Source organism: Pituophis catenifer, unplaced genomic scaffold (genome assembly GCF_029215685.1).
Source record: "Pituophis catenifer annectens isolate HBS135680 unplaced genomic scaffold, rPitCat1.0.hap2 SCAF_11, whole genome shotgun sequence".
NCBI lineage: Eukaryota > Metazoa > Chordata > Lepidosauria > Squamata > Colubridae > Pituophis > Pituophis catenifer.
This window is the reverse complement of record NW_027256891.1, coordinates 28,283,911-28,394,445: the sequence shown is the minus strand read 5'-3', so window position 1 is coordinate 28,394,445 and position 110,535 is coordinate 28,283,911. Positions and strand designations below refer to the sequence as shown.

Sequence of the window (110,535 nt, the reverse complement as noted above, 5' to 3'; positions counted from 1 at the left end):
CTGCAAAATCCCCATTCCCTCCCCACTCCTGGGGGAAGGATATTGCAAAATCTCCATTCCCACCCCACTCTGGGGCCAGCCAGAGGTGATATTTGCTGGTTCTCTGAACTACTCAAAATTTCCACTACCGGTTCTCCAGAACCTGCTGGATTTCACTCCTGGGGCAAGGGATGTATTGAGCCAGGAAAGCAAAGTCACGGTTGACTTTTGAAGATCATGTTACGACCTTGACCAGGGGGGCATTTGGCCAGATTCGTCTGGTGCGCCAGTTGCACCCCTACCTGGACCATGATGCCCTATGCACAGTCACCCATGCGCTCGTCGCCTCCCAGATCGACTACTGCAATGCTCTCTACATGGGGCTGCCAGTGAAGACCACTCGGAGGCTTCAGCTGGTGCAGAATGCGGCTGCGCGGGTAGTAATGGGAGTGTCCCGACACTCATGTTACACCTCTCCTGCGGGACCTGCATTGGCTACCGGTTGCCCTCCGGGTGAGATTCAAGGTGCTGGTAATTACCTATAAAGCCCTACATGGCTTAGGCCCGGGGTATCTGGCAGACCATCTGCGGCCAGCGACAGCTCCCCATCGCCCGGTGTGTTCCCACAGGGAGGGCCTCCTTGGGGTGCCGTCAGCCAGACAATGTCAGCTGGCGACCCCTAGGGAGCGGGCCTTCTCTGTGGGCGCACCTATCTTGTGGAATCAGCTCCCCCTGGAGCTCCGGGTGGCCCCTAACCTTCGCTCTTTCCGCCGTGACCTTAAAACATGGTTATTTCGCCTGGCTGGTTTGGACTGAAGGGGTTTTAAAGGGGATTTTAATGGTCTTTTATAATCCTATTGGGTATTTTTAATATTGTTTTTGCTTGTTTTTATTGTGAGCCACCCTGAGTCCTTTCGGAGATAGGGCCGCATACAAGTTTAAATAATAAAAAAATAAAGCCCCCTCCCGTTCTCTCACTCTTTTATCCAAAACTCTGGTCTGGCTGTCCTGAAGCAGTTAAACAGGAGGAGACGGTTTATCTGCTAGCGGCCTGAACTGAACTGAAGAGAAAAATGCCTCTCAGTCCCTCAGAACCAGTTTACACCCCACCCCCCTTTTACTCGCAAGTGTGAGCAAGTATAAGAGTGGCTCCTCATTCCACACTTCTCTTTTTGCAAAAGATTTTTTAAAAATCAAGATAAACTTTTTATTTTTCTATAGAAGTGTCCAAAATACATAGCAAAGCTTTATTTTATCTTTATCAAATAAAGTACCAGCCATCTCATTCAGATGAGTATATGCTCTCCTGTATAGACAGGCTGAGGGTCACCTTCTCATCGAAATGGGACCACAATTGCTGTGGGCTCCTTCCTCTGAGAAATGAAGAGTTGCTTCTCCTCAGGTAATCTCTCAGAATTCTTGTTAAACTAGCGAAAACAGATGGTTCCCCCCTTTGCCCTATTTATCATAACGGATAGTTCTTTCTTTTACGTTTTCGGACGTAATTTCTACAGATAAGAGGATGGACAAAGGGCACTTGGCATTTTTTTCAGAAGCTAATAATTAATCCTGGATGGTTTCCTTTCAAGTTCCCTGTCTTCTACACAACATTCGTTCCAACCTACACTTGAGCAGAAGGGCCCAGAGGGCAAGGAGGCACCAACGAGCATCAGCCAGACAGCAAGCATGGTATCGGTTGGACTCCAGTTGGTGGGCTACATTTTGGGGCTGCTGGGCTTGCTGGGCACCCTAATAGCAACCCTGCTGCCCAACTGGCGGATCAGCTCCTACATTGGCTCCAGCATCGTCACCGCTGTTGGCTTCTCAAAAGGACTCTGGATGGAGTGTGCAATCTACAGCACAGGCATCACGCAGTGTGACATCTACAACTCTCTGCTCAGCCTGCCCACTGACCTCCAGGTGGCCCAAGCCCTGATGGCCACCTCCATTGGTATCGGTTCGCTTGCTGCCATTGTCTCTGTGGTGGGGATGAGATGTACCATCTTTTCTCAGAGCTCCCCAGCAAAGGACAAAGTGGCGATTCTGGGAGGAGTCACTTTTGTCCTTGGGGCACTGCTCAGCTTCATCCCTGTTGTGTGGAATATCCATGTGATTCTCCGTGACTTCTACAACCCTCTTGTGCCCGACAGCATGAAATATGAGATTGGGGAAGCCTTGTACTTGGGCATCCTGTCTTCCTTGATCTCTTTCATTGGCGGCGCCATCCTCTGTGCCTCCTGCCCACCTCGTGACTCACAAGCAACCTGCTACAGTCCTCATCATTCTCAGACCATGGCAGACAGGAGCTCCCTGCCACCTCTCACATCGCCAAAGGCCAGTGCATACAGCCAGACTGGTTATGTGTAGCAGTGGCTGGCCACCCATGGAAACCCTCACTAGATGCACTGAATAGGTAAGCAGAGAGACAGATAGGTTTATTCCTCCCACAACCCTCCTTTCAGCACTCCAGCCCTGTCTCTTCCCCATGCAACTTGGCACTGCCGGAGATGTCATGTTGCTCGTCAACTGTCTGGCAGCTGCAGTTTCTTCAAGGCCCGTGGGGCTGTGTTTTCTCTGAAGACCTTCCTGTGACTAAAAGACCAAGCAAAGTGCCCAATGACTGCAGAGCACAGGAGGAGTCCATTTGGAGGAGTCACAGGTGCCCACCAGGCCTCTACTGAGCACCTTTCAAATCCTGCCTCACCCTGTCTCCCATTCCATACGATTCATCCCCAGAGTGGGAAACGGGACTTAAGGATTTGGGGGGTGAGGGGGGAGGACATAGCTGAGTGATATGGGAAAACAGTCCCCATTTCTGAGAGAAACCTGCAAGTCCTTGGTAAGGGAGTAAAAAAACCCCACCCCAAACTGTTGGAACCCAGAACAAGGGGATTGATGGCAGGACAAGGATGCATGGGGATGTACTAGGGCCATTGAAACATCCTGAGAGATGACAAGACAGCCCCCACCCGTCCCTTGCCCTGCCTTCTGCCAGGGACAGATTTCCAAAAGGATGACATTTAACGTCTGGCTTTGAAGAGGCCAAAATGTGCCTGCTCTGTGGGTGGGTACATGCTGGTCTTGGCAGATGACAGAACTCAGTGGACAAGCCTGCTGCACCTACTCTGGGATCAAAGGGCCGCTCCATCCGCCTGCCCACCCACTTCCAGTACTACAAGCTTGAGAAGCTTTTGGGCTTAAAGGGGCTCAGTGGTTTCACTGGCCAAGAAAGAATTCCTGCTCAAGCAGGGAATGGACTAGAAGACGTCGAAGGTCCCTCCCAACCCTCTCATTCTATGTGCTATAAAGGCAAAGGAGAGAGGCGAGGCCGTAGGGCTTAACTGTGTCTGGGAAAGACGACTCTCCAACCCCAAGAAAGATCAATTTCTTCCAGCCTGGGAACCAAGGAAATAAAACTATGGGGATGACCCTGTGCTGGCCCAGCCCAAAGAACTAAGGCCAGCAAAATATGCCCAGGGCTGACCAGTTGTTCTGCCTCCTGCTCCAGAGCAATGTATTGGCGCCAGCATCTGTTTGTCTGTTGGTCTATTTAGCAATGTCCTAGAATAGGGATTTTAAAAAGTACATGTGTTCTCAGAAGATGAGCTAATGCTGGGGGAAGAAAAGAAAGGGTGGGTGGGTGGGTAGGGAGGGAGGGAGGGCAGGCAGCAAGTGAGTGAGTTGACAAATGGGCGCAAGGGAAGATGGAGTCTGATACTTGGTTGTCCCCATGTATGGGGTCAGGCAGATAACTAGAGAGAGGCATGGAGAAGTTTAAAAACTCTAAAAGTGGCCGATACTGAACTAGTTGGGAATCCCTGCTCCCTAATCCATTTCCCCCTGGAGGAAAGCAAAGGCTTAGCTTAAAGAACAAACGTGCAGCAAAGCGTGATTCCCAGAACCAGCAGGGGGTGAGCTTCCCGAGGGTGTGTTGAGGACATGGCAGTGGCCACACAAACACAAACAGTGGGAATAAAACTAAGAATCTACTCAGGAAGAGCGCAAAGTAGACAGAGGACCAACCAATCCCTTCACGACTGAAGACAGGAAGGATTGGTTAAAGAGCGCAAGAGACAAGACACGCAGTAACCGAGTTCATGGAATGGATTCATCCTGGCAAGTCCTCTCTCTTGCAGGGCCATGAGCAGCAAGGGGCTGGGGGAGGGGGCTGGGAACAGTGAACTCGGCAGGCCTTTTCTAGGTGCAACAGCCTAGGAATTTCTTGGTCCAGGTTAAACATGCTGATTTGAAGGTACAAGACTGGGTGGGTCATGGCTTAGGACCTGGTTATCTAAGGGGCCGCCTGCTACCACCAATAGCCTCCCACCGGCCAGTACACTCCCATAGAGGGGCTCCTCCGGGTGCCGTCGGCCAATGTCGACTGGCGGCCCCTAGGGGGAGAGCCTTCTCTGTGGGGGCACCTATGATCTGGAACGAGCTCCCCCCCGGAGATACGGAGGATCCCGGATCTGTGCACCTTCCGTCACGCGCTTAAGACTTTTTTATTTCATCAAGCTGGCCTGGCCTAAATCTTCTCCCCTTTTTAAATATAAATTTTAATTTGTTTTTAAATTGTGGAGTATTTTAAATTTGTCTCAGCCAAATTATTTAATTCGTTTTTATTCTATTTTAAATTTTTGTATTTATGTGTTTTATTCTGTGGCTGTTCACTGCCCTGAGTCCTTCGGGAGTAGGGCGGTATAGAAATCTAATAAAATAAAATAAATAAATAAAATAAAATTCCCAGGTTGGCGGTCCAGTATGCAGCCATTCCTCCTTGCAATGCTTCAAAATTGGATGCGGCCAATGTGGAGAAGCATTGGGATGTTCTGAAGAGTGAGATGCCAGGATGAAACTCCGGAGCTAGGAGACATTCTAGGAGATACACAAGAAAGTCTTTTTCCATGAATTGACGGGTGGGTGGACGTATAGCTTTGTGTAACAGTTATAAGTCATGACAATGGTTAACTTCCCATTAAAAAAACTCAGCAGTGTTATTTTTATTTTCTCCCAGTCATGCCAGAGATGGAGGAAGGGTCAGCATCCTTGGGCAAAGGAGCAAGCTAAGCTGTGGGTGATGCCTTCTTCCTTGCAGGGTGCCGTCTGTCAGGCAATGTCGGCTGGCGACCCCCCGGGGAAGAGCCTTCTCTGTGGGGGCACCCGCCCTCTGGAATGAGCTGCCCCCAGGGATACGACTAATCCCGGACCTCCGGACCTTCCGCCGGGCCCTGAAGACTTTTTTATTTCAGCAAGCCGGGCTGGGTTAAAAAAAAAAAAATTTTTAATTGGTGAATTTTATGGGTAACGGGGTTTTAAATTGGAGAAGCCTAAGATAATTTAATTTTGTTTTAATGTATTTTAATATTTGTATTGTGTGTTTTTAATTTTGGCTGTTCACCGCCCCGAGTCCTTCGGGAGAGGGGGCGGTATAAAAATTTAATAAATAAATAAATAAATAAGTGTCAAGAGGCAGGCTTTGGGTGGGAGCTGTTTCTCCTGCCTTGTTGTGACCCACCTTATCCACAGCTTATGCAGGCAAAGCTTTGAGAACAGTTTAGGAAAAAAAAACATTTTGATTAATGCATTGTGGCGTTGCAGCCATTAACCTTTGCAAACCAATAAAGCTATTTTACTGATAATAGGTGACGAAAGCATTCTTGTCATTTCCCCACCCACCCCCAGGGGGAAATGGTTCCTAAGGTGAAGGAACTTAAAAGGAACTTTTTCTCCCTCTGCAGCCAGCTGAGTCAGACTGAGTGCTCCTTGAAACAATTCATCATGTGGCCACTTTAAGGAGGGCGGAATGCAATCTGGGCAGTCACACCCAGCAGATTCTGCAAGAGGTGGGACAGATCAGGATAGCCTTCCCACACCTTGGTCTCCCTTTAATACCTTTCTTGCTGAGCCTGTAATTTTTCCCTACTGCTGCCCCTTGGAATGAGGGCAGCCCAAGCAGCCAGGGGTATCTGGAACAAAACCTGACACCCTGCTGCACTCTTTTGCTAACCAAGGTGGGGCCGCCAGATTTCTGTGACCGAGAGAAAAAAGCAACCAGGAGAGGTAATTCTGGAGCAGAAAGATACAGGTGGTGGAAGTGGGACACCCCTCCTAAGAACATGCTTCTGCAGGGCTCCCTTCCATGCAAGGGAGGAAGTGTTGGAACAAGACCACATCAGAGGCAACACAGAAAGAGTGGTTTGCTAAGCGAGCCTTAACACACCTGTGGCTGTGGCTTTCCTCCTTAAACGAGGTGAGAATTCATTATAAGGACGAAGCTTCACCAGCCAGCTCTGGGGTCTCTTCATCAGATCAGACTCCCTTTGTCGCAGAGAGGAAAAGGCAGGCTGAAAGCACCCATCACTTAGTCACATTCCCTGCTATGCTCCCTCCATAACCTTTGCCCTGGATGATGGAGGAGGAGAAATAATCAAGGGCAGCTATGAGCAGTTCAGGGTTCTTCCCCCAAGAATAGACTCTGGTCTGGGGGGAGTGGCTTTTGAAAAGAGCCCAAAACAAACCAGCAAGCCAGGCTCCTTTGTCTAGCCCTGCTCTGGGAGAGTGGAAGAAGAGATAATGGGCTTCCCTGTCAGCTATACACACACATACCAACGGGCCTCCTCCTCCCTGGTTGGCAGGATGCTCAGGCTGCAAACACTCTTCTCCTTCTGCTCCTTACCTCAGAGAGGTAGGAAGCAGAGCTCCAACCCCCAACTGGAGGCTGTTTCTTGGAGGGCCTTGGGCTCCCACTCTTCTCCCCCAAGAGCCATTCTTGCTGCAGCACTGAGAGGTAAAGAACCCATCTTGCATGCCAAAGGCCTGAAACAAAGCAAGCATCTTTGGCTCCAAGTTAGGCAGAACTACTTTCATCCGATGGCTCTTTAGGAGCTCAAGAGAGGCCAAGGGGCTTATTCCAGGCCCTAGAAGACCACCTCAGCAAATGCTAAACAACCCCACCATCCCTTAGCAACACTCGCTTATCCTCTGACTGAACTCGGTGCCCCAGAATGCTCTGAAAGGATCCAAACTACACAACCTGAGGAACCATGAGCATTCACGCATTTTATGCAAACTGAGCGAGAAAAGATCAACAGAGTCTCTCATCCAATGTTGGCTTAACAAAATGATTCCTGCAGCTTGACCACTTTTCTTCCCTGCTCCCCACGTGCAGTCAGCTCCCTCTGTATGTAGAAGCAAAGGGGCGCACAAGAGCCCCAGTGGCAACAGATCCTGCCAGGCCTCGTCCAGTCTTCTCTGTCTGCAGGGAAAGCCATCAAGCTACCCCAACAGTCTAGTACTTGTCTGACTGGCCGTTGTTGCCCTGGAGTGCAGAGTTGATTCCAGGGTCCAGGGCAGAAGCCGGCTTCCTACTCCGACCAAACTCAAGGATGAGTGGCTTCCCTAGCAGGGGAAACCCGTTGAGCAGCTCCAAAGCTTCCTGGGCCTGGGACACGGCTGGCCAGAGAAGAAGGCTTAGTGGAGGAGAAAAGAGTCGGCCCGGCCTGGCCCAGCCCCCCCCTCCCCTCCCCCCCCCTGCAGTGGCCAGGTACTTACTGGGAAAGGTGAGGAAAGCCTGGCCTCTCATGCGCCCATTCAGCAGGCGCAAACGAAGAGGGGGGACATCCTTCTTTTGGAAGCGGGAGAACAAGGGCAGCAGGTCTTTCACTGTAGCATTGCGACTCAGATTTTTCACATACAGTACCTAACCCCCCAGAGAAAATGGAGCAGCCTGGGTATCTACCGCAGCCCTCGCCATCTCCCCAGCACACACCTGTTTGCATACCTCCCTGCTAAGAGAGAAGAGGGACAAGACACCCCTCGTTTCTCTGTGCAACACTACCCAGGCTGAGGGCCACTATATTCTTCTCCCCTGCAGTAGCCAAGCCTTGATATGAATCCCTCATCATCATCCTGGACAACTGTCAGGGAGGGGCCGCTATTTTGTCTGGTTCTGTGCTTTATAAAGAGGCAAATCCTCTCCCTCTTGGGGAAGCTGCTCAATGGCCCGGGCACCAAGCCGAGCACTGTGACACAAGAGGCAACCGGACTCTCCCAGAGAAGAGCAAAACATCTGAGCCCAGCCCAGCCTGCCTGGCAACTACCTTGCTTGGCTCCCCTGGGCTATAGGAGGAAAATCTGGGGATCCGGTGGATTTCTTCTTTGGAAAGGCGGCTCCGGATTATCTCCTCTTCTGGCACACACTCTACAGGATCCGTCACCGTCACAGGCTCCACGGCTGGTGGAACTGCTCCAAGGCTACTGAAGGGGGTAGAGCAAGATGAATCAGGCACCTTCTGGGGAGACTTTGGTAGTTCCAGTGGCCTCTGGCTCGACAATGGTTCGCTCAGGAGCTCCCGATAAACTGCGTCCAGCTGAGCCATTGGGCCCATCTCAGGGGCAACCTTTGGCTGAGCTTCATCTGTGGCACAAGAGGCAAAGGCAGTTCCTGATCAGTCAGCCCAGAAACAGGAACGAGCCCCACACAATCTGGGGCAGCCCTTGGCCCAGGCAGGCACCATACCTTGGCGATACAACATCCGCAGAAAGGAGTGGCGGTCTGTTCCCTGGAAAAGAGCATTCTCAATCTCCATCTCCCGCCTGCTGAGTGACTTGCTGCCTGCAAAGTGCTGTGGCAGGGAGAGGATGCGCTGGCGCTCCGCAATCTTTTCCTGGATGGCTCTGATTCTGTCCTGAGTGGCCTCCGGCGCTGCCCCAAGCCCAGAGGTCTGAAGCAAACAAGAGGGGTGGGGGAGACTCTGACCTCCAGAGCAGGGAGAGTTGGAGGCTGCCTTCCTCTAGGCCTGGGGTGGGGGGGGAGAGGGGAGGGGTTCCTTGAAGGAGTGAGGGGAGGCTGGGACCAAGGCCGGATTTAGATGAAAAGAGGCCCTAGGCTATTCCACTTATGAGGCCCTTCCACCTATAGTGAAAGTGTAATTTTAATTTTGCTAACAATTTGAATGTAGGCCCCTCTTGATCTCGAGGCCCTAGGCTGAAGCCTAGTTAGCCTGTAGGAAAATCCAGCCCTGGCTGGGACAGTTGACCCAGAAGGGTACCCGAGTGCAGCTGTTTGCAGAGGACCAGGGAGAGGAAGCTCGGCTAGGAAGCCCCGCAGACGAACCAGGAGGCAGTGCCAAGGCACCCGGGCCTGGGGAAACTGGCCACAGCAGCCCCCAGCCGCCTACCTTCTGGGCCCGCTGCTTCCAGAGGCGGATCTCGGCGTCGGAGAGGCCCAGCTCCTGCAGAGAGGCCGCTTCCCCGCTGCTCTCCTGCAAGGCCCGGAACTCCGGCAAGGTGCGGGCGCCAGCGGCCTCCTCCCCGAAGGGCCGGTACACGGCCGCCGGCGCGAAGCGGTGCCTCTTGGCCACGCACCTGCGCGAGAACCCCCGTTAGTCCCCCGGCCTGGCCCGCAGCGCAGAGAGCCTCCAGTCGGGCCCCGGCCACTCACTGCTCGAGCGACGCCGCCGTGTCTAGCTGGTGGCGCAGCAGCCGCTTCAGCTGCCTCTCGCCCTCCGTCTCCAGCTCCTCCGCCGCCACCGCCTCCTCCCCGCCGCCGCACCTGCGGAAGAGACGAAGCGAGGGACCGGCACTGCCCGGAGCCCACTCCACCCATCCCCCCCCCCTCTCTCTCTCTCTCGCCCACCCACCCCTCTTCCCCGGCGCCCACTTTACCCCCCTCCCCTCTCGACTGGTGCCCACTCCCCCCCCCCCCCCCGCTCAGCGCCCACCTCACCTCCTCATCGCGACCCGGTTCCAGGGTGCCGCGCGGGCTGCCGGGAGCGCATCCATTGGCCGGCGCGCCCCTCGGGCCCCGCCCCCAACCCCACCTCCTCCGAGGCCCCCTGGCGGTTGGCCGGCAAAGGCTGAGCAAAAGAGACGCGATGGGAAAGAAACTCTTTTTATTGAGGGGTACAAAAAGAAGCGGCGGTGGGGGGGAGGGGCGGGCGCACCAGGCGGCGCGCTCAATCGAAGGTGATGCGGAAGCTGCGCTCCTGCTCCTTCCGGCGGCTGTCGCAGACCTTGGTCATCTCCTCCACTTTCCTCTGCAGTAGAGCTGTGGGCAGAGGGGAAAATGGCAGCTGGCTGGGGGTTTGGGGTGGGGGGCTTCCGCCACCCTATAGCTACAAGGTTGCTCTTATGGCCCGCGAGGCAGAAAGGAGGCAACTGACTGGAAAAAGCCCTCTTCAGTTAGCAGAAAGATGCGAAACCCCCAAGAGGTAAAAGAGGAAGTCCAGAAAGGCACCACTGCCAGATCAGAATGGGAGTGGATGGGTTTAATGCTGGACTCAAAACACCTCCTGGGCCATGACACTACACCTGGCTATAAAAAGAGGGACTGCTGCTCCCTCAGAATTCAGAACTAAATACCTGAGTTCTGATCAATCCACTGCAAAGAATCCATGTGTGCGTTCAGAATTTTGCAAATCTGCTGAAGCTGTGAAAGGAAGGGTGGGGGAGAGAGAAAATCCACACTCTGGTGAGGAAATGGCTCTCCTGTCCCCATGCCAACCAAGGACAGGAGCTTCTTGCTCCCCATTTACATCATATTCCTCAGCAAGGGGGCAGCCAAAGTGTTAGCTCCAGCAGACTTAATGATTCAAAGCACAAAATTGAAGTCCCACCCCCCTCCTGCACAACAAGGGTACTCACGGGGTCACTATTGTCAGCAGGGCCCCCAGAGGTGTTCAGGTGCTCAATGATATCTTTCAGATCCTGGGCCATGCGCTTCAACTGGGCATCAATGTTCTCTGCCAGCTTGTATCTGCAGCACAAGAGTAAAGGACACACAGAGGCAAAGAGCTGTGCTACAGTGCCCCTGCCTCCTACAGAATGGGCAAGAGGATGAGGAGCATCAGAAGAGACCCAGCTGGAAGGACCATAATACTCAACCCTGAGCAAAAGGACCTTTGGCTATGCAGGTACAAAGAGAGCCAAAGAAATGCCCAAAACCTGGGAAAGGGGCTCCTTGTCAGTCAATGTGAGTGCTGATTTACCATCAGCTTATCAGGTACTTAGGAGCCAAGAACACAGGATGGGCTCCAACACAAGTCTGAAAGACTACATCTCTGCTCCCAGTGACTGACCCAGATTGGATTCCCACTGCTCTTTGAAGGAGACCAAGGGAGGGCACAATGCTAGCCAACTGATCCCTCCAGGAGAAGGGAGACAGCCTGCCTTCAGGGATGCTCACGTCTTTTCCCGTTCCTCATCTGCATGTTGCAAGTAGATTGTTCCGCTCTGCTCCTTCACAGATTCCTCCAATGGGATCAACAAGTCTTCCAGCTCCTTTTGCTGAGACAAAATGAAGTCCAGCTCTTGGTCCAGCCTATAAGGGAAGGGAGGAAGGGAAGGGAGAGCATGCTAAAATGCCTGGGAAGGGGCCGGTCTTGCATAGGCTAACAATGAGAGCTTCAAAACACTGCTGCTCTGCCTCTTGGAGATGGCACCCCCTTTCTCCTAAAGCAGCCAGTAGGGACAGCCCTCTCCCCTTTGCTCCTGAAAAGCAAGGGAACTAAAGCCAATTCTAGTCTTTTTAAGGCCCAATTCCATACCTCTTTTGATCCAGCTTCACTTTCTCTACTTCTCTGTGTAAGGTTGTGATCTGCGTGACAGAGACAGAAATGCAGTTGTTTTTTTCCTTGACAGAATCTGCCTTGCTGAACAGAACCAGGCAACCCCCTCCCCTCCTACCTTTTCTCCATTTTCAATCAATGTCCTGTCCCAGGCATTGACCTGGGTAGCCTGCTGAAGGAAGTGCTTCTCCTGGTCCTCCAGTTCCAGGCTCCATTTGTTAATCAGGCTCTCCAGCTGGGCATAGGTCATCACAGGGGGAGTCCTGGACAGAAGATGGAAAATCCCAGCCACCATTAGTCTATTTGCAGGAGACCTGGTGCTCCTTGCCCGGCATCTTCACCGGGCACTTTCAAATCCCATTGCAACCGGAGCTCTCTCCACACAACTCACATGCCAGTTGTGGTGGTTGCAGTGGAGGTGGAAGCAGCCACGCTTGTTGTGGCAAGGGGCTTCAGGTTCAAGAGAAATCCTGTAACAGGTATGGAAGCAGCCCCTGGAGAGAAAGTCATCTGGCATCAGACTGTGGCGGGCTGCTACTGCTGAAGTGGGCGCTCTGCTGTGATCAACAGCAGGGTGTGCCCCTGGAGAAGGCAAATCTTTTGATTCCCACTACCAAGGCTAAAAGCCATTGTGGGCCCAGGGATGTTTCCCATTCATGACCCTGCTTCACTCGGGCCTCTAGCTCCTGCGTGTTCCCTGGGCAGAACAGCAGGGAAGGCTCTGCTCTGCGGCCCTTGGACTCAGCACCGCTCGGGAGGGGGGGGGCAGTGTTGTGAGGAGCCAAGACTGGCTTTGCCCTGCAGCAACATCAGCAGCAGCCCTTATCTCCTACTGATGGTTTCACCCTGATCCTGGTTTCTTTTTGTAAATTGACTTGATGGCTTGCCTTAGAAAAGGAAGCTGTGGCATATACACAACATGCCCCAAAACGAAGACAAGGCAGATGGTCAAACCTGCCAGAAAGTTCCCTTTAAAGAGCCTCAGTGCACAAAAGGACACCTCTTTTCTTCATCCCATTTTTCCAACTGATCCTCACCAGCTGTGGGGGGGGCAGCGGCTACTGCTGTGGTCATTCCAGGCATTTTAGAGCCAAATCCCAAGGTCCCAATGGAAGCCACCCCTGTTGAGGAGGTACCCACTGCAGAAGAAAAGAGACAAATGTTGATAAGCGACCAAGGATTTAAAAAAACAAACAAACAGCTGAATCATACATTGAAAAATGCTACAATTATTTGTATCAGACAAAAACAGGCAAAATATACAAAATTCTCTTGATCTGATCGGAGATCAAGTTCCCAAACCCACACTTCTAACTATCCTACACTCTCTCTCAGTTGAGCAAAGGCTGTAAAGAGACCTGCTCCAGCTGGCCCTACCTCCTCAGCCAATTTACCTGAAAGGCTAGTGGCAGTACAGGCAGCTGGAGCCGAAGAGCCTGCTACAGTTGCAAACAGTGTGGGCCCTGATAGGCCAAGGAGGGAAGATGAACTTGTAATGGCAGGTGCCACCGAAGTGACAGTGGTACCTGTGGAGGAGGACAAGCAGAAGACAGCTGCTGGGGTCTCAGTGTTCCTTGGGTGAGAACAAAATGAACATCTTCTAAAAATGCATAATTTTCTGTGTCACTTAAAGCCACATATCATTTCATTCATTCCATTTCTCTATCTAGAGACAATGCACAAAGTGAGTACAATTCTATCAATAAACCAAACACAGCAGACATTTTTATAGCAGCACCTCTTCAACTGTTACAAGGGAATCTAGCACTGCTGCTGAACTACTTTGGTGCCATAGTGAAAGATTCCAAATATGGGAATGTTTGATATAGGACACGGACACACACACACACAGAGAGAGAGAGAGAGAGAGAGAGAGAGAGAGAGAGAGAGAAGGCTTATAAAAGAACAGCTGCAACTGAGAAATAAGAATTGCTGGATAGTGCATGTAAGAAAAATAAATTTTTCATAACAAACATTTGCCAAATAAATTATTCCAGGAAAAGATCACCACTCTGTGCTGCACTGGACAGATCACACCTGGAATAGTTCTGGTCAGTCCTGGTCACCAAAAAAGGAGAAGCAAGCTGAGGAACTAGAAAGAGCATAGGGAAAAGCAACAGCGATGGTAAAAGGCTTGAAGGCTAAACCTGAAATAGAGCAATTTAAAGAACTCAGTATATTTAGCCCAAAGAAGAGAAAGCCAAGGAAAAACACAGCAGCAGCCTTCCAATACTTGAAAATCTGCACAGGGCAAAGATTTATTCTCCATAGCAGCTGAAGGGGAAGGTTTCAAGAAAAAATAGAACCATGCTTTGGGCCCTGGGCAGGCAAGATCATAGAAAGAGCAGGTCAGCATGCAGACTATGATGCTGAAAGGGATTAAGCGATAGGAAATAGTATCCAGCAGGGATATTTTTAAAAAGCAGCAATGAATAGGAGCAGCAGGCAAGTCAGCCAGGTGGGCAGACCCTAGTACAGCTCTTCAGTACCCAAGCACAAAACATACCTCCAGGTTTAGCCCCAAAGGACAAGGCTGTGGCGGTGGAAGTGACAGCTGCTGGAGCCAAGGCTCCAAAGCCAGAACCTGCAACGAGAAGAGATGGTGGGAAGCAAAGGGGCCAGCTTCCTGCCTGTTTCCAGAAGGAGGGCCTCCATGCAGCCCAGCTTCTTCCTTTGCAGGCAAAGGGGATCCCTTCCAGATTAGCCCCCTCCCAGGCACTTCCCTCCTCTCAAAAGGAGAAACAATGGCAGCCCTTGTACAGGCACACTGGTCTTGCACAACCCGGGACCAGAGGGGCGGCTAAAGCCTCCAGCCAGCCAGCCCGCCCTCTCACCGGTGGACGCTGTCCCGAGGCTGAAGGCCGGGGCTGCCTGCGATGCGGCTGCTGTGCTCACAGCTGCGTTGGTGGAGGCCGGAACAATTCCGAAGGCCGGGCCGGTAGACACCGTTTGCGGCGCGGCACTCCCCAGCGAGCCGAGGCTAAAATTTGGAGCCCCCGTCTGGGCCGCCCCGCCAAAGCTGAAGCCTCCCGCGGCGGCGGGGGCAGCCGGAGCTGGTTGTGGCGTCGTCGTGGTTCCTGAGCCAAACACGAATCCCGCGGGTGTCGCCGTCGCCGCCTGGGTGGCCGGAACGTTGCTGCTCGCGCCGGAGCCGGCCAGTCCGCCGCTACTGCCCAGCCCGAACCCGCCGGTCGCGGTGGGGGCCGTGGTGGCGCCCGAGCCCCCCAAGCTCAGCTTGGGCGCGTTGCCCCTGAGGGAGGAGAAGGGAGGGAGGCGGTGGGGCGGCTTCTCCGGCGGGGGCAGCCCCTAGCTCGGCTCCGCCTTCTCCTCCCGCCAACGGACGGACGGAGCCCCTCTCACCCCAGCGTGAAGACGCCCCCCGCGGGAGTAGCCGCCGCCGCGGATGAGGCCGGGGGCATCCCGAAGCTGAACGCGGAGGCCTGCGCGGAGGCGGCGGGCGTGGCGAAGGAGAAGAGACCGGCGGCGGGCGGGGCGCTCCCGGCGTTCGGGGCGGGAGAGCCGAAGCCGAAGGCGCCGCCTGTGCCCGCGCCCGCCGAAATGGCCGAGGAGAAGGAGAAGCCCGCGGGGGCCGCGCTGGTGCTGGTGCCGCTGCTGACCGCCGTCTTGGGCGTCCCGAAGCTGAAGCCGCCGCCGCCGCCGCCCGTGCCGAAGCCGAACTGACTCATGGCGCGTCTGGGCCCGAACAGCCTCGCCGCCGCCGCGCGTCCGGATGACGTCGCGCGCCGGAAGTAGCGGTCCCGGAAGTTGTGCTGTTGCCGGGCAACGCGGGACGCGGCGCTACAGAGCGGCCATGGTGACGCGCGCTCCCCTCCCGGCCAACTCGCTGCTGGCGCTGGCCGAGCTGCTCTCCCTCGGCCCGGAGGACGGCGACGAGGACAGCGCGGACGCGGTGAGGTCCGCGCCGGGCGTCGTGGCGGCCGGTGGGGCGCCCTGGCCTGTCTGCCTGAACCGTCCGGTTTCTCTCCGCAGGCGCAAGGCCCCGCGGGCGGCCGCTCCGGGCCGGGGAGTATCGGTCCCCTGAAGGCTGGCGGCGCCTCGGGTGAGTCGGCGAGGGCGAGAGGGAGGGGCCCGCCTGCCCTTAGCCTGCCCGTCGTCTCCCGGAGGCCGCGGAAGCGCCGCTCATAGCCCCGTCTCTTCCCGCAGCCGCCCCGCTGCCGACCGAGGACGGCAAGGCCATCTGGAGCGCCGCGGAGGTGCCCGAAGGGTGCGCGGGCGACGCCTCGTGGGACCCCCGGGAGCAGCCCGAGTACGTCCCCGCGCCGCAGGTGGCGAAGCGGCCGTCTTCCCAAGTGCAGCGATCCCGCAGGGTGGCCGGGCTGCCCCCGCCTCCCTTCCGTCCATAGCTTTTCTGAGCGAGCCCGGAGAAGGAAAGCCAGCGGGCCCTGAGCCAGCCCGACCCAAACCGGGGCTAATGGGGCGGGGAGGGTCCAGCTGATTTGCTGCTCTGCCAGCTTTTTCTGTTGGCTTGGGAGTTGCTGTAATGGGGAGGATAAGCAGGGGATTTCTCTACGTGAGTAAGAAGCATAGACTCCTCTAGACCAGGGGTCAGCAACCTGTGGCTCCGGAGCCGCATGTGGCTCTTTGGGCCCTCTGCTGTGGCTCCGTTAGGTGATCCCACCACTGGCTGGCCCCGTCCCTCGCTCTACCCTCCCAGTCACTCCTCGCCTGGCCTGAGAAGGTAAAGGCGACTGCAGGGGATGGAAAAGCGGCCAGGGCAGAGACAGAGAGAGGGGGAGAGAGAGAGACAGAGAGAGAGAAATATGTCAAAAGGATTTTGTGGTTCCTGATGTTTTTTAACAACTGGTTCTTTGCCCTAATGACCGGCTGGGTAGGCGTGGCTGGGGGATCATGTGACTGGTGGAAGTGAGTGACATTGAGTTGACCATGCCCACCCAGGTTTTGTGGCTCCCAGTGTTTTCTTTTCTGTGGGAAACTGGTCCAAATGACTCTTTGAGTATTTAAGGTTGCAGACTCCTGCTCTAGAGAATCTGAGGAAGGCTGCTGTTCTGTGAAGCATCTACTGAAACTGCAGCTGCCTGACTCCCGGTTCTTTACAGATATGAGATTGTGTTCAAGCAGCAAGTGAGGGCTGAGGATCTGTTCCTAGGCATGAGCAGAAAGGACCCCTCCACTGCCTGCTGCGAGGACATGCTGGTAAGAAGTTTCTCTGGGCGGTCCTCCCAGCCTTTTCCCAGCAAAAGCTACAGGACCTTATTGGAGTTGTGAATTCCAAAAGTTGGGCAAGTGTGCTTTCTCTGTGCACATTACTATGAAGCGTCTAACCTAACATTTCATATATCTGAGATGACTCTTTCCCTACCACCTGAACTGCTGGGCATAAATATTAGAGGATATCCTTAAGCCTCCCTTTTCCTTGTCAAAGGATGCCCCCAGCTTTGACTTGAGGTTGTACATTGATTCCAGAACCTCTCACTTTGTTCTGTGGTTTAAAACAGAAAAGCAACAGCGTTAACACATCTTGCATGCTTCCCTTCCTATTGAAAATAAACTTGGATGCATGAAGGATTCATTTAACTTAAGTAATCTCTTTTCCTCACTTTTTGTTTTTCCAATTTCAGATTAAGATTAAACTGCCGGACACAAAAGCTTCAGACATTACCCTTGATATACAAGAAAAGCTCCTTGATTTTCGGAGTCCCCAGAAGTATGCTGAAGAATTTTATTTTTGTGAGAGTATTCTTACATTGCCTTTAGACAATAACATTCCAATAATATTTGAGATGTCTTGGCTGTGAGGTTCAAGCTTCAGAGCAAGCAGGAGCAGACTGCTGCCTTCTCTTGATGCTGTGATAGGTCTGCCATGCCACAGGCCTATGGAGCTGTGGCCATAGTAATTTCCTATTGGGAAAGTCTTTGAGCTTTATATGCCTTCTCTCTCTGTTTATCTTTCTGCTAGTACTGGGGAAGGGGAGGTTCATTTTGCATGTAGCAATCCCCCCACTCTTCATGCCTCCCTCAATTTCTGCTTGGAATGGTCTATTTTCCAGACGGCTCCTTTTGCATCTACCTCATCCAGTGGATGCCACCAATGGGAAAGCCCGTTTTCTGTCTGAACAGGCCACACTGGAAGTCACTTTGAGGATGAAGCGAGAATTGGATTTCATCAACTTTTCATGAAGAGAGAGCGGAATTGGCCCCTCAGAGGCCCAGGGGAGATTTTCTAGTTAGGTAATTGAGAGAAGAAGGAGAACATCTTGCCACCAATTCCAAAGAACTACTGCAGTGTCCAACAGGCCTTCTTGCCTGCACCAGGAGATCTTGAGGTCTGGCTGTCCTGCTTCCTCCTTCTTGAATTCTGAAATTTTTCTAGGAGGCCTCTGGCTTCTCCATTTTTGTTAATTGTTGCTTCCTTGTGGGATCCATTCCTCCAACATCAGGAGATCAGCATGGAGGGGACAACAGAGGCAAGATGGGGTCATAATGGCTGAGCTGCTGACTGCTCAGACTTCTGTGCTGTTGATAGATAATAAAAGTCCCGCCCTTTCTTGTCTGTGCCCACATCCACCCTTTGCAAAAGTCTGTCCTGGCCAGCACAGGAGGGACTTCCTTTCAATTGATGCCTACCGGCTTCCTGGGCCATTTGCAATGGAACAGGGAGCTAAACAAGCTGAGGCTTGTTCTGAGAGATGCTGACCTCTCTGCTCCAGCAATGCACCTGTGGTTTGGTGAAGAATGAGCGCAGTCCTCCACTGCATAAAGTCAGCATTTAGCACAACAGTGTTTCCATTCGCAATGGGAATGGTTCCAGGTTGCAAGCAAGCCTGTCACTTGAAAAGCACACAGGAGAAGGAGCTCCTGCTGATGTGGTCTGCAGCAGAGGGAGAAGGTGTGGGCAAATGAGAGCTTGTTCATGGCTTCCTCAGTAGAGTGGGACAACATGCAAGACATCTGTCATCTCCCAGTAACCAATTAAGCCCTACTTCCTATTGGTTCTACTTAAATGATAGTGTTTAGGTTTCATCAGAGGAGCTCAAGGAGACAAACTCAAGCCAGGTAAAAACAGATGAAGACAGTAAAAAGCAGGGAGGGGTTAAGGAAGCAGGAGCACATTGTTAATATTGACCAACTTTGAGGCAGGGCAAGGAGGGGATGTGACAAATTGGTACCCTGCCTCTTTTGGAAATGCGTATCAAATTCCTGGAGCCACAAGAAACAAAGTTATTCAGCCCAGCACCAAGACGCATTGTCAGGGCAGTGGGAACCTGGACTGGGCCTGCTAAATGGGGCGGGGGGGGGAAGAGAAGGACTTGCCTTTTCACAACAGCAGGATGAGAGGGAAGTGGCAAAAAGGCAAAGAAAAATGATAAACTTTTCAAAATGCCAGTTACTACCTATGCACACTCCCAAAGCCATTCAGCACCTAAAGCCTCTCCTGTGTGTTAACAGGAGCTTGTCTGAGATGGTGACAACAGGGAACCAAGGAGGAGACACATCCTTCTATCTAGATGAGTTTGCCCAGGTCCAGGTCCAAACACTCATTTTTCCAAGGAAGAATTTTCTCACCCAATTTTCTCTTGGGTCACTGGTTGGACTGACCAATTCCAACCTCGTTTTCCAAACCTCTAGCATGACCCTGGCCAGAAAGGCCCCTGTGTGGACTTAAGGGGAAAGCTCAAAGTGCTGCTAAGCGCTGCCATGCTCTGCTCTGGCTAGTCTCCAGAGCCCCCTGCTCCCAGAGCAGTGTGACAGGCAGGCCGGAGTGAGCTAGACTTGGAACCTGGAGAAGGAAATTCCAACCAGTGGGACCTGGAGGCCTGGGTGCTTGGAAGGGTTCATGGGGTTCCCACCTTTAGGTGGTTTCCAACATGGTCGAACTCCTGGATATTCACTTGTGGGTGATTGTGGAGTTCCCTCGCTTTGCTTTGCTTTGCTTTGCTTTGCTTTGCTTTGGTTTGTTTTGCTCCTGGGGGTGTTTTGTTTTTGTTTGCATGTTGCTCTTTTGGTTGACTTTTCTTTTAGATCGTTTTTTCAGGTTGTTTAGGAGTCTAGTGGTCCACTTCAGGAAACTCAGTTCCGCAGCAATTCTTCTCGGCTTCGAGGAGCTTACAACCAACAAATAGAACCAACCAGGGAAGGCTTTGCCTATCCTTGTTTTGGGTGGGTGGGAGGCAAGGGATTCTGCCCAAGAGCTGGGCATCCTTAGAGAGGCAAAGGAGCAGGTTTATGTCTACTCCGGAACCTGGAAACAGGCACCCCTCAGCAGCAACCTCCCGCATACTTGGGACATGTTTCCCGGCCAAGTGCCCCAAGTGGCTTTGCTCCGTTTGCATTGCTCTCCCTCCACTGTTGCTCAGGGCCACCTTGTGCCTCAGAACAGACAAAAAGGAAAAGAGGTGCTTCTCCTTGGATCTGCCCCCTCCCCAAGAGCTCCCTTGTCAAGATAACGGGTTTCATTGTGGCTGAAGCAGCAGCCAAGCCCCTTCTGGCACAAGGGCCTCCTCTCAGGAGGGTTGCGGTCTGTCTGTTTCTCTCTCGCTCCCCCTCCAATTTGGCTCTTGAAATTAAGAACCCCTGAACCCAGCTCTTGATCGCAGAGCTCATAGCCTCAGTCTAAAACCTAGGAAGAGGGGTAGGGAAGCACAGGAGAGGCGCTCGCATTTTCCAATCAAGACAACTTAAAATCTACAATGCCGCTTTTTAGGAATGCTGCGCCAAAACATTTTTCTTGAGGGGGGAGGAAAACCACCCTTAGTGCAGGGCCGTCCACAACAGAGGCACCATCCACGGGGCCAGAGGTTGGGTGGGTTTCCTGCCGCTGACGTTGGCTTGCTGCCACCTGACAGGCGAAGTAGGGGCGACGGGCCCTCTTTATCGCGAGGGCCTCCTGGAAGGGATCTTGCCACTCCCACTCCCCCTCGGCGCGCCCCCCGGAGACAATTATTAAACTCTGCTCGCCCCACCGGAACTGAGCAGCAAACGGCGAGCGTCCCGAGCAAGGCAGGGAGCGGCGGCATTCGGGGCAGGGAATTCGGCTAGTGCGAGGCGCTTCGGGGAAGAGCCAGGGAGAGTTCTGACGCCGCCGTCTCCCGTGCGCTCTCCGCCCTCCCCGCGCGCGTCAGTCCACCCGCCGCCGCCGCCGCCCTGGCCGCTTAGGCCCGGTGGCGTTCCGGGAAGATTCGCCAGCCCCTCCACCCCACCCCCCGCGCCGCCGTCCTGTCCGAAGTGCCGCCGCGAGCGAAGGCCGAGCAAGGAGCGGCCAAAGGCGGGCATCCCACGCCCTGTCGCAACCTCGCCGCCGTCCCAGTAGAGCCGCAGCGGGGGGAGCGAGTGCCAGGTAGGCCCCGAGGTTCTATCTTTCTCTGTACCTCCGCCAGTCCTCGCGGAAGAGGGCTGCTTGGGGCCGTCGGAGAAGCCGTTGGGCGGGCGTCGAGGGGCTGTGCTTGGGCTCGAGGGAGCCGCGGCCGTACCACGCCCCCTTTGCGGGCAGCCCTGCCCCTCCGGCTGCGGTCAGTCCCCGGGAAGCCCTCCCGCATGTCGCCGCGAGCTTGCCACGCAGTTCTCCGTGGCCACACCGTTTCGTGGAGCGCGGAAGGCGGAGGAGCGAAGTCAATGATGGAAGCCTTGCCCCGGCAGGCCGCTGCACCTTGCGGGCGCCTCAATTCTCGGGCAGCCCTCGCGGTAGCCCGGGCCGGGCAAGAATGTGCTGGCTTCTCCGGGGACACTGTGATACCGGCTGGTCGGAAGTTGCCGCGGCCCCGCCTCCTCTCTGAACGGGCCTGTCCCCTCTCTCTCCCGGGCCAGAGCGCTGCGGTCCCCGGAGCCCCTCCCGACCAAAAGAGAAAAAGGACTTCTCTCCTTGAAACAGCCTTAATGTGAGAGCATCGAGCGGCGGCAGAACTGGGCTGCCGGGAAGGCGGGCAGCAGGGAGATTTACCGCGGGCCTTCTTTCTTCCAGCGCAATTTAGCAGGTGAGTCTCCTCTCCGTTCGCCGGCTCAGCCTGCCTTCCGGTGGCGTGCTCTCCCTTCGTTTCTTAAACTAAATCGCGGGGCGGCGGCCTCTCCCCGTTACCCCGGCACCTCCGTGGCTCGGTGATGCCGGCGCCGGGAAAAGGAGCGCGAGGGGGGGCCTCTGGAGAGGCCCGGGGAAGTCAGAAGCATCCTTTGCGGACCCCCGGCCTCTCCTCCCCCTGAGAAAGAGGCGGCCTTCACCACCACCCAGGCAAGTGGAAGAGAGCTTGGCAGCCTGGGCTGGCGGTTGCGGTGTCCTTAGCAAGAGGTGTCCTTGTGTTGCTGCCTACCATGCTTCGAGATGGAGGGTTGACCCGGGGGAAGCCTGACACCCCTCTTTCCTCTCTGGGATCTAGAAAACTGCCGGGGAGTAGCGATTTTTTCACCCAATACATTTAAATGTGATGCATAAGTTAGCACAATGCCTGTTGTATCACTAAGTGCACACTTGTGCATATTTACTCTTTGAACTTGTTTCCTCTAAATTATATGTACCGGTAAACCAGTGGTTCTCAACCTTCCTAATGCTGGGACCCTTTAATACAGTTCCTCATGTTGTGGTGACCCCCAACAATGAAATTATTCCTAAAACCATTGAAAATATGTGTTTTCCAATGGTCTTAGGCGACCCCTGTGAAAGGGTCATTTGACCCCCAAAGGGATCCCTACCCACAGGTTGAGAACCACTGCGGTAAACAAATTTAGATGAGAATTTTCTAATAAAAGAAAGTCATTGGTATGGTGTAGTCAGGAAAACCAGCAAGGATCCTCCATGAAGGCCACAAGCCAGGAAGATGCTGAGCTATTGGCTGTGGAGCCAAAGGTGGCTGCACTCTCACTTCCTGGGGTGGAGGGGGGGGATCTCTGTCATTTTATTTCAACCATGAAGATTCCTCCCCCCTTCTTTCCTCATAAAATGAAAACAAAAGGTTTGGGGGCTTGCATGAAAAAAGGGAGTTTGAAGCACTTTGTGAACAGAATTGAAATCTTATTTTTAACCCATTCAACCCTGTTGGTCAATGGCTCCCTCCTTTGCACCCCTTCCAATGAACTGAACGGCCTTTTGGTATGTTAAAAACAACTGCAAAAAAATGTATGATCATATAACTAATAAAAGTATTTTTGGCTGTCAAGAGATGGCTAAAATCCCCAGTTTTGCATTTAAATTGGGTTGCTTTGAATATATATTCTAAAATCTGACACAACTGTAGCTCCCTCCCTCCCTCACATACATACATACATACACAAAGGTAGACTTTCTCATGTCTGAACTCTCACATCTATCATCCCTAGTATATTCTATGTGTGGGGCAGCGGGAAGGAAGGCACTGGAGAACCCATGTTTCTCATACCAGTTTACCATTCAGGCTCTTTTTCCCAGGATTGGTGGGCTTTTGCAGCTAGAGACTACCTTCTTCCAGAGAAGAGCAAGGCAGGGAAGCCCACCCATCTCCTGCCTGGCACCTCACAGGCCCCCTTTCCCTTTCTGGCCCTTGAAATGGGAGGGCAACACCAGGCTCTGCTGGGTGTGAGAGGGCAGTATCCTTGGTAGAGGCAAATAAACACCCCTCTGCAGTGGCTAGAAAGAGATCTGAAATGCAGAAGATCAAGCAACATCTAAGCTTGAGTCTTTGGATCATGATAAAAAGCTTCATCTGTGAGGCAGCCAAGAATTCAGGCAGTAGCAGAAAGGTTGGAGGCAGAAGGGAGCCTTGGGGCACTACAACCTCCTCCTGAACCCAGCCCACCAGGCCTTTCAAGAAGCAGTTGAAAGCCAGGCTTTTGTTGAGGGGCTACTGGCTTGGCAAGGCGGCCACAGAGCACTGCCTTTGCTGGAAGCTCTCTTCTCCATTGGGGGTCTCAGCAGAAACTGCAGTCCTGCTAATCAGCCCCTCCATGAGGAAGGTCTTGTTGGTGGAATTTGGAATTAGAGTGATGGGGAGGCTGCCCTGAGCAACAGACAGGAAGAGGAAGATACAGAAATCCACAAGGCCAGGATCCTCCACTTCCCTTACGGGATGTCTGCTGGGCAGAAAGCAACAATGAGAAGAGGGGCTAGATCCAGGCAACACGAAAATGGGATGGGGAGATTGTGTCAACTTTGTAACTAAATGGGGATGGTGTTGTTGACATCACAAGGATGTGGTTTGGGTCATTGCCCAGCGTCATTCCACGCTTGTGGGGTTCTTCTGAGGGATGCTCGCTATCTCTTCTCTCCTTAGGACTGTAATGTGTGCAATGGGAAATAAATGGCGAGGAAAGTGATGGCAGTGGAAAGCATTTGCCAAATATGGCCCATTTCTAGCCAGAATGGCTGGTGGGAAAATCTGCCTACAGTCTGCTGCATTGCAGAAGTCTGGCTTAGTTTATGGCCCTTCTCTTGGATTTTAGGGCATACTTTGGAGACTCTGGAGCTTGAATTCTGCCTGCCTTTGGGAAAGAAAGACAGGTCCTGGTGCACCACACCTCTTTGGGAAACAGATGGTCCATTATCAGCTAACAGTATTCAGTCCTGGTCCTAGTCAAGTCAAATTCATTCCTCTCACTGGAGGGAATTCAACAAATAATTTCCTACTATTCCAAAATCTTTTTCACATGTACTGTTGGCAAACCATGAAGATTCTTCATGGCAAACCTTTGTAGACCTCTGGTAATCATCCCAACATCGTCAGATGTTCAATGGTTGGTTGCCTTATGATTTCCTAAGAAATCTTCCTGGCTCTAACTGGTCCATAGTTCCCCAATTTTTCCTCTTCCTTCTTTCTGAACATCTGCCCTTCTCTAGTTATCTGATACTCATTTTCCATAACTTTTCCAAAAGATTTAGCCAAACTCTCAGTAAGTTCCTTCAGGACTTTAGAGTGCAACCTATTTGGTGTGGAACATCTGCACACAAAGTAAATATGGGCTTCTTCACCAGGTATATTGAAGGCTCAAACTGCAATCTATTTTTCATGATTGCCTCATGAAATATAGACTCTTATTGAAGGAAATAGTCAAAATATAACTTCTCTCTTTCCTTTGTTCCTTGTTATCATTTCTCCATCCCCATGAAGCAACTATACAGTATAATACTTTACACATCCAGCACTCTCCTTCTGGGTCTTATCCTGGCTGATGCTTCCTCCAGCCTGTCCCTCTGGGATCTTCTCCAGAGGCTTCTTTCAACCTCCTCATTTTGTCGTCCTGTTCTTCAGACCTTAACCAAACTTTTTGTGTAGTCAATTTTGCCTCTTCTTTACCTCCCTGGAACTGCTCATAATTTTATTGTCCATCTTAAGCCCTTTTTTTCCTATTATCATATGGTATCATTTCATAATTGCCCTGATTTTATTAAAAAATTACCTCTCTTGGAATCCAAGCCATGTACTTGATTGCTGAGTTCAGTTTCCCTTAAAATCAGGAACGTTGTTTCGAGGCCTCTTTCCTGCTTTCCTGTTCCTGCAGCTTCCACGCAGATGTCCCTCAAATTGGAAGGGACCTTCTAGACCAGGGGTCTGCAACCTTCAACACTCAAAGAGCCATTTGGACCTGTTTCCCACAGAAAAGAAAACACCGGGAGCCACAAACCCCTTCCTGTGCCTGACTATTTCTTGAGCGGCCACAAAACAAGCATATGTAGTTGAATTAAATGTTCTGTTTGCTTCTGAAACTTTTCTTTTCTTGGATTTATCCATGGTTGGCCTACCTGGGGTTGAAAAGCTCAATAAATCGCATGCCGGTGGGTGTCGCACATTGGTGACGCATATTTTGAATGACAGGGAGCTGCAGCAAAGGGGTGAAAGAGCCACATGCGGCTCCAGAGCCGCAGGTTGTTGACCCCTGTTCTAGACCTCTGATCCTACTTCAGGTGTTCCATCAAGGCACCTCCAGGAAGGGCAGACGGTCACCCACCCCAGCAAGAAATCTTTGGGAAGGCGGGCCCCGCAGTATTCTTCCAACAGAAGCCTAGGAAGTAAAATTCCTCACCCCACTGTTTCACACCTCTTGGAAAAGTCTGTGATTTGCTTTGGGAAAATACCACCCACACTTTTAACAATATTGTAAGCGCTCCTTTTTCCACTTATTTTTACTCAAATAATTTCTATTCATTCATCAAGTTTGCCAGCCTCATTCACTTTGGCTGCTTAACAGATTTGGATACTTTGGAAATGCAGTATAGTATCATCATCTAATGGGATGTTCATTCTACCAGAGTATTCATGATTCCCTGTTTAAACCTTTAAAATATGTGTTGAAATGAAACTGCAGGGCACACAGCAGAGAGCGATGACAGGTATGGAAATTATTCTACAATACTTGGAGAGCCTTCACACAGATCTATTGGCACTGCTGTAGGAGGGGGGGAAAGGGCCCCGGGGCCCCAGTCTGCAGAAGCACTTGCAACAAACCAGAAATCCCTTAATCTTTGTTAAGTATTATCTTGATGATTCAAAACCATCCCTGGTGAAGATTTATCAAGATTTGTGCACTACAGTAAAGTGAACTACCCATCACTAAAACCACCTTCCATTTCTCATGATGAATGAGAAATGAATTTGGCTCTTCTAGAAGGAACTGAACTATCTCTGTATCAATTGAAAGAGGAAATCCTGGTGATGTTTGTGGAAAATAACCCAACTTGTCCTTCACCATCCCCACAGCATTTATTCCTTACTCAGCACTCTCGTGTGGAACTCCCTCCAATGTAAGATATATGTTCACTTTCACATTGTGTATTTAGAAACTATGGCTGTACATGCAGCCCAGTGTGCATATATTCATTCATTCATTCATTCATTCATTCATTCATTCATTCATTCATTCAGTATTGTGCAGATGAGGACCCAGATTGTGGGGGCAATAAGCTGACTTTGTATAAATATACAAAAGTATGAAGGCTATTGCTTAATGCATTGTAAGCCACCCTGAGTCTCCGGAGAAGGGTGGCATATAAATTAAAGCAGAAAAAAAAAGAAAAAAAAAAGAAAATCAGTCCTCACCAGTGATTGAATCTGGAGAACAAAGAGGTGGAAGAATCTGTGCTTGTCTTGGAGCACTGGGTGCTTTTAAGGAAATGGCAGCAGGAAGAGATTTGACTGCATTGCATGGGAGAACAAATAAAAGAAAAACGCCTGAGGGTTTAGATAGCAAATTATATTTAGGTGTCAATAACATTGAAAGCTGCAGATTGGGATGCGCTTTTTTATCCATAGGATGAAAATCTCCAGTACGACAGGGTAAATATTTTGTCAGAATTTTCTAATTGTCTTGGGTTGATAAAGAACTGATTTTCAAGCAACTGAATTCTGCTAACAGTCAAGAATTTGTCACACTGAATAGTCCGTTTCCAGGCAACCTTGTTAGCTCGTGAACTAAAGCAGGTTTTTTTTAACGCACATTGAATAAGTGGAATAAATAAAAACAGGAAATGGAACAGTGGCTAGAAAGAAGTGGAAGAACCACTCCAGCTCTGTAAATAAGGCAAGGACCCCCATGCTGGCAGAAAGGCGAGCTCGAGTGCATGAGTCTCCATCCCCTGCAAAAGGCTTTGTGCATCAGCCACGATTCTCTGAGGAAAACATGAAGCACTGCTGGCCAGAGTCTTTCCAGCTATTTTAGGCTGTGAAGGACTTGATTGGTGCTCGCCTTCCATTAGCTCTGATACAGGCTGCTTGCCAAAAAGAGGCAGGCAAGGAGGAGGTGGCACTACCTGCACCCATCCTTCCTCATGCTGCTGGTCAACTGCCATATCCAGAAGAGGGGGAGGACCAGCCTGTCTGCTGGGCAGCTTCAGGAAGTGAAGCTATCTTGTGGGACTCCAAGCACCCAACAATGTGGCACCGCCATGCCAAGACTTGACCCAAGGAGTCAGATTCTTACAGTATTCACTCCAAGCATTTGGCTGTAAATGCAGCTGCCCCTGCATTAATAAATAGTTTGGTAGCCTCACAAGAGGCTTATGGGTCTCCCCTTGCTCTGAGCTGTCTCCCCAGATTTCTCTGCTGTAGGGATGGGGAATTTGCTGTCCTCCCCCTTCCCCCCACTGCTGCCCATCCTCTAGTTTCTCTGGCGCAGAATTTGGACACCTGCAGTCTTTCACAGGCAGCTGGAGGGTTGGCAGTCTCTAGCCCAGATCTGCAACGGTACTGCAGCAGCGAACAAGAATCGCTATGTTCCAGCAAAAAAAAAATCCAGCCTCTCTGGGACGATTCCTTCTTTAGAACCCACCCAAGGGATGCAAAAAAATCTGTGAGGCTTCTTAGGCAGGCTATGAAGTTTCAGAATCCCCTGCAGATCCCCAGGGAGGTCTGGGCATGTAAATCAAATCCCAAGGTTGAAAGCCTTGTGAAATGAAAGGCTGCTTCTCTTCATCTCAAGAAAAGGACAGCAAACCCATCCCACCTACCCCGAAAAATGTAATTATAAAGAGGAGCATAGTCAATCTTTAAGGCAAATTAAGCACACAGGATCATAAAATGCCAGCATTATAAATACACCTTTTAATTAATTCATAGGCTCTAATAACTTGAAATATTTTTATATACTTATAAAAGGAATAATTTGTGTTGTCTATGCTTATAACTGTGAGATACGTAAAAAAAATTAATGTAAAATATAACAAATGGTGATTGTTTTTTATATATGTTCACTCACCATTTCTTTGAATCCGCATTTAGTTTTACACTATACTAAGACAATTGTAACATCTTCACTGAATCTGGCTTCATGCGAAGTCAGCCTTTGCTGAATTAAGCCATGCTTGCTTGGATTCCCATGTTGCCTTAAGCCAGAATGGAAACTTGAAGGAAAAATTGTGGCTGAGGGCCCCTCCCTGCCAGGTCTTTCCCCCTTGCACTCCCTAGTAGAAACTGAGTATCTGCCTGCCGATTCCGCTTAGCCCTTTGTAACTTCAGTTGTTGCCATCCACCCCAGCCCATCCCAGAAAACCTGGGAACTTGTTGCTCCACATCCTAAGCTAAGCATCCTAAGCATCCTAACCCACAGCCTGCAAGGGATGGAGGAAGCCTGCCTTGAGAGCAGCTGTGCCAGAGGACTGTGACACATCAGCTTGCGGATCATGATTGAGGAAGGTGGGTGAGCAAGCGATGAGGAAAGGGAGATGTTGCCTTTGGTGGTCTTTCCTCTGGCCAGCCGGGGTTGATGCTGCCTTGGACTTTGGGGGCTGATATTCCTGGGTGATTTCCAGCCTCCTTTTCCTGCTGCTGCTGAGAAGGGGCTATGAAATAGCAGATGCTCAGAGACAGAAGGAGCAGCAGCAATATGAGGGGACCACAGCACCTGTGTCCAAGGGGCTGGAAAGCAAAGCAGGCCAGGAGACAGAGGTTTTATGCATGTGGTGGAGGGGAAGGGAGATGACAGGGATAATACATTGAGGGATTCCGCTAAATATGAAAACACATCCTTTACCGTGACTATTAAATGAGGCTATTTTTTATATTTATTTTTATTAATTTTTAAATAAAAAGTATTAATTTTAAAAACAATTTTAATTTAAAAATTAATAAATTCTCATGCCACCCATCTCCCATATAACGTGATTGGGAACCAGGGACTCTGGAAGCTTGCAAGCAAAATAAATATGAAGCCTCCTGGGATGGCATTGGAACAGGGTTAATTTGCTGCCCAACTCCTGTCAAGTGATGCGCTCCCCTTGCTCTCCTCTTTCCTCAGAGCGCTCCTTGCCACCACAGACTGAACCTTTGCTACACCTTCTGCTGGTGTCAGTTCAGATCAGGCAACTTGGAAAGCACAGGAAAAAATGTATTTTAGCTGTCTTACATACTTTGCTCTCAACACTTTCACGGGCAAGCCAAACAGGGCAGGCTTTCTCTCTCAGAAATTAAGCATTTCAGCACCCTGGCTAGCACCCAGGGAACCCCCGACAAGCATCTGCCCCTTCTAAAGGTATTTAAAATCATCCTACCGCGTTTCCTTGACGAGGGATGTCTCCTGTCCTCATAATGTATGCTCCAAGCCCAACTCCTCTCACCAGCTCCTGTCCAAGGCTGTTTCTGAATCTTCCGTGGGGGAGGGATTCCCTGGGGATATTGCTCTCCCTTCTGTTATATCCAATAGGAAAAAGATCAGCCCTAAAACAACTTGACTACATTAATCAGAGAATAACAACCATAAAACTACAGAGAGTCATAATCCAAGATTAACTTGAAGAAAGCCTACATTATTCAGCATGGGTATCCTGCGCAAGGGGTTGCTGAGAAACCAGCAGTCCTCCTCACCTGCCTGTCTAAACCTTCTATATCCTGAAAAGTGTTTAAACAAACTGTCTCTCCCCCCCTCTGATTGCCCAATGCTCCAAGCCACAGCCAGGGCATGGAGCAGTTTTCTTGCCCTCCTTTGCTTGGCTGTTTGATCTCTCCTTGGGAGTTTCGTCCATTTGAGTTTGCTTCTCTTCTAAGCTCTTAAAGTCTCAGTCCTTCCCCAATAGATCCTGGGCTTCTCTGGAGGGTGGGGGGGGAGGGGAGAGGAGGGAAGGAAGCCACTTCCCTGATGCAGCTCTGCTGTGAAAGGACCTGTGAACCGGCCAGCCAGCAGCTGCTTGGCACTTGCCACAGTTTCTCCCTCGCTCGCTCTTTGGCCCCCGCCAAGTTCTGGGGCTGAGCCAGGCGGCTTTTTAAGATTCCGATCACAGATGGGGCTGGATTTCGAAGGCTTGAGAGCTCAGAGCCTCCCTCGCTCTTTCCACAGGCGCCGCCATCGCCAATGACAAACGAAGGAAGCAGCAGCAGCAGAAGCAGCAGCAGCGAGCAGGCCAGAGCAAGCTGTCCCTGCTCCTGGCTGCTGGATGCCGACAGTGAGTACTTCACGACCAGAGGAGGCTGCTGGGGGAACGGGGGGGGGGGGGTTCCAGGCTCAGGCAGCTTCCTTGTGGGGGAGGAGCAGTGGGGCAGTTCCTTGGAAGCACTCGCTTTGGGGTCTTCTGCTATGAATGGAGGATTTGGTTGAGCCCGCATCAAGGTGGACCCTCTAAAGCAGCTTCACCCTCCCAGATGCATTAGGAGGAGCTGGAATTGCTGAGATAGAATTCCTTGTCTGTATCCAACCACAAGCAGGCAGCAAAAACTAGGCATGAGGAAGAAAATAAAGACAGAGACTGGGCATACAGACATTAATGGATTTTTTTGTGTGAAAGTCTTCCAGGAGAGGCAGGAAAGAAATTTCTTTGCCTGGAGCAGCTGGGACTGGCACTTGGTAGGCCTGTTCTTTAGCCAACCAGGAGCTTCCTGCTCTTAATTCCTGGCTTTTATCTTCTGCTCTGGCACCTTGTTCCATCCCTGGATAAGGAGGGTCCACAGCATCTTGTAGGTCTGCTTAGTCCAAGCAAGGCAGTGGAAACCTCAGAGTGCCTCCAACAGGCAGCTCCAGCTGGCCCTGTGGGAGATTTTCCCTTTCCTTTCCAGAAAATGGAAAGGTCTTCTGGTCTATTTTTGGCTGGTCCTGGAGCAATGCTTTTTTCCCCATGGGATTCCCCTCCTAGGAAACAGCCCACCTGAGGACCAGTTCCATGAAATTGGTTGGTCCAGAAACAAACTGCTGAAGGGAGATTAAAGTCAGGCTCCCCACTTTCTGGGCCGGTTACATTTAGCCCAGGCAACTGACTGAACCAGCCTGGGTTGTCCATCAAATCACAAAAGGGTTTCAGTGGAGTTCTGGTGCACAGCCCATGTGGCTCACTCTCTCGCACTTGTGGATCTCCCTTCCTGCATCTCCTGCTGGCAACAGGGCATATGGTCAGGAAGGTCCACTTGATCTGAATAAGGGCAGCATCTCACAATGAGAATCCAAGAAGCCAGACGTCTTTGGGTGAAAAAATTCCTCTTCTGCACATCTCAAGGACTTCTGAGGGAAATGGCCAATCTCTGAGCAGGGCTACAAACCCATCCCCCCATAGGCACTCACACCTGGAGCACATCTGTGCCAGCTGTGGTGGCATTGCAATTCTATTTATCTGGAGTAGGACTTGAGCCATTTTGCTTTGCTTCCTGAAGGGGCTGCCTGTGCTGGTTCCAGAAAGCTCTGGTGCAGCCTTCCTCTGGCTGGGGCAAAAAACAGCCCCAGAAGCATTCTCACCTAGAGCTCCACCCAAAGGACTGGGTTACCAGCAGGTAGCCTTAGCAAGGAGTCGCTTCGCCTCATTCTTTTTGGCCTGGCACTTGGTGGCCAAGTCCTGCTGTCTCTTAGGGATGTGCTGAAGTGTAACATCCCAGGAAGATTCCTTGTGATTTGTCAGCAAACTGACAGCACCCATCCACAGGGCTAGCACCCACTGGATGTGTCCCTGCAAGGATCACTCTCAGCAATGTTTCACCATGGTTTGTCTGTAGCAGAGATCTGAGATCCAGGAATATCACCGCTCGCTTGTAGGATCTCCATCCAGCTTCGTTCCTGGCTATGAGGACATTTTATTTTCATAGAACTCTATAATGGTACATATCAATTATGCAAACTGTTCATCATACCTTAATCAGTGCAATGCACGTTATTTTCTTCCCGTTCCATCATACTCAGGAAGGAATAAAAAAAGGCTACGTCTTTCACTCCTGTGTGCTTGCAGGTTGTGGTAGTGGAGAGGTTGCAGTTCCTTTGCCCAAGTGCTGCTGGCATTTTTAAAAAGGAAGAGAAGGAAAGTGGAGTGAATGAGATCTTCCCTAAAATGCAGATTAGGGAGAAAAGCAAAGAATCCTTTAGTGCCAGAGGCAAGGACCCGGCTGAGAGAGGCTAGCCAAGCCAGCCAGGCAGCCGTGGAGCTGAAAGACAGAGCAGCCAGTGTGCTTGCTCAGAATAGCTCTCTAGCCAGTGGCCACAAGCAACTAAAAGCCCTAATTTTGCAAGAGTCCCCTGACTCCCCCACCACATCCCCCAAGGGAGGCTGGGGAAGCGGGGCCAGAAGTGAGGCAACCTGGCTGGGCCAGAAGCAAAGTCTTTAAGCAAGTGGAGAAAAGTCCGTCCCCTGCCCCTTCTTACTAATCCTGGGGTCCTTGGCTGCCTAGCTATTCTGCTTGGATTCAAAGGCAGAAGCAAACCAGCCCTCCCCCCCATCTTTGGGGTGGGAAGTATTAGGCAACAGGGACTGCTGCTCTTTCCTAGCTGGCAGACCTTCCAGCCAGAGCAGGGGACCTTCGAAGGAGCTGAAGGACAAGCTCCAGCAACTTCAACCTGAGGGCAGGCTGGGAGCATGGTTGCTCAGCCACCTTGGGCCTTAATGCATCCGTAGCTATATTGGCTATGCCACCATGAACCCTGCAGACCCCCCAGCCCAGACAAGTGGGCCTTGAAGCAGGTGTCTTGTGGTGGAGTGGGGGGAAGCAGGTGAAGGAAGGGAGGGAGGGAGGGAGGGAGGGAGGGAGGGAGGAAGGAAGGAAGGAAGGAAGGAAGGAGGGAGGGAGGGAGGGAGGGAGGGAGGGAGGGAGGGAGAGCGCACTTTGGAATATCAGCAGCAAGGGTGAGATCTAGCAACAGAATTTTAATTTGTACTGAGATGCATGAAGCTGCCAGTCAGCCCCAAACACAGCCTTCCCCTGGCAGTGGCTGCAGAGGAGAAGAAATCCCTCAGCCTGACCTCCCTAAAGTCAAAGAGCCAGGGACGGCCTCTCTCCCCCAGATCAGCCACATTGGACAACAGAAATCTCTTTTTGGTATAAGATACTCTAAAGCACTGGATGTACTGAGCATTGGCACCCTGAGAAAATAAGTGTGAGAGGAGCACAGGACCTGTTCCTCTGTCTGAGCATCTCAAAGGGTGAATCCTGCTTGGATTCTTCCTTCCTTCTTGCATTTCCTATTGGAGCTGCTTGGGTAAATCCACCACAGGAGAGCAACCTCGCTTCAGGGTAGGAGTGCAGCCCTCAGTTGGGAGCGCCTTTCCTCCCTCGGGACTCCTTTGCAGATCTTAGTTGTCTGGCGTGCCAAAGTGCCAGGAGAATAGGCCAGGCTTTGCTTTGGAGAGAGACGGTTCAGTCTGGGAGAGAAGCTATGTCAACTGTGGGGCTGACCTCTCCACTGGCATGGTGGTGGCCCCCTCCAGCCTGGGTGGTGCCAGAAAGGACCTTGTGGTCCCCCCAGGCTATGAAGAAGAGCAGAGGCTTATCCAAGGAAGAGGGTGCAAGCAGCTCCCACCCTCGTCTCTGTTGTTTTGTGTCTCCGCATGCCCAGGCATGTGACGCAGGCAGAGCGCTGCTGGGATGATATGGAATGTGACCAGTTGCCTGCAGAGGCCCTCCGACAGGTGAAAGTCCAGCGTCACCCCGTCTATGGATTCGGCTTTGTGGCCGGAAGTGAGAGACCGGTGGTAGTTCGCTCGGTGACCTCAGGTGCGGTGGGAAATGCCCCGAGGAGTGGGGCCAGTGAAGGTCGCAAGTACGAGGAGTTGGGCACAGGGGGCTGTGTTCACTGGGGGACAGCTACATCAGGAACACACACATACACCCCTTCACCAAAGCCATAAGCGGGAACAGGACAAAGTGGGAATCTGCAAAATTTCACAACAGGCAATTCTGATTGTTCTCAAGTCACACCATTTCAAGATCAAAACAGCTACTTTTAACGACAGAAAGCTTGGGTCAACCCCCCACCCCCGATGGTAAGGACAGCCTGTTCCCAACACCAGGGATTCCAGCTGCAAAGGAAGGCGCAGGCAGCGAGAGAGCACAGCCAGGCGGTGGCTGAGGTGCAGCGGGGCCACTAGCGCGTGATGGAAACATCAAAAGCCACATGGGAACTGCCATGCCCCCGGTTCCCCTAGCCATGGCTCACAGCGACTACTCTTTCTTTGGCAGGAGGGCCATCGGAGGATAAGCTGTTGGCAGGTGACCAGATTTTGGCCATAAATCATGAAGATGTAAGTGACGCCCCCAGAGAGAGAGTTATAGAACTTGTCAGGTAAGAGTGGGATACCAGAATGAAAGGGGAGGAATACTCGGAGACCCTCCAGGGCAGCAAGGGCAGCTTTGGAGAGCCTGGACTGCTCCAGAAGGGGCTGCCTTAAGCCCACCCAGGGCTCTTCCCAGAATTGACTGCTGGGACATTCTGCATAATCTTTGAGTCAGGGAGAAGTGCAATCTGATCCCACCCCGAGATCGAAGGCCAAGGCATCCTAAGCAAATCCATGATTGGGGGTGGGAGTAAAATAAAAACTTGGCTTGTGAAAAGGAAAAGCCGACCCACGGAATGACTCCATCAGGGGCAGGGGGCAGCTGACTCCATCTCTTGCTGCAAAGCTTCGCAGAATTCTCCTGAAAGCAGCTGCTTCTCCCTTCTCGTTACAGAGGCGCCAAGGAGGCCCTGGTCCTTACGGTGCTACAGACTCATCAGGTGGGAGCCAAACTTTGGGGTGGGAAGGGCACCACCTTTACGCCAGCGACTCTTGTTCATGTCACATGCAAAGAAATGGCTGGTCCCCCACAATAGGCTGGACCACAAGCTTCCTGATCCCACTCAGCCCCCATTGCCTTGTTGTGCAAACAGGCCGGCTGGATGGCTCTGGCTGTCTGAATGTGCTACCCACCCCAAGCCAAAAAACAGCCAGGGCATCAAAGTGAAATTCACCCCCTTTTCAATGATTAGCAGCCGCCGCCACCAATCTTGGCTACTACGGTGGTGGTGCCCCTGGAAGGGCCAGGGTCTTGAGTTCACACTTTCGCAAATGCCATCCAGAAGGTGATGCAGCTGCTCTGTGGCCTAGAGACAGCACTGCTTTTCTCCTCTGTTGATAAACTGGAGGTGATGGGGAGCCACCTGGCCACCCACTATGGCATCCCTAGGACATTCTGGGCCTGGGTTTTCTCCTGCCTTCTTGGGGCTCCTTCACTCTGGGGGCAGGGGTGTGTGGAAGAGACAACTGCTGGCATTTCTTTCCCAGACCACCAGCAGAGCAGCAGCCCAAGTGGCAGTACGGCCTTTAGTGACGAAGGCCGGTTTGAGAAGGCCCTGGACAGCCAGCGCCTTTCTCCTTCAGAGGCTGCAGCTCAGGGGAAGAGAGCCAAGCAGGCACTGAGCTGCCATCCTTTGGAGAGCACCATGGCCAGATGCCCCCTGGCCTCAAGCAGCAGAGGCAAATCAGAACCTGGGCCATCAGAACCTGAGGGGGCGGGAAGAATGTCCAGCCCAAGGAAACTTTCCTCGGCTTGTAGGCTTGTTTGGTTGGGCAGAGCTGATCTGACGTGTGTTCTCTTTACAGTCCCCCAAATCAGCCTTTATCAGTGCGGCCAAAAAAGCAAAACTGCGGTCCAATCCAGTGAAAGTTCGCTTTTCGGAACACGTCACCATTGGCGAGACGGATCCCGTGAGTGCCTCCCCAGGGGATTCTGTGTAGCTCCTGAGAACGCTCGGCTCATCTCCCCCTCCCTCACAGCAAGGTTGGGGGAAGAGCTCCCCAGGGGCCATCTTTTCAACTGATGTAGGAGGCACAGCTGAGGCCAGTGGATGAAACGGGCATTATGTACCGATTCCCACGCCCAGAAACTCCAATGTGGGGTGGAAAAGGCCCTTTGAAACAATTGAGACGGTCCACATATCTCAACTTGGTATAGAAGTAAAGGGGGTCAGGCTGTTTCTGGGGACATCTGTCAAAGTTCCCCAGGATCTGGAGGCAACTGTTTCAATTTATGTTCCCGTCCATGTGAAAGGTCATGGTTACAATTCTTTTGGGCCAGTCAGGAGGCAGCTGACATCTCCCCACACACCCCAGCAGCAGCTCCCGACAGAGACCGGGACCATGCATGCTTGCAGCCACCTCCCTGCTTCGAGCCTCTGCCCATTGGGGGCCTCCAGCCTCCTTCTCGTCTGCCGGCCCAGCTGAGAGTATCCCTGGAGATCGGTGTGGCAGGGGTACACATTTGGCCAATCCTCCGGGGTCTCCTACCACAGTCGGTTCCCCCACAGTGGCTGATCCTTAAAACCCAAGTGTGGCTGATGCAGTCTCCTCTACCCCCTCCCCCTTTCTGTTCCTCAACCCCCTCTTCTCTCTGCCCCCCCCCCGCTCCGTGGGTGGATGGGCTCCCTCCTGTTCCCCAAGGACATGCTGAAGAAGGAAGCTCTTCTCCTGATTCCAAATGTGCTGAAGGTTTTCCTTGAGAACGGACAGATCAAGTCTTTCACCTTTGATGGCCGAACCACTGTCAAGGTAGGGGACCACCACAGGAGCCAGGCGACCCATCAGCCTAGCCCTGAGCAGGCTTTCCTTGGTGGGGAGAGGCACAATACAAATGATCCAGCCAAGATGAAATGGGGTGGTGGTGCTAAACTGCTGGACCCCTGTCCCTGGGGAACCACACCACGCTGGGCCTTCCAGGGAGAGGGGGGACATCTCTGAGCACTGAAGCCTTCCCTCCCATGAGCTCCTCTCTTCCTCATTGGCCAGGATGTGATGATGACCCTGCAGGATCGACTGTCCCTGAGGCAGATCGAGCATTTCTCCCTGGTCCTGGAATACTCCAGCCCTGAACAGAGTCACAAGTTCCTCCTTCTGCAGGACAAACAGCCCCTGGCCCACGTAAGCGCCCCCAACCCCACTGGTTCATTCTTCTCTGCTGCAGGAATTTGGCCTCTTGCCTGCTCGGCTCCTGGCATGGCTTGCAGGAGAGGGATAGAGGGGCTGCAGATAACATAAAAGGGGGGGGGTTGGAATGTTTACACCTCAGAAGACCAGCTCACGGCTCCATATTATTGGTGGAAGCCAGTAGTGTGCTTTAGCTTCTCAAAGAGCCAGTGAGGTGCTGGGCTGCATCAGCAGAGGTAGGATGCTGAGATGATGCCACCACTGGTCAACCACACCAGGAATACGGTGTCCAGTTCTGTTCCACAAAATACAAGACAGATGCTGAGGAATTGGGAGGGGAACAGAGAAGAGCAACAAAACTAGTTAAGACTAGATGCTACGAAGAACTGGGTATGTTTAGCCTAAGAGAAGGCCAAAAGCACACATGACAGCAGCTGTCAAAACTTTAAAAAGCTATCCCAGGAAAAAGAGGGGGGGTGCTTTATTCTCTGTAGGGTAAAAGAACAACCAACCATCGGGTAGGAGCTTTCCAGAGAGATCCAAGCTTGAAATAATGGAGCAATTTGATGGCTACAGGAGCTATTAAGGACAGTTTGCCTTCTGGAGTCATGGAAACTCCATCATGGAGGCTTTCAAGCAAAGATTGCAATTGGAAAGCTGCTCTGGAAGGCTTCCAGCCCTGGGGAGATTTTGTAAGGCAATCTTGCCAAGCGTCTTGCCTGGGAATGAAGCAGAGCACTGAAGGAGGCTTGAAGCTGGCACAGTGTTTAGGGAGGCAGAGGATGCCATCCCGGGCCCTCCACTCTGCTTAGAAAAGGCGAGCCAGTTCCCATCCGGGTCTGCCACGTAGGGACCACATCTGCCAGATGCAGGCCTCCCGATACCAAGGGTTGCAGGGAAGCTCCCTTCTGCTTCTCCACAGGTGGTGCAGAGGACACACTACCAAGGAATGCGATGCCTCTTCCGAGTCAGCTTCTTTCCCAAAGACCCCGTGGAGCTGCTGCGAAGGGATCCGGCAGCCTTTGAGTACCTGTATATCCAGGTGAGAGTGGGAGAGCCCCAGGTGCAGGGCCTTCTTGCCTACCAGCAGCGCAAGGTTCCTGCTTGCTTCGCAGCAGAGGGGCAGGCCCTCTTTCTGCCTTGGCCCAGGGTGGTCTGCAACCACTAGCAAGCCACCCGGGGAGCCCAGCGGTGCTGCTCCACAGCACTCCCGGAGGGGCTGCCAAGACCTGGGCAGGACCTTCTCGGAGGGGGATGCAGGGAAGCAGCTGTTCTGAGCAGCCTCACTCTCTTTCCACAGAGCCGCAACGATGTGATCAGGGAGCGATTTGGAATGGAGCCCAAGCCGGAAATGCTGCTTGGCCTGACTGCCCTGCATATTTACATCACGGTTTCAGCCACACGGCCAAGCCAGAAAGTCTCTCTCAAAAACGTGGAGTAAGTTCAGCAGCGAAAGCTGCAGCAGCTTCCCCCTCCACCCCCAGCCACCCACAAGCCCCTTCTGAGTGTTCAGTCTCCCTCCCTCCCTCCCACACACACACACACACTAAGCTGGCCTTCATAGTGGTGTTCTAGCAACACCACTACGGCCTTCTCTGGCCCCAGGATCTGACCCAACAATCCTTCCCTGGCCGTTTGCTGACCATTTGCCCTTCCCGCCTCCCTGGTAGTAGATGCCACATGCCACAAGCAAGCCAGAGGGTCCTATCCCTGTCCCCACTAGACCAGGGAGGGCAGGGGGAAAGGAGGGAACCCCGCATGGCCTGCCTCACCAGCCCTCTCTCCCTCCTGCTAGGAAGGAATGGGGCCTGGAGCCTTTCCTGCCCCCCTCGCTGTTGCAAGGCATCAAAGACAAGAGCCTTCGGAAGGCACTGTCTCAGCAGCTGAAGGCCCATCAGAACCAGCCCCCCTGGGGCACCAAGGCAAGGCAGGGTGCAGGGAGGGTGGATGGCCTGCTGGGCCCAGATGGCTGCCTGGGAGGGGGGGCAGAGTGACCCCTCTGGCCTGTTGAGGGTGCTCAACAGGCTGTGAGCAAAAGGCATCTTTGAGCTGAAACAGAGGATTCCCAGAGGCCTTCCAAAGTGGTGCTGCCTCCTCCCCACCCTCAAAGTCTCCTTTCCGGCCAAGTTGGCATCCTTTTAAACAAGGCTCATAGGAGGAGGGCTAGAGGGCACCTAGATGGACCTCTGTGGTTTTATTGCTCTGTGCAGGCTGTTGGAGGAGCAACTTAAACATATAGCAATCCAATCAATTTCTTGGTTACCAAAACCAAGTTTCTTGCTGAAAGGTAAACTGGATCTGGAAACAAATTATTCTCTGGTGCCAGGATTTGGGTGCTTTTAGTCCTGATTATTAGGTGGGTCATGTGTTTAGACATGCCATTACATGTGCACAATCTATTAAAGAAAAATTGTACAATGGCTTTCTTTTTTCTACAAACTGTCTTTCCCCTGGACATTCCTCTGTAAATAGTGGGAAATGGCATAGGAAGATTAATAGGCAATTCTATATAAAATGTAAAATAAGCTGATGCAGAAAAACCATTTTTTTCTTGTCTTTTATTATTTTTATAGATAACTCAATGTGGCAAACACACTCCATACCCTTTCCTCCTCCTATTTCCCTACAATATCCCATGAGGCAAGTTGGGCTGAGAGAGATGAATTGGCCCACCCAGCCAGCTTTCATGCCTAAGGGGGAATTAGAACTCACCATCTCCTGGTCTCTAGCTTGGTGACTTCCCTGTGAGATTGTTACTTAACCCCTTTTTCTCCATTCAGAGAAGGGGCCGGGATACAAACTTCTTAGAAAGTCCAAAAGCAGATTTTTCTTCTGGGAAAAAATCTCTCCTACCTTCACAAAAGCGGGCTAAGGCTGACAGGAGAAAGCTGACCAAGCCTCCCTCCACAAAAATGTGTTTCCATATCAGCAGTCGTAAACCCGGCACAAGGGAGGCCTCAATCTAGCATGGGTCAGCAGTGCTGCAAAAGAAGCCACCCCCTCTGCACTCAGCAGCAGATTGGCCTTTGGGAGGGTGCCTCCTGCTGAACCAGGCATAGTCCCTCGGGCGGTTGGGCCACAAGCCATCTAGACTTTTAAAAGGTCAATGCCGGCATTTGATCTTGTGCTCAGAAAACAGCTGGCAGCCAGTGCTGGTCTCTCACTGCAGGACTAGGTTGTATCTGTTCGTAGCTTGGCTGCCACAGCAAAACCCAGGCAGAATACATTGCATTAGTCAAGCCAAGGACGTTTGCTAGAGCTGAACTGCTTCAACTTCCAGAAAAGCCATCCTTACTCTGCATTGTTGCCAGGGCAGAATAATTCTTGAGGGGATCGTGGCCCCTTGGCGCTCTGAGATAGAAGGGTACAATTTCTCTCTCCCCAGATCACCACCACCCAAGCGAAGCTCCACTACCTGCGCATCCTGAACGAGCTGCCAACCTTTGCAGGCGTCCTGTTCAGCACTGTGGGACTGGTACAGTAATGCTGGCGTGTAAGGGAGGGGAAGAGCGCAGCGACAGGCCCCCAGCCTGACCCCAAGGCCTGCCTCTGCCCTTCTGTCTCTGACTGGCATCTCGTCCCGCACAGGATGAGAAACAGCCAGCCACCACCCTCCTGGTGGGGCCTCGCCACGGCATCAGCCACGTCATTGATCTGAAGACAAACCTCACCACCGTGCTGTCCGAGTTCAGCAAAGTCAGCAAGATCCAGCTCTTCAGGGAGAACCAGGGGGTGGCCCGGGTGGAAACAAGCATCCTAGACACCAAGGTAGCTCCAGCTGCTGCCACTGGCTGCCATCCTGTTGGAATTGGAAGGCGAGCCAAGGGCAGGTCTCCTGAGCAGGACACCTGTGGAGCCTTTCATGGCCAGGCACGTCACCTTTCCCACTTGAGGTGGTTATCCCGTGGCCGGGCAGGCTTCTGACCCTTTGGCTTCTCTTCCCTTCCCAGCCTTTGGTGCTTCTAATGGAATGGCCAGAGGCCACCAACTTCACCTGCCTCATCGCTGGTTACTGCCGCCTTCTGGTGGACTCCAAGCGGATGATCCTTTCCCGACACACCAGCCAGCCACCACCGCTTCCACTGACCAAGGCAGGTGCGTTTCATCCTCCGAGATTTGTGCCCCTTGGTCAGGTTCTCATGTTATCCCTCAACACAGGGATGGGCCTTTCCCCAGATGGCTCTGTAGGCAGCAGCAGCCCAGTTGGGACATCTCAAGCATGGGGATCCCCTCGCCAGGCTGAGGTGGAGGCACCCATGTGTTGGGCACGGAGCTTTCCTGCTCAACAGAGCTGCAGGCAGCAGCAGCTGCCGCCCCCCCCCCGCCTTTGCTCGCCGTTTCCTCCTCCTGCAACTGTTCAGACAGGCTCACTGAGCATGGGGGGGGGGGTTGTGTGTGCAGAGTGTCATTGGGAGGAGACAGAGGGCAAGAGAGGAGCCAGGAATCGGGTCTCGCAAGGGAGCTGTGAACATTCCCCAGCAATCACTCTGCGCTTCCACTTGTGGCTCTTCTGAGAGTCCAGAAGGGTCTTTGCCCAGGTCCCTCGAAGGGAAGCAGCAGGCTTGCCAGGACAGTGGCCACCCCCACAAGCAGCACATCCTCAAGGCCCCCCCGCGCCTTGAGCTCAGCTCTTGCTCAAGGGAGGGACCAGTCGAGAGAGCCTGGGCAATGCAGGGGGAAGAAAATCCTCCTCTGGCCACGTAAACTCCTGTCAGTTTGGGAGAACAGTGGCCAGGCATCAGCCCCGCCTTCTTCTTTCAATGCATTTGATTTTCCTACGGGTGTGTTGGAGGCAGTCCATCCCTTGACATCCCACCACAGCTCCAAATCTTCCAATGGGAAGCCATTTGCCAGCAGAGCTCCAAAACTGGCCATTCTGTGATTAGCCGCCCTGAGTTTTTGGAGAGGGGCGGCATATAAATTGAATTGAATTGAATTAAGCTGGAAGTGCAGGAAGTGGGGAGGAGGGCAAGGAGCAGAGGGGAAATTTGTGGCAAGAGCATCTTCTTCAGCTTATTCTGCTCACGGGGTCCCTTGCTGGTCCTCCCACCAAGTGGGCAGGCACTGGATTCTTTGGCTGCCTGTCCACCAGTCCCCTTCTTGGGAGCCACGGCAGGAGTGCATGTTTTAACGGCCAATGTGTGTTTTGCTCCAGACAGCAGCCCATTCCTCGGCCATCAACCTCCGGCACCAGCAGGGCACCTGGCTAAGAAGGAGAGCAGGCTCCTGGGAGGCTCTCTCCCTAGCCCCGGAGGGGGCAGCCCCCCAGATCCCCTGGGCTCGGAGCTCCTCAGCTTTTGCTACCTGCACCTGCGGGAGCACAAGAAGGAGCGTAAGAGCGGGACTGACGTCAATGAAAACCTGATCCTCTTTGAGGAGTCCCGGCCCCGGACCAAATCGGATCCCACCTCAGAGAGCTCCGGGCGAGACTGCCATGGGGCTGCCCAGGACTGTGAGCCCCACGGCCCAGACCAGGAGCACTGGGCCAACAGAGCCAGGGCGTACACCCTGGACAGCCAGCAGGGCAGCCAGCCCCAGCAGCTGTACTGTGACTCTTGCAAGGCCAAAGTCAAGCGCCAGCAGCCGACCCCTCACCGAAGCAGCAATCCCGGCCCCACACAGGACAACATGGTGGACCTGACCTCCCTCCCCCCTCCAGGGAGCGATGAAGAGGATGATGAAACTACATCCCTTCTCCCCATTGCCGCACCGCCTCCTGGCTTCCAAGACAACAGCTCTGATGAGGATGATTCTAAACGCCGGGTGGCAGCCGCCGCCATCGCCATGGCAAAAGGGCAGGAGCCAGGACGCCAGCTCTGCGGCCTCCTGTACGAGGAAATCCCTGTGACGCTCATAGATAGCATGCAAACACGGACTGTTCGAGATCACGCCCAGGACCTAGACGATGCTCTGGTTTCCACGCTGCAGGCCCTGGAAGCGCTGGCAGCCTCAGAAGAAGGTGTGCACCCTCAGCCGCAGCAGACGGCAGGTACCCCCTTCCTTTTAAGGTGGTTCCCATCAGAATGAACTGATCAAAGCAGCAGCAGCCCCCAAAACCTGCAAGTTTAGTCCAAAGAGAGGGGCATTGGCAGCGGCATAGCTGCATATGGAAGGGGGTGGTGGTGGCGGAAGGACTGTCATTCCCAGGTCAGAGGTGCAGTCAATGGCTGGAGCCTTCCCAAGAGCTCTGAGGGCAGCCATCGGCTGCACATTGGATAGACTGCCTTTGCAACCCCATTTTAGAAAGAGAGAGGCTGCAGCAGTCCATCCTCAGGGAAGAGGCCAGAATGTGGCACAAAAAAGGGTTCTTAAGAGACATTAAGACCACCATACCATCCCCGCCAGCCAGCGTAGGCACATTCAGAGGCAGCTGAGCTGGTAGCCCAGACAACCCTGTAAAATTCCTTCTGAGCCCATGCCTGAACTTGGGCCTCCAAAAAGACAAGAAGTCCAGCAATAGCCAGCATACGTGGCTCCTCCTCCTGTCTACCGCTTGTTTACAGTCCCCCCCATTTCCCCCTCAGCACAGGAGCAGCTTTGCCTTTGAAGCGGTGGCGCACGCGCACGCACACACACACGCACACACACACACAAGACATATTCCTTTCATTTAAATTAGCGGTACTCTCCCTTTCCTTTTGCCCTCTCTGGTTGGCTAGGCCAAGCAGCCAAATTTATCCAGTGGCTGAGGGTGGCCTTGAGCCTCCTTCAGGAAGAGAGGGGCTTTCCCCGCCAACTAAAGAGCATGCCTTCTTCTCCTCTAGGCCTCATCGTTCTGGCTGCCATCACCCCAGAGTCATCGATGGATTCTGGCCAAGAAACCAACTCCTCCGAGATCCCCCACGTCCCCGAGATTCTCGCAGCTGTGCAGCAACGTCAGAATGCTGCCTTCTTCCTGACTCAGCAGCTCAGCAAGGAAGCCCTCTTGGCCCGGAAGGACCTTCCTTTCCGCATCCAGGCTGGTGGCACCAAAGGGCCGCCTTGGTATCGAGAGCCAGACCAGACCTCCAATGCCAACTGCACTACAAACAAGCAAGAAACAGAGAAAGGCTGCGCCCAGTCCTCGCCCTCTCAGCAGTTCAATGAGCCCAATGCCAAAGGGGCAGTGCCGGAGCCGAAAGGTTCCTTCCTCTGTGAGGCAGCTGCAGCACCCCACACCATGGGCATCCCTGCCCTGGGAAACAGCCACCCGGAGAGTGGGCAGCAGGACCAGAGAGCAGCTCCTGTCCTCGTCACATCAAGTCTGCAGACAGTCGGCCACAAAGCCTCCCTTTCTGCAGCACCCTCGCCAACTGAAGGCAGTGCTCCCCCCTGGGGTCCTGACCACAGGCTGCTGTCTAGTCCCCAGCCCTGCTCTTTGGACCGGCTCCCCCACAGCCTTCCCTGCTCTCAAAAGCAGCCAAGCGGTGAAGTCTGCCAGCAGAACCCAGGACCCCCGGGCAGCCCCGCAGAGGTGGTTCCCCCTCCCCTGCTAGCAGCAGAGGAGAAGCAGGTGCTCCAGAGCTGCCAGCCAAAGGGAAGGACAGAGGGGGCAGGGCAGCTGGGGGAAGAGGAAGAGGGTGGCAGGCCACCTGGCCAGAGGGAGACGCTCATCAGCCAGGAGGAAAAGGGACAGCATGAAATGGGTGCCAACAGCCACAGTGCCCTGAGGCCTCCACCCTGCAAGAGCCCACAGACCTTCAGTAGTCCCGGAGGAGAGATTCTGAAGGGGAAGGCCCCTCCAGGTCCTCAGACTGAAAGCCTGCCCTCCACTTCCATGTTTTTAAAAAGGTCTGAAAAGGCACTGGCCATTACACCACCAGACTCAGATCTCCCGGCTAAGCCTAAAGTACCCAAAGCATCGTTCCGGTTCAAGAACCTCATTTCTGCCACTTTCCCAACACGACTCAAGAGAGAGACCGATGAGCGGCAGGCTCAGCTGCAGAAAGTGAGGCAGTACGAGCTTGAATTCCTGGAAGAGCTGCTGAAGCCAAAGACCAGGAGAGACCCTGTGTCTCCGGACCGTCTGGACCCCTCGGCTACAGGGCGCTGCGCCTGCCAGGTCCGGACCAGCCCTGTGCAGACTGTGCCAGGGATGTCCAGGGAACAGAGACGGAGTTGTGACTGCAAGAGGCTCAGCCGTGGCACCAGGCCCCTGCCCGGCCAGTCCACAGCATCAGGCCTGGAGAGGCAGAGCAGGGGCAGAGAGCCACAGCAGGCAGAAGGGCCAAGAAAGTCCTCCACCGGAGCCCCTCTCAAGGGCAGCCGGATCAGGTCCACGAGCCTGGAGTCGAGGGATTGCAGGTCTGACCTTGAAAACAGCCTGTCGTGCCTGACCACGTGTGCCTCTCCTGGGGAGTGCGTAGGAGCATCCCATTACAAGAAGTTGATGCGGCGCTATAGCGTCAGCGAAGTTGAAAAGATGGAGCAAACATCCCCAAGTTCTCCAGGCTATCTGAGCCATTACCTGTGCAAGCAGAGGGAGGCCACTAGCCAGGTAATGCAGGACCCCCATCCCACAACAGCAGAACCCTCTTATGTTCAAGTGACTGAGAAGAGCCAGAAAGGCGGTGCTATGCTTCCTTTTCAGGAGGACATCTATCCGAGCCCTCACAAACTGCCAGAGGAGGATGGAGACGGGGAGAGGTGCTGCTCCTTCCGGTACTGCTTCTACTACAGGAAGTGTGACATGACCGATGATGGGAGTGAAAAGGATGAGCTTTCTTACGCTATTCCCATGCCAATCCTCCCAGAAGGGAAGATCGGCCACCAGCCAATCCCAGTGGTCAGCAGAACTCTCCAAGTTCTGGATGCCAGCGTCTGCAGTACTCCAGACAACCAGACCCAGGAGATAGACCTGCGGACCTCCTCCTTTGAGGGCAGTTTGGCCAAGATCCACGCCCTGAAAGGCCGCACCTACACCTGGCCCAATGGGTTCCTGGCTGTGCAACTGGACACCATTGAACTCTTGACAATCCTTCGGCAGTGTATCGTGAGCCCTGAGGCTCAGGAAGGCAAGTCATATCTCCCTCAGTTGACCGAGTACAAGCAAGAATTGGCCCTTAAGTTCAAGGACTTCCGGGCCTCCTGCCGCAGAGTTGCTGCGGTCAACAAGAGCCCAACCCGCATGCTGTCAGCAGTGAGCAGCAGCTTCCAAGTCCTGGGAAGCTTGATTGAGACCTTTGTGCGGCTGGTGAACGTGGTGCGCTCGGGGTCTCAGCGCCAGGCGCTCTTGGCCAAAGTTGAAGAGATTGTGAGGAACTACACCTTCTTGCTGAGAGCTGCTGAGGAATCCACCGCCCGAACCGGCCACCGAGGGGATCAGGAAGCTGAGCAGCTGAGCCACCAATCGGCGGCCTCCGTGGTGAACACTCTCACACGGTCCTTGAAGACACTGATGAACAAGTAAATCAGTGTCTGTCGCCGGAGCCCACCGCCTGCCCAGTCTAGACCAAGTGCCTGAACGCCTGTAGGGCTACGAGCCGCTGGGAGAACGAGGAGGGCGTGGCCGGTTGTCTCCGGCCTGCAACGCCTCATTTGCCCCGCGAGCCCCATCTCCTCTCCCGGCCCGCCCGGGGTCAGACCGGCTCGTCTCAAGGGCCGAAACCGCGAAAGGCCCCGGCTCCGACCAGGGGAACCCCAGTCGGGAGCCCCTGCTCGCCCCCCCCCCACCGCCCCCCGAGGCCTCGTCTCCCTCCGGCCGCCAGAAAGGAGCAGATTCGGCCGGCAGCCGCCTCGGCATCTAAGCGGGAAGCGGCTTCTCCCTCCGTCTGCCACGGCCAGGAACGGCTACAGCTTCGCGGCGGGAACTGTTGCTGCCGCCGCCTCCGCGCGATGCCCGCGACCCCGGACGGGATTCGGAGGCCCGGGAGCCTCTCGGCGGCTTGGCCAAGCGGGATCCGCCCGCGGCTTCCAAAGGTAGCCGAGCACAGCGCCTCGTGCGGACTCTGCGCCCCCGGGGGCCCAAACCTCCTTCCGCCGCCCCCCCCCCCCCGCGCCGCCAGTGTACGGAACAAACAGGTTTTCTTTTGCAAACCCGGAAGAGTAAACCGATTCCTTCCGCATCTGCCGCGTGGGAAATTTCCTTTCAGCCGCCCCGCCCCCTCCCTCCCCGCGCGCGCGCGCCTGCGCGTTGCCAGGCGAGGAGCGGTGAGGTGACAAAGGGGGCGTGGCACCAAGATGGCGGACTAGCGCGCGCGGCCCTTCCGTCGGCGCCTGCGCGTTCGAGGGCCGCCCGTGCGTCGCACCGTCCTTCTAAGCGGAGCCGGCGCCCGGAAGGCGGAGGCCGTGCGGCGCTGCTGCGGCTGCTGCTGGATCCTGAGAGCGGCGGGCGGGAGCGCCGCAGGGAGGCGGCGGAGCTGCTGCCGGTGCCGCAGGAAGGCGGCGGGCCCGCGGAGCGCGCCTCGTCCTCCGCCGCGTCGCGCTGCCCGCCGCCGCTGCTGGCCAGGATGCCTAACATCAAGATCTTCAGCGGCAGCTCGCACCAGGACCTCTCGCAGAAGATCGCCGACCGGCTGGGCCTCGAGCTGGGCAAGGTCGTCACCAAGAAGTTCTCCAACCAGGAGACCTGGTGCGCGTGAGGAGCGGCGCGTGCGCGGGGGCGGGCGGGGAGGGAGGGAGGAGGAGGGGCGGAGCCTCACGCCCCGCCCTCACGCCCCGCCCCCCCGCAGCGTGGAGATCGGCGAGAGCGTCCGAGGCGAGGATGTCTACATCGTGCAAAGCGGCTGCGGGGAGATCAACGACAACCTGATGGAGCTGCTGATCATGATCAACGCCTGCAAGATCGCCTCGGCCAGCCGCGTCACGGCCGTCATCCCCTGCTTCCCCTACGCGCGCCAGGACAAGAAGGACAAGGTGCCCCGCGCCCCGCCGCGCCCTCCTCCCGCCGGCCCGTGCCCGGCCCGCCCTGACCTGCCGCTGCCTCTCTTGCAGAGCCGGGCCCCCATCTCCGCCAAGCTGGTGGCCAACATGCTCTCCGTGGCCGGCGCGGACCACATCATCACCATGGACCTGCACGCCTCCCAGATCCAGGTTTGGGGCCGTGGTGGGGCGGGGGCTAACTCTGCAGGGCTCTCCCCCCCCCCGCCTGGAGAGAAAGCTCCCTGGGGGCTCTTGGGCTGCTCTGGCCGGTTGGGGGCTTCAAGCCTCCGGCTGGATATGAGAAAGGGGGCGCTCTGCTCCTTTCCTGCCTTCTGGGAAATGGACCCAAAGCCCAGCGGAAAGGGGGCTAAGGAGCTGCTTCCTTTCCCCAAGGGCTTCTTCGATATCCCCGTGGACAATCTGTACGCTGAGCCAGCTGTCCTAAAGTGGATCAAGGAGAACATTGTTGAGTGGAAGAACTGCACCATTGTCTCTCCTGATGCTGGGGGAGCCAAGAGGTGAGACACCCGGAGCGACTGGGGGTGGAGGACAGTGGTGAAATCCAAATTTTTTTACTACTGGTTCTGTGGGTGTGGCTTGGTGGGCGGGGCAGGGGAAGGATACTGCAAAATCCCCATTCCCTCCCCACTCCTGGGGTCAGCCAGAGGTGGTATTTGCCCGTTCTCCAAACTATTCAAAATTTCGGCTACCGGTTCTCCAGAACCTGCTGGATTTCACCCCTGGGTGGAGGCCTATTTTGTTGAATGTTTTCAGTCTCAAATTGTGACCTCCTTCAAGGGATGTAGCCAAAATTCATTTTCCAAATTCAGAACACACTTGTATTTTTTTGGCATTCACTGTGATGTTTTTCCTGGCTCTTGACTTTTTGTAGTGCTAGAGATCAAAGAGAACCTCAGTCAGCAGAGGACAGTCCTCTGCGTAACACCCAGGTTCCCATCTGACCATTGGCCTTTAAAAACACAGTTGCAGGAGGCTGTTTGCATTCATAAAAGGCTTTGACTGGGAAACCCTTTTGAGAAATGAATTTTCTTTGGCCAGCTGTTGGCTCTGTTGCTTCTTGGAACCTTGGAATTGGAGCAAGTGGGCTCTTCTGATCATGTAATGATGTGCCTGGCACCAAAGAAAATTCATCTAGGCATTCCTAAAGAATAAAAGCAGGCTCTGTTGTGAGAATTGCAGGACAGCCATTGTGCTGTATTTGCATGTTGGTTACGTGGACTGCTGGCAGAGTTCACAATAGCCGTGCTCAGCCTGGTATTTTTGGATGGATTTGAGGTGGCAGTGCTGATAAGAATTCAGGGAGTTGCTGCCATGTAACTGGAAGGCATAAGAAAAGGTATTAACCTTTGACAGTATGGACCTATCTCTCCACAGAGTGACCTCCATTGCTGACCGGCTGAATGTGGACTTTGCCCTTATTCATAAAGAGAGGAAGAAGGCCAGTGAAGTAGACCGCATGGTGTTGGTGGGGGATGTGAAGGACCGGGTGGCTATCCTTGTGGATGACATGGCAGACACCTGTGGCACCATCTGCCATGCAGCAGACAAGTGAGTATCCTACCAGAGTGTAGGCAGCCATCTGGGGTCTAGAGGGCAGGTGGCTACTTCTGTCCTGGCTGATTCCTCGTCCTCCTCCCTGGCCTCATCCTGCTTTTTTGAATCCATTTTTGTGTGCTGAAAGCAATAAGGTGCTTGTGGACAGTAAGGCTATGGCGAAGGCCCCTTGTTTTACTAATGGCAGAGTAGAATGCTTGCTTTATTCAGAGATGAGCACCCAGTAAACACTGCCTTTCTCTCTTCCATGCAGGCTGCTTTCAGCTGGTGCTACCAAAGTTTATGCCATCCTGACTCATGGGATCTTTTCTGGGCCAGCCATTTCCCGAATCAACCACGCCTGCTTTGAGGCAGTTGTAGTCACAAACACAATCCCCCAGGAGGACAAGATGAAACACTGCCCTAAAATCCAGGTGAGGCTGCAGAAGGAAAAGAGTCTGGGCAGCTTGTGTGCTCCAGATAACTTGACTTGTGGCTTCCTCTTCCTTGCAGGTGATTGACATCTCCATGATTCTGGCTGAAGCCATCAGGCGGACTCACAATGGGGAATCTGTCTCTTATCTCTTCAGTCATGTCCCTCTATAATTGTAGATGCTGCTGCTTGGGTGGCTTTTTGAAAAACCAAAATTTGTTTTAAGTTCAGTAGATGTTGCCTGTTTGATTGCCACACTCTTCCTTCTCAGTGTTTGGAGGGGCGTGGGGGAGATCCTGATTCACATTCTCAGCCTGTCCATTGATGGGGGTGCTTTTATGCAAATTAGGCTTCTTGTGAAATTATTCACCTCTTTTAACTTGGAGAATAGAACCAGTGGTTTTCGGCATCCACCCTGTGTACTTGGAAGTGTGTGGTGGCTAGTTGTGCAGAAGGTCAGGATTACATTTTGGTTAGACCTAGAGTGGTCGCTTGGTGCAAGAGTATGCAGAGAAAGGCCTTTCTGTGCCAAAAAAAATGCCAGCATTTGGGGACTTGACTGGAACTTGCCTGCCTATTCCTCCCTACCCCTTTTAGGTCCAGTTCATTTCCAAAGGAACTGGTTGGAGTTTCCACTCCCCAGCCCCACCACCCCTTCCTTTTAAAGTCTTCCCAGGCAGCTTGTGCTCCTGGGGCATTCTCTGTCCTGTTACTTTCAGGTGTGTCTCTTGGCGCCTACTTTTCTACCTGACAGCTGCAGAAATCATTTCAGAGCAATGGTGCCTGCCTCCCTTTGAGAGGCAAAAGCAGCAGACCATTATCCCCATCCCAAAGGTTTTCAGAGCATTTAAGGAGAGGAAAAATACGGCTCCCAGAAAAGCAGAGGTCCTTACAGCCTGGGCATGATCCTACGGCACTTCAGCTGGGTTCCGAGCAGCAGCTCTCTTGATTGTATGCCAGTTGCTCTGGCGTGTGTGCGTGTATCTATATACCTACATATATATCTTTACTTTGCTTCTTATTTGGGCCCTTCCTGCTGCCTCTGCTTCGCTTCAGCTGAATCCCTAGGATACCACTGTGATATTTGTGTTACTCAGAACTTCAGAGCAGGAGGAATTAAACTCTTCCTTAAAACTCAAGAGCTTTCTGGATGCTGTTCCCACACACACCATATTCCGGCAAGATTCTTTGGGGCGCAGCACTTTCCACCAGTGAAAACAATAAAGGAGAGTGGGGAGGAATAGATTTCGATATGGGTGAGCATACTCATAGGTCATCCTTGGGACTATATACGAAGATATCTCTGTTGGAGACGAACATGTGCTGCCTCCTTTGATGCAATGCAAGCTATTTTTCAAATTAGCAGCCATTATTAACTGAAAACCACCTCCAAATTCAATCCATGGAGATATCTTTTCAGGGTGCTGGGGGGGGGCTGGCAACTGTGATTTGCCCGCATATTCTTTTGCTGCGGCACATATGAGGCAACTAGCCACGTATTCCTTCAAGTCAGCAACTGTGCCACACCAAGGACATATATATGGTATAGGACCGTGATGGCGAACCTATGGCACGCATGCCATACATGGCACGCAGAGCCCTCTCTGCAGGCATGCGAGCTGTTGCCCCAGCTCAGCTCTGCTGCGCATGCGCGCCTCCCACCAGCCAACTGATTTCGGGTCTCTGCCAGACATGGGGGGTGGGGCGCATGCAGGAGATGGGCGCACATGTGCAGGGGGTGGGGCACATGCGTGGGGGTCACGTGGCATGTGGGGAGGGCACATGGGGTCATGCATGCAGGGGCGGGGGGAGAGCGTGCATTGCATTGCTTTTGGCACTTGGCGCCAAAAAGGTTAGCCATCACTGGTATAGGATCTGCTTGAGCAGGGGGTTGGACTAGAAGACTTCCAAGCTCCCTTCCACCTCTATTCTGATTGACTGACTGCCAATACATGAGGAAGGCTGCTTGTGGAAGGGCATCTCTCCTGGGGGGGAGGGCATGCTGCTCCTGTCTGTTTTATGGGCTTCTCTTCTCCTGGGAGGGACAAGTAGCCATGGGGACAATGGCTGACATGTCTGGAGAAGCTTACTAGGCAAAGGACAGGGCTGGACGCAGGTCTCTTGTCTGCAGAGTTGGGGGGCTGTGTGCCCTCACCCTTCGCAGTCTGGAAAGCACATAATCCAGGAAGGCAGGAAGTCAAACTAACATCCCATGGATGTGTGGTACTCTGCTCCCCTGTGGCAGTAAGACTGGTGTTCCTTTGGGAGGCTAGCATCTTGCTATTTAGGGTGCTGATTTTGCCAGGCTGAGAGTGGGGCACTTGGTTGAGGGAGTGCTCTATAATTTGATGCCTGCCTTCACTTCAAGGCAGTTCAGGCCCAGAATTTGGGTCCACCCAGTTAGGAAGCCTTGCTGTCTTGCAGTATCCTGAAAGGTTCTCTGGGTGTGATCAGGGGTCCCCAAACGGACTGCAGAGCATATCTGGCAGAAGCAGGTGGGCTGTTGCTGAATCAGGCCCAATTTTATTAGCAAGGGGTGAACCAGCTCTTTGAACAGGAGATGCCTCGCTGCTTCACAGGCAGCCTCCTTTGCTCCAGAGGAGTTCGGCCAAAAGAGTATTTCAAGGAGGCTCTCTTGAGCTTGCAAATATGACTAGAACTAACTCCGTTCTCAGTGACAGTCAGTGGCAAAGGAACTGTTCTTATCCCTTCCTCTGGCTGAAACGGAAGTATTGCTGACAAGGCAGAACACATCGACTGTGTTCTGTTGATGTGTTCTGCACATCGAGTTGTGGAGATCAACCCATGCAATCGACCAAGGCAGAACTGGGAGGAAATGGCAGCACAGTAATGGGGTGTGCTCCTTGCTGCATCCTCTAAAAAACCCCAGTTACCCCTCTAGCCCTCTACGGTCCTAAGGTTCTGGTAGCCCTCCGGACCCAGGTGTTTTCCCTTCGGCAGTTCAGAGTATAGCCTTTTCCACTGTTCTCTGGCATCCCCTTGGGACGGGTCAGCAACCCGCGGCTCTGGAGCTGCATGTGGCTGTTTCATCCCTCTGCTGCAGCTCCCTGTCGTTGGTCGGCATCACAATTTTGAGAGGAGCTTCCGGTTGGGGGTGGCATGGTGTGCCAGGAGGAGAGACTATGGCAAGGGGCAGATTTTCCAGTCGGCTCCACCATTGATAGGGCTTTTGGTTAGGACAAGTAGAGGAAAAAGGACACCACACTAGGAGGAGACACTATGGTGGTGGAACTGGACTTCCAGTCAGCTCCAGAATCGAACGGGGGGCTTTTGGTTAGGACATTTGTGGCTCTGAGGGTTTAAGGTTACCGACCCCTGCCTTGGGAAGCCAGAGATGCTCCTTTCCTCTCAAGGCTGCTGCATTCACTACAGAGTCTTCCATGACACTAAGAAAGTGCCTGTCAGAAGTGCCTGTCAGAACCCAACAACACGAACACAAATCCAAACAAGCAAGCGCTGTTGGGACGATCCAGTCTCTCAAAACTTTATTAAGTACATCATTTCAGCACAGAATGAGTGCAGAAGCAGCTCTGGGTAATTCCTGGGCAGTTTAGTATAATTAAAGTATAGAACCTTCCCTCCCCCCATTAATGCAGGTCACATTGTCCAATTAGATGTCATCCAATCTCTCCTTCCTCCCACCCCCCAATCTGTTAGCAAACTGAAGCAGTCAAAACGAAAGTAGCCTGAATACACTTTGAAGTTTGACAGTGCTGTGGGAAGCATCTGCGCCACACCGGAAGCCCCGGGGGTGGGGCTCTCAGCAGGGAGGATGCTGTGCCAGCCAGATGGTCTGCATCTCTGTGCAAAGGAGCAGAGACACGTGCCGAAGAAGGTAAGGGCGTTGGGCTGCTGCAGGGAGGGGGGGCAGCGTCCCCTGGGGCATTTCTGAAGGAAGTGGGATTAAAATTTGCTTCGGGTCTGGAGAGTGGTCTTGGCGCACTCAAGGCTAAGCAGCTCTGGAGAACATGGGACTGGCGGTGCGGTAGCCCTGGACCAGGGTTGGGGGAGAAGCTGTTCAAGGAAGGGTGGAGTTGAAAAATGGGCCAGATCAGACTAGGGACTGCAGAGGATCTCGACCCCCGCCCCCACCGGGAGACTCAGAGGCCTTTGGGCTTCAGCCCTCCTGCTGCTGCCTGGGTGACCAGAGGGGAACTGCAGGGAAGAGTTTGGAAAGCAGCTCAATTTGAATAATTTATTACAGCAACAAAGACATAATTATTCTTAGGGTTTCCCTATGCTCCACTCCCTGGAATTGCAGTACTGATGATGGAGGGGAGACTGGATCCAATCCTTTTGAAGAATTCCTTCAAAGGCCGGGCTTACATTGACTTCCATCTGTTGCCTGAGAACCCTTCAGGGGGGCAGCGGTTCTCCAAGGAGTGGATTTCCCCAATTGTTTTATTAAACCATGTTGATTTGAAGTGGTCCCTAAGAAACACAGAGGCCAAACCTATGGAGAAAAAAACCTTTTTTAGCCAAAAATGGTTGAGAAGGGACCAAGTTCTAGCATCCACCGAATCCAAACCCATTTCCAAACAAAATGGAGCATATCTTTTCAGACTGCAAGAACTGTTCTAATAAACTTAGTTTGAGGAGTTTCAAAAAACCAGTAGAATTGGTAAGAGCAGATTTGAGTATTGTGGTTAAGAAAACCCCACAGTCGGCAGGGAAAGAATCGGCAACCTTTAATGAAAAAAATATGCTGTGCAATGCTAGCCTGGGAGCAAAGATCAGGAGGTGTAGAAAGGCCCTGAGCATCCACCTGCTCCCTTGGAGTCCTGCTAATTTGACATTATTTTTATGACAGCATTTGAGCCAGTACTAAAACTTTGATTTTCTCATTATCTTTTGAACCAAAAAAGGCCCACCTGCTCCTCATTCCTGCTTTTGAAATGGACATATTGTCAGAAACACTCCTGCTTGAGCAGGGATATAAAATCAATTGGATTTATATCGTAAAGGGTCTAGTAGACAACTTTGGAACAGCTTCAGAAATATGGCTCCAAGAGAAACATCCGATTATTGGAGCATAAAGAGACTGAAGTAGAAGCAGCCTTTTGTGAATAGGAGGTTGCCTCAGCAAAGGTTGCAAAAGAGGGGGTGTCTGTGTAGAGAATATCTCAAGTCAAGCTTCCCTGGCAAAACGCCTGTGGCCCCAATTTCAGGCATAAGGGCACAGATTCCTCTTTATTTAAGGATTATATTTTCATTAAAATTAAAATCTTTCCTCTGCTTGGCACCACAATGGCAACTCACCCATTCAGAACCCAGGGCTGTGACTCCTGCATTGCCTCTGTTCCCACAGAGAAGTCCGACACTCTGCATCGATGGAGGACGAAACCAAGAGGGGTCAAAGGCAAAGGGCTTGCAAGAGTTACTTTGTGGGCGCTGTCTCCAACAGTCTCTCCACCCTGGTATCCTTCCCCATTTACAAGACTATCTTCCGCCAGCAACTGCACACCTTCTCCAGCACTGAAGCGGTGCGCCAGCTGTACCACGAAGGCTTCCCCCAAATCTATCGCGGCGTCTTTCCACCACTCATGGTCAAAACGCTGCAAGGAACATTGATGTATGGCACCTACGAAAACTTCTACAGCTTCCTCTCGACTCAGCCCTCGGGATCCTGGTCCCAGAGAGCCATAGCTGGGCTGTTTTCTGGCTTCTTGGAAGCCTTGGTTTTCTGTCCCTTCGAGAGGGTGCAGAATGTGCTCCAGGATGGGAGGAAGGTCCAGAGATTCCCCACCACACGTCACATCCTGACCACCTTCTATTCCTACCCTCTCGGGGAGAGCTTCAGCCTCGGCTTCTACCGAGGCCTCAGGCTCATCCTGATACGCAATGGCCTGGGGTCCTCCCTCTTTTTTGCTTTGGAAGAGCCCCTGCGTAGCAGCCTCTCCACTCAGAGCTTCCTTGTTGCAATCCCAGCCTTTCTGTCGGGTACTATTATTGCCACTTTGGTGTCCCTGCTGCTCTACCCTCTTGGCATCCTCATTGTCAATGTGCAGTCCCAAGTGGGAAGGCAGGAAACCCTCAGCCTCTTGGCCACGATGACTGAGGTCTGGGAGGCTCGGGGAAGGCAAGCCGGGCTGCTGTACAAGGGCGGATCTCTCATCATTCTCCGCTCAAGCCTCACCTGGGGAATCCCAAATGCCATCTACCGGTACTTGTCCATGGACAGAAGCTAAGGACTGGTTGTGAAGCGGGGGGGGAGGGGGCAGGAGGGCCTTCAGTGTCCTTGGAGCAACCTGCAAACATGGTGTAAATGGAGAAAGTGACAACCAGAAGGAAAGGAGACTTGCCCCACATGTGGGAATTGAACAGTATCAGGCGGAGGAGAGAGAAGCGCAGAGCAAACTCAGAATTGGGGAATTTGGTTCTTTGCAGAAATCTGAAGGTTGCAAGCACATCTGGACTAACTTGATTTCATCGGAGCTCCAGAAAGCTCTGCTTTGCTCTCAACTGGATCACAGTGGGCCATCTTAAAACATCTTTTACTTTCCTGCAAGGGCTGGGGGTGGGTGGATGGGAAGAAATCATGATTTCTGCTCTTACATGCATGTTGCAAGCCGGACATCACAGCTGAATTAAACCCCAATAAATAATACTGGGGGGGGGGCATTATTTGTAATCCTAATGCCAATTTGTGAATGAAGCTTAATTATTAGAACCATGTAATCAATTATATCAGCCAACCTGTCTTAGAGCCTTTGGAGAAAGGGCATGTTTTTTTTCTAAGTTAATAATTAATATTATTTTTATAAATTCTCTTCAGCTGAGCTGAATTTTAGTGGCTTCCATTAATTTTGATACTTTGATAAGCGTAGCTGTTATGAGTTAATAAGGTGGTTATGCCTGGCCTGTTTTGTTACACCCACGGTTTCCAGTAACCACTATGTTGATTGGAAGCCCATAAGCAGAACAGGTTGGACAATTTTGGCATGTATATTTTATCACCTGTGCCTTTATAAAGTTTCCAAACTTTTGTGGACTTCTCTTTTTTATATATACACACAAGTGCACACTTAACTTTTATCGGCATAGAAAACGAGTACAACTACACGTCTTCCCACAATTCACTAACAAATTGTTTGCAACTTGCACAGGGCTGTCTTAACGCATGTGCCTGATGGGCACTTGCCCGTGGCTCCCACGAGCATAGGGGCCCCATACTAATCTGAGTATGTTAACCCTTCAATGCACCTTGTATCCTATAAATACAGCAACTGTATGGCTTACTGAGTATTGCTTTTTCAAGCCTCCTGTATCGCTCAAATGTTTATCATGTTGATTAGTTGTTGCTGCACAGCATGTTTTTAATGTTTCAACACCGATTTTGTTGGCAATGTCAATAAAATAAATATATGCTTAATTTTATCGATCATTTACATTTTTATTCCTGTGAGTAGTTGTCGTAGGGGCCCAGTACACTGCGTTGCTCGGGGCCCATAATGCTGTTAAGACGGCCCTGGGATAAGATCATACAGAGTAGATATGCGCTGTCTTGCCGCAATATCTTATTACTTTATTTAGCTTGGCTTTAAGTTCAAACATCCATCACGAACTCGCTACGCTTACTTAAAAAGAAATCAACCAAGAAAAAGGCAGCCGAGCGCGGGCCAAACTCGCAGGCTCGGTTCCGCCGTTGGGCGGTGCGCAAACCCGCATCTCCGGGGCGGAAAATGGATCTCGCCGGCCGGCCCGCTCACCTGCGAGGAAGCCGCGCTTAGCAGGGCGGTGGCTTGAAGGTTGCTGCCGTCCCTTTCCCGTTTCTGGCGGGGCGAGGGAGGCCGGGGCTGCGGCGGCCTCTGAGCTCATGTGGCGGTGGTGGTGGTGCTGGAGTTGGGCACGCTCAGAACTCCAAAGCAGGGCTCAATGAACGCAGGTCCCTGGCTTGGCCGAAAAACCGGGAAGGCTCGCCTGTTACAGGGGAAGCGCCTGCCAAAAGCAGCCTCTTCACATTAACCCACCGTTGCAACCTTCAGCAGCCGTCACTTCTCTGAACAGCCTCAGGCCAGCCGCCACCCCTCCCGAGCCCCGCTCTCCGCCCTACGGCCAGATGTGCGCCACCAGCTGCTCTCCCGCCGAGGCTCCGGGGAGACCCCACCCCGCCAACGCAGGCTCGCTCGGAATCGGCGGCCGTCAAAGGCCCCTGAATTACAGTTCCCATCATCCGCAGCGAGCAGCCTGCGAGAGCTCCACCGGGTTCTGCCGAGGGCGCTAGTCTGGGCAGCCGCGCCCTGCTAGTAACCCGGGGAGGCCTGGAGAAAAGGCGCGGGGCGCGCAGCCCGGGGGTAACGCAGGGCGCCGCTGACCGTCAGGCGAAGGAAGCGGCCAGGCCGGGCGGACATCGCTCCTCCGGCACGCGGCCCGCCGCGGGACCCCTAGGGGCGAGTCGGCTACCACGGCGCGGCGGCCTCCCCGTTCAGGAAGAAGAAACTACACTTCCCGAGGTACCCCGCGGTCCTGCCGCCAGATATAAGAGGCCGCCCCGACACGCTGGCTCAGAGGGCGCGGAAGTCGGAGGCGGTTTTGCAGGTGAGCGGGCGGAGAGGCGCGTCCTCCCTTGCTGGGCGCGGCTCGGCGTGGAGGCCGTGGCGGGCTTTGAGGGCCTGTCGGGTGGGCTGCGTTAAAGCGAGGCTCGGAAGACGGGCTGGCGGAGCCTGGATTGGGGCGAGCGGGGCAACGGGCTTGCTTCCCGCCCCCCCCTCCACACACACACACACACTCCGGGCCCCTGGATCTGGTTCTCCTCCGCCCGGCCCGGCTTGGGGCTGCGGGCCCCCTTTTTTTCCGGGAAGCCCCGCGAGGAACCATGTGGCTTTTTGCAGTTCTGAGAGTATCGACTTAGCTTCCTGCCTGGCCAAGATGTGCGACAAACCGGATCTGTCGGAGGTGGAGAAGTTTGATAAGAAGAAGCTGAAGAAAACGAATACGGAAGAGAAGAACACGCTTCCTTCCAAGGAGAGTAAGTATTTGGGGAGGGGCCCTCCGGCAGCTGCAACCTTAGGCCAAACTCTGACGGGGGAAGGGGGGGAGCGAGGCTTGGGGAGCCCAGCTTTTGGGGACCAGCAACTTCCGAAGCTTCAGGCATGGCTTTCTCAGCCTATAGTTGAGCCCTGCCCAACCGCGCTACGCCAAGGCGGGAACTGGGAATTGGCCAGCCAGTCTCGAAGGCCAGGGCCCCCTGCCCTGAGATGGGATTCTCTCCCAGTAGTTCCAGCCTTGCCAAAGTATGGGGGGTGGCTGCCTTTGAAATCCTGGGAGGATGAGCTGCCTCCTAAGTAAGGATGAGTGGCCACTGGGTTCCTTCCTGGAGCATCAAGGCCCAGACTTACGGAACTCCTTCCCAGGAAGGAGCTGGAGAGCCAGAGCTTGAGGGCCCCACTTCCAGAACTTGGGCCAGGGTGGGGGTCATGTTGGGAGGCAGCAGAACTAGGGTGCAGTTGGTTACCCAACAGACCTTGCCAATAGGCTTGGGCTACCCAGAAAGTGTGTTCTCTTCCCCCACCCCACCCCACCCCAGCCAGGGACTAAGGGTGGGTGTCTAGAAGGCGGGCTCAGTGACTATTAATGCTCAAGGTGCTCTCTCTCTCCTCAGCCATTGAACAGGAAAAAGAGTCTGCCAAGTCATCATAGACCACCGGCATGATGATCTCAGTTGTTTCTCTAAAACAACGTATACATAAACTTGCATTTCAAGAAATGCTGCAGCAGCCCATCGGCGGCTGCTACCTCTTTGGGCCTTCCCCCCCTCCACCACCACACACACCTTTCAGGGCTTGGCCATGCCCTCTGCTTCCATCACAGAAGAAAAAATAATTCACAGGAAATTTCTGGGATTTGCCCAGTATGATTCTCATCGTTTGCCTTTCTTGTCAGATGGGGTGATTTCATCAGTTAAATCCTAATTAGTAAAATTGTTTGTGATTGGTTTTGCAACTTTAATTTCCAAGAAATGGAAAGAAAAATCTATTAAATTTTTTAAAATGAATTACCTCATGACTGTCTCTTGTGATTCCTCCCCAGAGCCCCCAGGTTGTGAAGGCATCTTGCTGGGGACTTTTTATATCCATTTGGCCCAGGTCTGTGCTGTGAGTTGAGAGACAGTGGTACTTTTGAGGGGGGGAGGGGGGCAGAAGGGTGGAAGAGTCTGGGACCAGCATCTCTGCCTCTTCCTGCCAGAGGCATCATCTTTGGGGAAGTCAGAGGTCAACCTGAGGGATCAGGTGAGACAATCCTACTACAGTTCTGGGAAAACAACTGCAAGTAGTCACTGGTCCAGGCTCAGGGCTTTGAGAAGGTAAATTGAGTCTAAGCCAATCCTGAATAGGGAATGTAAGGTTAGAGACAGGTTTTAGAAACAGAGAGAGAGCTACTAGCTTGCAGCTTGAGGGCTTCCAGAGGTGGCCTTTCATATTCTGACTGGCAGAAGATGTGGTATGTTTGCAGAGCAGTGCAAGAGGGCATCTTTGTAGCCAGAAGGAAAAGATCAACAAACACTCAGATTGAGAGCTGTGGTCTTCTAAAGAGGCCTCAGTGTTTCTTAGATACTCAGATGGCAATTTACAGTGATGAAAGAAAACTAACATCCACAGGAAACAGTAATAATTGAGTGCCAACACAGCAGTGAATTTTGGAGGCACCACTTCTGAGCTAACCAACCGTTTCTGTGCAGACACACTTGCTAATAGCGGAAGGATTTGCGGAGATGCCAAAAGCCTGAAGAAAGAGGAAGGGAGCAAAACCTGCAACTTCCCCTCAGCGCTTTAGGCAAGAAAGTTTGTTCTGGGTGTGCCTTCCTCAGATGGGAGCAGCTTGAGGGAAGGCAAACTACAGGAAAAGCTACTTGCACTGAAAGCTTCACCCAAGACAAGAGCATCTGGGAAGGTTCGCGGCAGCCCTGTAGCCTCTCTCCTCGAGAAGGGTGTACCGCTTTAGAAAAGCAAAGCAGAGAAGAGCCAGACATTTCCCTAAACTATGGTCACCCTGCAGATGGGTCAGAACTCCTGGGGCCTCTGTGGTCAGGGCTATTGTGCGTTGGTGCTAGTTTGTTCAAGGAGGAGGCAGGCATCAGCTAGAACTCGGCACAGCAGCTGGGTCCCTGAGACTTGCCCCCAACAGGGTGGGGACACAGACGGGCATGCCCAAACCAAAATCCATGTTCTGCTCAGACATGTGTCCTGATTTAGTGCACAGGAAAAAGGGGTGGGCGGTTCCGAGGAGGAGAAAAATTGCCAGCTAGACTCCTCCCAGCCTGGGACAGGCAATTAGGGACATGTAGCCACTCCCCTCCTCTCCTTGGCAGAGCTGGCCCCCACCTCCATCCTTCCAGCAACCTTCAACCTGACCAGCCACAGAGGAGCCTCAACTTCCATCTAAACATGGACAATTTTGCATGCAACTCCTGGAGCCAGAGTTATGGTAGAACCTTGGGAGGAGAAAAGCTACTGGATTTCCTGCTCCTTAGTAATTCACTGGTGCATTTTAGGAACTCAGGGACACCTTGGCTGCCTCTTCAGTAGGAAGCAGAAGCCCCATTTCCACATCCTGGCTACAAACAGCCCATTTCCTCTTGCACCGCTGCACTGGTTCACTTGTGCTGGGAGATCAGAATGATTCTCAGCAGGATCTGGGTTCCATAGGAAAGAGCACACTGCAGTTCAGTCTTGGAAGCTCAGCCAGCTAAAAGGGGTTTGGGAACAGCTGTTTCCACACAGCACAGAGTTGGTCTGCATTTACTCCACTTTGGCCAGTGCTTACACTTAAGGATGGGGCGAGGCCACCTGGGAGAAACCCAGCCTATCTAGTTAATTTAGGTCTGTGATCTGCATATGTTCAGGAAGCATGTGCCTTCAGGAACCATGCTGAACTGCTTCACAAGGCCGTCAGGGTTTGCTGTGGCCGTTAGAGAAATGCAGCTGCCTGGAAGCCGTGGGGACCCCTGGCTGCAGCAGCCTGCTGACCCCACCCATCACGCTTCACCACCAGAATACTCCAAAGTGCCCCTTTGCACGGCGGCAGCAACAACAGGCCCTGCCCTGCCAGTAGCTGTTTGCTTTCCAGGTGTGGGCTTCAGCCAACAAAATGTGCCTCAGACTAGGGCAAGGCCTGCCTCCTTCCTGCTCTGCTCCCCAGTGGAAGGTCAGGAGTGGGAATGCAGAACAAAGCGATCCGACAGGTCCGGGCTAGCTCGACAAGGGAGACGTCACCAGCTGGGACACGCTGCCTTTTTCTGTATTGCCAGCCAAGCGTTTTTCTGAACGCCACAAGAGGAGGCCCCAGAGCAGAGCCAACCCCGCCTCTTCCCCCTGGAAGACCGACTGGGAGGGAATTATCCGGCGGCCCCAGGCTTCGTTGTGTGCTCCGACACATAACTGGGAGATGGAAAGCTATCTACAGCGATGCCATCACGGCCGCCGGCCTGAACTTCCTCCCTTGCAGAGCTGAGCGCGGTTGGAAGCCGCGGGGTTGCAGTAGAAGAAAGGAGCTGCCGCGGCTCAGTCTTCGCTCGACACGTTGGTCCAGGCGGAGCCTCCAGCTCCAGGAACCTCATTCTCTGCAGCCGAAAAGCCGCGCTGGCTCCGGGCCCCGCTCAAGGCAGGGAACTGCTTGAAGGGAGGCGACGGGTCCGCATTGCTAGGCGGGAGGGAGATGCTTTTTCCACACCTGGCCTCGCGCCGCCCCCATTCCGCGGGCGGCCCTTCTGGAACTCCGCCAACGCTCGCCGGGGAGGGTCGGAGCCGCCCGGTGGCACCGTTGCCTGGGTCCCTTGGCGCGAAGCAGGGCAGGGCGCCCTTTCACTGGAGGTGCAGCCGCCGCCCGAAGCCGAGCCGCGTGCCGCGAGCGCATGCGCACAAGAGATGTCAGGCTCCAGAAGGCTGTTGCGGGCCGGCTAGGCGTGCGGAAGCTACGGAGTGGCGGGTTCGAGCCCAGCCCGGCTGCGGGGCAGGTGCTCTGGGACGAGCCACAGCCTACTGGTGAGGAAGACGTCGGGTGGGGGCGGAGAAGCGTCTGCCGGACGGGAAGCGTCTTCCAGCCCCGCAGCTTTCCGCCGGCGGGTCAGGGTTGGCTGCCTACCCGCTGCTGCCGGGCAGAGATGCCTGGGGCATAACAGAGGATGCCAAGGCGCGTCGGCTGGCATTGGCCATCCCGCCTGGGACCCTCGGCCGCAGCGCCGCCTTCCCCCCCCCCCGGCCCAGATGCAAGCCCCGGACGCCCCCAGGCAACAGCTGGGTGGCGTCGAGGCGCTTGGGCCCCTCAGAAGGGATTTGCGGGGAAGTCAGAAGGGCAGGGCGGAGCGGCTCTGGGCGCGGGCCTCCCAGCTTGTAGCTGGCTCTGGGGCGCGGGCCTGGGCTTGCGGGGCGCCCGGCCGACTGGCTCCTCGGCGCAGGTATTTGGCAAGCACCGCCCAGGTCCAGCGACAACTAGACAACTGGCTAGGTGACTCAGCGGCTAAGATGCCGAGCTTGTCGGTCGCCGGTTCGAACTTCGAATCCTAGTATAGGTCTCCTGCGTGAGCAGGGGGTTGGACTAGATGACCTCCAAGGTCTCTTCCAACTCTGTTCCTGTTATCTGTTACTTATCTGATTGGCCTCCCGCGTGAGGCTCTTCCGGACTTCCAGATGAAATCCCGAGACTTGGCAGGAAGCCCTTCAGCAGGCCAGCCAGGTTGTCTGAGCCGGGAAGAGCTGCAGCCAACAGGCCAAGGTGCCTCAGACCTGCCAATCAGGGAAGGACTAAAGCCAGCTGTGGGTTGGGCTCCTGGGAGTTGGCCCTGCCCGCCCCACCTCTGCCAGCCACAAGCACTGGCTCCTCTTCTTCCAGCCCAGCTCCCAGGTTGGAAGGAGACTGCTTGGTGCCCAGAAAAGTGTGATTCTGAGCCAGGGACATCCTGCCTGCCTCTTCCAGGGAGCTGGGCCTGGCACCCGCCTGCTAACACTGTGCTCTGCTCGTTTCCAAGCTTGCTGCTGCCGGAGCCATCATGAGCGGGAAGTCTCTACTGCTGAAAGTCCTCCTCCTGGGCGACGGGGGAGTCGGCAAGAGCTCCCTCGTGAACCGCTATGTCACCCACAAGTTTGATTCCCAGGCCTTCCACACCATTGGAGTGGAGTTCCTCAACCAGGACCTGGAAGTGGACGGACGCCTCGTGACTCTCCAGATTTGGGACACGGCAGGACAGGAGCGCTTCAAGAGTTTGCGAACACCCTTCTACCGTGGTGCAGATTGTTGCCTCTTGACCTTCAGCGTTGATGACCGCCAGAGCTTCGAGAACCTGGGCCACTGGCGGAAGGAGTTCGCCTGCTACGCCAATGTCAAGGATCCAGAGCACTTCCCCTTTGTGGTGCTGGGCAACAAGGTGGACAAGGCGGAGAGGCAGGTGGCAGCAGAGGAGGCCCAGGCATGGTGCTTGGCACATGGTGACTACCCTTACCTGGAGACAAGTGCCAAGGATGATACAAATGTGGCGGTGGCTTTTGAGGAAGCAGTGAGGCAGGTGTTGGCCTTGGAAGAGCAGCTGGAGCACTGCGTCCTGGGCCGCATGGTCGATCTGCACCGCAGTGCCAAGCCAGGCTCTTCATGTTGCTGAGAGGTGCCAGACTAGAACTGGCTGCTGTTTACAGAGGGAGGAAGGGGAGAGCAACCCAAGGGGGACAGAGGGACCTTAGCTTTTCTCTCTAGCCCACTGAGCCCTTCACGGGTTGAACTGCCCTAGAGTAGCACCTCAGCTTCCTGATCGTGCAGTGTGGGATTGGGCTCTTGCGGAGGGCACTTCCTGTTCCCTCTCCTCTCCCCCTGCCCTGGGAGTTGTAGAGCCATGGGGTCAGAGCCCTTTGTCTGTCCCATATCCCTCAGCTCTTGAGCAGGACCAGGGAGAGCGAGAATTGCTGGGGCTGTTGCACAGTCACCTTGTGGCAAGCAGACTGAGTCCTGTGGGACTTTCTGGCCAAGATGCCTTGTGCTGATGGGGGGCAGGGATCAAATGGGTGGGGGAGCTGAGCAGAATCAGCCCATCTCTATGGCTTCTGTTAGTGCCAAGCAACAAGAGGCCTCTGTGCTCCCTCTTCCACCTCTCCTGCCTTTGCTCCTGTTGATTTCCCTGGTGGTTGCTGCAGGTGCCACACCGGGAAGTGGTGGATAAGCCTCACTTTGACTTAGGAAGCAGATGGCTCTGAATTCAATCTGTGGGGACAGAGACTGTTAACTTGGCTAGCATATATGTAGGTGTGTATGCTTAAACTCAGTGAAGTGTGGCCCATGTATGTGGCCATGTCTGATTAGAACAAAAGTCAATACCATTCCCTCCATTTTGCTTTGGGAGGGCGCGGGGGCGGGGGGGGGCAGAAAACTGGCCAAATTGTGCATCTCCAACAGTTGCACCATTCATGGGGAAGTTCTTAGCTCTCCAAGGTTGCAGATGCCTGGCCTCTTTGGCAAGGGAGGCCGAGGTCCTCAGAAGTACACTTTCTGTGCTGAACAAATGCTGGAAGAGCTCTGTCCCCTTCAGGCTGTTCTGGAAATGAGCAACTCCCACCGCCTAGAAAAATGGGTATAGAAAAAAGGCCAGCTGCTCCTGGGGGCTTTTGGCCAAAGAACTGAGCCCACGAGAGCACCTTGTGAGACATTGCTGGCTTGCCATTCATGTTCCTAATCACAGGCAATCGCCCTTCTCCTACAAGCCACATTCTGACCATTCCCCCACTGTCTTTGGGGTTCAGCAGAGGTGGCTTCAGGAGCAGGGCAATTGCAGGTGTGGCAAAAGCCTTGAGTTAATTTTGTGCATAGACCTATGATAAGAGAAGCCCCAGGCCAGCTGCATCTGACGGGGTGTTCCAAGAGGGGGTGTAAGAGAAGTAGCTTTTCTGACAACTGAATGAAGAAGGGAAAGCTGCCAAGCGCATGAAAAGAGTGGTGTGTAGTCACACCTCCCAAGTGTGTTCTTTGTGTCTTTTGCGACAAGATTAATACATGTAAGGGAGAGTCCAAATGCAGTAACTTTTTCATTCATTTCAAAGGAAAATGTACTAGTGTTACAAGCATGATTATTTTTTCAAAGCTGTCTCCAGAGAGAGTCGCATCAGTCTGTTGCAGCCAAACCAAGCCAGTAGCACTAATAAACATGGGTTTCAAAACGATCTTAAAAATGGCAAGTTCATTATCACATCAGAAAAGAGCCTGCTTTGCCCAAACCGTCTTGCCTTCCTGTGTATCTCACCCTGCCCACTGACGAAGACACTTGATCTGAAAAAGTGGGCTCTGGTTCCTCTGCCTGCCTGGCATCACAAGGCACCCTGGTGACTCTTCTCCTTACCAGGCAGCCTCTTCGAAAGCCTGCAAGAAAGCTGGTGTATTGTTCTCATTTTCTCCTTGCTGGCCCAACAGCAGCTTTTCCAGTTTTCTCCTTGAATATCTGGGGTTGCTATAAGTCAGGTAGTCGTGAAGCGGCAGTGTAAGAAGGCAACAGAGAAATGTATTTTGGGGCAGCAAACGGTGATTATATCCACAGGATGTCAGTTTTCATGCTGTTTTGCCCGTTTAAAAAAACAGTGGAGATGTTATGTTCAGAGCAGTGGTGAAATCCAAATATTTTTACTACCGGTTCTGTGGGCGTGGCTTGGTGGGCGTGGCAGGGGAAGGATACTGCAAAATCTCTATTCCCACCCTACTCTGGGACCAGCCAGAGGTAGTATTTGCTGGTTCTCTGAACTGCTCAAAATTTCCGTTACCGGTTCTCCAGAACCTGTCAGAACTTGCTGGATTTCACCCCTAGTTCAGAGCACATACAGTAAGTCCCTCAGAATTTGTCAGCAGTTACAGGTCTCCTTCCTCCTGATGGAGACTTGGGAACCTGAAAGCTGACTAAAGGAGGGTGGGACGTTCTGACCCACTTTACAGAGTGGCTCAACCGATGAAGTTAAACCAGACCTTAAGGGACTGAATGATCCATCCAACCAATAGATTAATCAATTCCCACAGAATGCCTTACAAAAGCAACTTTACCAGCACACGTGGGTGAACCCGCCAACATCCAAAGATTTCAGGCCATTTCAGAAGGTCTCCACAAATGCAATGTGTGCTTAACTACTGTGTTTGTTAATTGCAAAAGAAGGAGCTTTGTTTGTGGGTCATTCCTAGTTCTGAGCCAATCTGAACACCCACCAGGTCTGGAGGGAGGGAAGGGCTGGCACCAGGCGCTCTGTGCTGTGCCTGGGAGAGGGCCCAGCATTCCTGAAAGAGTGGGTGGGAGTGTGGAACAGCCATCTGGCCACAATGGGGGAAGCAAGAGACACCAAGCTTTTTCTCAGAAAGCCTGCAGAGCCAAGAGGTTGAGCCAGGCACTGTCCAGTAGAGCCTGAGGGTAATCGCACCTGCAGGTTCCTTTGAAGAGACAATCCCCACCCCCACAGGAGATTTCATTCATGTGGGTGGGTGGATAGATTGATAGATAGATAGAGATTGCCCCATCCCAGGGGTTGGCAACTTTAAACAGTCAAAGAGCCACAAAGGTCCTAACCAACAGCCCCCGTTCAATTCTGGAGCTGAACGAAAGTCTGGCTTCTTCATCCTAGTCTCCTCCTAGTATGGCATCCTTTTTCCTCTGCTGACCAGAATTCTGGTTCCCCCACCATAGTCTCCTCTTAGCACGGCATCCTTTTTCATCTACCTGTCCTAACCGAAAGTCCTATCAATTGTGGAGTCGACCAGCAACAGGGAGCTGCAGCAGAGGGATGAAAGAGCCACATGCGGCTCCAGAGCCGCAGGTTGCTGACCCCTGACTCATACCCTCCATCACAGATGCTGAACATGTTGCCAAGTATTTCCACACCAGCATTGGCTCAATAACCAGAAAATGCCTTGCATCCAATATCCCGCCATTTTAGGACTCCTGAAATTGCAAGGCTGGCTTCTGTTTCTGCAGCACAGAACTCCTCGTGGTGCGTTTTTATCAAACTGCGAAGAAGAATCCAAGCAGTAAAACCTGAACTTTGGTCTGAGCTGCGGGGGATTACGAAAGCCATCAGTCTGTACCCCCATGATGCCATTCTGAAAGCCATGCCAAGGAGGGCCAGGCGTGGAAGCAACTCTGAGAGGCCTGAGCCCTGCCAAGAAGTCCTGCCCCAACTTCCCTGGCAGGGAGAGGGAGAAGAGCAGCCAAGGAGGCTCTCGTGGTGGGAAAACAGGAAGAGAGCAGAGAGTTCTTCAGAACAGTTGTAACTTTTATTCCTTGAATATTACAAAATACACCTGCAAGGTGTAGGCAAGGTAAGTCTCAAAAAACAAATTTGTCATGCTTTGTTAAAAATGAATTTCAAAAGGAGAAAGAAACACACTTAGCTTATTAGCTGGTTCCCCTGTGTTTATACCGAGGGATTTTGGAGGGCTCAAGTCCCAGTTATATGCATTTCGATCAACATGAAATATCAGGTATAGACAACTTCATTTGCCCCCAGTATTCGCTTCTGCTTTCCAGGTGGGCTCTGTTCACATGTTCATCCGGAGTGGGTTTCAGCTGCCTGGGCCAAGCCTGCTCAGCAGGGCTGCCCTGATTGTTAGCCGTCCAGGGAACTGGCCCCTGCCTAGCCATCTCCCCCCCCCCTTGCTGACACAGACCCCCAAGGCTGAAGTCCAGCACTGGCTGGCTGAGCCTGGTAGGCCAGGGAGCTCACGGCTAGGGCTTTGCTTCCGTGGACAAGAAGCCCCTCTTCAAACCAGCCTCCTCGCCGGGCCTTTCGGGGAGAGCTTCGATGACACTTTCAGTCCATCCCTTTTTTCCGCTTGATATAATTGTGGGAAGTTCAGGGATGCTCTTTTCCCACAGAGACCAAAGCAATTTTGTCTTGTTTTATTAAAATTGTGTCCAGAATGTTCAGTGCGTTTCTCTTCTTTTACCTCTCTATTTGGACCAAGTCACCAAGACAGGAGGCTCCATATAACTGGGATGGTTTTCAGTTTGCCAGAAATTGGAAAGAGTAATTATAAGGAAAGGAATACGGGTTATATTCTGCAAATGATCCCTAATGAAGCAGACTTATGATAGAAGCAGCAGTCACTGGGAGAGAAGAGCACCAATATGACGGTCAGAGACTTTGGGTTCCACAGCTAGTGGCAAAAGGGAAAGCACACGGCCCAGGGTTACGATCCCCTCCTCTAACGAAGGAGCTCCTAGCATTAGACACTGCAGCTTCTGGTTATGGGTGCTCCTCTGCCCAGCTGGTGTGGCCCAAGGAAGCTGGAACCAATCAGCCTAGCTTTGCCTGGTCCTCAAAGGATGGATGGAAGAGCCCCTTCCCCAGGTTCCTCGGGGCTCTTGGGAGGGTGGCTGGGGCTCTGGGCAAGATCACCTCTCAACAAGACAGCGGCTCAGTGCTCTCTTTCCCTCCTGGGAAGATCCTGGCTCTAAGCCCTCTTGCCCAGGAGATGGGGAGGTTCTTCTAGGGGCACCTTTTGTTCTCCGCTGCCTTTGGTGCCACCGTAGGAGAAAGCTGGTGAACTAGCATAGCTGGCTCTTCTCTCTCTCAGGGTGGCTCAGCCGGCTGACCAGACCATCTGGGCCTCCTTTGGAGCAGGTAGCTCTCTCCCTCCCGGTATGAGGCAGAGAGCTCCCGGTTGGGTAGTCCCAGAGAGCTACCGGGAGATGAGAGCATGAAGAACTGTAGCTGCAGTGCTGAAGAGTTTCTCCTCCATCCTTGGGACACAGCCTGCTTCATTGGCACAAGGGGGAAGGGCAGTCAGATGGTATTAAAGGTAGAGGAGGAGGAGGAGGAGGAGGAGGAGGAGGAGGAGGAGGAGGAGGAGGAGGAGGAGGAGGAGGCCAGGTGCAGCGTGACTGCCTGGTTGGGTTAAAGCCTGGTAGTTAGAGGAGGAAGAGCATCTGGTGAAGGATAACGGCTCTTTCTTTCGCTCATGCTTAAAACTTTGTGCCTCTTCCCATCAGTTTGAGGACTGCAAAGTTGTAGGTGGCAGCAATGATGAATGTGAGCTGGAGGGAGAAGTGAGAAGGGAGGAGGTGTGATCAAAAGGTCCTGTGAAAGACACCCCTCTTCCCAAGCTCCCCTCGTGGGCCCCGAGAGCTTCAGGCGTCTTCTGCACCTGCCTAGAGGTCTCCAGCCCCGCCCGCACTTCCCTGGCAGAAGAGACAGCAACAGCCCCAGTTGTGATTGTGAATTAACTGGAAGCTCCTTTCATTGGTGCTGTCATTTCAGAATGTTGCTGTTTTGAATATATGGGCTGAAAGCAATAATAACACTCCTGCCTCCTCCCTAACCCTAACCCTTGAATCAAAGGGGAAAGATCCAGGGGACCCTTGGCTAGACTTACCAGGGCCACAAGAGTAACGGCGGCCCCCACAAATGCGGCAATAAAGAGATGAAAGGTCATCTGGAACTGCAAGTAAACAACACAGAGAGGTCTAAGCCCCAATCCCTGGAGGATGGGGGATCAAGGAGATCTCAACCCCTTGGAGGACTGAACCCAGAGGTTGAAGGTCTGGCCAGGGTCATCCATGGAAGCACAGGTGGGTTTGCATTGGCCTGTGACCAAAGGAGGCAGAACCTTTCTCTAGGGGGTCAACCAACTGCTGGACAAAAGAGGCCTTCATTGATCTAGCAAGGCCGCTCTTCAAGATGGCAGATGGATTATCTTACCCATCATGTTGAATATTCAAAGTTGCGGGTGGGATCTTCTTTTCTCATCCACATATAAAAGTGAATGTCACCTCCAAAATAATGCCCAGATGATACCTTACATCCATTTTGTCCATCCATATAAATAATATGGATTGTTGCAAGAAGAGAGAACTTTTAGAGTCTGCATCAAGTCAAGAGGTTTACTCTTCTGAGCTGTCGGACTCGTGCTGGAGCCCATCCTCAAGGAGTGTGGATTGTCTTCACAATGATGGTTTTTACTAAACAGCAGTAGCTGACTAAGCTACTAAGATGTGTTTGGTGACTCAACTTTGTTTTTAGCAACCTGCTAATTGTCTTGAAACACAATGGATTATCCACAAACAGCAGATTGCCAGTACAAATTAGTAGTAACTTGGTTTTGATTATTGAGTTATCAAAGAAGGGTTTGAGGAGGGCAAATGAACAACATGGAGGTCCCAGTAGATCTTTGTAACCTGAGAATGGTCAGTTATGAACTCTCTGATACAAAGAGGGTGGGAGTCATCAGAATCACAACAGTCTGTAGCACTCTTGGCCTCTACCCCCTTTCAACCATCAGCTGCTGCACCTAAATTTCTCTTCTTGTTTCTCTGATCCCGGAGATGAGGTTGCCCCCCCCCCCCACTCTGCTGGTTTTCCAGAAGAGCATGAAGACCTGGCTCTAACAACTGGCATGGGACCCAAGAAGGAGACCCAACTCTGAGCAATGGGGGGCTTAAACATGGCTTATTTTTGTACAGATTTTTATGTGGACTTTATTGATTGTTGTTGTTGTTGTTTTACTTTTTTACCACCCAGAGTCACTTAGACAATGAGATAGTGGGAGAGAGAGAGAGAGGGAACGAGGGGAGAAGAGAGAGGAGAGGAGAGGGAGGAAGAGGAGGGAGGGAAGGAGGGGGGAGAGGAAAGAAGGAGGGAGGAGGGAGGGAGGGAGGAGAGGAGAGGGGGGAGGGAGGGAGGAGAGGAGAGGGAGGGAGGGAGGGAGGGAGGGAGAGGAGAGAGGGAGGGAGAAGAGAGGAGAGAGAGAATAAAACTCTTTTTTTCCTTAAGGAACCTCCCCCCTGGTTCTTTTGGTTTGCTGGGGAAATCTAGCCTATCCTCCACTCCTTTGTGAAGCCGAAGACACTCACCTCAGCAGTCTTGCAGATGGAGAGGAGACTTTGGCCGCAGACTCTTCCCGGAGATGCATTCCAGGGCAGCACACCTGGGTGGAGCACAAGAGGTCCTGAGCACAGAGCAGCCTACCTCCAGCAGGCCAGGAGGACTACACGGATACGGGAAACCCCCGGCCTGAAACCCAGGCAAGAGCCCGCTGGACTGCTTCTCCCTAATGAGCTCCTCTGTCTGTCTGTCTGTCTGTCTGTCTGTCTGTCTGTCTAGAGATGCCAGGGGAGAGGGCTGGGGGCAGTCGGGAGGCCTAACCACGTCCAGGCTTAACAACCCACTAAACCAGGGGTCACCAACCTTTCAGACCTCAGGAACCACTAAATTCATAATTTTAAATCCCGCGGAGCACTACTATGATCTGCCTAATGACCAGCTGGGCGTGGCTAGGTGGTCATGTGACTGGGTGAGTGTGGCCAACTCGATGTTACTCACGTCAAGGGGCATCTCGCCAGCCTCTACTCACCCCTCCCTCTCAGAGAACCAGCCAGGCCTGTACAGCCTCTGGATGATCTCATTTAGAAATCTCCTGTTTTTAGGAAGAAAGTTGCTTTTGCTACTCACCATACATTCTGGCATCAGCACACAGGTTGCCAATACTGGCTGAGGTCTTGGTGGGGTTGGCAATGGAGTTGCAGGTGGTCCAGGTGCTGAAGTAGACATAGACAGGGACGGCAGAGCAGGCCAGGACCAGAAGCCAAAGGACGGCCAAGATGTAAGTGATGCCCACAAACTAAAACAGTCAGAAGAGGCAAGGGTCATCACAGGTCAGGACCTTTGGCCAGAAGAGCATGAGACTGGAGATCTGCAGTCTGAGACGACTTCCCCACCTCTTTCAGCCGGAAAGGGAAGACGAGACCCCTCCAGCACCAATGGGACTGCCAGGCATTGCAGCCCCCCTGCTCACAGCTCTTGCTCTCCTCTCCCACCCAGGTCCTCTCAGCACAACTGGTGGCCAAGATGCTCTGTAACCTTCTCTCAAAAGGCTGAGTGTCTGCTGGGCCATAGCAGTTGACAACACGGAGCAGAGTTGTGACTGGGTGTCACATATAATCTGATCTATGAGCTAATTTAGAAAGCAGTGCATTTTAAGTGCAGAGATGCTCCCTTAGTTGCACACTTTTAAAACAGGGAATGCTAGTAAGTCTCTTCCCTCATCCCTGACACCTGCGCTTTCCTTTCCAGCGGCTGCTTTACGCTGAACCTGGCTGCAGTTCACAAACTTTCGCCCTTTACATTGGACCTTCAGACACTGCATGCATCTCTGCAGACTTTTTGAAAGGAAGAAGTCGGCTCTCTGTCTTGCAAAGTGCGACCCCCCCCCTCCCCTGGCCAAACTGTTTGAATATACTACTTGTTGGTTAGAGATCACAGCCGCAAGTATCTGAGCTCGTGCTTGATTGTGCAGAGAGCCCCCTCCCCAGGTGCCAACGACACTTTCCGGCTGGGACAGATCCTCAAAGAAAGGCACACTCAGTATGCCCAAGTGTATCAGGAACCTGCTTATAGCATCCAAGGGAGCCAGCCTTCCCATGCTCTGCTATGTCTGCTTCCAGGCTGCAGTGGTGAGAGAGTCTGGGGCGGGGGATGTGAAGCATGTGTGACATTTAGCTGAGTGCAAGAAGGCATACTGAGCGTGCCTGAGGGTGAGCATTTGTCCAAGAGGTGCAGAAGTAAGTGATCTTGAAAGAAAACAGCACTTGGTCTGCTCTGTCTTTGTCTGAGCCAGGGAAGCTGCTGGGCTCTTCCAATGCAATTGAGCAATGCCTATGCTACGGATCCACCCTGGCTCCCCCATTTGCAAATGGCCCTCTACTCGTCCATAGTAGTCCCCCCACCCCCAGTCCCTCTAGCTCCCTGTACCCATGTGGCTGTTGTTTGTCCCTCCCCCTTGGGGGCTCTTGAGGAAGGAAGGCCAGGACTTCCAGGGGCAGAGTTGCCCAGTGCCACAGGCACTTCAGCTGGTGGGTCAAATATCGCTCAGAAGTACCCATTTGAGGCCTTCCCCATCGCTCAATGAATGCTTGGCATCTCTGCCCTCCTGTTTTCTGCAACACGTCTGGCATGACTGAGACACCCCAGCTGGAGTGCTTTGTGGGGAGGGCCCCATGCCCGACAGCCAGCCTTGGGTTGCAAAGGGACAGGGGTGTATCACCAGGCAGCTGAGGCTCAATCCTCCGGGTCTTCCTTGCAAAAAGGGGAGCACAGGGGGGGGAGGGAAGGGAGCCCTGCAGAGGATGCCCATAGGTTGAGTGAGCCAGTTAGTGCGGGCAAAGGCCGAAGTGAATGGGGCAGCTGGGGAGGTGTTAGGAGGGGCAGCATCCACCTGGCTGCAAGGAGGGGTGGGGTGGGGGAACTGCCGCCCTGTGCGGTTTTCTCTCTAAGATGCCACTGTCTCTTCCAGTGCAGCTGCTCCGCCTGTGCCTGGAGCCTTCTCAGGACCAGCCACCAGGCTGACCAGGGTTGCAGTCTCATGCCTTTCCTGCCCACGCCCAAACCAGCCAACCTGCCCCAGAAGACGCAAACTGCAGATAGATCACCTTGTCAGGATGTCCTAGCCATTTGCCCAAACAGTGACACACCAGCTCCCAAGAGTGAGCTTGACGGTGTCCTCTGGAACCCCTCCCCTTGTGGCCCCCTGTTACCGTAGCGCTGAGGCCCTTGCCACAGATGGTGGTCTTGTAGTCGCCAAAGATCTGCCTGACAGCGCCGGTGGTGTAAAAGCCTTCGGCCAAGAGGAGGGCTCCAAAGAGGAAGAAGAAACCGGCGATTCCGTAAATGGCATATTGGAAATCATGGATCCTACAAAGGAAGGCCAAGTTCAGGAGTGGGGAGAAGGGCAGGAGTCCCATCCAGAGCCCCCTGCCCTCCTGGGAGTCAGGATTTACAAAGTGCTTGGTCCAAAGGCATACTCTGCATCAGGGGAGCCCCCTGTTTTGCAGACCAGAGATCCCTGGCAGAGCTTGGCGTTGGGTCACAGGACTCTGCCTGTCTCACCCCCCCCCCAAGGCATAGCTGGCTGCTGCCCTATAGAGCCCTATGTTGCCAGGTGAGCCCTAGTCACCATAGAGACCTCCAGCAGTGGCTTTGATGCCCACTCTGCCCTTACCAGTCCAGGATCTGTGAGCAGAGCCCGCTCCCTCATCTGGCTGGCCACCATTGCCCGTGGGCTGCCTCAGCCATGCCAGAGTAGCCATGCCAGCACTCAGTCCTGGACACGTCTACACTACCAACAGTTTTTGAGGTGATGGGTGCTGGATCAGGTGGCTGTGCCTTAATAAACCCTTGAAAGGAGCCCAGTCTGCGCAGCTGCAGCTCAGACGTTGGGCGTGAGAAGTGCAAGTTCTGCGGCCACCTGGCCTCCCTGGCACAAGGCTCCGTCTGCCCACCCCGCTCAATGGTGACATGAAGGGGGCTTTGCAAAGGGTGCTTAATGGCATGGGGAGGGGCACGCTCCCTATAGAGAACTAGCCTGCAGCTATCTACTGTTCTATAGTAGATATATTAAAATTTGGAGTTTAACAAATAGCAATTAAAATTGATTAAAAATTAGTATTAAACTCAGGCATTCATATTTAAGTTATTTCTCAACTTGGTGTGTATGGAGTACAACTATATTTTCAGTTGAATAAACTTAACAAAATTTCTAATTTTAAATACCCTTTTAGATCATTCTCTCTTTTTTTGGAAAATCACAGCCAACCCCTAACCCCCAGCCCAGGGCGGCCCAGGCACATGACTTGCCTCTCAGAAGTAAGGATGAGGGGAGCGTCTGGCAGAGGTTTGTGGAGGGGAGGCCCAGGCTTTGCTAAACCCCTGCCCTGCCCAGAGTATGCAGCCTTAGAGGGGAATACTTACACATCTACCAGGTACTCGTAGTCTTGGTAGTTTTTGGAAAAGTAGGTCTCGATCAGGTGCTCAGTGCCGGTTAGTGCTTCGTGGCCACAGCCACAAAACAGGGCTACTCCCAAGAAACACAGGCCTGTGGCTACCAGGGAGGCAAAGGGGGCTCCCACCAGGCACCTGGCACAGCACTCTAATAAACCTGGGCAGAGAAGGGTGGGAGAGAGAGACTGCCCGTTAGTCCTGGTGGCTGCAGCAGCAGCAGCTGACAAAATGTTCTGACCTGTGCAGAGAAGAGAGAACTTTTAGAGGCTGCATCAAGTCAAGAAGCTGAGACTGGATCCAAATCTGTGGGGCAACCGATCCTGGATCAATCTGAACAGCAAGCACTGGAGCGGGGGGGGGCAGCGGGGGCAGACAGAGCAGAAGCTTCCAGAGAAACTGCCCCAGTTTTACAAAAAGGGCCTGAAGGACCGTTTTTCGGTTTGCATCCGGCTTTTCTCCCAAGGGGCAGTCAAAGAGGCCGATAACATTTTTTTCAGAAAATCCAGCTGTGACATCAGTCAAGGGATACCAACTTCAGAAATTTAGCCAGAGAGCCACATTATCCCCATCACATATTTGGCTTCCTGGCCAGTGACTGGCCTCTCCACCTTTTCCTGTAGGTGGGAGATCAAGAAAGAAGCAGGCAACCTCCCTTGGGAAAGAGCCACAGACTTTAGGACCAGGGGTCTGAGGGGGGGCAGCACCTTTACTGGCACCGTTTTGGCATGACCTCTTCTGGGACATGCATTTGTGCATAGGGCAGCTGATTATTTGGGGGATGTCCACTTTCAGATAATTTTCTTCTGGTTTCATCTGGTATCAGGTATGTGTTTTAGTTTTCTTCCTTCCTCTGCTGGTCTTAAAAGTGACACTTGCTGAAAAAGGAGGAGTCCTTCAAGCAGAATTTGCTCTGGGATCAATGTCACCATTGTTTATTGTTCTTGGTGGGGGGGGGAAGGGCAACACCTCTGGCTGTGAAGAACAGTTAGCAGGTTGCCTGACATTTAGCAATATTTAAATCAAGTACTGACTTGTTCCCTGTCTGGCAAAGAAGTTGAATTTTGGATTGGTCAGAATCTGGAAACCTTGACATGTCTGTTTCATTTTAACTTTCTATCTGTTTGATGACGGCCTCTTCTAATGGCTCCAGGCAGCCCTGTGGGTCCTTTACTCAGATGGTGCCCTCTTGGTCTTTCTAGCAGGCACGGCTGCCTTTCAAGCTGAAACCAAGATGTGGCTTGACTCTTGGGGCGCTCGAGTGATTGGCCCATGCCTTGGAAGAGCTCCTGGGATCTACCTGAAGACATGAAACTCTGCATTTCCTCTGAATTGGATCACACTCTGCCCTCCCTCGGGCATTTTCACTGGCAGGGAGGAGCAATGCCTGAGCATTGGTGATGGACACAGGCCAAGGCCAGGACGGAGTTTTGCTCTCTGCCCTGGGCCAGAAACTGGCCTCAACTCCCAAAGAGCTGCTCTCGTCTGTCTGCTGAAAGCTCGCTCAGAACTCCAAGCTCCATCTGGAAGAAGAAAACCTGGACTAGAGAAGCAGGACAGAGATCCTCGCCAGACTGCTGTTTGTGGGTTTCGGAGACCCCGATCTGGGCCAAAGAGCCAAAGAGAAGCATGTTGCTTTGGACTAGAGAGGGTTGAGGTTAAGAAGGGCAGATTGAGAGAAGGGGAGCTACCTGGAGACCTCGCCTGTGCAGCTGTATCCAGGTTGGGATTCTGAGGACCAGAAGGTGATGGATGTGTTTGGCTCTGGGGTTTTGGCTCAGGCACTTCACTAATATTATCTATATTACAAAAAATACAACAGTAAACCTGAGAATCCTCTACACAAGGCAGAAGCCCACCCCACTCCAGTGGCAATTCTGTGGCGGCTGGGTTTCCACCATCAGACTGAGAAGAGAGCCGGTCCTCCCCCACTTGGCCATCTCTCCGCATCTGTCCCCCCCACTCCAGGCGCTTTCCCCATTCCCCCTCCCCCTCCTTCTCCACTCCCTCTTTGTCCCCGGGTGTTTTTCTCAGCCCTGAAGAATGAGCCCATCAGAAGCCGCTGGGGCCAAGGGGCAGCCTTGCAAGCTGTACTGATCTCTGGGTGGCACAGAGGAGGACAAGGGGGATTTGTTCTGCACACTCTTCTCTCTGCCTGGGCTGGGGAGGAAAGGGGGATCAGCAGAGAACAATGGGGCCCTCTTTTCTTTGCCCTTCTTTGGGACCAGCCTTCCCCCGTTCTCCTCAAGTGGGGTGTGGAACAAGTGCCCAAGGCCTCAAGCCAGCAGGTTCCCCACTTGGGACCGGCATCTGATAGGCACAATGCAGTCATGATCACCATCCTGCTGCCTGATAAGCCCAAGTGCCCTCATCCTTCTGCCTCTTCCCCCCCACCTGTCCCACAAACGCCATGCGAGCAGGGCCCCATCTTCGCCCAGTGAACAAGGAGCCTCCAGCCGGATACCTAAGTCACTTCTTCGTTCAAGGTTGTCCAGCTGAGCCTGCTCCTGCTGTCCTTTGGGAAAGGTGTGTTGGAAGCCTGAGCACCCATGGAAAAGTTGTGGATGGGGGCGTCCGCCTGTCCCTCCTTTGCCTACTGCACCTCTGCAGCCCCTGCAATGGAGATGATCTTCACACATGGGAGGAAGCTGTCTCTAGGCAATGCTTCCTCCTCCACCAGAGTTCCAAGAGGACAAGGAGGGACCCACCAAGGCCTGAAGACAAGGCAGAATGCCCTGTTTGTTCTCTGGAGCTTATGGGAATCAGCCCGGTGGGTCTACGGAGGGGCTGACTGGGGAGTCCCCTTTGGGGCTTTGAGCCATGAGCCGTATGCAAAGACGGGTGTCCTGCACCCACAGGGGGATTGTGACGAGAGGCTGGATGGAGTCCCCTTTGGGCACAGGAGAGGTCAGAGTGGCTCGACCATGTTCTGGCTCGGCTGACCTGCCTGGCGGCTTCTGCTTGGCCACTCTGGGGGGAGAACGTTGGGCTGCAGATGCTTCGGGGTTTTTGTTATTTTGCTCTTGCAGGCTAAACTCAATATCCAAGCAAAAAACTGGGACTAATAAAATATGTAAATAAAGGTGAAGGATTGTTCAACTCTGCTGGGTCTGCTTCCAGCATGAGATGGATGGATGGATGGATGGATTTGTTGATTGACTAATTGATATCCTGCTTCATTATTTTTACAAATAACTCAAGACAGTGAGCCTACCTAACATACCTTCCTCCTCCTCCTCCTATTCCCCACCACAACTATCCTGTCAGATGGGTTGGGCTGAGGAAGAGGGACTGGCCCAAAGTCACCTAGCCAGCTTTCATGGACCCATTTCCTTTTGGCCAATGCTGGCTTTCTATTCTCATCATTCCTGTATTCCTCACAATATATATATATATATATATATATATATATATATATATATATATATATATATATATATATGTGTGTGTGTGTGTGTGTGTGTGTGTGTGTGTGTGTGCGCGCGCATGTATGTATGTATGTATGTATGTATATATACTTATACTTTTTAATTCATAGGTTTAAATGTATGATATTTTTGTAATCAGGGTTTTTTCCTATGTAGATAAAGTTGTTAAATGGCCATGGTGGGATGAAATCTCCAATCATCACTTTCAGGCCTGTCAGACATTTTCTGTTGTTTATTCTGAGACTTATGGGACTTATATATATATATATATTATAAAGTACAAATGTTTTAAATACATAAATAATAAATATGATTAAATAAATGTCCTGCTTTTAGTTAGGACTCATACTGGTCTAAGCATCTCTATGCTCTCTAACAGATTTTTTGGATAGGTTGGTGGCCCAGAGGGAGCCACAGCTGCAGCATGGCAGCCAAAAGGCCCTTCTCTGCCCCCCTGGGCTTTCTCTCTTGGCCCACCTCTTGCCTTCCACCAGCCTCAGGGGTAACCCACTAAGCTTACATAATGGCTTGGGCGGTGGGGGGGGGGGGGTTGGTGGAGAAGATGACAGAAAGAGGCTCTTGTGTGAACACAATCTCCAGCCTTGTTGTGGAGGGCAGAACAATGGACACAAGAAGACAAGCAGGATGAGCCTCCCCAAGGCTTGAGCTCAATACTCTTCCCCCCCCCCCCACGCATACACATAGGGCTGTGTTGAATCCAGAGGAGCTCTGGCTGGTACCAGCAGTGGGGAGAAGAGGCGTGGGTGCCATAGGGACAGAGATGGGTGGGGGGACAGCTTGGAGCTGCTTTTCCAAGGCTGTTTTGACAGAGGCCAAAAAAGACACCCTCAAAGTGTTTCAGGGAGGAGGAGGAGGAGGAGGGATGAGGGCTGGGTTGATGCCAATTCAGAGCTTTCTCCTAAATGTTGTGGGAAGGAAAGGAGGCATCTTTCAGCCTGCAGAGAATTGGTGCTGAGCTCACTCTGACCTTGGCTTCAGCAGGAGAGCGGAGTGGCCTAATGATCTCTCCTGTCCTCTTCTGTCACCTTCTGTCCTCTCACTGTCCAGAGACACAGTGGCAGGAAAGAGCACATGGCAGGAGCCCATTCAGCCTAGCTTTACAGGCCCTCTTAGGATGGGAAGATGCCCAAAGGACCACTTTCCAGGTGCAGCCACCGCCTGGAGGGGTCTGCAGGGCCAGGCATTTCCACTAAGAGCCTGGGGAGCAATGGGAATTTCTGAGACCTCCAGCAGATCTTTGGCTAGGCAAGAGAAAGGCAAGGCGGCTGGAGCCACTCCACATGGGACTAAATCTCTCTGCCTGGGCAACCACCAGCCCAGGGTCACTGGGAGATTTGGTGAACCTGCACATCTGGCCACCTGCCACCCCAAGGACACTCACATGAGAAAAGGGCTGCTGAAAGGGCCTTGCCTCCCCCACCCTCTGTGAAATGGAGTGGAAGCTGCTATTCTGCAGCAGGGAAGTGGGGGGCCCTTTTGGCCGATCGGATGGAAGACTCCCCGGCCAGGAGCACTTTGTGCCTCCCTAGCCAGCTCCCCCCCCCGAGGAGCGTGTGGCCCTCAATGGAAGCTCCCTGCACTTCAGGAAAGTGAACAAGCCTTCTGATATTTGCAGACAGGGGGTTTATCATGACTTAAATTGGGGTGGAAGCCGTTCCAAGAATGTGTTTGGACAGCAAGGTGTAAAATAAATAAATAAATAGTAATTAAAACAAAACCCCAGAAAACAATTCAAATGGAGGTGTTTACAATGAAGTAGAAAAGCTGCAGCATAATGAAGCCAGAAGGAGCACTTGGGGGGGGGGGCATGTTCAGCTCATCCCGTACCATCAGCACCACCACCCCCAAAAAAATTCTGCCTGCAACCTGCACACAAGGATGTCTCTTTCTAAGTGAGCCCATTGCAGCCCTGTTTAGGCTCAGCTGAACAGGCAGGCACAGCCGCTGCAGAAGAGCCCTTGGCTGGCCCACCCACCCAGATACCAGGGTGGCTCTATGCAGCTGACTTAGATACTCAGCTGCGTGGCCCCATCTGATCAGAGACACTCTGATTTGGAAGGAAGTTTAAAGTCATCTGGTCAACTGCCTGCTCCGTGGAAAATCCACTCTGAGAGAAATCATTGCTGTGAGTGGCCTTGATCCTAGACTGCAGAATGGGTCCAATGAGCCCCTCCTGTTCTGCTGATGGAGGAGATGATCTAACCTTGTAAAGTATTCCAGACCTACAGAGGGCATCTGCAATCTTTGCTTCTTATTTCTTCTCCTTCTGGGGCACATGCTTGGCTTACTTTTAAGGGATGGGAAAAATACTGGGGGAGGGAGGAGGAAAGAGTCTGTGCAGGAGGGAAACGGGGGTATGAAATGCTAGGAGCAGGTAAACCATCTGCAGGAGCTGGGCAAGCATAAGGATCACTCCTCGCCTTCTGAAGGGGGCTGTACATGGGGGGGGTGCTCTCTTCTTGTTCAGAAAAATGTAATTTTATGTGTCCATTTTATTTTTACAGCCATATATTAATGATTTAATATTGTACTGATGTTGGCTGTTTTGTTTTACACGTTGGCACACATCAGGCAGCCTGGCAGGGGTGGGAGGAGAGCTAAGCATCCCTGTGCAACTTGGGAATTGCTGGCAGGGGTGGACGGAGACTAAAGAAGCTACACCCTCTGAACATGGGAAAAGCAGAAGCCAGGAGCTGCTAAGAGCTCCTGGGTGTCCTGAGAGGCCTGGAAGATGCTTGAGCTGCCAGCTGCCTCTCAAGTGGTGGGCATCGTGGGGCTGCTGCTCTGGCCAAGGAATCCCGACTCAGAGACCCTGCAAGAGCAATGAGGATGTCAACAAATTCAGCCAGACTGCATGGAAGGGGCTGAGAAGAAAGGCCTGACGGGGGTTAATAGGGATGCCCATTCCGGCAGGAGGAGGAGGATGGCGATGAAGATGCCTAAATTTAGTCTGCTATCCCTACAGAAAGAACTCCTGTCTGGCACAGCATGACAACCTCCTTCTATGAGCTCTTAGAATAAAAAGACCCACAAAGCTTAACCCATCCATATCTTCCCCGGTTTCCCTTCCCTTCCCTTTCCTCACCCAGAACCCTCTCCCTGCCTCCTGCTTGCCCCCCATTCTGCAGCTTCAGCTGAGAACTTGGCCTCCCTGAGAGCAACTCACTCGGACTCTTACCTTCCCTCAATTGCAGTGCACCCAGACCTCCAAAGAGATTTTTGACACCGTCTCAAAGACCCCCTTCCTGGAAAGGGATCAGGTTCAAACTAGAGGACTACGCAGGAGGGAATGCTGAGCCTGGATGGAGATTCGGGAGACACTTCCTAAATAGTTTGCCAGTCACTGCCACGTCTTGGGTGCTAAAATGTCAGTTTTAAATTTTAAGTAAATTAAAAATCCCAAGTGTCCAAAAGAAAGGGCATTAAAAATCCCTTCAGCCCAGCAGGGTTTTTAAATGGCAATACGGTGATAATAGCCCAGCTTCTTAATTGGAAGTTCTCCCTAACGGAGAAGGATTAGAGGCTTCCTTGGATTTGCCAACTTACCCATGGTTTCAGGATGCAAGTCACGGTACCTTTGGTCTTTTCCTGCCTTTGCTCAGCTAGAAGAACCCTTCGTGGTGTCCCGTTGTCTTCTCTCCTTCCTTCCCTCTGGTGACTGTCCTGTGCACCAGCAAAGAAAAGGGCTCTTGGGTTGACAGCCAGCCCCCTTAAAGAGCCAGCCCCCCTTCATCCGCTCCACCCCTTGGACTCTCCCCTCTCTCTTAACCCTCCTTTGGACAGTGAGTGTGTGCATTTCTTAGTATGGCACAAGCCAGTTTGCTCTTCGTGTGCTTCCAACAGCCTTGGGGGCTACTCTTTGTGATATGCCTTTGGCCACCGTAGGAACAGAAAGGGCAGCCAGATCCAGCTTTGGGCTCTTCTGGTGCTCCCCACAAACATTTGGGGTGGGGGTGGGGATTGTAAACTCTGATAACTGTGCTTCACTTTGGTCTTTCTATGGCTAATCTTTTTCTGGCAGCATCTCTCCATGTTTCCAGTCTTCCCTGTAGAAACCACCAAGGTTTGGAGGCGCAGGACCTGCACTGCCAAATGAGCAGTGGTGAAATCTAATTTTTTTTTACTACCAGTTCTGTAGACATGGCTTGGTGGGCATGGCAGAAGGATGCTTCAAAATTTCCATTCCCACCCCACTCTGGGGCCAGCCAGAGGAGGTATTTGCCGGTTCTCCGAACTGCTCAAAATTTCTGCTACCAGTTCTCCAGAACCTGTCAGAAGCTGCTGGATTTCACCCCTGCAAATGAACCTCTTGGATGACAGGCAAAGGCTCGACAGGCCGGGACTTCAGCCCCAGAGAGGACTTTGGGCCTTGAAGGCCATTCAGGAGTCCCCATCTCCAGTGGCATTCAGAGATTCCACTCTGCCTTCTGTTTGCAGTTAGCCCATACCAAGTAAATCTAGCAAAGTGAAGGGAGCAAAACAAATGAGGGAAAGTGCAAAAGGAAAGTTGCTTTGGAAGCAGTTAAGGCAGGGATGTAGAGCTGGCATGAAGCCAGGTGGCTGACCCGGAAATAAATACCTCCCCCCCCAAGCAAGCAAAGGTGGCCACTTCCGAATATCTCACTGGGACAAGCCAGTAATTTTAACTTTTTGAGTTTATTTATTTATTTTATTTATTTTATTATATTTCTATACCGCCCTTCTCCTGCGGGACTCAGGGCGGTGTACAGCCAGGATAAAACATAGTATATAAAATTTAAAAACATTTTAAAAACAATTAAATAATTTTGGCCCGAATTTAAAACAACCCAATTAAAACCGAATTTCGATTAAAAAACTAAGAGGATGGGATCAAGCCAGCCCAGCTAGATGGAACAAGTGTGTCTTCAGGGCCCGACGAAAAGTCCGGAGGTCTGATATCGTGCGTATCTCAGGGGGCAGGTCATTCCAGAGGGCAGGTGCTGCCACAGAGAAGGCTCTCCCCCTGGGGGTTGCCAGCCGGCACTGCCTGGCCGACGGCACCCTGAGGAGGCCCTCTCTGTGTGAGCGAACCGGTCGGTGGGAGGCTATCGGCGGCTGAAGGCGGTCTCGCAAATACCCCGGCCCTAAGCCATGGAGCGCTTTAAAGGTGGTCACCAACACCTTGAAGCGCACCCGGAAGACCACAGGAAGCCAGTGCAGCTCGCGCAGGAGAGGTGCCACATGGGAGCGCCCCGTCGCTCCCATAATCCCCCGCACGGCCTCGTTCTGGACCAACTGCAGTCTCGGGTGCACCTCAAGGGGAGCCCCATGTAGAGTTAACTTTAAAGGTTTAAAAAAAACCTCCTTTGAAATGCCAGCAGTTTATGCTAAGACATCAGCTAATGGTGAACGTGGGTCCAAAAGTTTCTTCCAAAGACGGGTGCCCTCGACCCTTCCAAGACTGCTAGGATCTCCCGGGTGGCGCATTTCCCGTGACTAACCCAGGCCTTTCGGGGGCGGGAGCGGTTCTATGGGAAGGTCCCGCCTTGGCTGAGAACGGGGGCTGTCAAGAATTCGAGCCAGCAAAGACATGATCAGGGGTCGGAACAGCCGTCCACGCCAAAGCGGACTGTCCTGGGGATGGGAGAAGTAGATCCGGGCTACGCTTATCCAGACGACCGTTATGGGGCAGCTGGACTTTAGCTGCCTTCCGTCCTCGTTCCTTCTCCTCCCGGATTAACAACGTCTCCGGTTGCAATACTTGCTCCAAGGGGAGCCCGCGGGGCGAAATGGGGGGCATGATGCTGCCGCCCTCTTTGCCTCCCCCTCCCTGCCTTCCGCCCTTGCTCCGCAGAGTTCTCGAGCCCAGCGCGTCCGTTTGCTCTCCAGGGGCCTCTGGTTGCCTCTGGAGGAAAACTTGCCCACCCCGGCCCTATCCCTAGTTTATCCCGGCGACCCTCTCTGGGGTCAGGGTCAGGCGCAAGCACTTCGGATTTCTGACCTGCGACCGGCAGGGGGCAGCAGCAGCTGTCGCGCAGAACCAGCTACTGTTTTAGGGCATCGCCGGTGCTGCTGCTCCAGGGACTCCTGTGTTCCGGCGTCCATTCTTGGGGATAGAAAGTCTGAAGCAGGGGTGAAATCCAGCAGGTTCTGACAGGTTCTGGAGAACCGATAGCGGAAATTTTGAGTAGTTCGGAGAACTGGCAAATACCACCTCTGGCTGGCCCCAGGAGTGGGGTGGGAATAGAGATTTTACAATATCCTTCCCCCAGGAGTGGGGTGGGAATGGGGATTTTGCAATATCCTTCTCTCAGGAGTGGGATGGGAATGGGGATTTTGCAGTATCTTTCCCCTACCATGCCCACCAAGCCACAGAACCAGTAGTAAAAAATTTTTGGATTTCACCACTGGTCTGAAGGTTCTTTGACGAGGAGCTTCCTTCTGCAATCTAGCTGTCTCCGTGTACACACATGGAGGGGAGGGAGGGAGAAGCAAGCAACCCCCTCCCCACTCTGCCCTAAGGCATGGGATGCACAGGCTGGCATCCTTCCTTGACTCCCATCCTTTTTCTCCATAGAAAGAGAGCTACAGCTATAATTGCCCCCTCTCATCAGTGCCCCCCCCCAATGTTGCTGGGGTCTGAACTAAGGACCATCCACAGTGAAGCCTGCTGCTGACCTTCCCAGGGCACTCTGATTCAGCAGGCAGGCAACATCCCCTCTCCTCCCTCCCTGGAGCGGAAGGAACCCCATCCTGCATGCATGTGCCCACCCTGGAAAGGAAGACCAAAGACCCTCTGCACTAAGTGTGGCTTTGTGTGCTAACTCCTCTCTCTCTTCCCTTTCATCCTTGGAGGGAGACCAAGCCATAATGGGGGGGGGAGGCAGCTGCGTATGAGGCACCAATTAATTCAAGACACATAGCAGAAACAGCTGATGAGAAGACATCGGTCACAGGTACTGGAGACCTTGGATGGCAGGCAGGACTGCTGAGGGCAGAGCTCTCTGCCCAAAGCCACCCAGCGAAACACCATTAGGAAGCAGAGGCAATAGGGCTGCTCCCACTCTTGCTTGGGGGGGGGAGCGTCAAGGCTCACTACTTGCCCCATAATGGGAGGTGCTCTTCCCGAGTCCAGAATATTAAAGGGAGACCAGTTGCCCCCTCCCCCTTCCCCAGCTGCTGCAAAGCCGCTCTGAGCCCCTTAAGGGCCCAGTCAGTCCCACGGCTGCTTCTGGCTGGTGGTCTTGAGGCTCCAGGCTCATTTGCACTGCTGATCTCTGGACCCAGGCTCACCCTCGGAGTGGCCATTGTTGGAGGAGGAGGAGGAGGAGGAGGAGGACTGCTTGGCCTCTACCGCTACAGCTAAGAATGATTCTTGCCTAAAATCCAGGCAGCTGCTACCAGCACACCAGATGTACCAAAAGTCACTCTGGTCTCTTCCTGAGCAACAGAAAATGGAGGCAGTTTGTGAGCCAGTGGAAGGAGGAGGATGCTTGAGGGAGTAGCACATTTACACCTTGAGCAGGGCTCCGCCCCCCCCCCCCCCACATGCTCCTCTTCTGCACCTGTCTGAATGGAGAAGGAAGACCTGGTTGTCTTTTTAATTGAAGGCATCTGTCACAGCCATCTATTTAATAAGCAAAGCTGAGCTTGGTGAACAGTGGAATGGTGGGGGGGGAGGAGGAGGGGGAAATGGGTTGTTCGGTTGCCCTCCTTTTCCTCTTGACTCCAGATGGCATAAAAATTACACACATACACACAAACACACCCTTTTTCAATTGCTTCCTCCATGGGCCTGGCACACCACTGGACACATTTGGCAGAAATAAAATGAGAAAGGGGAATGAGAAAGACAAGACTTATTTCAACAGCAGCCATGGAAATTCTCATCTCTTCTTGGTTCCTCTATCCTTGGGGCTTACGAATTGCCATGGCAACTAGGAGGCCTTCAGCCTCCCACTGCCAAGCAGCCTTGAGAGACAACTTCACTGCTGGTGTGAAACTTAAAATAGAGGGAGGGAAGAAGGGGCAGAGAGACCAGGGCTCCCTCCATGACAAGAGGGCTCCACAGCACCTTGGACAGCGGATCTTCCTCCACTCCCTCCAGTCCTTTGCTTACAATCAGTTATAACTGATTGTATCGATTTGGTGACCCAGTTACAGTGGCTGGATCCACATAACATCTGAAACTAAAATAAGGTTGCATAATTTGTAACTCCTTTTCTTGTATGAACCCGGACAAGGAAGCAGTGATTCAGTTAATAGCTATTAGCATGCTGAGCTGCCTGTGTTCCATTTCCCTTCCCCAGCCAGGACCCATGTGGCTTTCAGCAAACACAGGATTCAAAATTAAAACTCTGGCATGGGAAGATCGTTTCAGGGAAGAGCCATAGTGTCTGAGAGGACAGTCTGGCATCACAGAGATCCTAATTCTCCAGTCAGATCTTGGGCCAGCGTGAAAAAGTCTCCCATCTGAAGGCTGAAAGAACCTCTCTTCTGCCAGGACACAGGGAGGAATGGAGCGCTGTCTCTAATGCCAGTCCTCTATCCTTCTGAGGTCTGAAGGGAGCTTGCCCACTCCTCGTTCAAAGAGCAAGCATGTCATAAACTCAAGCCAGGAGGGGAGCTCCCTGGTTGGTGCCTCTGCAATCAAGGCAGTGGCCACCTCGGGCAGAAGCCAGCCCTGGTCAGCAGCCAGCAAGAGGATTCAGCCGGAACGGTGGACATGGAGTTCCTTGAATCCCGAGGGTGGCAAAGCAGGAAGACTCCTCTAGCAATCAGCCAGCCACTCTCCTTTGGGGCTCTGAAGCTTGGAAAGTTCAGCCTGGAAAAGTGAAGATGCAGCAGAATCCTCCCAGAGTCAGCAGAACAGGAGAAAGTTGCTCTTTGTGGCCAAAGACCTCCCTTTCTCCTCTGGACAACGCCCTCTAGGCCAGAGGTGGTGGCCCAGGCAGACCTTTCCAAACATCCCTTTGGCTTCTCCCGCTCGCTCGGTTTGCTGCCTCCTCCAGTTCCCAAGCTTTTTCTCTCATGGCTTTGCGTTCCTTGGTCTCCTGTCCAAGTGAGAAAATCCCAAGGCAGAAGATAGAAGAAGGCCAAGTCAGGTCACATTTGCCTGGACTGGAGATGAGCACTAATGGGCTTACCTGCTCCCTGTACAGAGCAGGGCTGATCATTTGATAATCACTAATCACTGTTAGAAGAAGGCAGGAATGTCCATGGAGATTCTCAGTCGTGCAGGTCATGGGTGCCCCAAAAGTGCTTTTTTCAAAACTTCCTGCTTTTTTTTTTTTTAATTTGATTTATATGCCGCCCTTCTCCGGAGACTCAGGGCGGCTGCGTTAAGCAATAGCCTTCATTCTTTTGTATATTTTATACAAAGTCAGCTTATTGCCCCCACAAACTGGGTCCTCATTTCACCTACCTTAGAAAGGATGGAAGGCTGAGTCAACCTTGAGCCTTGGAGAGATTCGAACCAGCAGAAATTGCAGGCAGCTGTGTTAATAACAGGGTGCACTAAACCACTGTACTATCAAGGCTTTTTCTTTGAAGACGTTTAGCTTCTCATCCAAGAAGCTTCTTCAGTTCCTCCATTCCCCACCATCCAGTCAGAGCTGGAAAAGTTTCTTAGATGAGAAGTGAAACGTCTTCAAAGAAAAACCAGAAGGACTTGAAAAAAGCACTTTTGGGACAGGAAGGCAGGAAGCAGCTGAGGCTTAACGGAGATGCTTAGGAGAGCCTCCAGACTCCTGGTCATGCCAAAGACAGATATCAGGTCCTCCTTCTCGACCAGCTTAATTTCCTCACTTCAGTGAAAACACCAAAGGTCCATTCCATCTCTATAGGGCAGCAAGGAGAGGCTATGGGGTGGAATGGAAGATTCAGAGAAGTTCCAGCAAAGTTCCACATAGGCCGAAGCATCTGCAGCTTCATGTCTTTGAGCGCAGCTGCTTCCCACTTGGCTCAGGCCTTGACTGTTTCTGGCTCATTGAAGCCTGCAGGCAATTCCCACTGAAGCCACCCGAGTATTTTTAGCTCCAAACAGAAAGAGCAAAAGTGTCCTCATGTTGGCCAAGATCACCTCTCCAAACTGGGATTTTAAGACCCAAAGGTCCTTTTTCAAGAGGCAACTGGACTTTCTTGGAAGACATTTTGCTTCTCATCCAAGAAGCTTCTTCAGTTCTGAGAAGAGAAGAAGAACATCTTCAAGGAAAAACAAAGTCCAGTTGCCTCTTGAAAAAGCACCTTTGTGGTAACCATGGCCTGAATGACTGAGATTCTCCATAGACTCAGTGGTGCTTTCAAGACCTCTCCTCACGTGGCCAGAGCACCATTGGGATGGTGTTGAGCTCCAAGCTCAACACCAAGGTAATCTTGCAGAAATGCAATGGCAGGTGTGTGATTCCCACCATGGGTTTTTCATGTGCCTCGTCAGCAGAGCCCTGTGTGGGCTGCCTGGTTTGTGCTTGCAGACCAAAGACCAATGTGATGGCAGAAGCTGGGAAAAGAGGCAAATGGAGCCGCTGGTAGTGGTCAGAGAATCTTGGGACAATGTCCAGCCTTACCTTTGCAACCCAGCAGACTCCCAAAGGGGGCTTGCTCTGAGAAGAAACACGATCCCACTCTGCCTCTTCTGGGGAGGGGGTGTTCAGTGCAGCCACAGGCTTCCCCCAATGACCAAATTCCAGTTGCTCTTTTGAATGGAAAAGGGTGTGCAGGGAGAGATTTCCACTGTGGAAGGATTGCCCAGCAGGAAGAGGCAAAAGCTTTGGAGCCACACCGTTTGTGGCTGCCTTCCTGAGTCAAACAGCTCATGGTGGCTCATAGCGCTGGCCCAGACTCTCTTAATGGGTAAGGGGCATGCAGTCTGTAGCTGGGTAGCACTGAGCAAGGAGTATGCCCGGCCTGTGCTGGTTACTCAGGGCCTTTAGTGTCTTTGGCTGTGTTGTGGTCCGCCAGCAGCTGCAGAGCTGGCAGCGGAGTCGGACAGTGAGGAGGCTGGGGAGGACAATGGGCCAGTCCTGGAGTCAGGGGAAAGCCCGGACAAGAGTTCTGCATTGGAGGCAGAGATGGGGCCAGGGCCATCTGGGAGCGATGCGCAGACACCGGAGTCTCCAGAGGCAGATAGCAGAGAGGCAGAGGAACAGGAAGAGCCAGCTCCTAGTGCACGCATGCGAAGAACTGCCAGAAGGCAAGAGCAGCTAAAGCAAAAAGGATGACTTGGGAGTAAAGCCAGGATATGATTGGCCCCTCCCAGGAGGCTTAAAAGAGCAGCAACGAACATTGCTACATTTGTTTCTTGTAGGCATTTCTTGCTTCTGAACTTTTGCCAAGAAAAGCCTTTGGCAGGGTGCCAAAGGAGACAAAGGTTGGTGATAAGGCCGAAGGACTGTTTATGAAGAATTTGTTTTGGACTTAATTTGGACTAAGATGAGAATGAAGTAATTCTCAGCTGTTCTAATAAAATATGTTTGTTTAGGACTGATTGTGTCTGGTAATAACTACTTGGGCCTCGGTCACAACAGACTGGCACTGAAGGAACTGGAGGAGAGCTTGAGCATCGCCCTGTGGTAAACCGGACGGTCTTTGTCCTGCTCAGGTGGCACACATGGTGGCCTGCTTCGGGACTGCGCCCCATCTTTCTGAATAAAAGAGCTTTTCCCCCACAGCCTTGGCTAGCAGGAAGGAAATGGTGGAAGCCTTCACACGTGGACAGAGCATCTCTGTCTCCTCCATCCTACCAATCATAGTGATTTCATCTCTAGATAGCCATAATGAAACCTTTCTGAGAAATCCAATGTCTGAGCATTTTTAATCCAATTTTCTTCAATGTGATAACTTCCTTTTCCAGTGAAATAAAGATGCTGGGGTCCCAGGACAAGTGGCGCTTCCCCAGCAGCTCACTTCCAAGAATGTCCACCTGCTAAAGGATGCTGGAGTCCCCCTGAAGCCCTCGAAAGGTGTGAGAGCATGCAGGGTCAGTAGGTGCGCCCCATAGCTCCCCGTGGCTGGAGGCCAGTGCGTGGTGGAGCAGAGGGGTGCTTTCATGCCTTCTTTGGCCCATTTTTCAACCATGCGGTGCAGCCAAAGAGAAGCGGCTCATGTTGCTTTTCCCCAGAGCAAGCCAAGGAGCAAAGGCAGGGCATTGCAGGTGCCACTGGGCAGTTGTCCCATTTCTCTGTGCCTGGCTTTAAGCATTTCTTCTACTAAAGTGCAAGGCTGGAAGGGCAGAGAGGGGCACAGATCTGCAGGTGGCCCACTGGCATTGTCACCTTGAGCTGGAGTTGCTGGTCAACCTCCCAAATGACAAATGATTGTCCTGCTATCATGTGCTAATTTTAGCCTTGCAGTGGGAACAAACAGCACTGCAATCTTTTTTGGAATTCACCTGAACTGCTGCAAATGCTCCTGTCTTTCTTCAGAGTCCCCTGTGGTTTGGGAGTGATTTTCTCTTATTACTTCTTCCCTCCCTGGAGAACTGAAAGATTAGGAGGGCGTGCTGAACTGAACCGAAAGATTAGAGGGTCCGGGGGGGGGGAGGGGAGTGTTGAATTCCAAGCAGATAGTTGTGCTTTTTGCCATCCCAGCCCTAGCCATTCCCAAGGGCCCAGTAACCACCTGCCCACTGACCAGGATGGGGAAGTCTGTCCTTCCTTTGTTTTCACTAAAGGCGTTTCTGCAGATCTTAAGCAGGGATGGGGCTGTTAACCTCAAGACTATCTCAGAAAGTTGCCTTGCACTTCTCTTCCTAGGGGGAATCCTCTCTGAAGGTGGGTCTGACTCGCTTCTCCCACCACAGTTTAGAAAGGCCGTTGCACCTTCACACATTTGCTGTGTCACAATACCCTTATAGCATGCAGAATTAGCCAATGTTTCGGCACAATAATTTTAATCTGCCAAAGCACTGGCCCACCCTTGCAAAAGGCTAAACCGGGGGTCAGCAATCTGTGGTTCCGGAGCCGCATGTGGCTCTTTAGGACCTCTGCTGTGGCTCCCTGTCGGGTTATCCCACCACTGGCTGCCCCGCCCCTCACCCTCCCCTCCCCTCCCAGTCACTCCTGAGAAGGTAAGGGCAACGACAGGGAAGGGAGAAGCGGCTGGGGCAGAGACAAAGATACAGAGAGAGGGGAGACAGAAAGAGACAGAGGGAGGGGGGAGAGAGATCAAAAGGGTTTTGTGGTTGCCCGTGTATCGATTCTCTGCCCTAATGACAGGCTGGGTAGGTGTGGCTAGTGGGGATGTCAGGTGACTGGTGGATGTGAGTGACGTTGAGTTGGCCATGCCCACCCAGGTTTTGTGGCTCCCGGTGTTTTCTTTTCTGTGGGAAATGGGTCCAAATGGCTCTGAGTGTTTAAGGTTGCAGACCCCTGGGCTAGACTATCCCAAAACGAAACAGGCTGAAAATCAGTTCCCTTCAGATATCTGGAATATGCCATGATATTATATTTTGAAAGCATCTGGAAGCGGAAACCTCTGAAAATTTTACTCCCCAGGAGTGACAAGGCAGAGTCTTCTAGCTTTGTATGTTAGTATTTCTCTTTGTTTCAATTACAGACTTCAAGCTGAGCAGTATATAATCTGAAGGAGCCAATGAATAATGGGTGAACACAGCACTACATCAGAAAGCGATCTAGTGAAGGAAGTAGTGGACTCGGTTTTGGCAGTGAAAAGGGAGCCCGGCCACTGCTCAGACGGTCCGTCCACAATGGGGTCAAAAGAAACGCGTGGAAAGCCCGTGGAAAGGTAGGAAAAGCCTTCCAGCCCGGTCTAGTCAAGAAAGTCTTCCATTCGCTCCGCGGGGGACGCTTGGGCTCCTTCGTAAGGCGAGAGCTCGGGGATCCCGCGCTCGTCCTGGGAGATGAACCAAGAGCTTCGCCACAGCCTCCTGGTGTCCCGCAAATGCGCCTTCCTTGTCTTCCGGGCGGAAAGGAGGCGGGCGCCCAAACTGCGGGTGGCTTCGGGAAGCTTTGCCCTCGATCCCCTTCGGGCCGGGCAAGAAGGGGCGCTCTGGAATTGCCCCTGCTCCTTGGCTTGCCGTCGGCGCCGTCGAGGCTGAGCCCCGCAAAGAAGCCAGGAGTCGGCTCCCGGAAGGAGGCTGCCAGACCTGCAGCCAAGCGTCGACCGTCGGGGCTGTCCTTCGCGTGGGTGGGCAGCGCCCTCCCCGCTGGAGGCGGGGAGAAGTGAGCCAAGCGTCTCGGGCTCCGGCAAGGCCGATTTGGCCGAAGTCCGGACGCCTCGGTTCGGCACTGTCGCCTAACCCTGCGCGGAAGAATAGCAGCAGGACATGCCCGCACGTCTCCCCGGACTGGAGAGCCCCGCGAGCCCCCGGATTCGCAGCCCCGTGAATCTCGCCGTCCATCCGCTTCGGCCTCAGACCCTTTGGCCTCATGAGGATGCCACGGGCCCACGGGGTGAGATTACCACTCCTGTTCCTGCAGGGCGCTCTCCTCGGGTGAGTGGAGATGGGGGGGGGGGTTTCCTGTCTCGGCCGGGGGGCGGGTTTCTTGGCGGTCCGACTGGGATGCTGCACGTGCGTCGCGGGCGTTTCCTTCCTGAGGCTGGGACCGGTTAAGTCTCCTCCTCGCCCAAGCCTTCACCTTTCTTTCCCCGAGCAACCGGGAAGTTCCGATGTACTCGCAGGGAGAGCCCGCGCGCGGCGGGGTCCGACTCACTCTGGAGCTGCCCCGCAACGGCGCAGAAGAGTTTCCCGAGGCGACGGAGCCGTTCCGAAAGAGGGGGGGACTGCCCGACCTAGGAAGCGGCTTTCCTCTCCTCGGCTGTTTTTCCCGGGGCACCTTCGCCCTCCCCTCCCGGCTTCGCGCCTGGCCGTGAACGTTGGTGGCCTTTGCTCTTAAATTGGTTTCTTGCTTTTCTTCAGAAAGTACCATTTGATGAAACAGGCTGTGCGCGGTTCACGTGAGCCTTTTTTCCAGGTTGAATTGATGAATGGGCCCAAGGTTTCGCCCCCAAAGAGTGAAGAGCCGCCATCCTTTTCTAGCCCACACAAGCTCCAGGGGTGCCCACTTTCAGCTTTCAGCTTCTGTGGGCAAGAGCTCCTTAGGGCCACCTGGACTCTGACCCAGCTGGGTTTGCTGGGTTCTGGGAAGATCTGTGACTTTTATATTTGGGGTTCCCCTCAGAATTTCCAGATAGTCTTTGCTCCTCTTTCCAGGGCTGCTCTTGTTTTTGGAAAACTTTTCGACTGTTTCCCTGGTCTTTGTATTTTAATAGGCAACATTTTCTTTTCAGAGGTTAAAGTAAATTGTCCAGGAGCAAGTTAGTCTTACAAGAAATGTCTTAGGCCTCCTAAAACTGCTAGGAAAAAACCAAATAAGAATTTATGGATGGCTGCAGGTGGGTGGGGGAGGGTTGGGTTGGGGGTGGAGAGAAAAATGGCCATGTGCACTTCCTTCGTCTCAGAGGCTGAGGATAGCTCTGTGTGTAAAATGGACCTGGGGGAGCCTTGAGGTGTTCCTTTGCCTGGGTAATGGGGTGGAGGAAGACATGACATCCCTGCAACTCCATAGGGAAAAGGGGGCTCCTTGGGCTGTGAAGAGCTCCATCGATGCCATGTAAGCTTTTCAAGGGCCTTGTGGAATGGCAAAAGAGTGTCAGGACTGCAGCTCTTGGGGCAACAGAAGAAAGCTGACGCAATTTCATTGGCAGTCTTGATTGGTTTCTGCAGTCTGTTGAGTGGCAGTTTGGTTGAAGTGTTTTGACTAGCCAAGCTCTGCCCTCTGAATTCTGGGCAAATTTCTTGAGAGGGAATCTTGTAGTTGTTTCTCCATGAAGGCCGAAATGAGTGTTTCCATGCCACACAGATGCTGGGCCCTGTGGTGAGCATCCCACAAGGTATCACCCCATGGTCCAGGATCCTCCTCACCTGCTTTTTGGCACGCCATCATTTATTTGCTCCGCTCAGGCCAAATGATTCCACAATCAAATGTAGTGCCATCTTGGTGTCAGTATTTATGACCCCAAATCAATGATGAAATCCACATTTTTTTACTACCGGTTCTGTGAGCATGGCTTGGTGGGCATGGCAGGGGAAGGATATTGCAAAATCCCCATTTCCTCTCCATTCCTGGGAGAAGGATACTGCAAAATCTCCATTCCCACCCCACTCTGGGGCCAGCCAGAGGTGTTATTTGCTGGTTCTCTGAACTGCTCAAAATTTCCGCTACTGGTTCTCCAGAACCTGTCAGAACCTGCTGAATTTCACCCCTGCCCCAAATCCTCAGCTCTGGGGGAATGGGACAGGGAAGAAATGTTGTATCTGTACCTGCTCCCCATCTGGGGTTGTTTCCTAGCAGGTGATCTCTACAGAAAACTAACATCTCTCCTTGTGCTGCAGAAGGAGAAGGCAACCCCAACTGGGACTTAAACTTAAAGTTCTAGATTTGCATGACACTCTAAAATACATTAACCAGGTCACAGGTGGCTTTCTGCTTGGTGTGCGTCCCATGAAGAAGGTGTGTGCGTGTGCAACAACTGTCAGACTGACACCTGCTCTATTCTCTTCCCCACCACCCCCAGATTTGTGGCAGGGAAAGAAGTCAAATCGGCCCTGCAGAGCCTCCCCCAACCGATGTCTCCCTCCGATTTCCTAGACAAGCTGATGGGCCGGAGGTCGGGCTACGATGCTCGGATTAGGCCCAACTTCAAAGGTAACGTATGAGCCGCTGCAAGACAACCTGGATTCCTCTGGGCAGCAGTGAATTGAGACCCTGCCCTGAGACAGAGAGATCTTTCCCACCCCCTCTTCAGCCTGTGAAGGGCTTGCAGCACCTGGAAGCAGCTTCCCAAGAGCTGGCAGGGCCAGAGGTGCCTCAGTTGAGGGTGAAGCTTCCTGGCTGTCCTGCTTCCCTCTGAAAAGGGAGAGAGAGGCTGGGTTGCTGCAGAAAGCACCTTCCAGGGAAGCTCCCCAGGCTCCTCCTGGAGGGAAGCACCCTTTCCAAGAGCCGCTCAGCCTTTGTGCCACCTTCCTGTTTTCCTTCACCTCTTAACAAAGATGCTCCAAAAACATGATGACCCAGGAATGGAAGAGCGGTCCCACCACTGCAACCCTCCTCCTCCCTGGGATCAACTGGAGAGGATGCTGGGGGTGGCTGAGAAGGTAGTTGTGCTTCATAGTGTGGTTGTGGGTCAACTGCTTGGCAAGTAGAAGGCTCTGTGCTTTGTTCTTGTTGATTCACCCGAGAGGAAGGTCCCAGGGAGCTGCCGCACACCTTTGCCTGAGATCTTGAGGAGACATAGATATGAGGGTGTTTATGTGACAGACTTATGAGGGGCAGGAGTCTCTGCATTCAGAAGACCACCAGCCTGATTTTCCATCAAACTGTTTTATGGGTTCTCCACTTCAAGAAAATCATATTAAAAAAGGCAACACAGGGGAAATGTAATCAGGGTGTAGGAAACATGGATGACATTGTGAAATTGGACAGAGAGAAGTTGGTTTTCTCAATCACTGAAAATTAGAACTGGGAAACACACACACACACCCTTATAAGCTGAATGGGAGCAGATGTATGACAGATCAAAAGAGAGCATTTGTTCCTTCAATACATCATGGAGCTGTGAAATTTATTTCCACAAAATGGGGTGATGGCCATTGACTTCATACAGGGGATAAATTAACAGATGGCTGTTGAAAGAGATTGGGTGAATTCATGGAGGACAGGACTGCTCTACTGGAAGCTCTTGCTTTTGAAGACCTCATGTCCAGTCTGGGTTGGGGAGCTGAGATTACAACTGCAAGGGTGGCGAATGTATTCTGCTTGGAAAAGCCATTTGCTTCTTCCCTGGACTGTGACAGTCCTTGATCTGATCCAGCCAAATGGTTCTTACATTCTTATCTGAGTGGGACCCATCATCAGACTTCAGTAGCTTTATAACATGCCAGCCATGAGTCCTCTTTTAATTTCCTCACAGGCCCACCCGTCAATGTGACATGCAACATCTTCATCAACAGCTTTGGTTCAGTCACAGAAACGACTATGGTAAGACTTAGCCCGCCCTTCTCACCTTCTCTCTGAACCCAGCCGAACACTGCAGCACCTTTGGTCTCTAGAAGCTGCAGGTTTGGGAGGAGCCCGGTCGACAGGTGCCAGCTCTCCCTGACTACTCTGGCCTTGGAGGACTGTTTCAGGATAGCAGTTGGTGACCAGGGGTGCCGGAGGAGCAAGAGGGACAGAAGAGCTGAAGAGCAGCCCTGTGCTGGGCCCTTGCAACTGCCACTTCCAAGCCCCTCTCTGCCCCCTCCACCAGGCACCTCTCCTTTGCTGCAGTTCTTGTCCTAGCTGCCAACAGGCCGGCCTTCTCTCACCTTGGCTCCACCCATGACAGCTTCTGTTGGCTCTTTCAGGATTATCGGGTCAATGTCTTTCTGCGGCAACACTGGAATGACCCCCGCTTGACTTATTGGGAATACCCCGATGACTCTCTCGATTTGGACCCCTCCATGCTGGACTCCATCTGGAAGCCAGATCTGTTCTTTGCCAATGAGAAGGGAGCCAACTTCCATGAGGTCACTACAGACAACAAGCTTCTGCGCATTTTCAGAAATGGGGGTGTGCTGTATAGCATTAGGTATCCGTTTCAACAACATCTTGTTCAGCCTAACTACTCACAAAATATGGCTCAGCATCAGGGGTGAAATATAAAATTTTACCCTACCGGTTCTGTGGGCGTGGCTTGGTGGGTGTGGCAGGGGAAGGATACTGCAAAATCTCTATTCCCTCCCCACTCCTGGGGGGAAGGATATTGCAAAATCCCCATTCCCTCCCCACTCCTGGGGGAAGGATATTGCAAAATCTCCATTCCCTCCCCACTCCTGGGGAAAGGATATTACAAAATCCCCATTCCCTCCCCACTCCTGGGGGAAGGATATTGCAAGATCTCCATTCCTTCCCCACTCCTGGGGGAAGGATATTGCAAAATCCCCATTCCCTCCCCACTCCTGGGGGAAGGATATTGCAAAATCCCCATTCCCTCCCCACTCCTGGGGGAAGGATATTGCAAAATCTCCATTCCCTCCCCACTCCTGGGGAAAGGATATTGCAAAATCTCCATTCCCTCCCCACTCCTGGGGAAAGGATATTACAAAATCCCCATTCCCTCCCCACTCCTGGGGGAAGGATATTGCAAAATCTCCATTCCCTCCCCACTCCTGGGGAAAGGATATTACAAAATCCCCATTCCCTCCCCACTCCTGGGGGAAGGATATTGCAAGATCTCCATTCCTTCCCCACTCCTGGGGAAAGGATATTGCAAAATCCCCATTCCCTCCCCACTCCTGGGGTCAGCCAGAGGTGGCATTTGCTGGTTCTCCAAACTACTCAAAAATTCCTCTACTGGTTCTCCTGTCAGAATGTGCTGGATTTCACCCCTGCTCAGCATGGTCCTGTTTGACTGTCCTATTCTTTCTCTTCCCCATAGGCTGACTCTTATCCTCTCCTGCCCAATGGATCTCAAGAACTTCCCTATGGACATTCAGACATGCACCATGCAGCTGGAGAGCTGTAGGTAGTTTTATGTAATTGTAGCATCAACAGAGTCCTTGGTGCTATACATCAGAGCCACTGTTCCCGAGTTATACTCACTTGATGGGCAATGGGAATTAGTCCTAGGTACAAGGAGTAGTATGGTGGTTTACACAGTATGATTAGGTATAGCGGTTGGATTTGCACAATATGCTGAGCTTCATTAACAGTAATCTTGGATCATCGTTATGGCTTAACCATTCTGTGGGGCAGTCAGTGCATTGCACAAACTCAGAACCTGGGTTGATAACTGTTTTATTGGGTATAGTTAAGGGTTTTACATTGGGTGAAACAAAATTGATATTGTATATGATAACGGCAGCAAGACTGTTGATAGGTAAATACTGGAAGAATGAAGCTTTGCCCACTATCGAGGAATGGACTGTGAAGATGGCCAGTTTTGCAGAGATGGCGAAGATTTCAGCGTATTTAAAAGATTGTTCACAAGAGACTTATGAATGGGAATGGAAAAGGTGGATAGAATATGTTCAGAACAAATATCAAACTAGAAAGTATCAAATAGCTTTTATTTGAAAATAATGTATTAGAAATATTTTAATGCAAAGGGATAAAGAGGAAAAATTTTATAGGGGGAGGGACGGGTTCAGGCTTATATATTAGTGTCATTAGTTATGAGTAAGTAATAGGGAAGTCTGGGGGGGGAGGGTTAGGGAGGGTTAGGGAGGATGGGAAGTTTGGGGCGGGAGGTGGGGGGTGAAAAAGGGGGTGAAAATGTAATTGTAAAACTTTTGCAATATTAAAAAAAAAAAAAAAAAAAAAAAAGAACCTGGGTTGAAGCTATAGCTAGATGGGGGTAGCCAAAAAGTTCAATAAGGAGGGATCTGGAAGGCCCAATAGAAAGATGGAGCTGGAAGCCGTGTTGCCTGGGCACGTCAGACAACCTGAGCAATGGAACCCCAGGTGGACATCATCCCTCTACATTAGAGGAGCAATGAAAGGTGGAGGGGGGGGGAAAGAGAAGGGCTGGCTCTATGTGGAGTGGTGGGTGGCTCCGCTCTACCTCTTCTCCGGGTTCCTTGTGCTGCCTGTCTCTGCTTGCCTTGCAGTTGGTTACACCATGAATGACCTGATCTTTGAGTGGGAGAAGGAGCAGGAGGCTGTGCAGGTGGCTGAAGGCTTGACGCTCCCTCAGTTTATTCTGCGGGATGAGAAAGATCTGGGCTATTGCACCAAATCCTACAACACAGGTGACCAAATCTGTCTGGTGGGAGGAGGCTCAGCTCTTCTCCCAGAGCTAAAAAGGCCCCGTTTGCAGACTGCCTCGAACACTACTGCCCTTCATCCGTCCGTCCATCCATCCATCCATCCATCCATCCATCCATCCATCCATCCATCCACTGTCTGACTCTATCACAACTCTAGGCAAGCATACAGTATAAAACAATCTGATGCGAAGAGGGCAAAAAGGAAACACACACAAAAAAGTAGAAAACAGCTTCTGACAAACCAAACACCCCATATGAAGTCCAAGGCTTGGGGAGAGAACCAGCTTTTAATGAAGTCAGGCCATGTGGGGTCAGAGGGTCTCACTCCATTCTCTGCCGAGCACAGCCTGGGAAAGCCATTAGGCTTCATGGAGGACAATTGCCACCACATCCTATTTTGGGATTGTGATCCGGGTCAGGGGAGTTTATCCCCAATCAGACTGTGGATACAGGTGGCCTGTTGCAAGCTTACCTGGCATCCTGTAATAGCAACGGGAGCCCCCCAGACCCAATTCTCTGGCCTCAGGGAGGAACCCAGAGAACTAAACAGGTCTTACCCAGCAACTCTGCTACTCCCACCTTTCGCTTCTGACTATCTCCACCTGCTGTCATGGCTTGGATAAAATTAGTATCCTCTTCCCTTGCCCCCCTCTGATCCTAGACCACATCCTCTATCTTCTCCCCAGTGGTGCAATCCAATTTTTTTATTACCGGTTCTGTGGGCGTGGCTTGGTGGGCGTGGTGTGGTGTGGCTTGGTTGGTGTGGCTTGATGGGCATGGCAGAGGAAGGATACCGCAAAATCTCCATTCCCACCCCACTCTGGGGACCAACCAGAGGTGGTATTTGCCGATTCTCTGAACTACTCAAAATTTCCGCTACTGGTTCTCCAGAACCTGTCAGAACCTGCTGGATTTCACCCCTGCTTCTCCCCCTCAAAAGTCACAATAACTTCCCCAGCAGCTCTGCCACAGAGTACGTTTCTTTGATGCATCAGCCATCCCACCTCTCACACCCCTCCATTGCCAAGCATCACCTCCCACATTGAAGCCTCTCCTTTGCTTTTCAAGGTGCCCCTCTGGAAAAGGGGTCCACAGGTGACAGGCTCTGCTGTGGCTCACCTCTTTCTCTTCCTTCTCTCCAGGGCAGTTCACCTGCATCGAAGTGAAGTTCCACCTGGAGAGGCAGATGGGCTACTATCTGATCCAGATGTACATCCCAAGCCTGCTGATTGTCATCCTTTCTTGGGTCTCCTTTTGGATCAACATGGATGCTGCACCAGCCCGGGTGGGGCTCGGCATTACCACTGTGCTGACAATGACCACCCAGAGTGCAGGGTCTCGGGCATCCTTGCCTAAGGTCAGGGCCCAGGGCAGGGGATCCTGGAGCACCTTCCCAGCACATGAGTCTCTGGGTGGGCAGGAAGTATGTTTGCTTTCCAAGGGCTTCCCAGCATTCCCACCTAGAGGTGGGACAGAGTGGCCATATCGGAGCCCTCCTATGCTCAGTTGGCCCCTTTATGCTGCTTCCAGCTGTTCCCTCAAACCACAGCATGAAATTACACCAAGAGAAGATCCTAAATATCTCCATGCACCATCCCTGAGCTAAAGGAAGGAACATTATTTTCCTCACACATGTGATTCTTTGGTACACTTCCTTTTGTAAAAGCAGAGACAACCTTCCCTATCCCACTACGTTGACCTACGTGGGAGCCAGGATAGGTAGGCACATGCCACATACCCAATGGCTACCACGGAGGGCCAGGGGTCTCTGATGAACCCTCTGTGCATCTTCAAAAATCTGTTACAAAGCCCAGGAATGACCACTTGAAATCAACCCTCTTCTTTGTGCTACATGCGCTGCACTGCCTCTTATACAGCAAATGAGGCAGGAACAACACAGTGCCTCAGTATACCTCTTAAGGCCAGCAGCACCAAGGGGGTGTTTCGAACTAGGTAAAATGGATGTAGGTAAGGTTTAGATGGCCAGCATTGCAGGCCGAACAGGGAATCTTTCCCATGACTATTTCTGTCTTTGGCTCACCAAAAGGAGGAAAAAAACGTCCTTCCAAGATTTCCAGCCCCATCTGGATCTGAGCATTCGTGAAGCTGAGCTTGTAAAGAGAAGTCCCATTTCTTCCTTCTCTCTTGCTGGGGGAGCTCCCTCCCCATCTCTTCTAGCATCTGCCTCCCATCTGTTCAGACTATTTATATTTCCATAGGAAAAAGCCACTGTTAAACTACACCTTTGGCAGGTGGCCAGGGGGTCTTATTGAGGAAAATCAGATGCCAGCTGGTGCGAGGGGGGAGGGGACTCGGCCTCTGAATGTGAGTGTGCGCTCCTAGGAGGCAAACAACAAATGCCAGAAAGACTTCGCCTTGGCCTGGCCCTTCTATTTATCCAGAAGCAGCTGATCCTGCAGCCATCATTGGCTTCATTTGGGGACAGAATAACCAAATAACAGAGCTGGAAGGGGCTTCTGATCCGACTCCCTGCTCAAGCTGGAGATCCAAGACCATTCTAGACAAATGGCTATCAAAGCTGAGCGGTCCTTGGTGCTCTCTGGGCGGGGTTGTTTTCTTGCAGACATTTCATTACCCAAACTAGGTAGCATCATCAATCTTTCTTAAAACCCTCCAGTGATGGAACACCCCCAATTTCCCGAGGCAAGCCTTTCCATTCTCCCCGTCAGGAAATTCCTCCTTAGTTCTGGTTGGCTCTCTCGTTGATAAGTTTCCATCTGTTACTTCTTGTCCTGCCCTCGGATGCTTTGGAAAATAAGTTGAACCCTTCTTCTATGTGACAGATATTGGAAGATGCTGTCATGTCGCCCCAGTCCTTCTCCTTGTTACACTAGACCTACCCAGTTCCTGCCATTGTTCTTCCTATTTTAGCCTCCAGCCCCTTAATCATCTTTGACGCTGTTCTCTGCATTCTGTCCAGAATATCTGACCAGCATTCCAAGTGCAGTGCAGTATAAAGCAGGACTAGGTACTTTATGTGATCTTGATACCATCCCTGTGTTAATGCCGACCTAGGACCGCATTGGATTTTTTTGCAGCTGCAGCACACTCTGGCTCACATTTAAGGGGTTGTCCACTAGGACTCACCCCAAGGTCCCTCCCACAGTTGCTGCTGTGGTGTTAGGTATCACCTATTCTATTTTGACTTTTCTTGCCTAAATGTAAGACTTCACTTTTCTCACCACTGGACCTTGTGCCTGTCTTTTGGGGTGTTGCCTATTACTGCCAGCTGGGTCAGTACAAATTTAAAACAGAACAGAATAACAGAGTTGGAAGGACCTTGAAGGTCTTCTAGTCCAGCCCCTTGCTCAGGCAGGAAATGCTAAACCATTTCAGACAAATGGTTTGGACATCTCTTTTAAAAACTTCCTGTGTTGGAGCATCCACAACTTCTGGAGGCAAATTGTTCCACTGATTAATTGTTCTGTCAGGAAATTTCCCCTTAGTTCTAGATTGCTTCTCTCCTTGATTAGTTTCCATTCGTTGCTTCTTGTCCTGCCTTCAGGTGCTTTGGAGAATAGCTCAACTCCCTCTTCTTTGTGGGCAATGCCTGAGAAATTGGAACACTGTTATCATGTCACCCCAGTCCTTCTTTTCATAAGACTAGACATGCCCAATTCCAGCAATTGTTCTTTATATGTTTTATTCTTGAGTCCCCTAACCATCTTTGTTGCTCTTCTCTGCACTCTTTCCAGAGTCTCAACATCTTTTTTATATCATGGCAGCCAAAACTGGATGCAGTATTCCAAGTATAGTCTTACCAAGGCATTAAAAAGTGGTATTAATACTTCATGTGATCTTGAGTCTATCCCTCTGCTAATGCAGCCTAGAACTGTGTTGGCTTTTTTGGCAGCTGCTGGCTCATATTCAAGTGATCATCCACTAGGATTCCAAGATCCCTCTCACAGTTACTACTATTGAGTCAGGTGCCACCTATATTATACCTGTGTATTTGGATTTTCTTGCCTAAACATAGAAGCTTACTTTTTTCACCACTGAATTTTATTTTGTTAGTTAGCACCAAATGTTCAAGTCTGTCAAGATCAGGGGAGAAATCTACTTACCTTCCTTACCAGTTCGGAAGTGCACATGCTGTGCACATGCGCTCACTTCACTTGCGTGCATGCACGTCACATGCACGCACAGACTCTCTGTGCATGCGCAAAACCGTCTGCACGTGCACAGAAGGTAAAGAACACATTTACTTCCTGGTTAAAACCAGGAAGTAACAACACCCAGGCGGGTGGGTGGAGCTTTGCTCCGCCATCGTTACCGGATCGCCAAACCACCCGGCACGATCACTACTGGATCGCCAGATCCAGTCCGAACCGGGAGGATTTCACCCCTGGTCAAGATCCTTCTGTACCTTAAGCCTATCTTCTGGAGTGTTGGCTATTCCTGCCAGCTTGGTGTGGTCTGCAAATTTGATGAGCTCCCCATGTATCCCCTCATCTAAAGAGTTTGTGAAGACGTTGAAGAGTGCTGGGCCTAAGACAAAACCTTGGGGTACCCCACTGCATGCTTCCCTCCACATAGATGCAATTCCATTGAGGAACCACAATGATGAAGAAATGGCACTGTCCCCAACTCTGGGGTGCTGAACCTGGAGACGGGGTGGTGGGGGTGTGTGCCTGGTCTTTGCAAGACAAGACAAAGCCCTAAAAAACATTCACCACAGGAGACCCACCACACTCCTGGCATCTTGGTGCCTGCCCGGCATGAGGGAGGGATCATACCTTGCTGTGCCAAATGAGAAGTGCTTTAGAAAGTCTTTGGTGCTTTCTTGGGGGGCTGAAACAGAAGCAAGGCTGCCCAAAAAAAAATAGATAGTCGGAACTATTGGAAGCAGTGCTGAAGTTGGGAAGGGGGTTGCTTAGGCAACAGCCAAGAAAGCCTGGGGAGTCACTTGCCCATGCCCCTCTCCTCGGCAGGTCTCCTACGTCAAAGCCATTGATATCTGGATGGCTGTCTGCCTGCTCTTCGTCTTCGCCGCCCTGCTGGAATATGCGGCAGTCAACTTTGTCTCGCGCCAGCATAAGGAGCTCCTGCGTCTGCGGCGGAGCCAACGGCGGCAGAGGATGGTGAGCAAGAGTTGGGCAGGGGGGCTTCTGGGGGGAGGCAATAGGCCCCGTGCTCCCCATATGCCCCTGAGATTGGTTGGAAGGGGAGGGGAGAAGCACCTACCAAGCTAAGCCCTCCTCCCTTGGGTGACTTCTGGTTAGCCAGTCAGAAACAGCTGCTGCTTTGGACAGCATCTTTTTAAAACAAGTGGCTCCTAAAGGATGCCCTCTTTTGTGCTGGCTTTGGTTTTGTTCTTCCCTTGTTTTATTTATTTATTTATTTATTTATTGGTTCAATTTATATGCCACCCTTTTCCGGAGACCCACAGCGGCTTACAATGCGTTAAGCAATAGCCTTCATACTTTTGTATATACCTGTTTAGTATATACAAGCGGCATCACTTCAGGGCAGGCCCTCCACTGATGCCATCTGGGAAGGCAAAGGGGTCTGTGCCAGTTCATCTGCGCTTCTTCCCCTTGGCAGCAGTTGTGCCTTTGCAGCCTTCGCCAGGCAGGAGCTGCCCTCTGGTGCTTGATCAAACAGCTGCAGGCCCCAGTTTCAAGCAGAGCCCTTGGCCAGCCTCTTCCCGCAGGCCCCGTTTTACATCCTCGAAAGAAGGTGGCAATAGAGAGTGCTGAGCTGAGCATCCCCGGGCAGAGCCTCAATCCACGGAAGAGAAGGTGGGGGTTGGCATTCAGAGGCTGGTGGGGGGACACAGAAGTGCTCAAGACCACAGCCTTGAAAGCTGGCATAGGAAAGGTACCAGCAGCGGAGGCTTTGCTGCCCTGGCTTCAGCACTTGGGACTCAGGTGCAACCTGGAAACCAGATAAACCCAGTGGCATCTCACATTCCCCCGTATGATGCTGCCCTTCTCAGTTCCACTCTGGAGGGGAGATGTGCAGGCAGCCTGGGCCAATCCCCCTCCCTGCTGGGGGATGCTGCCCAGTGGTGAAATTTGTTACTACTGGTTCTGTGGGCGTGGCTTGGTGGGGGTTAATATGACTGAGTGGGCATGGGCAACTTTTTTTTTTAACTTTTAAAACCATTTTTTCTACAACCTCTTCAGCCGAACAGGTTGTAAAAAAAATGCTTTTAAAAGCCTCTGACAATCCCAGCGGAGCTGCGCGATCATCAGAGGCTTTTTTTTTTTTTTTACTTTTAAAAGCATTTTGGCCGGTTGTAGAAAAAATGCTTTTAAAAGTTAAAAAAACAGCCTCTGATGATCGCGCGGCTCATCTGGGAATTGGGGCAGGGGGGCAGCAATTTTTGCTACTGGTTCTCCAAACCACCTTCCATCATTGCTACTGGATTGGGCGATCCGGTCCGAACCGGGAACATTACACCCCTGATGCCGCCCCCTCCCAACACTTCCCCGCCAGGCAGCAAGGATACAGCAGAAGGTGGTGGTTTGTGGTTTGTGCATCCAGGATAAAAGGGGGGAGCATGCGAAAAAAATGCTGCCTGTGAGGACATCTGATGATGCTAGGAATTGTGAGCTATTTGCAGAGGAAATAATTTGGCCTGGAACATGGACCTGGCGACATGCAGCAAGGAATGTGTCCCTGCAGTGCAGAGACAAAGCTAAAGGGGTAAGGGAACGGCCATGAAGGAGAGGAAGAAAAGTCACCACCAGGGCAAATGTGAGATCAGGTGGACTGGAGCAGGGGTGAAATCCAGCAGGTTCTGACAGGTTCTGGAGAACCGGTAGCGGAAATTTTGAGCAGTTTGGAGAACCAGCAAATACCACCTCTGGCTGGCCCCAGAGTGCAGTGGGAATGGGGATTTTGCAGTATCCTTCCCCCAGGAATGGGGAGGGAATGGGGATTTTGCAGTATATTTCCCCCAGGAGTGGGGTGGGAATTTTTTTTTTCTTTAATTTATATGCCGCCCTTCTCCGGAGACTCAGGGCGGCTTACAATGCGTTAAGCAATAGCCTTCATACTTTTGTATATTTATACAAAGTCAGCTTATTGCCCCCACAATCTGGGTCCTCATTTTACCTACCTTTGAAAGGATGGAAGGCTGAGTCAACCTTGAGCCTGGTGAGATTTGAACTTGCAGTAATTGCAAGCAGCAGATGTTAATAACAGTGCTTTAGTCCACTGTACTACCAAGGCTCCAAGAATGGGGATTTTGCAGTATCTTCCCCCAAGAGTGGGGAGGGAATGGGGATTTTGCAGTATCCTTCCCTTGCTATGCCCACCAAGCCATGCCCACAGAACTGGTAGTAAAAAAATTTGGATTTCATCACTGGACTGGAGCCCAGGCCAGGAAAATAACTCGAGAAAATGTCCCACTTGCCTTCCCCAGTCACAAGAGGCAAGATGAGGGGAGGGAAAGCAGGTTCATCTGGCAAGATTCCATGGCTTCAGCCATGCTAACAAATGTAGTCCTGAACCGTATGACATTGGCGTCTTAGCCTGGCCAACAGCCGACAACCCCCCTTACTCTTCCGTCCCCCTCCCCAGGAAGAAGAGATGGTGCGCGAGAGCCGCTTCTACTTCCAGGGCTATGGACTGGGGCATTGTCTGCAGCACATGAAAAGTGGGGCAGCCATGGAAAGCCCCATCTACAGCCCACCCGTGCCAGCCTCCCTCCTGCGAGAAGGAGAAATGCTCCGGAGGCGCTACGTGGAGCGGGCCAAGCGCATCGACACCATCTCCCGAGCTGTCTTCCCCTTCACTTTCCTGGTCTTCAACATTTTCTACTGGGTGGTCTACAAAGTGCTTCACCAAGCAGCCCCCTGAGGTCTGAGCAGGACCTTGCCTTGCTGGTGGCTTCCTTGTGAGCTTCCGGGCTGGAGAACACACAAATATCCATTCCTTTCCCAAATGCCGTGCGGAGAAATTTGGCAAATTCTGCACAATGCTCAGGCATGCAAAAGGAAAGTATGGGAAATGTGCCACTGCTGAGCATGATGGAATTTGGGATGGCCGTATTTCATCAGGAGGACCGCCGTGGGGCTGTTTTTCTTTTCTAGATTTATGCTGCTCCCCTAAGGTCCAGGAAGCCTTGGAAGAATTAAAGAAGTGACAGGTAAAAAGAGAAGCTGTAAGTCACCCAGTCCATCTCCCTGCCCAGTGCAGGCATCTGCTAAGCTTTCCCTTACAGGTGTTCAGCCCCTATTCGAAAACCTCCTGCAAGGGGAGCACATCCCTGCAAGATTTTCACACTGCTTTGCAGCAGTTCCCAAGAGGAAATCCCTCCTGAGACCGAGCCGAAATCTCCACAGTGTCAAGGGAGAAGACGTCTCCCTCTGACACAAGCAGCTTTTGTGGTCTGCTCAAGCCAAAGATGGTCGGCTGCTCTAAGTGCTTCTGGCAGGGCTCCAGCTCCAAACCCCAATTGCCCTGGGAGTGACCCTCTGAAGCCCCCCACTGCCCTTTTCCAGTTTGCAAAGCAGCATAGGGTCCAATACAGGGGTGAAATCCAGCAGGTTCTACAGGTTCTGGAGAACCAGTAGCGGAAATTTTGAGCAGTTCGGAGAACCGGCAAATACCACCTCTGGCTGGCCACAGAGTGGGGAGGGAATGGAGATTTTACAATATTCTTCCCCCAGGAGTGGGGAGGGAATGGAGATTTTGCAGTATCCTTCCCCTGCCACGCCCACCAAGCCACGCCCACAGAACCGGTAGTAAAAAAAATTGGATTTCACCACTGGTCCAATAGAACAATTGCCTCCTGTGGTCTGGACACCGCTACTCTCAATGCAGCCCAAGATTACGTCGATTTTTGAGCAAAGGGCTTCGCCCCTGTTCAGCCTGCTCTCCGTATGTCCTCCTCACATGCCAATCCAGCCCGACACCCAGAGTCATGACAATTTTCAGGAACGGGACTTCAGGCAGCACATTTGCAGATCTTCAATTTTGGATTGGTCCAGCATTCAGATCTGTCACAGACATGTTGAATTGCCCCGTGGCCCTCCAAGGTTTTATTCAACACCCTTACCTTGATCTCATCCCTTCCAGGCCGTCCTCTGGGCCCCTTAAAGAAGAGACCGCGAATGGTCTGGCCAAGGATGGAGCCCCGAGGGCCCCTTCCCTATTTGACAGTGCAAAGTCGTTGATCCATTGACCATGGTTGCTCGATCAGTTGCAAGCCCTCAGACTAGCCCACACCTCTAACTCTAACCAGGGCAGGTCCACAAACCCAGCCCCTCTTTTGCCAGCCCCTTTTAGAGCTACAGCCATCCCCTCACCCATAGATCCTCCCAAACCCACTGCAGGAGAGCATTGCCCAGCGGGGCCGTCTAGCTTCCCTCTTCCGGAGCTGTGCCATCAGCTTTCTCGCCCTCTCAGGCCCCTGGGAGAGTCCCTTGGCAGCAGCCTTGCATGCTTATTTATTATTACATCAGTGAAACTTGGCAGATAACAATTGAAAATATTTAAGGCAGGTAACTAACAGAATACAACTCAGAGATGAAACAGCTCAGGAATAATAGCAGAGACTGGCTAGAATATCCTCTGAAACAGTTCAGTTTTCAGCACTTTTCTGAAATGGCTCAGGGGAGGGGCCTGGACTTAGAACCCTCCCAGAAGCATTTGGGACAAGCACTGGGAGCTGCTTCTCCCTGCGTGGCTGGGCTAATTGTGGTGCGAACATGCAGTTGGCAGGCTATCCCAGTGCCAGGAAATCTAGGGCTGCTCGGGGCTAAGGGAGAAATCCACAAGCCTGAGGGATGTATGGCTTATATGCTAAGGGGTGGGAACCACATCATGAAATTTATTGATGGAAAATGTTTGTTTGGCCACCCGCTCAGAACACAACTCTCAGCAGTTCATAGTCGCTGCTTACTGGATTCGGAGCTGCTCAAGTTCCAATGGAAGCAGAGTTACGTGCTGTGTGGAGCGGTTATTTTAAAAGTGCCCTTTTCCTACCAGTTCCTCCCTTGAGGCCACTATGGGTTTACTCATAGTGAGAGAGAGTCCTCTGTCTTCTTGCCCAGAAGCCCTTCGGGTTCCTCCCTTTCTCAGCCTGGCTGCTCCCTGACATGCCGTGGTTCAGCTGCAAATGGCCCTACAGAGCAGGAGCAGCTTGGTGGGCTGCAAAGAAAGAGCAGGAGTGGAAGTGCCCCCTCCCCCAATGCTTGGACTTTAAGATCCAATCCTGGGGCTGAGGCAGCCTCCACCATGTAGGATGAAGCTCCTTGGTGGATCTTAAAGAAGCTGTTAAAATAGAGATTAAGGGCAGGAGCCATGGTAATCTTCACCATTCCAGCCCTCGCCTTCCTGGTGAGGAAACTGCACTTTACCTAAGAAATCAACCTTATACCTGGAGAAGACATGTTGAAACTCCTGAAGTGTGACAGTTGAACAACATCTGGCAGTGAGGAGGGAGGGAGGAAGGGAGGGAGGGAAGGAAGGAAGGAAGGAAGGAAGGAAGGAAGGAAGGAAGGAAGGAAGGAAGGAAGGCCCCTTTGAAAGGCCAAAGAAGATGGGGGGGGCACTGGTTGCACTGGAGCTGAAACAGATGCCACAGGAGCAGCCCAGGCCAGCAGCCTCTTAGTCCACTCCTGGGGCCCTGAAGTTCAATAGGGCTGGGGGTGGGGGCCAGCCTGAACTCTGTCTGGTGGCCCCTTCCTTCCCCATCTCCCCACCTCACTGCGGTGCCTCTACCTTGAGCTGCACCACTTTCTTCTTCCCTGCTACTTCCCAGTTTGC

General features: G+C 52.5%; 11 protein-coding genes and 1 long non-coding RNA gene across 14 annotated transcripts; 9 read left to right on the top strand and 3 right to left on the bottom strand.

Annotated features, from left to right (window-relative positions):
- Positions 1-1,605: 1,605 nt before the first annotated feature.
- Positions 1,606-5,058, top strand: CLDN2 (claudin 2). Its single transcript, XM_070951753.1, has 2 exons — positions 1,606-2,392; positions 4,994-5,058. The coding sequence occupies exon 1, from the start codon at positions 1,666-1,668 to the stop codon at positions 2,344-2,346; it is 681 nt and encodes a 226-aa protein (XP_070807854.1). The 5' UTR covers positions 1,606-1,665; the 3' UTR covers positions 2,347-2,392; positions 4,994-5,058.
- A 1,960-nt stretch (positions 5,059-7,018) lies between these two features.
- On the bottom strand, positions 7,019-9,714 carry RBM41 (RNA binding motif protein 41). The gene is made up of 7 exons (XM_070951782.1): positions 9,707-9,714; positions 9,422-9,607; positions 9,159-9,345; positions 8,498-8,702; positions 8,079-8,395; positions 7,531-7,678; positions 7,019-7,431 (listed from the first exon to the last, which is right to left on the bottom strand). The coding sequence occupies exons 1-7, from the start codon at positions 9,712-9,714 to the stop codon at positions 7,268-7,270; spliced, it is 1,215 nt and encodes a 404-aa protein (XP_070807883.1). The 3' UTR covers positions 7,019-7,267.
- Positions 9,715-9,855: 141 nt separating this feature from the next.
- NUP62CL (nucleoporin 62 C-terminal like) lies at positions 9,856-15,250 on the bottom strand. Its single transcript, XM_070951986.1, has 12 exons — positions 14,907-15,250; positions 14,381-14,796; positions 14,053-14,130; positions 12,941-13,072; positions 12,584-12,685; positions 11,938-12,040; positions 11,665-11,809; positions 11,526-11,575; positions 11,165-11,299; positions 10,624-10,735; positions 10,342-10,408; positions 9,856-10,027 (listed from the first exon to the last, which is right to left on the bottom strand). The coding sequence occupies exons 1-12, from the start codon at positions 15,230-15,232 to the stop codon at positions 9,936-9,938; spliced, it is 1,758 nt and encodes a 585-aa protein (XP_070808087.1). The 5' UTR covers positions 15,233-15,250; the 3' UTR covers positions 9,856-9,935.
- A 107-nt stretch (positions 15,251-15,357) lies between these two features.
- On the top strand, positions 15,358-18,045 carry DNAAF6 (dynein axonemal assembly factor 6). The gene is made up of 6 exons (XM_070951987.1): positions 15,358-15,456; positions 15,537-15,606; positions 15,711-15,813; positions 16,625-16,721; positions 17,147-17,232; positions 17,576-18,045. Exons 1-6 carry the CDS (start codon positions 15,358-15,360, stop codon positions 17,703-17,705), a joined length of 585 nt encoding a protein of 194 aa, XP_070808088.1. The 3' UTR covers positions 17,706-18,045.
- Positions 18,046-20,713: 2,668 nt separating this feature from the next.
- Positions 20,714-25,143, top strand: LOC139322896 (uncharacterized). Its single transcript, XR_011600881.1, has 3 exons — positions 20,714-20,862; positions 21,330-21,496; positions 24,984-25,143. It is a non-coding gene; the product is annotated as an uncharacterized lncRNA (long non-coding RNA).
- Positions 25,144-35,733: 10,590 nt separating this feature from the next.
- FRMPD3 (FERM and PDZ domain containing 3) lies at positions 35,734-46,888 on the top strand. Its single transcript, XM_070951998.1, has 11 exons — positions 35,734-35,838; positions 36,571-36,678; positions 36,916-37,047; positions 37,976-38,095; positions 38,354-38,490; positions 38,849-38,975; positions 40,439-40,528; positions 40,642-40,821; positions 41,004-41,148; positions 42,209-43,042; positions 43,818-46,888. The coding sequence occupies exons 2-11, from the start codon at positions 36,574-36,576 to the stop codon at positions 46,439-46,441; spliced, it is 4,494 nt and encodes a 1,497-aa protein (XP_070808099.1). The 5' UTR covers positions 35,734-35,838; positions 36,571-36,573; the 3' UTR covers positions 46,442-46,888.
- Positions 46,889-47,214: 326 nt separating this feature from the next.
- PRPS1 (phosphoribosyl pyrophosphate synthetase 1) lies at positions 47,215-51,018 on the top strand. Of its 2 annotated transcripts, XM_070951703.1 has the most exons (7): positions 47,219-47,602; positions 47,703-47,886; positions 47,965-48,063; positions 48,286-48,410; positions 49,288-49,461; positions 49,721-49,880; positions 49,960-51,018. In XM_070951703.1, exons 1-7 carry the CDS (start codon positions 47,481-47,483, stop codon positions 50,050-50,052), a joined length of 957 nt encoding a protein of 318 aa, XP_070807804.1. In that variant the 5' UTR covers positions 47,219-47,480; the 3' UTR covers positions 50,053-51,018. The 2 variants fall into 2 exon arrangements, with proteins under 2 accessions (XP_070807803.1, XP_070807804.1); XM_070951702.1 differs by having other exon boundaries at positions 47,215-47,602; positions 47,703-48,063.
- Positions 51,019-54,820: 3,802 nt separating this feature from the next.
- SLC25A53 (solute carrier family 25 member 53) lies at positions 54,821-56,088 on the top strand. Its single transcript, XM_070952028.1, has 2 exons — positions 54,821-54,832; positions 55,207-56,088. Exon 2 carries the CDS (start codon positions 55,231-55,233, stop codon positions 56,086-56,088), a length of 858 nt encoding a protein of 285 aa, XP_070808129.1. The 5' UTR covers positions 54,821-54,832; positions 55,207-55,230.
- A 2,252-nt stretch (positions 56,089-58,340) lies between these two features.
- Positions 58,341-59,894, top strand: LOC139322631 (thymosin beta-15A homolog). The gene is made up of 3 exons (XM_070951785.1): positions 58,341-58,438; positions 58,732-58,868; positions 59,502-59,894. Exons 2-3 carry the CDS (start codon positions 58,769-58,771, stop codon positions 59,537-59,539), a joined length of 138 nt encoding a protein of 45 aa, XP_070807886.1. The 5' UTR covers positions 58,341-58,438; positions 58,732-58,768; the 3' UTR covers positions 59,540-59,894.
- Positions 59,895-63,884: 3,990 nt separating this feature from the next.
- Positions 63,885-64,490, top strand: RAB9B (RAB9B, member RAS oncogene family). Its single transcript, XM_070951742.1, has one exon. The coding sequence runs from the start codon at positions 63,885-63,887 to the stop codon at positions 64,488-64,490; it is 606 nt and encodes a 201-aa protein (XP_070807843.1).
- A 3,618-nt stretch (positions 64,491-68,108) lies between these two features.
- Positions 68,109-82,722, bottom strand: PLP1 (proteolipid protein 1). 2 transcript variants are annotated; one of them, XM_070951740.1, is made up of 7 exons: positions 82,611-82,722; positions 75,589-75,775; positions 74,271-74,532; positions 72,295-72,463; positions 71,697-71,770; positions 70,220-70,285; positions 68,109-69,881 (listed from the first exon to the last, which is right to left on the bottom strand). In XM_070951740.1, exons 1-7 carry the CDS (start codon positions 82,612-82,614, stop codon positions 69,810-69,812), a joined length of 834 nt encoding a protein of 277 aa, XP_070807841.1. In that variant the 5' UTR covers positions 82,615-82,722; the 3' UTR covers positions 68,109-69,809. The 2 variants fall into 2 exon arrangements, with proteins under 2 accessions (XP_070807841.1, XP_070807842.1); XM_070951741.1 differs by having other exon boundaries at positions 74,376-74,532.
- Positions 82,723-93,412: 10,690 nt separating this feature from the next.
- Positions 93,413-107,622, top strand: LOC139322685 (glycine receptor subunit alpha-4-like). The gene is made up of 9 exons (XM_070951872.1): positions 93,413-93,477; positions 95,562-95,692; positions 96,957-97,024; positions 97,390-97,613; positions 98,463-98,545; positions 99,634-99,774; positions 100,935-101,149; positions 104,745-104,894; positions 107,344-107,622. The coding sequence occupies exons 1-9, from the start codon at positions 93,413-93,415 to the stop codon at positions 107,620-107,622; spliced, it is 1,356 nt and encodes a 451-aa protein (XP_070807973.1).
- Positions 107,623-110,535: the final 2,913 nt, after the last annotated feature.

What these genes read in the sequence shown, in the direction of transcription:
- CLDN2 (XM_070951753.1), top strand. Translation starts at nt 1,666, where the DNA reads ATGGTATCGGTTGGACTCCAGTTGGTGGGCTACATTTTGGGGCTGCTG.
- RBM41 (XM_070951782.1), bottom strand. An exon ending in ACGGCGGCGTCGCTCGAGCA is followed by an intron (nt 9,346 to 9,421) that starts GTGAGTGGCCGG and finishes GTTCTCGCGCAG; the next exon opens with GTGCGTGGCCAAGAGGCACC. An exon ending in GCGGATGTTGTATCGCCAAG is followed by an intron (nt 8,396 to 8,497) that starts GTATGGTGCCTG and finishes CTTGTGCCACAG; the next exon opens with ATGAAGCTCAGCCAAAGGTT.
- NUP62CL (XM_070951986.1), bottom strand. Translation starts at nt 15,232, where the DNA reads ATGAGTCAGTTCGGCTTCGGCACGGGCGGCGGCGGCGGCGGCTTCAGC. An exon ending in CGCTGCCCCCCCCACAGCTG is followed by an intron (nt 12,041 to 12,583) that starts GTGAGGATCAGT and finishes CTTTCTCTCCAG; the next exon opens with GGGCTGCTTCCATACCTGTT. An exon ending in TGATTGAAAATGGAGAAAAG is followed by an intron (nt 11,576 to 11,664) that starts GTAGGAGGGGAG and finishes TCTGTCACGCAG; the next exon opens with ATCACAACCTTACACAGAGA.
- DNAAF6 (XM_070951987.1), top strand. Translation starts at nt 15,358, where the DNA reads ATGGTGACGCGCGCTCCCCTCCCGGCCAACTCGCTGCTGGCGCTGGCC. An exon ending in ACGAGGACAGCGCGGACGCG is followed by an intron (nt 15,457 to 15,536) that starts GTGAGGTCCGCG and finishes TTCTCTCCGCAG; the next exon opens with GCGCAAGGCCCCGCGGGCGG. An exon ending in CCTGCTGCGAGGACATGCTG is followed by an intron (nt 16,722 to 17,146) that starts GTAAGAAGTTTC and finishes TTCCAATTTCAG; the next exon opens with ATTAAGATTAAACTGCCGGA.
- FRMPD3 (XM_070951998.1), top strand. Translation starts at nt 36,574, where the DNA reads ATGCTGAAGAAGGAAGCTCTTCTCCTGATTCCAAATGTGCTGAAGGTT. An exon ending in ACAAACAGCCCCTGGCCCAC is followed by an intron (nt 37,048 to 37,975) that starts GTAAGCGCCCCC and finishes GCTTCTCCACAG; the next exon opens with GTGGTGCAGAGGACACACTA. An exon ending in GTCTCTCTCAAAAACGTGGA is followed by an intron (nt 38,491 to 38,848) that starts GTAAGTTCAGCA and finishes CCCTCCTGCTAG; the next exon opens with GAAGGAATGGGGCCTGGAGC.
- PRPS1 (XM_070951702.1), top strand. Translation starts at nt 47,481, where the DNA reads ATGCCTAACATCAAGATCTTCAGCGGCAGCTCGCACCAGGACCTCTCG. An exon ending in GATGCTGGGGGAGCCAAGAG is followed by an intron (nt 48,411 to 49,287) that starts GTGAGACACCCG and finishes ATCTCTCCACAG; the next exon opens with AGTGACCTCCATTGCTGACC. An exon ending in AACACTGCCCTAAAATCCAG is followed by an intron (nt 49,881 to 49,959) that starts GTGAGGCTGCAG and finishes TCTTCCTTGCAG; the next exon opens with GTGATTGACATCTCCATGAT.
- SLC25A53 (XM_070952028.1), top strand. Translation starts at nt 55,231, where the DNA reads ATGGAGGACGAAACCAAGAGGGGTCAAAGGCAAAGGGCTTGCAAGAGT.
- LOC139322631 (XM_070951785.1), top strand. Translation starts at nt 58,769, where the DNA reads ATGTGCGACAAACCGGATCTGTCGGAGGTGGAGAAGTTTGATAAGAAG. An exon ending in CACGCTTCCTTCCAAGGAGA is followed by an intron (nt 58,869 to 59,501) that starts GTAAGTATTTGG and finishes CTCTCTCCTCAG; the next exon opens with CCATTGAACAGGAAAAAGAG.
- RAB9B (XM_070951742.1), top strand. Translation starts at nt 63,885, where the DNA reads ATGAGCGGGAAGTCTCTACTGCTGAAAGTCCTCCTCCTGGGCGACGGG.
- PLP1 (XM_070951740.1), bottom strand. An exon ending in CCATCTGCAAGACTGCTGAG is followed by an intron (nt 70,286 to 71,696) that starts GTGAGTGTCTTC and finishes GTTTACTTGCAG; the next exon opens with TTCCAGATGACCTTTCATCT. An exon ending in CCGTTACTCTTGTGGCCCTG is followed by an intron (nt 69,882 to 70,219) that starts GTAAGTCTAGCC and finishes TTCTCCCTCCAG; the next exon opens with CTCACATTCATCATTGCTGC.
- LOC139322685 (XM_070951872.1), top strand. Translation starts at nt 93,413, where the DNA reads ATGAGGATGCCACGGGCCCACGGGGTGAGATTACCACTCCTGTTCCTG. An exon ending in CACCATGCAGCTGGAGAGCT is followed by an intron (nt 98,546 to 99,633) that starts GTAGGTAGTTTT and finishes CTTGCCTTGCAG; the next exon opens with TTGGTTACACCATGAATGAC. An exon ending in CTCGGGCATCCTTGCCTAAG is followed by an intron (nt 101,150 to 104,744) that starts GTCAGGGCCCAG and finishes TCTCCTCGGCAG; the next exon opens with GTCTCCTACGTCAAAGCCAT.